General features: G+C 43.3%; 6 protein-coding genes across 8 annotated transcripts; 3 read left to right on the top strand and 3 right to left on the bottom strand.

Moving 5' to 3' along the window:
- Nucleotides 1–26,070: 26,070 nt before the first annotated feature.
- On the bottom strand, nt 26,071–46,453 carry WDR93 (WD repeat domain 93). 2 transcript variants are annotated; one of them, XM_083371342.1, is made up of 18 exons: nt 46,423–46,453; nt 45,160–45,449; nt 44,512–44,707; nt 44,139–44,203; nt 43,420–43,502; nt 41,914–42,070; nt 41,288–41,323; nt 40,200–40,287; nt 37,014–37,197; nt 35,771–35,841; nt 35,401–35,487; nt 34,444–34,575; nt 33,431–33,644; nt 31,747–31,807; nt 30,417–30,573; nt 29,853–30,012; nt 28,296–28,415; nt 26,071–26,573 (listed from the first exon to the last, which is right to left on the bottom strand). In XM_083371342.1, the coding sequence occupies exons 2-18, from the start codon at nt 45,424–45,426 to the stop codon at nt 26,507–26,509; spliced, it is 2,145 nt and encodes a 714-aa protein (XP_083227468.1). In that variant the 5' UTR covers nt 45,427–45,449; nt 46,423–46,453; the 3' UTR covers nt 26,071–26,506. The 2 variants fall into 2 exon arrangements, with proteins under 2 accessions (XP_083227468.1, XP_083227467.1); XM_083371341.1 differs by lacking the exon at nt 46,423–46,453 and having other exon boundaries at nt 45,160–45,562.
- Nucleotides 46,454–46,559: 106 nt separating this feature from the next.
- On the top strand, nt 46,560–55,573 carry PEX11A (peroxisomal biogenesis factor 11 alpha). 2 transcript variants are annotated; one of them, XM_083371398.1, is made up of 3 exons: nt 46,560–46,675; nt 50,710–50,825; nt 53,924–55,573. In XM_083371398.1, exons 1-3 carry the CDS (start codon nt 46,620–46,622, stop codon nt 54,490–54,492), a joined length of 741 nt encoding a protein of 246 aa, XP_083227524.1. In that variant the 5' UTR covers nt 46,560–46,619; the 3' UTR covers nt 54,493–55,573. The 2 variants fall into 2 exon arrangements, with proteins under 2 accessions (XP_083227524.1, XP_083227525.1); XM_083371399.1 differs by lacking the exon at nt 46,560–46,675 and adding an exon at nt 49,783–50,063 and having other exon boundaries at nt 53,924–55,571.
- Nucleotides 49,812–75,443, top strand: PLIN1 (perilipin 1). Its single transcript, XM_083371377.1, is given in 8 exon segments — nt 49,812–49,920; nt 62,301–62,365; nt 63,615–63,677; nt 63,679–63,817; nt 65,415–65,497; nt 66,441–66,669; nt 69,518–69,693; nt 74,584–75,443. Coding segments are annotated over 7 exon segments (1,098 nt in total). The 5' UTR covers nt 49,812–49,920; nt 62,301–62,320; the 3' UTR covers nt 74,947–75,443.
- Nucleotides 75,444–83,733: 8,290 nt separating this feature from the next.
- LOC310645495 (ras-related and estrogen-regulated growth inhibitor-like protein) lies at nt 83,734–89,900 on the bottom strand (the record flags this gene model as incomplete). Its single annotated transcript, XM_083371265.1, has 4 exons — nt 83,734–84,159; nt 85,502–85,578; nt 88,701–88,754; nt 89,762–89,900. 4 exons carry the CDS (start codon nt 89,898–89,900, stop codon nt 83,734–83,736), a joined length of 696 nt encoding a protein of 231 aa, XP_083227391.1.
- A 4,531-nt stretch (nt 89,901–94,431) lies between these two features.
- KIF7 (kinesin family member 7) lies at nt 94,432–118,030 on the top strand (the record flags this gene model as incomplete). Its single annotated transcript, XM_083371313.1, has 18 exons — nt 94,432–94,759; nt 97,178–97,378; nt 98,318–98,735; nt 100,005–100,536; nt 102,692–102,829; nt 103,929–104,120; nt 105,033–105,208; nt 106,201–106,310; nt 107,153–107,302; nt 107,548–107,750; nt 109,064–109,261; nt 110,937–111,062; nt 112,338–112,514; nt 113,017–113,232; nt 113,862–114,068; nt 114,534–114,732; nt 116,199–116,339; nt 117,651–118,030. The coding sequence occupies 18 exons, from the start codon at nt 94,432–94,434 to the stop codon at nt 118,028–118,030; spliced, it is 4,092 nt and encodes a 1,363-aa protein (XP_083227439.1).
- Nucleotides 118,031–119,362: 1,332 nt separating this feature from the next.
- On the bottom strand, nt 119,363–141,551 carry TICRR (TOPBP1 interacting checkpoint and replication regulator; the record flags this gene model as incomplete). Its single annotated transcript, XM_083371407.1, has 22 exons — nt 119,363–119,903; nt 121,332–121,451; nt 122,344–124,516; nt 125,184–125,326; nt 125,704–125,820; nt 126,944–127,005; nt 127,143–127,233; nt 127,953–128,099; nt 128,480–128,543; nt 128,832–128,928; nt 129,642–129,881; nt 130,251–130,330; nt 130,476–130,569; nt 131,210–131,310; nt 132,417–132,550; nt 133,738–133,947; nt 134,540–134,682; nt 135,139–135,268; nt 136,370–136,628; nt 137,481–137,722; nt 138,710–138,995; nt 140,895–141,551. 22 exons carry the CDS (start codon nt 141,549–141,551, stop codon nt 119,737–119,739), a joined length of 5,757 nt encoding a protein of 1,918 aa, XP_083227533.1. The 3' UTR covers nt 119,363–119,736.
- Nucleotides 141,552–142,624: the final 1,073 nt, after the last annotated feature.

The raw sequence follows: 142,624 nt of genomic DNA, 5'->3' as shown, positions 1-142,624 counted from the left end.
AGATCTAATTCCATTGACTCTTATCTACCATCAGTTTGCTTTGATCATTAGTAGTTCAGATTCTTGCAAAGAGTTTTAGCGTACAATAAACCTATATATTCCTTTGCGCTGCCTACATGCCTGGTTTTCCTGCAGTTGACACAATCCCTGGAATGTTTAGAACAGATGGCCTATGAGATTCCTTGCGACCATATCATTCTATGACAAATCAAGTGTCTGATGTGAACACAGCTGCTAAGTCTTCCTCACTGAACTTCTGCCTGGAACAAGGTGTGAATCGAATAACTTTCCATCCTTGTGCCCTCCGCAGTTTTATATCTGCCATCTCTCAAAATCAAGGTTGTTTCAGTTTAGCATTTCAACTGATTGGGCTTTATCTTTTTCAATAGGAATGCAAATTGCAATGGATCTAAAGGTTACCAGGGGACAGCAACATAATTGTAATAGCTGCAGGTCTCGCCCATCTCCAGATGAAGCTGTCAGTTCATCAATTGCCACAAAGCATCACCAGTCCAATTTTTATTCTTTTGCAACGGCTTCCTGGTGCTTGAGATAAATGAAGCCACCCACTCTCCATCTGAAGGGAGCAATGTTTTCCTGTTCTGTCTTTTGGAAATGCTGGACACCAATTTGGGCTGTCACCTAATCCCAGTGCCTCTTTTTAAAATAAATCAATAAATACAAACAAACAAGCTCAATTTACCAAGAGATCTTAACACTTGCTCCTTTTTTTATTATTATTATTTCCATCCATCTTCCAGTTTACTCCTGTCCTTGGCATTAGAATTGGGCAGGAAATTAATATGCCACTTTTAAGGTAATAAATTTTAAGCTACTACTGGTATCTAGCACAGGGGCTCCTCAAACTCTGCAGGACTGAACTGCCTACTGCAAGCTTGGGAAGGCAAAATGAGGAGCTGAACCCAGAATGGGTTTTGACAGCATGCCACTTAGCTGGAGCAAAATCTGAACAGGCTATTTAAAAAAAAAAACACCAAAAAAAACCAACAACAACAGTCATGGGGTTGCTTTTGACCCCCCTGGAGATTTCCTGGGTCACAGTTTGAATACCCCAATTTAAGATATGGGAAATAAGTCATAAGTGAATTAGCTTCCCAGTCTCTCCTTTTTCCAGAGGATATTTCTTCTCCTTCTCCTCCGGTGCATTATTGCCAGCTTATTTAGGGGCGATGGGGTGAGTGGGTGTCAAAATCTGCAGAGTTGCTGTTGCAAATAAAGTCTTGTCCTTTTGCACATATATGGCCTGCACATACAATAGGGGCAGGGCTTCAGTTGCTACACCATGCCAAACTCTTCCGTCTTGAGAATTCAGAATAGAGCTGGAAGGGAACTTGGAGGTCTAATAGTCCAACCCCCTGCTCAGGCAGGAGAACCTACCATTTCAGACAAGTGGCTGTCCAGTCTCTTCTCTCCTCCCCACCCCCCGCCCCATTGATGAAGCACCCACAGCTTCTGGAGGCAAGCCATTCCACTGGCTAATTGTTCTCACTGTTAGGAAGTTTCTGCTTAATCCCAGGTTGCTTTCTTCCTTGATCTTGCTCTCTACCACTGGTTGTCAACTTTTTTTTTCAACATGGACCCCCCTTTAAATGCCTTTTGTGGTCACACATCACGGCTACGGAGCCCCAAGATTTAAATCATAACATTTCTTCAAGCCTTCGCGGAACCCCTGCAATGACATCATGGAAGTGAAAGTAGTTTAAAAAATATTTCAATTTTTGTCATTCACATTTCATTTTGTCCCTCCTTTGGCATCCTTTCTTTAATGATTCTACTCCACTATTTCTTCCATATTAGTGTGACTCATGTCCTGCGTTAAGTTGTCCATGCTGGCTGAGGAATTCTGGGAGTTGAAGTCCACAAGTCATAAAAGGGCCAAGTTTGAAGACCCCTGGTCTAGATCCTGCTGAGAAAACTGCAGGGACTTGTCCATCCAGTCTCCAAGAATCGGTTACAGCTGAAAGGAATAAATAAAACCTGATCACATACAATATCTGATGTGAGAATATCACTCACATCCGTTAAAACATGTATCTTTTCCTAACTGTTAGCCAAACACATTGGTTTGGCCAAGCACAATTGTGGACACCAAGGGCAATAAAGAACAAGTATTAGCAGATAAGGAAAGCAAATAACATTGACTAATGCAATTTTAGGGTCTATTTATTTGTCGACACTCAAGTTTCTGGTCAATATTAAAAGGAGAAAACATCTAAAGCAATTTTGTCACAACAAACCAATTCCTCCAAAGTAATTCATGAACTTTCAGGATTTTGATCTTGAGTCTGTAATTTATTTTGCTTCTTTTCTCTGTAGCCTACGGCTTAAAATTGTCAATACTGACATTTCTTTGGTCTGCTGACGTGTAAAGCAAACTGGTGAGGAAGCAACAAGTTCTATTAATACCTGCTGACATATGCTATTGATTTCAAAATGCAATAAATTACATAACAAATTGGATTAGAGATTCTGAATTAGACTACCAACAAAATAAGAAGAATCCTGGACTTCTGGGGAAGAAATGGTGAACTGAATATGGCCCCACAAAAAACGGAGGGAACAACTTTTCATTTATATATGGCCTATGTAAGTTCCAAGCACTCTTGGAAATACAGATTCTTACCAAAGGCGTTGTTCTGTTATTGAATTTATTTTAAAAGACAAGTTTACATTAGAAAATGAAGCCTCCCAGCTGATTGCAAATAATAATGCAATAATGCAATAATTTTTTAATTGTTTTTAACTTTTGTATTTTTTGTTTTAATCACCCTGTAAACCGCCCTGAATCCTTTGGGAAAGGGCGGTATATAAATACAATAAAATAAATAAATAAATAAATTATGTGCTTTTTTACCAGTGATTTCAATCTGTTTGCATGATGTAAGCAAAAAGCTAAGGAATAATCAAAACAAAGAAACAGGTTATTATTTTAAGCTGAAGGGGGGGGAAAGTTTGGCTGACTACTGTTTATGGATTACTAATTCCACTCAAATAATGTTAAGTTGCAGGATCAATAGCTAATAAAGAGGCACTGTTATGCTTATAGTCTGAAGCACGGATAGTTAATGTAGCATCCATGGAAATTCCATTTAAAATGAACCAGACATCCTGCCCAACCTAAATTTTCTTTTTAGAACCTTTTAATTAAACAAAGAACATCAAGTGGGAAATTGGCTTGCTGCAGAACAAACTCTCCAACTTAATCACCATCTGTATTTCCAAGAATGCTTGGAACTAGAAATATAGCAATAATGACAAAACAAAGGTGAATGGTGGTGAAGCGGAGTTTGTTGGAGGTGGTGGGTGGTGGTGGGGGGTTAGACAATGGGTAACCTACCCAGTCTGCTCTTTTGTGGACAGTATTTTATTTTGCTGCCATGTGGGGCTCACCAAGATGTCTGTTTTGTCAACACACCATCTAGGCAAACCTTGTTGTGAAAGAACCCATGGTTTTGAAGGGTTCAGGTGACCAAAAGTAAAGGTTCGGGCAACAGTTCTTTTCTTGTAGGATAAATCCTCTTACATTCTTGTAAGAGAATTGGAAAATGTAGAAAAACCTGACCCATGGAATCTCCTTGAGCCAGACTCAATGGAATGGCTGAGTCATTCAGTGGGTATCATCAAGGAACTCTCCAGGGTCATGATTATTAGGGCTTTTGGACTTGATAGCCAAAAGGTGCTTTGGACTACAAGGTAGATAAAGGTAAAGGTTCCCCCGCACATGCGTGCTAGTCGTTTCCGACTCTAGGGGCCGGTGCTCATCTCCGTTTCAAAGCTGAAGAGCCAGCACTTGTCTGAGGACCTCTCCGTGGTCATGTAGCCGGCATGACTAGATGCCAAAGGCGCACGGAATGCTGTTACCTTCCCACCGTAGCGGTGCCTATTTTTCTACTTGCATTTTTACGTGCTTTCGAACTGCTAGGTTGGCAGAAGCTGGGACGAGTAACAGGCGCTCACTCTGTTACGCGGCACTCGGGATTCGACCTGCCAAACTGCCGACCTTCTGATCGACAAGCTCAGCGTCCTAACCCACTGAGCCACCGCATCCCTACAAACATAAGCCTTAAAATAGCAATGCATTTTCCTCATGTTCCCTGTGGGATCAATCTGAAGCACCGCACAGCCCTCTGAATTTTGTTTTCTTCTGCAAGAGACCTGGCCTCTTTGTTCTGCTTTCCTCTTCTGCGAGTACCAATCTATAGACTTCTTCCCTTGGGGGGGGGGGTGTTAAGCTACACAAGGTCTGAAAAATTATTAGATGAGTTCAGTTATATTTGGAAATAGAATTTGAAGAGATTTGATTCTTATTCACTGAATCTGTTGCAGGATCTTGGGGCATTTGTGTGTAATCCAAAGAATTCTAACACTTCTGGCCTTTTTGTTTTAAAAGACAAATTGCTAGGATAAGAAGAAGGAAAAAATGTGAGGACTGGGATTCTAATCATCATTTCAAATGTGTTTACTGAAAACTATGTTCATTCGGAAGGCTATAATTTTATCTCAGAGAAAGTATTTACCAGAGGAACTGTTGCAACTGAGATTATCTGGGGATGGTGGGGGGAAAGCTGATTTATGAGTATAAGTGGTTGACATTTCAATGGAAAAAAAACATTCTTGTTACCCTTCAGAATAACCAATTGCAGCTTCTTTATAGATTAAGGATGCTCAAGCAAATTTCCATTTTCTTCCAAGAGCACCAAAATGTGAGGCAAAACCAATATGAATTCTCTGCCTTTAAGCATTGTGAAAATTATTCTACATGTTTCCGATTACCAATACAATTTGTCACAAGGGATAAATTACATGTCGTTTCCACACTACATCCCTATGGGGCTGCAGAAACCTGACTACTGTATATGAAAACTAATAGTATGGTTTTATTTAGTTTTATTTGTTAAATGTGTTTACCACCCATCTCACCAGAAGAATTAAGGGTTTCTCACTAATTTGATGTAGGGCTTATATAAAATAATCTGCAGTGTAAACCATGAAATAGTCACTTTAAACATCAAGGGAAAGAAGCGCAATTTTCCCCTTCAAAATATAAAACCAGGTGAAAAATGAAATCTGGGGATTTCTTCATTATGACATTGCACAATTATCTCTTTGAATCCTCAGCTGCAGATCTCAAAACTTCTCAGAGCAAACATGTAGATTCCTGAAACTTGATCCCTCTTCATTTAACATTATCGGCTTTTGCTGGTGGATTCTGCAGACTTTAATTGACATACCGTAAGTCTGTGGGGCAAAAGGTGTGAGAACTAATTTCTATAGAAATTTGACTTTAATTAAGAATGCGTGTACCCAACTGGAAAATTAAGAGCTGTATTTGCTTTGGATTTATCAAAGCAGAAAGTCTTTGCACAATACCTGCACACAAGCAGGCAAACTCAAAATAAATGATACGCTGGGTGAGGTTCTTCTCTTTTGAAAAGGATAAAGGCCCAACAATAAATACAACATCTTGTCCATGATATAGTAGGAAGTGAGGAACAATTATTTGTCATATCACTCAAGTGGATTTTTAATTAATGTGTGTGAACTGACTGTGACAAATGGTGGTTTTCCTCCATTTATATTTCTCCAACCTCATAATTGATCATGCTGTTTGGTTAAATAGAAGCTCTTGGTTCATACTTGAAGCTATGACACCTTGCTACCATGGAGACGTCATTTAAAATAATAGGAAGATTCTCGTACCTTGGAAGCTTACAGGTCCATGGAACTGAGCTGAACAGAGAAGAAAATTGCCCGTTTAATTATTCTTTTCTTCTATTTTTTAGTGCTATCACCCTATTTCAAATTAAACCACTTTTGCCAGCCTTTATTTTTGTTAACTGCATTTTCCCCCCTCAGAATGAGTTCTTGGAGAGTAGCAATTGATGAATAGGGCTGGAGCAAACAATGGATGAGGCCAGGACTAAAAATAAAAAGGGCAATCATTCTTTCTAATATTGACTTTTTTTTTTGACACCCCTTTCTCAAAATGAGCCTTGGTGGAGCAGTGGGCTAATGCCTCCTTAAGTAACACCAGCTGCCTGCAATTAGTGCAGGTTCGCGTCCCACCAGGCTCAAGGTTGACTCAGCCTTCCATCCTTCCGAGGTAGGTAAAATGAGGACCCAGATTGTTGGGGGCAATTAAGCTGACTTTGTAAAAATGCCGCTTGGGTGTGTGTGTGAAAGCCCTAATAAGCAGGCATATACATAGAATGAAGGCTATTGCTAAGCTTGTAAGCCGCCCTGAGTCTTCGGAGAAGGGCGGGATATAAATGGAATTAAAAAAAAATCTGCGTCTCTCTCCCTCCTTTTCTAAAGGAAAAGATACAGATAGTCCTTGATTTACAACCATTCATTTACGTAGCAACTGATCAAAAATTACAATGGCATTGAAAGAAAAAAAAAAGACTTATAACTGGTCCTCATCCTTTCAAGCATCACAGCATCCGCCCAGCCCCATGAACAAAATTCAGCTTTTTGTCAGCCAGCAGGTGTATATGATGTTTGCACTATTCCAGGTCATGTGATGACTATTTGCAACCTTTCCAGTAGACTTTTGACAAGCAAAGTCAATGGGTTCACTTCATACAGATAAACATTCTCCTCTTATTTGAAACTCCTCCTCTATTTTAAACCTGCCTTGGGTAATCATCTGCCTTATTTTTAACAGAATGTTGCCTTTAAAACATGAAAAAAAATGGTTGCTGGAACTGAGTATGTCTAGTTTACTGAAAAGAAAAACGAGGGGGGGACATGATAGCAGTCTTCCAATATCTGAGGGGCTGCCCCAAAGAAGAGGGAGGCAAGCTATTCTCCAAAGCACCTGAAGGCAGAACAAGAAGCAATCAAAGAAGGAAGCAACCTAGAACTAAGGAGACAGTTACAACAATTAACCAGTGGAACAGCTTGCCTCCAGAAGTTATGGATGCTCCAACACTGCAGGTTTTTAAGAAGAGATTGGACAACCATTTGTCCGAAATAGTATAGGGTTTTCTGCCAGGGCAAGGGATTGGACTAGAAGATCTCCAAGTCTATTATTCTGTTATTCTGTTGGTTTTTTGTTTTGTTTTATTTACCTTGCTATAAAACTGAAGTTCTTGATGTCTTATAACCACTGCTGTACCTAAATCTTCTTGGGATACCCAAGTGTTTGAATTCATTTTTACCTTTTTATGTACCACATGGTACTAAATGAGATCAAACAGGCCTTTTGGCATTAAACTGATTTTAAAACTCAGTTGAGCAGCTCTTTTTAATACAATTGTTCATCTTGAACTAGTATGATAATCACTCGAGGCAGATGCTGATTTGCTTCCCCACAAGAAACCTACCTTAAAAAATCCTCAAAGGGGATTTTCATACATTACTGAATGAAAATAAAATGCTTTTTAACAACAGCTTGTTTTATTATCCAGTTCTACAACCAGATGATGGGAGAAAAATAATTTTAAAAATGGGGTGTTTATTGAAATGTTTAACCTGAGTAACATTTGGAGATTATTCAAAGTGAGAGTTCATCATACAGAAGATAGAACAAGTCTGGTTTTGTCCTTTAAAAGATGGTGTCGCTAGTCCTCAGCAATAAGACACTAGTCTGGTACATACATACATCTATTTTTTTACATGTGGATTTTGCTACCACCTAACAACACTTAGGAGATAGGTCAAGATCTTTTTCTCAGATGGAAATGAAATGGAAATGAAAAACTCCTGGTGTTCAAGGGCAAGAAATTATGCTATGCTAAAAAAAACAATCCTCCATGGTGCAGATGACATGGGGCCAAGTATCCTTTTCATAACTTGAAGGAACATTTGTCTCTGAGTTTATTCAATCAAAACAAATTAAGCAGGTGTCATGAGCCAACAGGTCATTTCATCTTGTGGAATAAACAGATGGATGAGTACACAATGCTTGGCTTCCTGGTTCATTCTGAGAGCTTGCACAAGCTGGCAACAGACTCCAGCAAAGCAATTAGCTGGAATCTGTGCTGGCTGTTAGTCAGATCTCAAGGTCTCCATCCAGAGAAGAAGAGGACTTTCATGGAAGCTTGTGTCCAAATCCAGAAGTTTGTGTCATGGAACTAATCAATGGAATATAAGCACGTCAGTGTTTAGAGCAAGAAACATGATGGATGGGATCCCTAATAACCTTCCCTAAAAGCTTTTAATGTGATCAAGAAAAATAAAAAAAAGATTAAATACACTGAGAATAATCCCATCAACTGAATTTAATTTTACCGAAATTGATATTTAAATAGCATTAAATCAACCTTAGTTTTTGTCCTAGACCCACCTAATTTATTATCCTGTTCTTTTCATATACTGGAGGTCCTTCAACAGGGCTGGAAAAATGTTGCACATCTTGATGAGGTGCTAAATATTCCAAGAGATAGGAACAGATGATTATTATTTTATTTATTTTTTTTTAAAAAAATAGCACCTAGATGTCCCGGAACACCATCAGCCTCTATGCTTTGCCTGCCATATATTAGTGGTTGGCGATGCATGGCATGTATTTTGTGATTCATTGAAATAATGGCCAATAGACATTTACTTTGGAAGAGAATTACACCAAAGAGGGGCCCACGGGAATGAGAGAGCTCTAGGACCATCAACTTCAATCGGTATAAATTACAGACTGCGCTAAGGATAAATTCCAACTACAGGCTGAGCAGTAATATCTTTTATATGACATCCAAAATGATACGTCCATTGTGCAGCCCTGAGAAAATTACAGGTTAAATTATTTACAGTTCCCTCGGGGTGATTTGCAGCTGACACCACGGTACGGTGATAATGGGGAGAAAGAGAAAGAGAGAGGCAGAGAGACAGAAGCCCTAAACGAAAGGGTTATTATCTTACGATGAAAGCTCTGATGGAATTAGTATTCGAATAAAATGCAGTGAAGAAATAAATATCACTGCATCCCAAACTGGCGTTTGCAAACCATAACTGTGCGACGGAGGTGGTGGTACAAGCAGAATGTTGAGAGAACAGCGGGGATTTAAGACGATGGGGTGAGCTTTGTGTCGCCCACTTAATTTGTCTGCAAATATGCTGAACCGTGAACCGTGAACAAACTCAAAGAAAAAATATGCTAACAAACCCAAAGAAGGGAAGCTACGAACATAGAATCCTAGAGTTGGAAGGGACCTTGGAGATCTTCTAGTCCGACCCCCTGCTCGAGCAAGAGAACCTATACTATTTCTGATAACTGGTTGTCCCTCTCCACCAGTGATGGAGTGCTATAACATTTCCCTGTCTTTTCTACCATGCAAAAATAGTCATATGTTTATACCAGCATAAAAATAAGAGCCTTGGTGGAGCAGTGGGCTAATGCCTCCTTAAGTAACACCAGCTGCCTGCAATTAGTGCAGGTTCGAGTCCCACCAGGCTTAAGGTTGACTCAGCCTTCCATCCTTCCGAGGTAGGCAAAATGAGGACCCAGATTGTTGGGGGCAAAAAGCTGACTTTGTAATAATGCCGCTTGGGGGGTGTGTGAAAGCCCTAATAAGCAGGCATATACATAGAATGAAGGCTACTGCTAAGCTTGTAAGCCGCCCTGAGTCTTCGGAGAAGGGCGGGATATAAATGGAATTAAAATAAAAATAAAAATAAAAAATAAAATAAGTCCAGCATTAAAAATAAGTCCAGACTATAAGGAACATGTATGGTTTGATTTTAAAGACTACCCAACTATGGGGAGCCTGCAGGATCCCAGTCCTTAACATGGCCTTATACCTAGCTGATGCCTCAAGTGTAGTTGAAGAATAGTTGTTTTATTTATTTATTTTTTTAATCGGTCAGCCTATCTGAGTTCAAATCACTAATTGCAAGGTGGTCTAGTTGGGTTGTCCAAACTCAACTTGCATAGTTAGTTTCTGCAGTTTGATGGAACTTTTCATAAGAGTGTTTGCTTGAAAAGTTTGTACTTGTCGTTCTAAAGTAACACTGAATTACTTCTAATGCTTTAATTATTAATAGCCTTTCATTTGGTTTTGTTGATCTGTTTTCTATGATAATTTACCCATATTTTGTAATACGGGTAGAATGAATAATTCTGGTTGGTTATTAAGTGCTTTGTTTATATTTACCCTAGACAGTTTAATCACGGATGTTTTTGCTGTGAGTTGGAATTAATTAATAAGTAGAAGAAATGAATAGGTTTCTAGATATTCGAAATAATGTTTTGAATATGTAGAATTAAACTGTTTATCTTAAAGCAGCTTCACATAAAAAGGGCAGAAGAAGACAAGATATTTATGAAAATGTAGGGTGTTTTCCTGTCTAAGCAATGCTATTAGTCATGTGTGGTTGAATTTACCAAGCATGTATTAAACACCAGCATACTGTTTGTTTCATTGCAAAATAACCTGCTAACATGATCCTTGCAGTTTGTTAAAATTTAACAAAAGGATATTTTTTCCCCAGTTCCTGCTTTTATGCTGCAAAGAAGGTGGGAAAATGCCTTATGAAATCTTTCTTTTCACTTCCTCAGATCATCAATTTTATTATTTATAACATGTCATCTGTTCCCCATTGTTCCAGGATGTGTGTAAACTTTAAAGAAATAGATTGCAGAAGCTAAACAAAACAAAACTCTAAGACAGCAAATGCTGTACAAATGGATAAATGGCAGAGAAGGATAATAAACATTAGCCATTTTACAAGTTGTAACCCAAGCTGCTTGCCAAAATATATCTCTAACATGGTTTCTGGAATGAGAAAAAAGAAGGTGTCTTGAATTCATTTCACCTAATTTCATAGCCTAATAAGATGCTGGCCAAAAATGAAGCAGAGCAACTATAAATCAACCCACTTACTCTACTACTGTTCCAACCATAAATTTGTCCATAGTCTTTAGCCAGACAGTTGCAACATCCAAAGTTCCAGCAAACAGTTGACATCCAACATTAAGGTGCACAGGGTGACACTCAACCAACAGTCAAATCCAGTCATCAGTGGTGACACATAAATAGTAAGGAGATCTTCAGTGCTAAGTAAGACTCCCCGTCTAAGTTATTCTAGCAGAACATCAAGCTTCGGATTACCCCAGACATTTATATTTCCCCTACTAGCGCAACTTAAGACTCCGTAGACTTCATTTATTTACTTATACAACTTATATGGCCACCTACAGCACACAATGGTTCTAGACAGCTCACAACAAAGGTGACTCTGGGCAGTGCAAAGCAAATGGGTAAAACCGCATATAAAAATCCCTCAAAATATAGAAATTTATAAATGTCTCATTAAAAAGTAAATATTATAAAAATAAAAAAACCAGAGATACAAACCTTAGGCAAAGAGAGGATAAACAAAGCCAGCTTAGCAATAGAACCTCTGTGCCACATAGAGTTTTAAAGGTAATAACCAGCACCTTCAATGCATCCAGAAAGCAACCAGGAATCCGTGCAGCCTACCCAACGTTGGTGAATTGAGGGCCACTGAGAACTTGCAAGTATGGCTCATTCTGGACCTCAAATATAATCTGGAAAAGTTCAGTTCTTAGCAAAACCTCATAACCTTGAATGGAAGATTGTAGGAGAATCTAGGAGACCAGGAGAATTTAGGAGGAAATGGGTGGAGGACCAGAGACGAAAGACTAACTATGGTAGTTCACCATTTCTTCCTGCATTCTTGAGAGCTGGAGACCTTACCTCAATTTAAGGTCACATTCTCAGTCTCAGAACCAGGATGCTGCTTCTGAGCATTCATTGATAGAACTAGCGCTTGGCTCCATAACCTGATCCTCTTGTGAGGAAGAGACCTCGTTGATTCATCCTGGAATTTAGGTAACCTGTCTTAGAACCCCAAACTTTGGAAGCTGCAAAAAGATTGGATTAAACTCTATTCCTTTTCAAGTCAAGGGTTTCTCCTCAGTTGATGTAAGCTTGGAGGTTATTTGGTAGCCGAATATGTTCTAAAAAAACTCAATTCATTTAATTGGCTCATGATTCACTGTATAATGGGAACTCAGAAAGGAGATGAACAGGCTGAGGTGTTGTTGTTTTTTTAACAGAGCCATAGTCTTAAGACACTGGCAACCCAGAATAATTTAATTATTATTTCTTTTGGCACCAGTATAACTATCAATGCCTTTTGGACTAGCAATACCTGAAATAATTTATCTTGAAGCAGAAGATAAGAGTTTCATTTAAAGGTACAAGAAAAAATCAGAAATAAGAAGAAGACATATAGAAGTCTAGATATTTAGGCGTTGTTGCTGTTGTTTTATAAAGGTTACATGGCATCTAAATGACCAGTTGACTTTCCCTGGGGATAAAGTTGGAAGCGCTACTGTAAAATTCACCTCCTTTGCAAACCTTAAACTAGAAATGATCTCCTAAACCTTTGCAGGATTACGTTAGATTTAAAAGGATAAGATTGTGTTTGTGATATCCTGAGATGCAGTGCGGTTCCAAATTAGGTGGAAATCTCTACAAGGGTATCACCACTAAGTAATTATAGAATAGAAATGTCATTACTGTTGAATGTGATAATTCATCTGATTTATCAGGACACCAGCCGCTTCACTGTCAGGATAGATAAAAATAATGTCGCGGTGGAGAGAATCTGCATACATTAGATTGACAGAATTAGTCACCTTGAATTAAAATATAATTCCCTCAAAGAAGCAGTAAAGAGGAAGAGAAATTAGAGGTGAAGATAATCACCAAACAAAGCTATCTTCAACCATGCAACTAGAAAACATGGGCTGAAAAGGAAAAAAAGCTAGCATTGAATAGGCAGGTCAATGGCCATGGGAATAATTATATAAAAAAGGACTTGGCATTTTAAAGAATGCAGGAGAAAGTGAACTCGACCATAGAGGTAGTCCTTGGCTGATGGCCACAGCTGAGCCCAAAATTTCTCTTGCTAAGTGAGACATTTGTTAAGGGAATTTTGCTCCATTTTCCAAAGGGTGATCACATGACCCTGGGACACGGCAACCATCGTAAATGCTTGCCAAGCATCTGAATTTTAATCATGAGATCATGGGGAAGCTGCAGTGGTCATAAGTGTGAAAAAGGTCGTAAGTCACTTTTTTCAGTCCTGTTGTAACTTTGAATGCTCACTAAATGAACTGTTGAAAATCGAGGAGTATCTGTATTGAATCCCAAGCTGGATAATCAATGAGGATTTTCGCTTTCTTTCTGATCTTTTTTTTTTTTAAAAAAACACCTACCTTTATATTAAGCGTCATGTAGGCAGAGAAAGTAAAGCATCTCTCTCTGAGTGCTGAAAACGCCAGGATCAATTGAATTTGGCTGATGGAACGTGAGAGTGTCACTTTCTTTATTAAAAGAAAAAAGAACTTTCAGAATGGGCAAACTTTTTCAATATTGGGAGAACCTGAAATGGGCATTTTCATTTAGAATTGTACCAGTTCATTGACTTTAGAGACATACGGTAACAAAAAAACACAAGCAGTATTTAGACCAGAAAGACTCATGGGGAGTTAACAGAGGTGGTCCAGCAGCTACAGGCCTAGGAAGCCAGATGTGTACTGCCATGTGAGGCAGTGGTAGGATTCAAATACCTGAACAACCGGTTCTCTTATTGGATGCAAGCCTGGGCCTCCGAGACCTAGAACAGACTTCCAGAAGTGGGCATCCATGCACTTCCAGCAGGCCATTCTAGGCCTGGGAGGCCTCCTCCAGGCCCCCGAGGCCTAGACTGGACTTGCGGAAGCAATGTGGATTCAGCTGGTTCTCCAAACTCAGCAAAATCTAGCTACCGGTTCTGCTGAACCAGTGCGAACTGGCTGAATCCCACCACTGATGTGAGGTCTAATAAGAATGGTTGCATCTCTAAGTAGGATAGGCAGTGATGCCACTAAGAAACCTTTGGCATACTATCTGAGGTGTGAAAGAGTCCTTGTGCCAGTTGATCCATCAGGGAAAGAAGCTGCCAATTGTTATTGAGGCTGAGATTGGCAGGGGAGGTTTTCTGGGAGAGGGTTGCAATAGCAATAACCACAGCACTGAGACTTATATACCGCTTCATAGTGCTTTGCACTACCCTCTCTAAGCAGTTTACAGAATCAGCCTCTTGCCCCCAACCATCTAATCTCGGAAGGATGGAAGGTTGAGTTAACCTTGAGATGGTCAGGATCGAACTCCCACTTGTGGGCAGAGTTAGCCTGCAATACTGCATTCTACACTGCACACCACAAGTAGGAGGACATTCCTGGGCAGAGATTTCATATGGCCTTCAAGTCCAGCTGGCCCCAGCTGGGAATATAGCCACTCATGGAAACATAGTAACGGTCTGTAGAAGGGCTAGAGCACGGGTAGGCAACCTCGGCTCTTTTATGACTCATGGACTTCAACTCCCAGAATTCCTGAGTCTGGGAGTTGAAGTCCATGAGTCATAAAAGAGCCGAGGTTGCCTACCCCTGGACTAGAGGGATTTCTCATAGTTAACCAAATGAAAGTTTAGAGACCTTAGAAACTTAGAAGGGGTCTTGGGGAAGACATTATACTAGCATCCTTAACAAAACAGACAATAAATTGTCTGGTTCAAGAGACGCGTCATACCGCCTGATTGCTTGTTACCAGCCTAAGCCAAACCTACATCAGGATGAAACTGCAACTTGACAAAAACAATTGCAGGCGAAAACTGGAAGTTGATATGATAGTGCATTGCTTCTTTTCTGCCTAGAAAGCCAATTTATATTTTCTCCTCTCCTAAATACTCAGCTTGGCAGCCATTCCATTTTTTTTCCCAGCTGCAGAAACCACTATGAAATTTGCTTTATCAAATTCACCATCTCATCCATCTGCATCACAGTATCCTCTCCCCAGGCTGCTGGCTCTGAAAATGTGACCAGACTCCAAAAATGGCACACTAACTTATAGGCACAGATAATAATTTGTACAGCACCATCAACCCCCATGGAGAGTTACATAAGGGTAAGGCAAGAGATGGAAAGATGGATCTGAAGCTTATGTCTAGAACTGGAACATTGGAAGACTGCAATAGTGAAGCAACAAAAATGACAAGTGATGAATTGGAGCAATGCTTTTCCAGTAGCTGTGGAATAATAGTGATATTTGCAGCTCAGGGGTTCACTGAGGACCACTTTCATGACTAAACTCTGAATCCCAAAGCCACAAGCCACTATGTTGATCTGCTTCAAGAATATGCAACCTTTTTGTAGTCAAACTATTGTTGATTTAACAAACAATATAGATGCATAGTACAAAGGTTCCAGTGCAAACTGTAACTCAGGTAATGGTTAAGATACTCAGTCATCCAGGTCATGGTTGTCCCAAAGGTACTTTTTCAAGAGTCAACTGGACTTTCTTGGTTTTTTCCTTGAAGATGTTTCACTTGGATGAGAAGTGAAATGTCTTCCAGGAAAAACAAAGGAAGTCCAGTTGCCTCTTGAAAAAGCATCTTTGGGTAAACGGTAACTCCCATATATGCTGCTTTTTCTTCTCAGGAAAGAAGACAGGCTACACAATGTTGTTTTATTCAAAAAATGTGTATACTGCCTGACTCCAAATGGATGAATGAATTAAAATTTGAGACTCAACAAATCTATTTTGCATTCTTTATTAAGAGAAAAACCACCAAGACTTATGCTATTAAATCTTCAGAGGAAGAAAGCTTTGAAATGAGCATTTGTCCCATTTCAGGAAGCATAAGCCAATAAGCTAACGTACAAGTAAGACTTTTCCAAAAGTAATCAGTCTAGTCATGTATAAACTCTTATTTTAAATACATTTTATGTAGCCTAACTTTGAAAGGCTATTAGCTGACACTGGGTTTAACTTCTACCTATAAACAGAAAGATCATGGTGGTGATGTTCCCACGTCTGTTGAAGAAAACAGTTGTGTTTCCATGTCATATAAAGTTGTTATTGTCTACTGTAGGTTATTGGCAGAGAATGGGCTTAGAAGGTTAACTGAGTTTCATTTGCTAATGCCAATGTATAGTACAGTTTAGTAACTGAGCTAGTATATTTTTTGAGTTTAGGCAGTTTTGTTAGCAGGCTGTTGCTAGGAAAATATTTATGCCCTATATCTTGAGCCTTACCAGATGAACTTGAGTTAGTTATCTGCCTGGTGCCTTGTCTTTACCGGAGATGCTATTTCTTTTCATTTGCCATTGCTTGTGAGTATTAGTTGATCTCTGTATCACTGCCATTTTGTCTAGAGTTCCTACTTTCCAATATTGTGCTACTTCAGAGACAATAGTGCAATAGCAGAGATGACTGATTGATCTAAGCCATAATAGATGGATTGCATAACATGCTAGATACAACATGTTAGTTTCTGCTGAATGTGTTGTGTGAATCCCATTGGGGGATTAGTTCAATAGGCTATGCAAAACCAGGCAATTGAGTTAATTCAGTAAGCCATGATTTGATAAACTATGTTTCAGTTAAGTAAAGGGAAAAATCTGTGCGGACACAGTAAAAAAAATCATTAAAAGATAGAACAAAATTTGGAAATGACTGATAGGCACTCTACACATGCAAATTAGAAAAACATACACATCCCTTGCTTACAGAATCATATTCTGTATTTCTGTGTAAGTTTCTAGGTAAATTGCCATTTTTAACTTTCAAGCATATACAAACATACACTTAAATGTGGATGATTGGGTGGTTACACATACACACATACAAATGCTCATCCTGATTTCTTTGGCAAACTGTTGCCTTTTCAGGACTGATGATTATTCTTTTTTAAAAAAATCTTTTGGAACTGTGCAGAGGATAGTAATAGATACAGATCTCAAGACAGGGTTGGTGCTATGATTATGTGCTTGTTTAAATCAGTAGATTCTGTGCTTTTCACATCTGCAAATAACAGGCAAATGTTACCTAATTATTCTCTCATCATGCAGATGCGGTGATTGAAATAGCTTCTCCTCTAAATTTCTGCCCAGTATGCAGACGTTAAAAGGCACAGATTCTAACTATGGAAGAGGTGATAGCAACCAGGCAGAAAAGGCGGCCTATTTATTTGGGGCAACAGTGATGAATCAGTCAAAAGTGAGGACTCGGTGAATAAGTTTGAAGTCATTAGAATATCATATTATTTCTATTTTCTATTCTTACTTAAATTGATAAAAAAAAACTAAAGTTGTCCCTTTCGTTTCTCACAAGTAGCTTCCTAAACATAAAGGCTATGTGAATCCATGGATGGATAAGCAATGTCACATGTGCTGTGGCATCATCACACAAATGAAGTGATTGCCACAAAGTGCATAATTCATGTTATCTGGATGATGTCATTATGTCACTGAAACTTCTTTTGGACTTCTGTGCTAAATCATTAGAATGGTTAGAAAGCAGAATTGCAGGCTAATTCTGCTGACTGCCAGCAGTTCGATTCTCACCAGGCTCAAGGTTGACTCAGCCTTCCATCATTCCGAGGTCGGTAAAACGAGGACCCAGATTGTTGGGGGCAACAGGCTGACTCTGTAAACCACTTAAAGAGGGCTGTAAAGCACCGTGAAGCAGAATATGAGTCAAAGTGCTATTGCTATGGAGTGTCAGTAGCAAAGCTTGCTGACTTAGTATACATGCAGAAGTCAACTGCAGATTTGTTCTTGAAGTTTTTCAGAACCAGATTGTTGCATTTAAAGTTGTGTTAGCATTAAACTCTAAAATGGTTAGAAGGATGTGCTGTCATTACTCACCTTTGTAGTTACTTTATGACTCAGGGTCTTTACTCTGGATTCAAAGGCCATTACCTCTGAGTAGAGCAAAATTCTCGTAAGTGCTGTGAAACCAAAAATACAGGAAAAATAAAATCAAACATCTGAACATTTCAGACGAAAAACAAGAACAGAATCTAAGGGTTTCTTGCCCTTGGTGGGCAGAATAGACTCAAAGGTCAAAGTTCCTCTAATCCTACTGAACTTTGATACCTTAATATAGAAATAATTGTTTTTATTTAAAAATGTATTTTAATAATCAACACTGTGAAGCTCTTCTTAATTAACAGAATTGCTAATAGCTGCTTCAGCATATGGAGCAAAATTCCAAAAGAGACATTAGTTTGGTTGAAGTGTAATAATGCAATCGTGCACAAATTACAATGTGGATAGAAATTATAGACTGCAGCTGGTTTCAATTTGTTATTTTGACCTTTAACTGAAAAATGGATTCTAATAGGCGTTTGGCTTCAGCAACGTGTTTAGTTTCCAAAGCCATATCAAGACCTAACTGGTTGAAATAATTGAACTGTAGCCTTTTTCCCCCGTCTTTGAGGTTTTTAGCTTTGATCATGATCATCTTTCCTTAAACTGGAATACCCCAGTTATAGTCAACTAGATCATTTATTTATTTATTTATGGGACTTATATCCCGCCCTATCTCCCGAAGGACTCAGGGCGGCTAACAACAATAACATATAACAGAAATTAAGATAAAATTAAAATTAAAGTCATCTGTGCAATAAATTAAAATTAAAAATTAAAAATAAATTAAAAATTGTAAACATAATTAAAATGCCTGTCAGTCCAGGTCAGCCAGGTGGAAAAGGAGTGTTTTGAGGCCGCGGCGAAAGGACCGGAGATCTTGGGCCATCCTAAGCTCAGGGGGGAGCTTATTCCATAGGACTGGTGCTCCCACAGAGAAGGCCCTCCCCCTGGGGGTCGCCAGCCGACATTGTCTAGCCGATGGTACCCTGAGGAGGGCTTCTCTGTGTGAGCATACTGGGCGATGGGAATTCGTTCCCGGTAGCAGATGGTCCTGCAAGTATCCCGGGCCTAAGCCATGTAGGGCTTTAAAGGTAAGTACCAACACCTTAAATCTCACCCGGAGGGCAACCGGTAACCGATCATCCATAACTCATAGCCAGCATGAACTAAAACTGGTAACAGAGGGATGAAAAAAGATTAAATGGATCAGAAAAGTTGATATGGATGTGGTTTGCTTAATAATTATCACAAAAAAAGATTTTAAAATTGGTCATGGTTACCCACTCAACTACTGTTTTGGAATGAGAAGTCCATTCTCTGCAAAAAAAAAAAAGATTCACAGAGCAACCAACCGGGGTATGAATAAAACTGGTACATTAATGTAAGTGCACACATTTTAGAAGCCACTAATTTTCACTTCTTTCCTCTTCATTATGCCAGCATCTAAGAAGAATTGGAACAGATTCTTCCCCTGGTCGTCCATAACCTTATCACTTCCTTGTATACAGGATGCTCCATTGGAGTCCTATTGCAGGCAAATTTCTTTGAGAAGCTTTACAGAAACGGCTTTTTGTCATAGTGACCAGCAGTCCCTGAAGAGTAGTTCATTCCTTTTTGACATTTTTTTTTTGCCTTACCCTTATATGGATGTAGTTTTTTAGTCCCTGGAGGAAGTAAATCATCAGTTTTAAAGGCATCAGCAAAAGGCTTAGGGGTTTGGGACAGGCGGCTAGTAATTTTGTAGATGGTTGATGATTGAGGGTGGATGACAAAGGCTGGCAGGCTTATCTTGGAATTTCTCGTTTTCAGAAGTGGGGGGGAAGGAAGGAATACAATTCAATGACAAAGCCTTGAGACCTCGCTCACAGTGGGTAGGTGGGAGGACACGAAAGCAGCCACCTCTCCAACAGGGACTTCATGCATAAAATGCTGCCTTTGCGTTTTTCGGTGGCAAACTAGGTCACTAATGATGAAAGCACAGCAACACTTTTGTCTTTCCAGTTTTAATAACAATGGTAGAAGATCAGGCAGCCTCATCATCACAGTTTGCTTGTGATGAAAAGTTGGGGAATGGAGCATGTAGCTTTTATTTTCACGAGTCTCTTTACAGCAGGGATGTCCACCTTGGCAACTTTAAGACTTGTGAACTTCAGCTCCCAGAATTCCCCAGCCAGCATGAAAAGTGCTTATTCAAATGACAGCATTTCCATATAATCTTTTAAAAGTTCAGAATTTCTTTTTGGGCATCTCACTATTGGTTAGAGAACTTCATCCCCTCACAAGCCTATATACTATAGATCAGACATGAAATGCTAATGTGTTTCTGGAAATTTGAATTTTCTAAAATTATGATACTTCAGAGGAAATGGGACACATCCATTTTTTTTAAAAAAATTAAAAGATGGAATAGAGTTATGATCAAAAAAGGTGGAACCGGAAATAGATATACATGTTTCTTGTTGGATTAGGATTTCCTAAGGAAAAAGGATGAGGAGAACTTGCAGCAGTAGCTCCAAAATTTACCTGCCTGTTGAAACTGTTGAAACTTCTTAACTCAACACATGTGCACTGTCCGTGGTACTGATTTCACAAATACTCCTTAATTGTAACTGATTTCACAAATACTCTATTGTACTCCATAGCTGAAATGTTTAAATGGGCTGGTCCATCACATTTCATCAAATATTTGAGCTACTTAATTTGTTTTGCCTTCCTGGTTGAAATTTAATTTTCTTTATTGTTAGTAAGTTTGATAGGTTGTTTTTCTTGCCGTGTCTATTTAAATGTTTTCTTCTTTTTAATTTGTCTAGTCTGGTGAGCTCCTTCGAAAGGGTTAGGGTTAGAGTTAGGGTTAGGGTTAGCCCCTTCGAAAGGGTTGAAGGTAGGAAAGAACCTAGGAATGTTAATGAAGATTAAAAAAAACAAACCATTAACCAATCTGTGCCTGAATGGATAGGTAGGAGTCTTTCAACCATTTCTAAAGTTCAAAGCACTCTGTGAACCTTTATGCACTACATGACAATCTAAATAGTTGAAGGTGGTATTATTTAATGAATATTTATTTTTATTTATTTTTATTCCATTTATATCCCGCCCTTCTCTGAAGACTCAGGGCGGCTTACAAGCTTAGCAGTAGCCTTCATTCTATGTATATGCCTGCTTATTAGGGCTTTCACACACACCCCAAGCGGCATTATTACAAAGTCAGCTTAATTGCCCCCAACAATCTGGGTCCTCATTTTACCTACCTGGGAAGGATGGAAGGCTGAGTCAACCTTGAGCCTGGTGGGACTCGAACCTGCACTAATTGCAGGCAGCTGGTGTTACTTAAGGAGGCATTAGCCCACTGCTCCACCAATTATCCTACTTTATCTATATGCCATTTTCCAATCCAGGAATTTTTCTGAAGCATCACCCAATTGGTGCAGCCTTTGTACAAGGTAGACCAAGTCTTGAATCAGATATGAGAAATACCAGAATTTTATTTCATTGATATAGGCTATGATAACAGAATCTTGAAAGCTTGATAGCATTTCCCCTTCTTCCCCTTGAAGGCAGGGCAATCTTGGCTTCCTGAACTAAGCTTATCCTTTACTTGGGGCTGCTGCACATTTTAGCCAAGGCCGTCTCTATGCTCTTCTACACTACCCAACTCCATCAAAGTTCTCATGACTGTATTCACAGGAGATGTGGAACCACAAACTATCCAGCCCATTTTAGCCTCGTTGGTGTGCAAGTGCCTCCCATATGGTTAGGATACAGTCCAGTGGTTCCATAAACCAAGGATATTGGCTTGGCTATGCCGTGACTACGTTCCTCCTTCTAGTTTCTGCTTGAATCAGACACTCCTACTCCTTCGCCCATTGCCTTTCTCCTACTGTAACCCAGGTGTATTTGAGTGGAAGGGTTAGTTGCACAAAAATATGAACAGAAAGGGAAAGAGGAGGCAGCAGCAAATGTACTATTATGGGCGAGACAAATCATCAACAGCCTTTATTAAATTTGCAGCAGTTCAAAAGGTATGCCATTTCATCCACCTCAGGAGCGCATCGCGAAGCTTTAATCAGGATGTCTCATGACATAGAGGATTCTTTATTTTCTCTGGCATGTGAGGGTTTGGATTTTTTCCCCTCCCTTTTCTCTGACATACTTTCCACAGCTCTTTTCCGTCTGCGGGCTGAGTTTTTTTTTTTTTGTATGATGGTTGTCCAATCTGTAGCTCTTCTTCCTGTTTCTCAAGGTCATTTCCCCATACCTTTACAACATTTCCCCCTTAGAACTGTATCGTAGAGAGCTCTAGGAGAAACTCCTCCGTGTTTCTTTCTTTTCTGACCTGTCTTTGTAGATTCTACGTGGTAGGAAACCTGTTTTTCATAATCTGAAAATCTTTCAGACTGAAAGAACAGGGAATAAATATTTTAATATTTTCAATTAAAAAAAGCCTTAGAAAACCCGGAACTTCAAATAAGCCTAGGAGAACAAAATGATTTTGCTAGCGCAGAAAAGAACAATGTACAATGTTAAGACAATGCTCCTTGGGAAAGAGCGACCTACAAATGACTTGTAATATTGAAATTGCTATTAGAAAATGCTGGGAAGGTGGGAAAAACACAGGACTATTTTTTTTTAACCTCCGACAAATAAACGGATGCTAAAGATGATGGAAATAAACCCAATTGTCTTGGGAATGTGTATGGGGGGATTGGGCTCTTGACAGTGTAGGTCAGGGATCTTCAAACTTGGCCCTTTTGTGACTTGTGGACTTCAACTCCCAGAATTCCTCAGCCAGACACGCTGGCTGAGGAATTCTGGGAGTTGAAGTCCACAAGTCACAAAAGGGCCAAGTTTGAAGACCCCTGCTTTACAGGGATGTTACACAGGACAACGTGTCTGGCTGAGGAATTCTGGGAGTTGAAGTCCACAAGTCACAAAAGGGCCAAGTTTGAAGACCCCTGGTGTAGGTCTTTACCATCTATGTGGCCACTGAGGCAGAGAAGGCAAGCCCGCGATTGGTGAGAATCTTGGGAATTCCAGTCCAAGAACTTTTGGAATGAGCCGGCGTGGAGAAAGGTGTTGAAGTAGAATAGTGCTTAGCAGAACAGCAGGATAAGCCCTTTGTGGCATAACTTGCAAAGACAGAGAACTGCTGTATTGTTAATATTCAAACAATACACCATTTCCAGTGGCCTCGTTTAGATGTCTCCTAAAAGGTGTGGTGTGGAACATGCACAACCCTAATCTATTTAAGGTGGGCTTAAACAGAGAAGATAAAACTGTGGCAATAGCAAGTGAATTAAGTCAATGACATGAATGAGGCAGCACAAGAGGTTAAAAACTAGCCTAATGCCAGACACGAAAGACGAGAACCACACCTTAAGTTCCAATGAAGCTAATGCCTATGTACAGGAATCTAGTCAACTAATGGTTGGCACTATTAGGCTAACATTAGGATATTAGGATAAGGGCTAGCAGAAGTCAGGAGAGGTTGGATTTGTTTATGGGAATGTAGAGATTCTAAGCCAATTCCTCTCTTGACTCTGACCCTGGGCTATGCTGCTTCTTCTCTATACCTATAGAGCTTAAAAAAAAGATTGTGCAAGTTTCAAACAGTACTGTTGACCTGGACAGCTTTCAGAAAGAACTGTCATTTATCAAACACAAATCCACTGTTAATCATGAGCATTTTCAATGACCTATTTATTCTTGATGGTGGAAGTAATTGGAGGGACAAGGGCAGTAAAGTGACAGCCATAATCCCCTCTCTGCTCTTCCTTTGGTATCATTTTCCCTACTTACTCGGGGGGGGGGGTTATTTCAAAACTAGACCTTAACAAAATATAAAAGGCCTGCTTTGTTCCATTTTTTCTTTTGAAACATTTCTACCTTCTTTCGTGGCCAAATTATACGGTTTTTTAAAAGAGGAAAACGCAGCCTTTGTAAACATGCCATTTTCGCCATACAGCAAGGAAGGTATTTTTTGAATCAGCACGAAAATTCCATCCCGCTGATCTTCTCACTGGCAAGTGTGCCGGAATGCCCTTTGTTAATCTCTCATCAATCATTTCTGCTGGTGCTTTGTAACTGCCAGATGACCTTCTTGGGAGGTGGAACATCACTTAGAGTGATTTTTAGCTTGCACTGTCGTCTCCGGTGACAATGAAATAAATAAATAAAGCCCTTTGTTTCCTAATAATATGAAGGGACTGTTTCAGGCCCCAAGTTATCCAAATGGAAAAGGCCCAGCTTTTCAAAAGACGGCACAACTAATTAGATCGTAGTGAGGCAGGGCTTAAATGAAGAAACTCGGGAAGGAATAGAATGGCTGTGAAGATGGCATTTGTATTCTGTCTCAAATAAAAGGGTGGGGCCTGGAACTTTAAAATACAATATTTTTAGCCTCCTCCCCCTCTTTTAAATCAGTTAAACCTCTCCTTTTCTATGTTTTTTTTTTTTTGCAACCAAGGGACAATGAACAATCTTGGTAGAAGAGACGATCCACGGTCTCTGTGGCAGGTAAAATTTAGACAGAAGATGGAGTGGTGTTGTAGGTTCATTGTTCCATCATTAGGCACAGATTTGCTTGTTTTCCAAACATGCAGAAATAACCCTGAAGAAGCAATGTAAGGCCAATTATATAAATAGTGCAATCCTGAAAGAGAGAAAAGGTAAAGGAAATATATAGGCAGAGCAGTAAACTGGAGCTTCCCGTATTTAGGGATATAACGGAATAACAGGGTTGTAAGGGACCTTGGAGGTGTTCTAGTCCAACCCTCTGCTTAAGTAGGGGAGCCTGAACCATTTCAAACAAATGGCTGTCCAATCTCTTCTTAAAACCCTCCAGAGACGGAGTACCCACCATCATAATATTCATTTATTTATTGCAATCCTCAATCGCCCATTTCCCTCAAAGAGGGGACTCTGGGTGGGCGTATGATAAAATGTTAAAATATAAAAACAGTATATAAAAATTAAAGTGTTCAGGGTTTGCTTGTTTTTTTTTAAAAAAGGAGGCAAGAATAATTAAGTGCTGTTAAGAATTAGTTGACAAAGGCAAAGGGAGGACTCTCATAGCACCAACGAACGCCACAACTGCATGGCTGCAAAGCCCTGTTTTAACCCTTTTCTGGAAGACCAGGAGAATGGAAGCCTGCCTCACCTCTGAGGGGATTGGAATATTTCACAGGGTAGGGACAATGGCAGAGGTGGTTATCCTCCTAGTCCCCGCCAGTCAGATTTATTTAACTCAAGGGTCCCCAACCCACAATCCGTGCACCTGTACCGGGCCACGGCATGCCAGCAACCGGTCCGCGCAAACAAGCAAAGCCCCATCCACGAGATGCAGGCAGCACACAAAACCACACCCCCTCCGGTCCACGGAAAAACCTCTCTCCACGGAACCAGTCCCTGGTGCCCAAAAGGTTGGAGACCTCTGCTTTAACTGACAGACTCTGCAATATATCTTCTCTGCCTGACTGGGTGGGAGAGGCTGATGTAATAGGATGAAGCCAGTTCTGTTTTCTCCTAGGCATTCCCATTTAGTTCCCCAAAAAGATGCTGCTGAGGTCCATTTGGCCTGTAATAAAGCTAGGCTCTTGAAGGAACCACAGAATTGGGATGTGTTGCATGAGTGCTCTCTTGTGGACTGCTGGGCAGCTAAAATTCTGTTTATTGAATAGCAGCCTCTAATCATCACCAACCCAATGGATAGCCGTTGCAAATCTACAACCAGATGAAGGCACGTGCACACACAAAAAATGCTTCCTGAAACATTTACACACTCACCCCCCCCCAACAAGTAAGAGTTCATACCGAGGAGTACAAAAAAGCACTGAGAAAGGAAATTACTTATTTCAGGTGTGTATGAATTTAAATTATAATTTGCTGCTTTATTTTGATCAAACTCCGATAGGCGAGAGCAGACCGCTATTTACCAGCCCAGATTATAATTGGTTTTCCATTTGCTGGGTTTGCCAAACTCGCTGAGTTAACCAATGATTCAGAAACAATAATGGCTGGATTCACAAAAACACCCCCCCCCCAAAAAAAAACCACTGAGGCACAAACAAGCAACATTATAACTGAACATGCTCTGCGAATCAGCGATATGATTTTAGAGTTACATTGAACAGAATCCAAGTAGTGGAATTGTGATGTGCAGAAGAAAAAAGGGAAAGGACCCCCATAGGTTACTCTTCATTTGCTCACCGTGATCTGCTGCTGACCCTCCTAATGGATGATGATTCTTAGGGATATTGAAGAAGGCTCTCTATTGTCTCGGGAAAACCTGTCACCATCGATGGGGGAGAAAAAGTGGCACCTTTACCCAGCCAAACTGAAATTAGAATCAGATCACACCAGAGTCTTTCATTTCCAGATAGTTCCAATATTGTCACAGCAACTGCTACGTTTATTTGTAAAAAAAAGAGAGTAGTAATGACATCTATTGTTCAGGTCCATCTTTTTTTTAAAAATAATAATAATAATACCCCAACGAAGGCTTTATCTGCAGGCTTAAGATCTGTCTGAGCAGATGCAAAAGGAGAACCAGGTACACTGGTGTAAATTTCTTGTATGTTTCTTAGCATCATAGACCTCCAAGGCATTTGGTCCCTATCCCCTGCTGTCCTCTCATACTCTGAAGTATATAACAGAGATTACCCTTTGAGCCTCCAAAGGCAACTGGAGACTCTCTTCCCACGTTAATTCTTCCATAATTGGTTTCTGACCTTGTTCCTTCCTTTTACACGAAATAACGGCTTGCAAGAAACCAGATGCTATTCAAAAGTGTCCAAAAATGGAATCAGACAGCAAAGTTGCAGCCTAGGATGATGGTATTTCAGGTTCAGGGTCAACGTGTAATACTTCTTCACTAGTCCCAGGAAAAAAGCTAAAACAGAAAAGATCATTTTTATGATCTTAGGAACAACATAATGGTAGAAAGTATTATAACAAAAGGCAAACGCACAGGATTCTAGATATCAGTAGACATGATTCCTATTGGCTAACAAATCAAGTGTCCCCCTAAGTACATTTTTTTTATTTTACTTTCCCCCTGCTGAGTGATTGTCTGCCCTTCAACAGAAGGTCTATCGAGAGATATGTTACAAAACAGACAGATTATCGCTAGGGTAGATAACCTGCCCCCCCCCAACTCATTTTTGTGGCCCTCAGAATCCTCTCCAGAATTCTGCGGTGCAGCTGACTGAAATTTGGCAGCACAATTTTGCCCTCCTTTTGAGGTGGGAAATAAATTAAAATTGTAGGCTGCCTTCTAAAATGGGCTTCCTGTAGTCTAAAAAGCAAAGGAAAGCCTCATTTTCCACCCCCAACCACCCACCCGTGAAAAAAACCGAGGGATAAAACAAAATCTCAGTCCGCTTAACGGATTCAAAAAGGCAGTCAGTCTGATATGGGGAAGTTGCCTTTGTACGGCTGCACAAAAACTCATCAATTGCTGGACTTATTTAGGGGCGTTTTGTTTTTTATTCCCCATGAATTCAGAAGTAAAATCTGATTTGTTCCAACGGCCTTCGGTTGAAATCTTTGAATGCAGTCTTTGCCCAGCAAGAGTAGTAGGTTTGAGCAAAACGTCTGCTTTTACATTTTGCTTCTCTCTGGACAAGGGAACCACTTTCGAAATGGAATCTTGCCACATCAACGGGGATTCCGTAATGTACAGGATAAACGCTAATAGGACTTTTGCAAATAATCGTAATCTGATTATTTGCAAAAGCTGCCTTGTTTCAAAACCCGTTTTGATTAGGTAGTCCTCGACTTACAACAGTTTGTTTAGTGACCGGCCAAAGTTACAATGGCAGTGAAAAAGAGTGACTTATTTTTCACACTTAGGACCGTTGCAGCGTCCCCAGGGTCACGCGATCAAAATTCAGATGCTTGGCAACTGGCTCATATTTATGACGGCTGCAGTGTCCCAGGGTCACAGGATCACCTTCCGCAACTTCGCGACAAGCGAAGTCAATGAAGGAGCGTAACTGTTAAGTAGTTCTTACTCGCTTAACAACGCCAGTGATTCACTTCAACAACTGTGGCCAAAAGAGTCAGAAAAGGGGGCAAAACTCACTTAGCAATGGTCTCGCTTAGCAACAAAAATTGTTGGTAAGTTGAGGACTATCTGTATATTTTGCTCCCAACCTAACATGCATGGATTTTATCTCCCCAAATTCCCACGTCAGCACTGATGAAAATTCTGGCTGTTAAAATTCACCTAGTGGTTAGGTAATTAATCTTTTTTCCCATTTCATTTCCGAAAAAAAGCTTGGTCACGTAAGTGCCTTTAAACATGGCGTGTAGCCAACAAACATGCCTTTAAACATGGCATGTGGTGGGGCAAAGGAAACATGGTCACTTTTTAACCCAGATAACGAAGGAGATAGGTATAGAAATAGGGAACTCATTCTGCCACCATCCAAATATTTGGGGGTACGATTCTCTGTTGCCTGATATTAGCCCTGTTTCCTGAGCGGATATGCAAAATATCTGCAGAGCATCTTGGCTACAGGGAACACAAAGAGCAACATCTGTCCTGGGTTGGTCAAAGGAATTACGATTCAGCATCTGTCTCTGGGAGTGACAAAGAACAGAAACCAACCTGAGCTCCTGTTGCACGCTCACTTCGCCAAACATCTTCCTTTTCAAGCTGGCTGCATATTCCTGCAGCTGGCTCCAGCATTCGGGCATCTGTTGGCTAATTGTGGACAGCCTCTGCAAACTAGCCAAGAGACACAAATAGTGATTCCAGATGCCTTTGGTTTTGGTTTTTGTCCCCCCCCCCCCCGTTGCCTGGTGAGTAAATTATTTGTAACTGGGTTCTCCGGCTCCTGGATTTGTACGGCACTTTTAAGTTTTCACAGTGCTTCCGGATGTAGGATTTTTAGCAGCCTTTGCAAATGGATCGACAAAGTAACTCTAAAAATAGGACACTGCTCTGAACAGCTGCTCCTGCTAAAAAGAATTAGGGTAGCACGTTGGGAATGCGTTCCCTCCAAACGGTTTGTACTCTTCTGGTTCAATTCCTGGCAAGCTCCCTCTGTCTGGAGTGTGAACAGTTGATAGAAAGGGCTCAGCCCAAAAGGTAACTATAACGGTATGTGGGAATGAACTTCCCAGAAGCCATTACGGTAAAAGAACTAACGCTGAGCAAAGCAGGAAATATCGTGGCACTAGGAGCAGGAACGGCCTTTGAACAAAAACGAGTGCTCTGGTCCTGCAGGTCCCAACTCTTATTCTTTGACAATTCCAATCAAAAGCTGTTTGGTTTGCAGAGCTAAGCCAGGTCCCATGCTCAAAACTAATAGCTGCCACTGTGGATAGCATTGGGCTAGACCAGGGGTGGGCAACCTCGGCTCTTTTACGACTCATGGACTTCAACTCCCAGAGTCATAGTTGACTCAGGAATTCTGGGAGTTGAAGTCCATGAGTCGTAAAAGAGCCGAGGTTGCCTACCCCTGGGCTAGACAAACCAAGAGTCACTCAGTTTGGGCACTGTGGCAAGCCATTATTTGTTGGGCTATGATTGTAGGGTTATAATCCAGATTCACATACGAGCTAAGATGAAACTAAATAAGCCCCACTGGAATTTCCCTTGCCTGCATTACACACAATCATTAAACATCATCCGCATTTGTTCAAAGCAGCACCCATCTCTTACTCATCCTCTAACTTTAATCTAGCTAACCAGTCATAAATTCATTGCACGCATCATATTGCCATCTAGCGATTCTATGGATAAAGTGCACGTTTCAGGAAAGCACTGTGATAATTTTTTCCCCCTTCCCCCGGAATAACTAGGACTGGAAGATCAGTTCAGCCAGAAATGGTAAAGATCTTTTCTAAGATCTAAAGAAGCTTTTGGGAGGTGAGCAATGATCTTGGCCAGGAGCTGCATTCCAGAAAGAGTAAATGGGCCAGACCAAAATGTGGGCAAAACCACAGCCAAAAAATCTCATAGGTAACAAAATTAAAGACATTAGATACAGTTACAGTACCTTCTTTCAATATGTTTAATTCAAATAATTTCAGCATGATAATTTTGCTTTGTTTAAAAAAAAGGGCAGCCCCTCATGGAAAAAAAAAGTCGGTCTCATTTCTAAAGAATTTGCAGTCAGTCTCATTTCTAAAGGATAGGAAATGCAGCTTGTCAACTTACTTGTTATTTAAAAAAAGATCACAACGTTTGTCCCAGAGCAATTCTGGAAAGGCGGCAGGCAGATTCTGAGCTTTGGCAGCGAACGTTTCCATGAAAGAGTATGTGTTGAAGTCATAAATAAAGATGGTTTCCGTTTCTGCTTTGCCAGCCTTAGACTCCCCTGTGGTTGAAAGGGTTAGGGTTAGAGATTATTTAGCCTCCCTATTTTAAAAGTTCCACCTTGGATTGATTAATCAAGCAGCAGAATTAGAGTGAGGAGAGAAATCAAGCAAGGCAAAATGAGCCACCTGTTCTTCTCAGTGCTCCGAGACCAACAAACGTGGAAACAATTGTTAATCGCCTTCAAAATGCTTTATAAAAGTGATGGCACTGTGGAAGTGTTCCAAAGGTGATACGGGTAGGATCTAACAAGCTCTTCTAAAGTAGAAAGAGAAGGAAAAGTTGAAGGTGAGCCAGAACTTGAGAGCTGAGGAAATCATTGAAGAAATTCAAGACGTGCTTAAAAGAGGAAAATGCCCTTCCGGTCGTGCCTCTCCTTACGTGTTTGGGTGTAAAACGCCTTACCTTGGACGGCCAACCACCTGCCATTGGTATCCATGGAAAAAACTGGCTGCCAAGGGGATGCAACTTTGTAGGAAGGGGGCACCATGAATTGGCAAATGATCTCATCGGTCGTGGTATCCATCAGATTAATGACGCCAATCCAGAAGAAAATTAGCACCTGGGACAAAGGAAAATGACACGCACTCATGGCTTCCACACACTCATGGGGTGTTGTTTTTATAGCAGCCTTCCCACGACTCAGTGACTTCTATGCGTTAGGCAAACAGCTACAATTTACAAAGAGCCAGTTTGTCCTAGTGGTCTAGTGGTTAAGGCACCTGGCTCAAAAGGGGAGACTGTGAGTTCTAGTCCTGCCTTAGGTGTTAAAGCCAGCTGGTTGTCTTTGGGCCAATCACCAAGAGTCTGTGAGTTCTAGTCCTGCCTTAGCCCTGAAAGCTGCCTGTTCATTCTGTTCATAATAATAATAATAATCTAGTCCAACCCCCTGCTCAGGCAGGAAACCCTATACCATTTCGGACAAATGGCTGGCCAGTCTCTTCTTAAAAACTTCCATTGTTGGAGCATTCACCACTTCTGGAGGCAGGTTGTTCCACTGGTTAGTTGTTCTAACTGAAGTGAGTTTGGGCCAATCCCCAGGGGATTGCGAGCTCTAGTCCCGCCTCTGGCTTGAAAACTGACCGTGTGACTTTGGGCCAGTCTCTCTTCCTCTCAGCCCACCTCACAGGATTGTTATTGTGGGGACAATAGGACGAAGAAGGGATGTTTGACATGTTCAGCACTTTGAGTTATTTGTAATAACAACAAAGGCAGGATACAATTTTAAAAAAAAATGCCACCACCACCACCACCACCATTAACATGGATCTTGGTCTAGCACAGTATTTATCTTCTATGGCAGGGGTCTTCAAACTTGGCCCTTTTATCATGACTTGTGGACTTCAACTCCCTGATTTCTGCCTGGCTGAGGAATTCTGGGAGTTGATGTCCACAAATCATAAAAGGTCCAAGTTTGAAGACCTCTGTTCTATAGCCATCTGTGCCAAATCAACATACAAGAGGTGCAACATCAAGGGTCTTCAAACATGGCCCTTTTATGACTTGTGGACTTCAAGTCCCAGGGCTGGCTGAGGAATTCTGGGAGTTGAAGTCCATAAGTCATAAAAGGGCCAAGTTTGAAGACCCCTGTGGAACGTCGTAACTGATTATTTTGTATCCAGATATTTCATCTCTAAATTTCATCTCTAAGTACCTCTCCCTTGATCTCCCACCTTCAGGTTTCTTGGATTTGGAGAGCCAAGAAATTTTTAGGAAGTAGCAATATGGCACTCACAGCATCAGGCAATGTTGGAATGGTTGCCACAGCACTGATGGTCTGATCAGGAACCTCAGGCCTATAAAAAAGTGACTTTATGTACTTCTTTTCACTTAGTATCTTCAGGAAAGCCTATTAATGACCAAGAGAGTTGTAAGTCATACAACTGTCTAAGAGTAATGTTTTCAGGCCTTCTTTGATTCTGATCTAAAATTACAATAAAGACTAATGGGATTTATTGTGCATTGCCCACTAACCCTATTTCAGCTTGTTTGACAAAGCAGTCTAATGCACAGAGTTCTTTTTTTTTTACACAGAATATATTATTAGCCCTTATGTTTGCAGGATAACATTCTAGAATGGCACCAGGCATTCCCTTAAAAATTCTAGAAAGATTCAATTTCTGTTCTTGTTTAAAAAAAAGTCATTTTGGCCTTGAAAAAAATCCCATCACAAAACCATTTGGCCTTTTTTTTTAAAGAAAAAATGAAGTATTACAGTACTGTTGAATCTCCAAGAAGCTGTCGTTAGATAGTGGAATTAGGGAAAACAGGCCATGCAAAAGGGTGGAAGAAAGGGGGAAAAAAATCTGAAACCAGTTCTCTGAGTTGTGTTTGTACAGGTCCACCTTCTTTAATGGACAAATTCTTTCCTTAGCATCTGTATGATCAGTGCTTTTTTTGTAAAAGAAAAAGGTGCCGGAACTCACACACGTCATACAACCCTCCTTGCCTACCCTACAAGGTTCCATCCAAAAAAGGTGCCGGAACTCCGTTCTGAGCGTTCTATGACTGTTGTGATTCAGGGTCAGCCTGTGGGTTCGGCAGTTGGGTCGGACGACTCAGAGGAGGAGGGGGGTGTTGAAGAGCTTGCTGATGAGAGCCCTCAGCCAGGCCCCTCCCACCTGGTCACGACGGAGACCCAGCTGTGTGAGCCTGACAGCGTGGATGAAGATGACCCACAGCTGGCCCTGTTCAAGGACGCCCGATGCAGGAGGCAGTCAATCAGGAGTAAACAGAGGAAGGCAATGGGGCACCTCGGAAGGAGGCAGAGAGAAGCCACGCCCTGAACTGTATAAAAGGGGAATGCGTGGGAGGGCTGGTTTGCTGAAGGCAACCGCTTGAATAGTTCCTGTTTCATAGCTCTTGTTTTATGGTTGGTGTCTTGTTTTGCTCTGTTTTATGTTAATAAATTTTGCAGGCTTAATTCCAGCCTCTTGCCGTTTGTAAAGGGGTTGTCCCTGCCTTTTCTGCAGGGCCGGTAGCAGGCTGGTACAGAACAATGACAAAAAAAGCCCTGTCTATGACTCTCGTACATCTGCCCTCTCATAGTTATTCTTTGTTTTCCCAATCCTCTCTTCAGTTCTGATCTGTTTTCTTGAACAAACAGAAATGGATTAAGAATCAACAGCATGCTTAAATGGTTTTAAGAAGCACCCCCACTTTGCAACTACAGTGGATTCCGATTCCCTACACTCTTTTCAAATAAGGACATTTCTAATCTTGGCTCTTCGTGCCAATGGACATCCCTAAAAGCAATAAAACGTAATGCCTTTTTTGTCATCGACACAATTATTACGTTGCGGCAGTTGGCAAGATGGCCTGTATTTCTTCTTCAGGGGGAATCAGGGCCAGAGAATGCCACTTGTGGGACTCATCGCTATTTCCCCAAATGTTCTGGACCTTTATGTGGGCTGACTCACCTGATTCCTAATAACTTGGACTTAAATTCTTTGGTCCCCGATGTGAGCAGGTGAAGCGACCCATCTGTGCACAGCACCAAAAGCTGCACCATGGTATGGGCAGGATCCTTGCTACAGCAAGACGTTTTCTCTCTGGATGGTAGTAAACGTGGCATGAATTGGATGTTTCGTGCAACATACTTTTCTGGAAGCACCATGGCAGAGAACGGAAACCCTAGAGAAGCACAAATGGAGATAGAGGGTCCTCTTCACCAAGGCTCTCTCCTAATAGTTTACTTCACTGTGCCAGAGTCAACTTTCTGCAGAAATTAGTAGAGAGTAGGTACTAGCCTAAGCCACACAAAAATGATATGGCTTCTTAGAAACTAAATTACAAGCCCAGCCCATGTTGCTTACTGTCTGAAGTCTTCTAGAATTGCTGGGTAAGGTAAAGGTAATGGTTCCCCCGCACATGCGTGCTAGTCTTTTCCAACTCTAGGGGCTGGTGCTCATCTCCGTTTCAAAGCCGAAGAGCCAGCGCTTGTCCGAGGACGTCTCCGTGGTCATGACTAGATGCCAAAGGCGCACGGAACGCTGTTACATTCCCACCGTAGTGGTCCCTATTTTTCTACTTGCATTTTTACGTGCTTTCGAACTGCTAGGTTGGCAGAAGCTGGGACGACTAACAGGCGCTCACTCTGTTACGCGACACTCGGGATTCGACCCGCCAAACTGCCGACCATCTGATCGACAAGCTCAGCGTCCTAACCCACTGAGCCACCAATCTCCTAAATAGTTAGGCAATTAAAGTCCAACCAAATGTAATCTGGGGTATGCGTGTGATAAAATAAGATGCTTTGTTACATGGAAGTAGAGGAAGAAAACGGTACTCAGCTTATTTAAGGAGTGAAGTCCTGGCCCATCACTTAGAAAAGTCTTGGTTTAAGAGAAGTGGTTTGCCACTGCAATAAAATTTCAGGGTGCGATTTCCCCTTTTATCGAACTTGCCCGAGCTGATAGGGAAAAACGCTCACCAACTGATGTGTCCCACAAAGTAATGACCCTATCTTCACAGGCAAAAGCGAAGTAAGACGAACAAGGGCTGAGAGTTGAATATACAATCGGAGCAGCACACGGCCAAAGAATATCTGGCTTGGGATCAGAATCTAGAAGGAACAGAGGATCATATGAGAGATGGGCCATATAGTAGGAAAAGAACATTATCTTCTGCTAAGCACCCCTCCAGATTCTCTGTCTCCTTCTTTTCGATTCACAGAGCTACGCATACGAATGAACAGAATCCATCTTCTATCAAATTACTAAAGAAACTGGCAATCATGGGTCTCACGGTGATGCTGGATTACGTGTTTCAGCATTTATGAGCTTTGAGTGAGATGGGCCAGCTGTCTGACCCAGAACCTAAATACACACATTGTGCTAAACCCTCATGAAGTGACTTTAGTTTCCCCTTAATGTGTCATGTGAACCCAGCCACTGCAATTTTATGGCTGTTGCACGAATCTAAGCAACCGTAGCATGTTCAGCGCAACTAGGGTGAAAACAAACTATTTCTTAGCAAAATGTGTAATCTCAACGTATGTTTTGGAAAAAAGAGGAGTTTTTTTTTCAGGTGGCTAATTTTAAAAGCAGCATGCCTTAAAGCTGCTTATTCAAGACCGAAAACTATACACGCGTTTAGACTTTGATTTTTTGTTTTGTTTTGCAAATAAAATGGAGCTAAAATCATGGGGCAACTCCCAGGGCCAAATTCTTATGATTCAGATGTCCTGTACTTTTTTTTTTACACTTTTGTGAAATATGATCTGATACCAGGATTTGGCTGTTGAATTTCACGCTCCCCCCCTCCCCCCGTAAAACAGTCTGTACAGAGGATTATGTCTTGACGAGCCTGAAATATATCGCCAGAAACTCTGAAAATGCAGATGAAAAACTTCAGAAAACTCTTGTAAGGGAGTCCACAGAAGCATTACCGGGTTTTTCCTTGGGTGGACGACTCAGGAAATAGAAGCAAAGATTGTGACTGTTGCTCCAGTGAACGCTGAACGCGACAGGCGTATCTAGAAAATGTAAACAAAGCCAGAGGATCACAAGAGATAAGGCCCTGAGGGAGAAAAAAAAATGGAAAGGCAAAGGATTTTATTTTCCCACCCCGTTTTTTTCCTTTGGAAGGAGCATGGGAAAAGGGAGAATCAGGAAAGAAACGTGCAAGTTAAGCTCCCACCCACAGACTCCAGACTCCTGGGTCTAAACATGTCGATTTGCGTTCGAAATTCATACTATAATTCTGCTGAAGGAGCTTCCTCTAGACTAATCAGGGTCCTGCCCAGGGCGGGAACTTACCTGCCTCAGCTTTTAATTCCGTTCCAGTTTGAAAGGTGCGGCCAGGTAAGTGAAAATGGAATTTTGCACAACTAAAATAGACAGAGAGGACAATTCGTGAAAACACACACATTATCACGAGATTTTTAAGGCAGCCAGTAACAGTTTAAGAAAGCAGGTAACAATGGTTTGGAGGAGTGTTATTTATTAGGGTTACTTTTTTTTAATCCCATTTATATCCCGCCCTTCTCCGAAGACTCAGGGCGGCTTACAAGCTTAGCAGTAGCCTTCATTCTATGTATATGCCTGCTTATTAGGGCTTTCACACACACACACCCAAGCGGCATTATTACAAAGTCAGCTTATTGCCCCCAACAATCTGGGTCCTCATTTTACCTACCTGGGAAGGATGGAAGGCTGAGTCAACCTTGAGCCTGGTGGGACTCGAACCTGCACTAATTGCAGGCAGCTGGTGTTACTTAAGGAGGCATTAGCCCAGTGCTCCACCAGTAGGTCACACACATTATCTTTTTTAAAAAAGTGCTGTTGTTTTTTTAAAAAAAGGAGAAGCCATGCTGTGGTTAGAATGCAGTATTGCAGGCTAATTCACTGCTCGCTGCCAGGAGTTCGATCCTAACCAGCTCAAGGTTGACTCAACCTTCCATTCTTCCGAAGGTGGTCAAATGAGGACCCAGATTGTTGGGGGCAATACGCTGACTCTCTAAACAGCTTAGAGAGGGCTGTGAAGCACTGTGAAGCGGTAAATATGTCTAAGTGCTATTGCTATTGCTATCTTCCAATTAAAACGCACATAGAAGTAGCCTTCTTCTAAGCTGCTTCCCTCCAAATCTATTATGGTTGAAATCCTACTGGCCAAAATGACTGGAAAAACTATGGGGAAGCTATTATAAAAATCAGAAAAAATGTTATCAAATCATCTTAGGAAACCAGGTTTCCTGCACCTCACCAGCTTCATCTCAGCAACAGAATTACATAGTGCGGTTATATACTCTACACCAGGGTTCCCCAACCCCCAGTTTGTGGACCAGTACCAGGCCAAGGCATGCCAGCAACCGGTCGGCACAAAGAAGCAAAGCCCCATCCGTGGAATGCAGGCAGACACAAAACCACGCACTCTCCAGTCCACAGAAAAAACTCTCTCCACGGAAGCAGTGGTCACTGGTGCTGAAACGGGTTGGGCACCTCTGCTCTAAACAACGCGACTGGGAATCAACAGCAGAAGCAGATCTTTTCCTCTGCTTACCTAAGAGTTTCCTCTTTGCTCTCCAGATCATCCTCTATCTCCAGATACTGTTGGAACTTGCTGTTAAAAATCTCTTCCAGCCATTCCATCTGGCACTCTCTGATCAAGGTGTTGTAGCCCAGGCCAACCACATTGCCTTCATCACTCTTCATTATAGCTTCGAATGGGCTCTTGAATGCGCTTACTGGAATTTCAACCACATCCACAACGGTGTTAGAGAGCCCCCCTTTCCATCAATTTCCAATTCCTTTGAAATTTGCTTCTGCTTGTTTTGTTTATTCATCCTTAATTTGAGGGAGCTATAATCCTTGGACTTTTAGAAAAAAAGAAATAGGTGAATTTTTTTTTTTAATCCCATTTATATCCCGCCCTTCTCCGAAGACTCAGGGCGGCTTACAATCTAAGAAGCACAAATCAATGTGCTTAGCAATTAATTAATTAAGTAAGAGGCTCAGGTGGAAAGCCTGGGAGTTAAAATGCCAAGGAATTACAGCGAGGCTTATTTCTAAGCCAGCATTTCTCAACCTTGGCAATTTTACGATGGGTGGACTGCAACTCCCAGAATTCTGGGAGCTGAAATCCATACGTGCTGGCTGAGGAATTCTGGGAGTTGAAGTCCTCCCATCTCAAAATTGCTAAGGCTAAGAAACATAGGCATAGGCATAGTGTAGCACCTTGAGAAATAAGCATGCAGTTCCATATACAGGGGGGATCCATTTGCCGACACCCAAGCCTTCTCTCTCTCTTTCAACTGGCCTCTTGAGAACATTGGAGGTAGTAGTGTCTAAAGACCCATGTTCCTCTTGGTGCAGCTTTAGGAGGTGCAATGAATCAGCTTTGTGAAACAAGGTCTTTCAGAACAACTTAGCTCTGCTTCATTTTTGAAGCCTTTTTTCAGATCTCAGCCCAATTAATATAAATATTTCATTACCCCCTTGTTAAAAAAGTAGTTATCAACAATTATAATAATATAGTAGTAAGAATTAGCATCACTGACCCAGCCTCTTAGACAATGTTAGGAAGGCTTGTGTCAGCAATAGTGTTGGCTAACTGAATGTCAGGTTCTCTCTCAGAGTTCTTGGGCAGTGACTTCTTTGGTTCTTGAATCTCTCCTCTTTCATCGTGTCTTTCTTTCCTTCCTCCCCAGCTCACTCACTCTTCCCTTTCTTTTTATCTTCCTTTCTCACCACTACAAATAGGCTGAAAAATTGTTTTGTTTTTTTTATCCCAGAGCTGTAACCAGTGGTGGGATTCAGCTAGTTCGCACCACTTTGGCAAAACTGGTAGCTAATTTTTTGTTGCCCAGGCCCAGAATGGACTTCCGGAAGCGGCATCCATGCAGAGAACCGGTTGTTCACATATTTGAATCCCACCACTGGCTGTAACCATACTAAATACCACAGTATAGTACAACATTGAAGTGCAATATTAGGGGCAAGCGTGATGGTGAATAGAATGTGAAAGATGCGTGTCTATAATGTATGTTCTTATTTGTGGTTTTTACTTGTGTGCAGTGTGCACCGTGGACAGCACTTAATTGCGTTGTGGGTTACATAATGACAATAAAGATATTCTGTTCTGTACGTTCTGATCATTGCCTTTTTCTTTTTTCAGCGGTTTTTGCCCCTAACTTGTTCTACATTCAGCTCGTAGGGGGAAATTCTTGCTCACCCTCCAGATAATACCACCTCTTACTAACAAGAGTCAGCACAACATTCCACAGGGACCCCCAAACCACTTTTCTATCACTCTGGAGCATCCTGAAATCATGTCATTATAATTCAGTAGCGAGCTATTAGAAATTAATGGTTTTAATTCCCATAGCACTTTCCAGAGTCTTCTGTTAAAATTAGAAACGCAATAATGATTTGCGGCCTTTTGGAAATTGCCTTTTTCATTTCATAAAAGCAACACACAACCTCAAAAAACGGTGGGGGGAGGAAGGAGGGACTTTAAAAACCTAGTTCTGCTGTTGAGCCTGGGGCCTGGGTTGTGTAGTTGAGCCTCTACCTCAGGGGTGTCAAACTCAATTTCATTGAGGGCCGCATCAGCATTGTGGTTGCCCTCAAGGGGCCGGGTGGGTGTGGCCTACTGGGTGGGTGTGGCCTACTGGGTGGGCGTGGCCAGAGTGCGTATGGCCTACTGGGTGGGCATGGCCAGCTCTACATCGTTGGCATCAAGGGTGCCTATGGGGGCCTGGGCAGGAGTGGGACAGATCTGAGGGTCTATGGCAGGAGGAGGGTCTCTGGGCCAGGGCCAAGGCAGCGGGGGCCATTCCCTCACTGTTTCCAGGATGGCTTCACGGGCCGCATGAAACCACTTCGCGGGCCAGATCCGGCCCCCGGGCCTTGTATTTGACATGTCTGCACTAGCTGCTTCCACTGGAGTTTTTCCCCCTCAGCATTATATTTATTTATTTCATGTTATTTATTAAATTCATTGGCCAGCCTCCTTACCACAGGGTAACTCTGGCTAGCTTACAATGTTAAAAGGATAAAACTATACAAAACCTATATGCAGTACAAACAAAGTACTTTAAAAATACAAATATTCGGCCCTAGCTAAAAGATGGGGAAGGAGGGAAAAGGATGAGAGGGGGTGGGTGGGATCTATTAATGATCTATCAACTACTCCCAATGTGGTGTCCCCCCCGCCCCACTGGAGCCCCAAGCCAACTGGAAGACCCAGGTCTTTAAGTGGTTGCAGAAGGTCAGGAGGATTGGAGCTGACCTCGAGATATTCAAGATATTCCTTGGTGGAGCAGTGGGCTAATGCCTCCTTAAGTAACACCAGCTGCCTGCAATTAGTGCAGGTTCGAGTCCCACCAGGCTCAAGGTTGACTCAGCCTTCCATCCTTCCGAGGTAGGTAAAATGAGGACCCAGATTGTTGGGGGGCAATTAAGCTTACTTTGTAAAAAATGCCAATGGGGGGGGGCGAAAGCCCTAATAAGCAGGCATATACATAGAATGAAGGCTATTGCTAAGCACATTGATTTGTGCTTCTTAGATTGTAAGCCACCCTGAGTCTTCGGAGAAGGGTGGGATATCAATGGGATTAAAATAAAAAAAATATTCCAAAGGGCAGGAACCTGTTGCTTTCTGTAGTTTGATTTTTCTTGCTTGTTGCCCCAGCACAGTGAAGTACAAAAGCTGAGAAAACAGAAAAGGAGTTGAGAAGGTTCTAACCTGAAAGAGGTTTGGGTGGTCTGACCTTCAACAGGAGAACAGGGGGAAGCAGCTTAGATTCAATTTTGCTTAGTAGCTGTTGCAAATCCTGCAAAGAATCAAAATGGCAATTCTAAACAATGCGTTGATGCTGCTCCTCGATAAAATCAGGATTTGAGGAGCCAAGCAATTTCTGGTTAGACTGTAAATGGTTTGGCATGGTGTTTGTGGACACTAGTGTCATTTTCTCTGGTAGCCAACAGAGATCCAGGAGGAGGAGGAGGAGGAGGAGGAGGAGGAGGAGGAGGAGGAGGAGGAGGAGGAGGAGGAGGAGGAGGAGGAGGAGGAGGAGGAGGAGGAGGAGGATTCTGGGGTCCTTGGCGCTCTCTAAGCTTGGTTGTTTTCTTGCAGATGTTTCATTACCCAACTAGGTAACTTCATCAGTGCTGGAAGGGAGTGGGGTGTGCAGAGAGGAGGGGGGGGGACATCATAAGTGGTAAATCGGTGCTTTGTGATTGACTACAGCCAGTGCATCTTCCACTTTAATACTGTCCTTTCCCTACTAGCAATCATTTTCTAAGATGCCCAGAAAGTGGCTGAAATTTAACAGCCCAATGTTAAATTTGAAATATTTCAAACATGCCCAACAGTCTAAAGGAGACTGGAGACTTCTGGGTTATCCTATCCTAAATACTGTCCCCTTTAGACATAACTAACCAATCAGGCTAAGACTTGGCAACTTTTCTCAGAGCTGGTAGAGGAGTGTGAAGGGCAGGGGGTGGGCAGTAAAAGGGGTAAATGATGAAACACGTCTCGCAACATCCCAATGAAAATTCCATGACTTATGTTTTTGTGTCAAGAATCAGGGTGCAAGTTTGAAAGGCAGGGGCTAAGTTGTAATGTCGCAATGTTTCATCAATTGGTCAACATCTGGTACCAGATGCTTAGCACAATGCTGTACTGATTCAACTGGTATCCAAATTGATATCCATGGTGCCCCATTTTATAACTTCCTTCTCAAAGCAGACTTCTTGACAATCAAGTTGTTTGACCAGGGCTGTTTTCAGCCATTTAACAACCTCACAGAGTTCAAAGTCAGGATTGCTTACCATCTCTTCAGTTACTTGAATATCGACATTCTTGTGCTACAGAAATACAAAAACACCAATGCTTCAGAAACACATAAGAACAACATTGGAAGAACTTAGGTAGATGTTCTGACTCTACCTAAAACGACACTTCCATGGAATTAGTACAGCTCTTAGCACCCCCAAAACGAACAACAGCAACACCAGAAACCCAAAGAGCAAGCAGGTTACGATTCTTATTTGAAAAGGACTCTTATCATCTTGGCTCATTGTATTAAAAATTATTAAATGTGAATAGACATCCTAGAGGGGAGGATGTATTCTGTCGAAAGAAAATGGCAGGATGCTTCTGTCTGGCATCACCAGATATATATTTTAAGAAGAAAGAAAATCCAGAATTAAAGTTAATTCTCAGGGAGAGCCCCGTTTTAGGCACTTTTAACACAATGAGAGAGATATAAGCTCATTCTTCGGCCATATCTACGTTGTAGTACACAACATAGATTATCATTGGTTTAAATGTAGGGTTAAGAATCAAGATGGTTTAGCAAGAAGGTGCCTTGAGAACATTAGTGATATTTCTTTAGTTAAATGGAAAACGTTTAGAGCTGCTAATCATTTGGACCTCTAAAAAAAGTGATTTTTACCATAGATTTCTCTGGTAACTTCTCTTGCACAGGCAGCTGGTTGAGTCCCATGTCCTTGACGAATGCTGAACCTGGGAGAGCAATTGTGTGGAGATGTTCGGTCTCCTTCTGCCAGGAATCCTTAGGCAATCGGTATATCTCCAGCCAAGACTCAGAGCTGCCTTTATTGAGAAATCAGAAGAAAGCACATTAAGCAATCAAGAAGGAGAAGAAAGGTCTCACAGTCCTTTAAAATACAGAATGATTCTTATTATTCACTGTCTCCCAGAACAACAAAAACAGATTCACAGATGTTTGCCCCTGCTCACTGTTAATTGTTAATTCTAGGACAAGTAAAAGGTGGACAAATTTTACTGGGCAGGAGCTGTAAATGTGGTCCAGTTTAGATGGATGACAGGGCCAATTCAAGAAATGAGACAAAGTGGGAGGTGTACAAGTTGAGCTGAGATTTCCTATTGTTTTTTAAAACTCTTGTTAAGCTTATTTATGTATTTGTTGGTCAAATTCATATAGCGGCCCCTCTCACCAAAACCTGTTCAGTGTATAAAATGTCATATGCTGATACAAAAGTTATTTTATGTTTTCCCCTTTAAAGACTTAATTCCGCAGTTGGAACGGGCTCAGACTGCAAAAAGAAAAAGATTTTAGAGGCTGCAAGTTGTCCACTGCTGTTCAAGCAGCTCACAGGAGTTTTAGAAAATTTCTAATGGGAATTCCTTAAACTTTTGAGTATATATAAAAGGGAAGTCAGTTGCAGAACTGCTTGAGCCTGATTTTCAAAGTGGGAAAAAAATGCCAGACATACATTCAAAAGTATTCACTGTCTCCAAACTTGAAATATTAAATACTGTTCAGAAAGTTTCTGGGTTGTAATAACGCAGCTTGGATTTCAACACAACTATTCTAAGAAGATAATGGCAGGTATGCTGCAAATCAGGTTTTAGAGAAAGAAAAAACGAGCTGGCTTTTTATGATGCAAATTACTGTTGTTTGTGTATATGAATTATAAACATATCCAAATGTATTCTGCATCTCCATATAAAAACAAAATATCAAAATCATGCCAAGATTATGCAGTTGCAGATTATTAGGTAGATTTAAAAAAATGGCGTGCCTCCAGTGATTTGGACTTCAAAGAAATTTAATCCTTAGTCTATGGCGATTCTCAGATATCAAGTTATCTGAGTTATCCCAAAGGTGCTTTTTCACGAGGCAACTGGACTTCCCTGTTTTAGCTTTTTGTTTTCGAAGACGTTTCACTTCTCATCCAAGAAGCTCCTTGAGAACTGAAAAAGCTTCTTGGATGAGAAGTGAAATGTCTTCAAAGAAAAAAAAACGAGGAAGTCCAGTTGCCTCATTGGAAAAACACCTTTGGGATTCATCGTGAGTAGGACAAATTAGGCACTTCAATAGGAAGGGCTACTTTCAAAGACTTACTTTATATCAAAACCACCCAACTCTGGATCTGGACCTCATGCACATCAGAAAGTTAAGAGAGGCTGAGACTTGCCTTGTAGCAGGAATCCTGCATAGTCACTCTCCTGAGAAAGCTCCAGTGCCACGCAGACGTTTCGTTTGCTGATATCTTCCTGACAAACAGGAGAATATGGAATATGAGATCAAGCTAGGCCTGTTCAACCAGGATAGCAAGGAGTCCAATACTACACATTTTTGCTGCAAAGCTGCACAGCTCCCTGAGAGATTTGACAGAAGAGCAAAAGACTTTATTGCAGAAGGTCTGAGGGGAAAAGAAGTCAGCCCAGCACAGATAATCCTCGACTTAAAAGGCCACAATTAAGCACAAAATTTATGTTAAGTGAATCTGGCTTCCTCCATTTGACTTTGCTTGTCAGAAGTTCACAAAAGGGGATCACATGCAACCTGGGACGCTGCCGCCGTCATGAATATGAGTTGGTTGCCAAGCGTCTGAATTCTGATTGTGTGACCATGGGACGCTGCAATGGTCATAAGTGTAAAAAAGGGTCACAAGTTCCCTTCTAAATCTACATCTATAGTCCTGGAGATCTTCCCTTTAAGTACTAACCAGACCCGATTCTGCATAGATTTAAAACTCTGACAATAGTTCAATTATAACATTTTTAAGATTACGGGACTCACACATTGGATTTTGATAACTGGGATGTTCAAAAAGGTAGAATTTAGACAACGGAAAATTGACAGGTAGGTAAATATAAGCACTGGCAGCTAATAGGAGACAAACTCACCACTTCATTTATGGATCTTATATGCAAGAGGTTTTCCCTGACAAAACAAAAAAGACGTGCAAAACCTGGAAAACAAAACAAGAATGATTCTAAGGGAGGGCAAGTTTTCCTTCATGTTCATTAGCACACTCCTCGATCGTGCCTTTTATTTATTCAGTTAACGATACTTTGACTGGCTGAGAATGCCAATTCTCATAAATGAAAATCATGTCTTCCGTTTGAAGAAAAGAAGCTTATTCTCCATGGCTACTAAACAGGAAAAACTTGAAACTCATCTTACAAGACTTCATCGAATAGCACTCACAATCAATTGTGAAACCAATCAGCAAATTAACCATTTGTTCTTAAGGAATATAAATGTATAGCTGCCTACCCATCTCATCCACTGTTCCAAGGAGATGGGAGACACCACCAAGGATTGACAGCTGAATGGAGAAAATTTCAAGTTTGGTTGCCTCCCAAGAAGACAAGTTCTCCCAGGTGGTTGAGCTGAAGACCGAAATCCCAGTGGAATGCCCCATAAAGATGTACCCTTCAGAAGCTGACAGGCAGTTTACTCTTCCTGAGACCTGGGGAGATTTAAAAGAAGAGAACATGTTTACCTCAGGAACGTGAACATACAATATGAATGTCATAATAATTCCAATCCCTCTATATTACCATGTCTTTATATGGAGGATATATTTTTTTTTACTTCATCCGGTCTTTTAATTGGTTCCATGCTTTAACTTCTCTGGCTCATGAAAAATGTTTAATAAACCTTTGCTCATTTTAATGGTTTTGATGGAATTATAAAATAAGGGGTCTCTGGGGCAAAGGGGTGATCTAGAAATATTTAGATTTATGTCCTGGTGGTAACATCCAATTCATGATATCTCACTGAAATTATATCATAGTTAAGCCAAAAGAAAACCAATTTGGTTGTCCAAGAGGATGACACTGCAGAGAAAAAAATAATATGGTGCCAAGGTCACATATCAAGGTTTCCTTGGACTTTTCATCTGAAAGAGCTTTAGATTACCGTGAATTTATTTGTAGGGTGACAGAGTAAGGGCGTGAAACTCTGCTGCTTTGTCTCCTGTAACGGGCGCCTTTCTTCAATTCGTTCCCAGGCTCTTTCAAACAAGTCTTTCAATATTTTATTGATCATGCAAAAAGGCTGAGGCAAGGAGTCCAGGAGTTCGTCAGGGTCATTCTGGAAAAAATTTTCTTCTTCATCTTTTTTAATCCAGTCTTTTTCGGTGGGTGCAGGAATGTCCAAGTGCTGCTTCCGAAGATAAAAAGGCATCTTCTCTTCAGCTCAGCGGAGTTCTGCAATAAATAAAATTCAATCCGATTACTAATCAGCCTTCCTAAAGGGAGGCTGGGATTTGGTTTTGAAAGAGAGAGAGAAGCAAAGATCACTCTCAAGGTTTCTTTTTTTAATCCCCACCTTTATTTTTCATAAATAACTCAAAGCACCAAATATACCTAAAACTCTTTTCTCCTCTTATTCTACCCCCCCCCACACACACACACAACAACAGTCCTGTGAGGTGGGTTGGGCTGAGAGAGAACGACTGGCCCAAAGTCACCCAGCTGGCTTTCATACCTAAGGTGGGACTGGAACTCACAATGTACCTGGTTTCTAGCCAGGTGCCTTAACCGTTGCACCAAACTGGCCCTGTATGCAACCCATGTATTGCTTTGCTGCAATCCTACACACACACACATACACACACACACAAACTCCTTGCCAGCTCTCAATGTAACATAACACTGTTTTGCAATACTTAGAGAAACTTTGTTTTTCTTTTAAAGGACTTTTTTTTTTTTGGTACACTGCCCAAAGTCCCCTAGTTTGAGCTGGGCAGACCCAGAAACAAAACAGAAACAAAAAAAACCCCAAAAACCTAAGCAAAGCAAAGACAAACAAAACACAAACAAAGCAGAAACGGAACAAAAACAAAACCAGATTCCAGGAAATCACAAAAGCTCAAAGCTCTCTCGACATCTTGCGGTTGGCAAAAGGCTCCCCACCTCTAAGTAAACCGGCGGGGGGCTTTTAGAGGCGTTGAACTGCAACTCCACCCCCACCACCCCATTCAGCTGGGGATAATGGGTGCTGCAGTCCCCCGGTTGGGAAAAGCTCCGTTAAACACAAAAGAAAAATGATGCCCGCAGGCAGAGCAGCCCCAAATCGAAGCTCTTGGAGGAAAAACAAAAAAAAAACAAAATCCTCTTCGGGGCTTCCGCCTAACTCTGCACACACCTGTCCCCCCCCCACCCCCAATCAGAGGAACACCTGTCTCCGGAAGTTGACGCGTTGCTGGGGCAACCCCGGGCGGAAGGAAGAAAGGAAGGCCGGGAAATGGAGTCCAGGGCATGGAAGGCCGGGGCGTGGCCAAGGTTAGGCCACGCCCTCTCCCTGCCCTCCCTCCCCGGAGAGACAGCTGATTCCTGCCCGGAGTTCGGAGCGGTCCGGCGGTGGCTGCAGGTGGCATGGAGGCTTTTGTGCACTTCACCAACCAGACGCAGGGTCGGGAGCGCCTCTTTCGGTGAGGGGGGCGGAGAAGAGGGGGTGGCGGGCCCCCCTCCTCCTTTGCAGGGAGCGTGCAGAGACTCCCCTCCCGGGGCAGGGCGATCGCAGCCCGTCGGGTTGGGTTCCCACGACCCTCCCCACTGCAACTCCTGTTTGAGATAGATCGTAGAATCGTTGGGTTGGAAGGGACCTTGGAGGTCTTCTAGTCCAACCCCCTGCTTGAGCAGGAGACCCTATACCAGGGGTCTTCAAACTTAGCCCTGTTATGACTTGTGGACTTCAACTTCCAGAATTCCTCAGCCAGCATCGCTGGCTGAGGAATTCTGGGAGTTGAAGTCCACAAGTCATAACAGGGCCAAGTTTGAAGACCCCTGCCCTATACCCTTCCAGACAGATAGCTGTCCAGTCTTTTTTTTTTTTTTTGAAAGCCTCCAGTGATGGAGCACCCGCAACTTCTTTAATGAAGAGAAGAAGGAGGGGTGACATGAGAGCAGGGTTCCAGCATCTCAGGGGCTGCCCCAAAGAAGAGGGAGTCAAGCTCTTCTCCGAAGCGCCTGAAGGCAGGACAAGAAGCAACGGGTGGAAACTAACCAAGGAGAGAAGCAACCTAGAACTGAGGAGAAATTTTCTGACAGTTAGAACAATTAGTGGAATGACCTGCCTCCAGAACCTGTGAATGCTCCAACACTGGAAGTTGATTGGACAACCATTTGGCTGAAGTGATATAGGATTTCCTACCTGAGCTGGCGGTTGGACTAGATAACCTCCAAGGTCCCTTCCAATTATTCTGTTCGGTTCTGCTCTGTTCTATTCCTGAAGCAAGCCGTTCCACTGATTAATTGTTCTCACTGTTAGGAAATTTCTCCTTAATTGGATCTCTCTTTTAACTGGCTTCCACCCAGTACTTTTTGTCTTGCCCTAAAGTGCTTTGGGCTGGTCAAGCTTATTAGATTCCTCAATGCCTTCACTGGAAGAGGTGCTAAAAGTTCAGAGAGATATTCAGCAACGCCTTGAAAGTAGCCTGGATTGAGCTGTGTAGCACAGTCAGACTTCAGTATATTACGTCACAAGATGCTTTACGATAATTTTTACCATTAAACGTTTTAGAAATTTTGGCAAATTTCAAGTCCACAGAACTCATGGGTTCTGGGTTTTAGTTTCTAAAGCCACAGGGAAACCAACCAATCTGGCGTAAGGCAGGGTATTCCTGCACCCCCTTGGGCTTCATCAGACTTGTGTGAATGTGTGAATATAGGCTAGAGATATCTTTGCACAACGTGGTCATCTGGTTACTGAACAACCTGTTCCCTGGTGTTGCGTAAGACATTGGTTCATACAATGACTGAGTTTGCACAACACGTTAAGGCTCACATTAATCAAGGTTAGCAATTGTGTGAGGGTGATCGCAAATCTGATAACTTGAAGGAGTTGTAGGAATACTTGCATTGAGGCTTGCTTCAAGAGAGGCATCAGTAGATCTGATTCCCTTAATTTATATTTGACATATTTCTTCATAGCTCTTCACTCCTACTTCTCAGTGATTTGCAAACACAGCTCCACTCCCACACGGAAATTACACAAGGTATAAAGAATGCAAAGAATGCAGTGTCAGCAATGAGAGTGGAGAATTGCTGAGATTTAACAGGTGCTAGGTTTTTTTTTTTTAAAGTTTCCTTCTCTTGTGGATTGTAAAGGGAAAGGAAAATGAGTTCCTTTTAACTCCACTAGTCGCTCCCAACTACAGGGGGTGGTGCTCATCTCCATTTCAAGACCATTGAGCCACTGCTGTCCAAAGACATTCCGTGGTCATGTGGCGCTGTTATTTTGTGGATTGTACACAAACAAACTACGGTAGTTCCCCAGAGAGGCAAAAATTCCCAAACCTGGTATATATACCTGCTGTCCTCCGAATGTGTTGGGACTACAGTTCCCTGGATTCCCAGACATGGAAGCTTTTGGACAGGGTGGTGGAAGATTGAAGATGTCCCACAAATATGATGGAAATCAGATTACGAAGTGGAAAGTGATCCTTGCATCACCCCACAAGATATCAATAAGAAAATGTAAAAAAAAAATCTGGTAGGAGAAACAGCCTTGCCCGATAATTCTGCAGGGGAAGGTTTTGGAGCAAAACAAATCATGTGGGAATGGTGATCTTGCTGCTTTACGTAGGTGTGAGAATCACACATGCCACATGTACCTCTACCTAATAATTTTTCCCCATTTCTTTCTTCTAAGCCTGTTAAGAGGTGAATGTCAAAGAGTTGCCAATGCATGCTTTAATCACCACTGATTAACTGCCTTGTGTTAATATTGCTACTGCTAAGCTTGTAAGCCGCCCTGAGTCTTCGGAGAAGGGCGGGATATAAATGGAATTAAAATAAAAATAAAAATAATATTGGCCGGTGTTATGTAAACTTATCTTTCAGCAATGCAGGCTGCTTTTAACACTGAAGTGAGCCGAGCGATTGCCATTGGTTTGGCAGCTTCACAACCCACCTCACCTTCATACCCTCAAGGCAATGTGGGTAGCAATCTTTCCTCCAGTTTTGCCTTTGCAACAGCGCAACCGTCTGTGCAATAAATTGGACTTGAAGTTGGCTCCAGGCTCAGCGTGACCAGTTTTTCCCACAGCTGCAGATGGAGCCGAACCTCAATCTCAAAAGTCCTACTTCAACCGTTTGCCAGTTATACCAAACTCCGGCTTAATGTATAACGCCAGAAAAGCTGGTCTGAAGCCCCCAGGTCCAGTTTCATGGATGTTCAGGTAGGAGCAGAAAAGTAATAAATAAATAAATAAATAAATAAATAGTATTATGACCTGTCATGATGGATTGTGCTGGACCAGTATACGTTCAGCTGCTCTATTTTATATCTAGTTTAGGAATTAAGAACTGTGTTAGTGTATTCAGCATTTACAGGGTTAATACAGCACCCTAGCAGCGTTGTATGTAAGAACATGTAGCATTTACAGGGTTAAATGTTATTTTCTCAAGAGATGCCTTATGGGAATTGTAGTCTAACTTTATAGTGAATACCATGCTTTCTAGTTAGGTGGGTGGAGCTTTCATAGTTTATGGCAGGACTTCCTGCCTTTGTCTTTGTATTATCTCTCTGGATGAACCCTGGCATGTGGCTGGGATATCAAGCTCCATTATCAACATGTAACTTTGCACAGGATGGAAAGTTCATCATTTTTTTCACCTAATGAGATGGGTTCAAATTACAACCTTGCATTCCGGATGGACCTTTGCTATAACCGTGAGTTAATGACATTGGACGCATGTGAAATAAAGTGATTTGTTTATTCCCATTTCATTTGAGTTTATTCTGGCTGTTTCAAGTGGGATTAGCAATCACATCTCTACTTGAGACGGATACTCCGCAGATGCAAGAAATTGGCGGTTTGTTTTAATTCATTCCCTTCAATTCCATTATGATGCCTTTTGTGCAGGATTCAAAGTGTTATCCCATCGTGCGTTAACAGCTGCTTCACAAGAATTGTAAATGGTCTTCCAATAAAACAGCACTGAGAAGAGGTTTGGAAGGAGACAGCCTCTCTCTCTCTCTCTCTCTCTCTCTCTCTCTCTCTCTCTCTCTCTCTCTCTCTCTCTCTCCTCTCTCTCTCTCTCTCTCTCTCTCTCTCTCTCTCTCTCTCTCTCTCTCTCTCTCTCTCTCTCTCTCTCTCTCTCTCTCTCTCTCTCTCTCTCTCTCTCTCTCTCTCTCTCTCTCTCTCTCTCTCCCAGCAAATGCTTTTGGAACTAAACATGTTTTTCCAGGATAATTAAATAGAATAGATTCTTATGCACCGCTTGCCACATCTCCTCTGGCTGAGCAACTTTGCCTCCCGCAAAACTATATATTAGAAAATTTGCATTACAGCTAAGCGGCCCTCTAGCATCCTCGGCGTGGGGAGGGCCCCGTGCGCATGGTATGTCTCTCTATATGCATGTATGTATATACCTCCCTCGGTTTCCTTGTGGGAAGACACAGCCCGCTTTGCTTGTGATGTGTGACCAGCAACGCGCCTCTCTTTCCTTCCCTTTCCAGAGCAACTCAGTATTCATGCATGCTGCTTAGTTATATTCTAGAGCGTAAGACTCACCGAGGGAAAGTGGTTATGAAGCTCAGACTTCTGGAATCAAGCATGAGCTCAGGACGGAAGAGTGAGTATGTTAGTTTTAGATACCGGGTCTATTGACGAAAGAAAAGGGAAAGGAAGGGAATTGCCGACAGTCCCAAAATAAGGGGTAGGTGGATGGGGCAGAAAAAAGAGTCGCATTCTTAAAAAAAAGGTAAAAAAAGAAAAGCAAAACCTCAATACTGTGTACCAGAATTGGGTTACAGACCGGGAATCTTGTAACGCTGCCCTTGAGAGCCAGTTGGGTGTAATGCCTTGGTGGAGCAAGTGGGCTAATGCCTCCTTAAGTAACACTAGCTGCCTGCAATTAGTGCAGGTTCGAGTCCCACCAGGCTCAAGGTTGACTCAGCCTTCCATCCTTCCCAGGTAGGTAAAATGAGGACCCAGATTGTTGGGGGCAATTAAGCTGACTTTGTAATAATGCCGCTTGGTGTGTGTGTGAAAGCCCTAATAAGCAGGCATATACATAGAATGAAGGCTACTGCTAAGCTTGTAAGCCGCCCTGAGTCTTCGGAGAAGGGCGGGATATAAATGGAATTAAAATAAAAATAAATAAAAATAATGGCATCAGGCTAGACCAGGGGTCAGCAACCTGAAACAGTGAAAGAGCCACTCGGAACCGGTTCCCTCACAAAAGGAAAAACTGGGAGCCGCAAAAAATGTGTGCGCATGTGCGTACATGCGCGCATGCGCAGAACAGGGTTTGACTGAAGAGTGGAGCCAAGGCGAGATATGCACCTACCCTGCATATCTGAATTGATTGGTTGAACTTTTTTAGTCCCACTTTTTTTTTTTTTGGACTGCACATGGCAGAGGACTAGGAGCCGCAGGAGACGGCTGAAAGAGCCGCATGCGGCTCCGGAGCCACGGGTTGCAGACCCGTGGGCTAGACACTGGGAGAGCGGGAGTTCTAGTCCTGCTTTAAGCACAAAACCAGCTGAGTCACCTTGGGCCAGTCGCTTTCTCTTAGCCTTTGGAAAGAGGCAATGGCAAAGTGCTTTTCAAAAAAAAAAAAAAACCCTTGCCAAGAAAACTTCAGGGACTTGTCCAGACAGTCTGTGATAATTGAACATGAGTGGACAGGAAAAGTAAACCTGTCCTTAATTTATTGATCAAAATAGTCTCAGGCTTGTTGAGACGGTGGGAAGGTGTAAGCTTTTAAGCATCTCATCTGCTTTCCTCGTGCACTGTTTCATTAATGCTGAGGCACAGTGACTCGGGCTGAAGTTCACAACTCTCCTTACTTACGAGTAAGTCCCAGAAAAGAAAATATTGAATAATGCCTAGGATTATACTCTGATTTTTGTCATTTGTATAGTATTTTGACTTTATGGACAGTTCCTGATGGGAATTTAATGGCGAGGATTCCTTACTGGTTGCAGTAGATGGGTGATTCATTTGTACTTCAGCCTTGCTCGGCTTTGATGCCTTCCAAAGTATTATAGCTCCTATGATTCCTTTGCTTGGAATTACCTAATATATCCAGATTTCTCCACTGCGGGAATATTGCAATCAAAGCTCTTTAAATAACTTTAAGCTCAGAGGCTTAAAATCTATATTTTTCTGCTTTCCTGAGCCGATAGATCTTTGGGCTGTTCTCTTGATGGCCTTGAGACCTTGTTATGACTTTCTGTAACTTGGGATCCTACCTGCTGATTTTCATTCCTACTTGCTGATCTTCATTCCTTGTGCCTGCCTGGGAAAGCCTAGCCTGCTTATTAATCAAAATTTCTCAATTAGTCAATTATTGCATTCACATGACCTGAATTGTTTGTGTCCTAATGTAGGTTTCATCAATTTGCATGTATGAATTAGCATGAGGAATGTGCTATTACTATTCTTTTTTGGTCTGGGGTGAGAATAGCCTGTTTGACTGGCCTGATCCTTTCCCAGTTCCTACCTTTGCTATTGTACAATGGTGTGTTTGCGTTGTTGAGTGCAGCAGCCTTTTCTTTTCCATTTAAAGTCATCCACATTTGTTGACGTTTAATCAGGAGACAGGGAGCTATGTATTTTTTTGGCTTTGACATGACAAATGTCCTCATTTGTGCTTGGGGGAGGGGCTTGATATCTGTCCCCCAGCCTTTCTTGTAATGATGGAACTCGATTGCAGGAATGGTAAAGGGCCCCCATCACTGCAGCTTGGTTCAAAACATTTCAAGAGTTAAAAAGTCTACGGAGATTCACAGTCATCCAAGTCATAGTTGTCCCAAAGATGCTTTTTCATGAGCAAACTGGACTTTCTTGTTTTTCTTTGAAGATGTTTCACTTCTCATCCAAGAAGTTTCTTCAGAGAGAGACAAAGAGAGATGGATAATGATATTGATAAAGATGGATGGATGGATGGATGGATGGATGGATGGATGGATGGATAGATAGATAGATAGATAGATAGATAGATAGATAGATAGATAGATAGATAGATAGATAGATAGATAGATAGATCAGAGAAAGAGAGATGGGTAATGATATTGTTAGATTAGATCATCTTTATTGTCATTTTTTACTGTGGGCACAATGGCACACATTAAAAATGAAATTTAGTTGCTTGCTCTCCAAGTGTACACATACATAACACACATTTAAACATACTATATACAACATATGTATAGACCTACACCCTTACATATAAATAACATATAATCACTGTCCATCTTGAATACGTAATGGAATGAGATAGATAGATAGAGAGAGAGAGAGAGAGAGAGAGAGAGAGAGAGAGAGAGAGAGAGATAGAGAGATAGATAGATAGATAGATAGATAGATAGATAGATAGATAGATAGATAGATAGATAGATAGATAGATAGATACAGAAGCTCACCCTTGATGAAATCTGGGAGTAGCCATCAATGAACTGGAGTGTTTTAGTAGTAGCTTTCCAAAACTGGAACTCAACCCTGTACACTTAAGTTTGTTATCTTCTTGGACAAAGCCATTTTTATTCTCCCCCATTAATCTTCTCCCATTATTGGCTGAGTTGCTGTCATGCCTAGTCGAGGTAGCCCAAAGGAGAGACCTTGAATTGTGTTATTTCCCAAAGCTGAGGCCGTACGTGGCTGCACACGATGCATCAGTGGCGCCGTCAGACTCCAGGCCTGTTTCAGCTCTGGTTTCTCTTGCAGTGTTTAGGCTTGGCAATATCGTGCATGCCATCGTGGCAGCCCACAAAGCTTCTCTGTTGCCCTGCGCCATTCCTCGCTTCTTCCTGACTGCCTCCAACATGAACCGGGTTATGTACTTCGCCTGTGACACCGTCTTGTGGGTGAAGAGCGTTGGGCTCCTCTCGGACATCAATGAGAAGAAGTGGCGCAACTGGGCGACCAAATGCTACTACTATTCCCTGGTGATAAATCTGATCAAGGATTTTTATGAGCTCTGCTGGCGCATGAAGCAGGCCACCTGCAGCCAGAAGCCCAAAAAGACCTCGACAGCTGGCGGGCAGAAATTCCAGAAGATGGCTTTCCTGACCAACGGTGAGCTACAGACTTTTCTCCTGCTTGCATTCCTCACATTGAAGGACTACCCACCCCTCTTGCTGGATACGGTGAAGAACCTTTGTGATATCTTTAGTCCACTGGACCGACTGGGCATCTACAAGACCAACCCTGGAATTATAGGGCTGTGTGGTGTCATCTCCTCCTTGGTGGGAATCCTTACTGTGATGAGGCCACAACTACGGTTGAAAGATTGACTTGGAGCCTTCTCTGAAGGCTTTCCTTTTGCACAATGGTGTTTCACACACCCTGGTGCATATTGGCCTCCACCTCTTTGATGATGGACTTTTGTCCTCCCTACCTACCCCTAGTTGAATTCTTTCTTCTTTTCTTCCTTGGGCTGCCATATTGGGCAGCCCAAATGACCTGGATTAAGTTGGGAGAGGGATAAAGGGCCCCTTGGCTGAAGACCTTTTTCCAGCTATGCAACAAAACAAGCAAGACTGTCACTACTCAAGATGGGTCGGCCTCAAACCTTGGTGAGAAGCCAGGCGCGTCTTTCATTCTGGGAGAGAAAACAGCGGATCTGAAGTTAATTTGAAAGAGAATTGCCTTTTAAATTATGTATTTCTCCTCCACACACCCACACCCCCCCCCACCATCCCAGCATGGCCTTTTAAGGGTTTATTGCTGTTATTAGGGATGAATTCCAGAACTTAATAAACCCTCTTTAACCAGAAAGATTACATGTTTACAGGCCCCCAAGCTGCTGTCTCTAGCTAACATTTAGCTATTCTGGTTTCTGGCAGACTGTGAAGTTTTTTTTACGATTTTTTAAATGTCACACTAATTCTTTTGCCTGTGGAATGAAGATGAGCATTTATTCGTCACAGACACATTTGATCCCCTGAAAGAAAGTTATATTGTAGGGAGCATTGTTTTCAGGGGCTAAATGTGCCGTGGAAATGAGGGAGAAGGTTTGCACTTAAATGTTTGTACTTAATCTGTACATTGCTAGAAATGAGACAGTTCGCTTTTCTTGGGGGTTGGGATTCAGAAACAGTATTGTGCCTTTTTCTTCAGTATTCTAGTTCTCTCTGAAATAAGTGCAATTGTATTTCCATTTTGGCTGAGAAAAAAATGTAAATAAAAGAATATTCAAACCTTTCACTTTGGAAACGAGTCCCCTGCTAGTTTACTGTGCATAGCAAGACATATACAGATAGTCCTCAATTTACGACAGTTCATTTACTGGCCGTTCAAAGCTACAACGGCGCTGAAAAAAGTGACTTACGACCGTTTTTCGCACTTATGACCTTTGCGGAATCCCCACGATCGTGTGTTCAAATTTCAGGCGCTTGGCAACTGGCTCACACGACCACTGCAGTGGCTCAGGGTCACGTGGGTCCCCTTTTGCGACCTTCTGACGAGCAAATGCAACGGGGGAGCCAGATTCACTTAGCAACCGGGTTAGTAACTTAGCAACTGTGGGCGATTAACTTAAAACTGTGGTCGTAAAATGGAGCAAATCTCACTTCACAAATGTCTCACTTAAAACAACAGAAAATTTGGGCTGAATGGTGGCTGTAAGTCGAGGATTACTTGTAGCTGATTAAGGGTCCCATTGGCAAAACAATATGGAGAGTTGCTTAGCCATATTTTATCCACTTTGGCTACTTGGCAGCTCGTTGGGGAAGCTTAATTTAGTCGTCTTCTGTGTGGGCTTTCAGTACTTTTTTAAAAGAGTACAAGGCAAACTGTATACTTTTTTAAAGAATACAAGACCAAAGCAAGATGGGCGGCAAATAAGTTTAACGAATAAGATAATAATAGCATTTAGACTTATATAACGCTTCACAGTGCTTTACAGCCCTCTTTAAGCGGTTTATAGAATCAACATCTTGCCCCCAACAATCTGGGTCCTCATTTTACCGACCTCAGAAGGAGGGAAGGCTGAATCAAACTTGAACCCTGTCAGGTTTGAACTGCCAAACTGCAGGCAGCAGAAGTAGCCTGCAGTACTGTAATCTAACCACTGCGCCACCACGACTCATAAAATAAATGAAAGTCTGAAACACACCCACAAAGAAGAAAATCTGATACAAAATTGATGTGATCTGAAGAGAAGAGAATAGTTTCTTATAGGAAAGTTTGATTTAATTCAACTCCGGCACCTTTTCGATATGGGAATCATTGGTTTTCCCTAACGCTCTTTCTGGAGAAGCCTGGTGTCATTCCACTGGATTTTGTGGGCCCTGAAGTTGCATTATCGAAGTGTGTGAGAAACGAAGAGTACATTAGCAAATGAGAATCACATGAGAGAACGGGAGGTGGAATTTAAATGAAGTTTCTACTTGCTCTACCGACACCTTCACCTGCAGGTCCTAAGATTCCGGTTCAATTTCTCCATATACTTGGTGTCTTCAATGATGAAGTGCAGTTGTCTCCTTTAATGCCCCCAGTGTATAAGCCTAAGATGAATTTGTCTTCTGGATTTATTTATTTTTTTAAAAATGCATTCAGTCCTCTCTCGGCCAACTGTATAGTTGTTGCCAAATATTTCATTTTGGGATGGCTGTTGCCCTTTGTGCTTCAGTGCCTCTTTGCCAGGCTTAAGGGAAGAATTTTCTAGTTTACATAATCTCTTTTGCTTTTTTGCCTACATCACGGAGTAATGAATTAGGGTGAAAAGCATTAAACATGCAAAGGAGGAGGTGGTGGTTTTCATGAGTCAAAAGAAGCAGGTATTCAATGAAATGGTGGGGCGAGGATGAGCTGATCCATCTTTCCCTACCTCTGCACCAAAAAAAAATGTTATTTTAGCATGAAAAACACATTGAAAACTGTGGGATTCATTGAAGGATTTTTTTATAGTTATAAAGGAGTATCTGGCAATGTCTGGTACAGATGTCCCAGACACCCATCTTCCTTGGGGCTTGGCAGGCTCCTTCTTGCAGCTGATTCTCAAAAAATACTTTTCAATTAAAAATAAATAAATAGGAGGTTTCAATGCCACAAAAAAAAACCCACCAAGCTCTGTAATTGTGCTTACGGATCCACAAAGGTCTTCCTTATATGATGTATAACATCCAGAAGGATGATGGATGGATGTTTTTTTTGACAGACTTTGACTTAGGAGCAGTTTTCTGAGTGTGTCCATCACATACTTTCAAAAGATTTGCCACCAGCCCCAGGACTTTGCCAAAAGAAGAAAATATTTGTAGCTCAGGGCTGAATTGGGAAGGGGGAGTGTGTGTTCTGACAACAAATTATAAAAATTTAATAAATATAAATATATAAATATAACAACCTGTGCTTGGTTGTTTTCTTGCAGATATTTCATTATCCGACTAGGTAGGGAGTGGGGTTTGCAGAGAGGAGGAGGAGGAGGAGGAGGAGGAGGAGGAGGAGGAGGAACGACAACAACTTTGGGGTCCTTGGTGCTCTCTGAGGTTGGTTGCTTTCTTGCAAGCATTTCATTACCCAAACTAGGTAACATCATTAATTATAGAAAGGAGTGGGGTTTGCAGAGAGGAGGAGGAGGAGGAGGAGGAGGAAGAGGAAGAGGAAGAGGACAAGGATGACGACTCTGGGGTCCTTGATGCTCTCTGAGGTTGGTTGCTTTCTTGCAAGGATTTCATTACCCAAACTAGGTAATATCATCAATGCTAGAAAGGAGTGGGGTTTGCAGAGAGGAGGAGGAGGAGGAGGAGGAGGAGGAGGAGGAGGAGGAGGAGGAGGAGGAGGAGGAGGAGGAGGAGGAGGAGGAATGACAACAACTTTGGGGTCCTTGGTGCTCTCTGAGGTTGGTTGCTTTCTTCCAAGGATTTCATTACCCAAACTAGGTAACATCATTAATTATAGAAAGGAGTGAGTGGGGTTTGCAGAGAGGAGGAGGAGGAGGAGGACTCTGGGGTACTTGGTGTTCTCTGAGCTTGGTTATTTTCTTGCCGATGTTTCATTCCCCAAACTAGGTAACATCATCAAGGGCCCTGCAGTTGGGTAATGAAACCTCTGCAAGAAAACAGTCAAGCTCAAGGAGCACGAAGGACCCCACTTTGCCAAAAAAAAAAATCCCCACAATTATACTACCCGAGTCCCCCAACGGCAACAACAAGGCTGTTGCTGGTTTTGCACAAATTAACATGAAACGTCACAGTGTCGAGACTGAATAGGGTGAGAAGGAATGGCTGATTTGCACTGGCTGTTTGTGTAGTTTGAAAACAAGGTGGGCATCTTACTCTGGACAGAGTCCACTCTCTCTTTGCCCGCTCCCCTTGACCTATTGCAGAGGATTCCACAGACAGCCATTGCCTAATACATTTGCATTCTTACACTGGAAAGCTGCATGTGTCTTTTAACAAGTGAGAGGTAGTATTGCAGGATCCAACCTGGGTTGGTTGCCGGGACCAGAGCTTTAGTCTTCGAAGCTTTCCTTCTTGTGCTGGAGACCACCCAGGCAACCTCTCTCTCACCACCATATGCCACTCTCTGCTAGAGAGAAATTCCCTGAGGTTGGGCTCCAGCACAAGTCCAGAAAGCTCAGAAGATTAAACCTCTGGTCCCGGCAACCGATCTAGATTGGATCCTGCCACATTATCCTGGGACACGTAATATTTGCCTTCATTCGTGTGAGAGGTGAGGGACTCGGGGTGGCGCAGCATAAAACATTTAAGAGCATAAAAGCGGTATATAAAATTTCAAAGAGGGAAGGAATGTGAAAAATTAATTTAAAAAGTGGGAGGAGGGCTTTTAGGGTGCTAACCGGCCCCAGGGCTGTGTGCTTCTCTGCACGCCCCAAGCAAGACTGCAGAGCCATCTTTTTACACCTTTACGGAAGGCCAGGAGAGTGGGGGGGACCCTCCCTCACCTCCAGGTATATGCCAAGAATTGTAATGTAGAAAATGAAGCCTGTGCATCAAGGTGTCTACTTTGACACCCAGGCATCTTAAACAGGCAAGGTTCCTTTTTAAATAGGACCCCTCTCTCTCTCTCTCTCTCTCTCTCTCTCTCTCTCTCTGTGTGTGTGTGTGTGTGTGTGTGTGTGTGTGTGTGTGTGTGTGTGTGAGCAAGGCATTCCCTAAAAGCACCTAGATTCTCCACCCCATCCCCAAAAACGTTAGGTTACTGTAGTAGGTACTTTCCAAAGATCCTGAGAGATGGCAGTTTTCACATTTTGTTATGTTGCTTGGACAATTCTTTCCATAATTTGGAGTTGCCCTCGGCTGGTATTTCAGACGTCTGTTTGAGTTTCAGGAAGCCCAAGGGAGCCATCTTTCTTAATCCCTGAAGAAGCTTGGCAGAATTATCCCGCTGGAAGGTGGGGCTTCATAGCATTACAGTCTGGGGCACGGGTTTCTTCTTTCACAGTCGAGACGGCCCTGCTGGAACCTTGTTCAAGACGTCTGCAGCCTGTGAGTAGCTTTCCTGTGCAATTGACATCGCGTAACACTTGTCGATGGGCTTTGAAATTGGTTTCTAGAATCACTTTAGGCAAGCTACCACCCAAATGTAAAAGTCAGCCACAATTGGGTTGGTTTAATGTGTTGATCAGTGAACCATGGTTTACAAACTACAGCAGTTGGGTTAGTGCACTGGATCGAGCCAAACCAAACCAACCAGTTTGGGGCTTAGAGTAATGTGAGAACTTGGCCATTGCCTCCAAGAGATTTTTAAAAAAAGGCTTCTCTTGCACATGGAAACAACTTATCTAAAATCCTCAGGATTTGGTCGGCATGCAGAGAACTGGTTTTCTGACGGAGGCTGAGCAATTTTTGTAGTCAGCTTTCTCCAATAAAAAGGTTGTATTCCCAGATTTTGTTTTTTTAAAAAAAATTATCTTGTTGAATCCCGGAGCATCTGAATGAGAAGTAACAGACTTGGACTGGACCCCTCTGAGATAGATTCTCTTTGGGTTGGTGGGCCAGAGGACTCCGTCGAAATGCCATCTCTGACTCTGAATGGCGTTCTCCAGAGGTGGTTCGCAATTGATCAGCAGGTAGCATCTGTAGCCAGGAGGGGTTTTGCATACTGAAGTTACATCTGGTGCGCCAATTATGACCAATGGGGGCCATGCTGCAGTCATTCATGTCTTAGTCACCTCCCGCTTGGATCACCATAATGCGCTGTAAATAAGATTGTCCTTAGAATCTAGAATCCACAAACGGCTTGGACAATAATGGGTCTATCTCAATAAATTCAGGTGATCCTATTGCTTTGGGAGCTTCATTGGTTGCCAGTTGGCTTCTGGGTGGGATTCATGATCTGATTGTCACCTTTCAAGGTCATCTGAGGAATCACCTTCTTCTATATTGATCTGCCTATTGGATCGGCTCAAATGGGGTCAATTCCCTCCACTTCATTTCAGCAGGAGAATGCCATTAAATGGGACCTCAGTCACTGTTCCCCAAGTCTTTATTTCCTCCCCATAGAGGAGTTCTCTTCTGGGTTTCAGAAGTGAAGATAAAGTTGTGGTTATTCCAAATGCAGAAGGAAGGCACAGTAGAAAGCCTTTCATTCAATATTAGTAATTAGAATCATGGCTTAGCGGGACTTGGATTCAGCATTCATCGATCCGAGGGTTCCTTTTGGTTCTGTAAAAGATGAGATTGTTGTTGTTAGTTGTGAAGTCGTGTCCGACCCATCGCGACCCTATGGACAACGTTCCTCCAGGCCTTCCTGTCCTCTACCATCTTCTGGAGTCGGTTTAAGCTCACGCCTACTGCTTCAGTGACTCCATCCAGCCACCTCATTCTCTGTCGTCCCGTTCTTCTCTTGCCCTCAATCTTTCCCAGCATGAGGCTCTTCTCCAGTGAGTCCTTCCTTCTCATTAGGTGGCCAAAGTATTTGAGTTTTAGCTTCAGGATCTGGCCTTCTAAAGAGCAGTCAGAGTTGATCTCCTCTAGGACTGACCAGTTTGATCGCCTTGCAGTCCGAGGGACTCGCAGGAGTCTTCTCCAGCACCATAGTTCAAAGGCCTCAATTCTTTGGCACTCAGCCTTTGTTATGGTCCAACTTTCACTGCCATACATTGCAACTGGGAAGACCATAGCCTTGACTATACGCACTTTTGTTGACAGGGTGATGAGATAGGCAAGGGCAAAAAAGGACTTTTCTAATCATACAGAAGAAAATTCCCCGCAAACTACAGCAATTTCCTCTTTGGAATGGGGAGTAATTGAACGAAAGCCAGAAGCACTGGCTCCTATATTCAGCTGGCCGTTCAGTCACATAGAAAATAGAATTACAGAGTTGGACGGGACCTCGGAAGTCTTCGAGTCCAACCCACTGCTCAAAGCAGGAGACCCTATACCAGGGGTAGGCAACCTCATAGTTGACTCAGGAATTCTGGGAATTGAAGTCCATGAGTCATAAAAGAGCCATGGTTGCCTACCCCTGCCCTATACCATTTCAGATAAGTGGCTGTCCAGTCTCTTGGCAGAATAACAGGCTTGGAAGAGACCTTTGAGGTCTTCTAGTCCAACCTCCCCCTTAGGCAAGAAGCTCCATACCATTTCAGAGAAATGACTGTCCAATCGTTTCTTTAAAAAGTCTCCAATGATGGAGCACCCTCAACGTCTGGAGGAAAAGTGTTCCACTGATCAATTGTTCTAAATCAGGAAGTTTCTCCTTAGTTCCAGGTTGCTTCTCTCCTTGATTAGTTCCATCCGTTGCTTCCCTTCCTGCCTTTGGGTGCTTTGGAATCAAATGGGTTGATTCCCCCCCCTCTTCATTTTGTTCATGGCAAAGTTTTCAAATCCTGAATACAACTCACCTTATGAGCACCCGTATCGTGGGAAAGCTTGAAGGGAAATGTGCTATCATCGTATCATCCCCCTTTATAGTTGTTGAAAGGTGGGACCTTGTTCTGTGTTGGAGCTACAGATTTCATAGCCCACCTACAGTAAGTGCTGTGTGAAGATAGAATTTCTTTGGTTTATTGAAACTCTCCTGCGTGTTTCTCCTTTGTGGGACGACTCTGAGCATTAGCTGAGAATGGGGGTTCTTTCCCCCCCCTACATTCCCCCTAGAGTATGCAACATTTTATACATGTCCCATGATTTAGTTGCAGGCTAATGATCGACAATGGCAGCCAGAAACAAACCAGTAATGCAGAATGGAAGCCCCAAGGTAAGTTGACCCAACATGGGAAGATTCTTTTTATAGTAAAGCTATAATTATCACTCTGAAAATGGCTAACAAAAAATAATCATTAACATCAGCAAATGTCTGGTGAGACACCATTTGTACTATTTGCGTTAGTCAACAGATTCAGGGGACCTGATCTAGTTCTGCAGCCTAAAGCAAATTTTAATCTTGGCTGAATTAGACACTATGTCTGCTATTTTTTATTTATTTATTTAAAAAGCCATCTATGTGTTTTATTTGAAACAGAGCGACCCAAGCCACTGTTACAGAAAAAGAGTTTGGCTTTCAAACAATGTGAAACGGCAAAAGATGATTCCCTAGCCTAAATGTCAAGCCCTAAGACTATTTCTTTTGCCTTTTTCACATTTTTTTTGTAAATAGCAGCTTGTGGGTGGGGGGAAGGGTGAAGATTCAAATGGGTATTAGGTATCTTTCCCTTAGGCTGTTTGGGGATGAAAATTGTCCCACCAGTTGTTCTTCCAAGCCCATTTGCTGTACTGGTTAATTTACTGTACAGGTGGGGAGACTGTGAGTCTAATTCTACCTAAGGGCATGCACTTGTCCATATGGTTGCCACAAGTCAAGATTGTTCAGAAGGCACACACACACACACACGACACACATTCTTCATGTATGACACAGGACATAGCTTATGCAGTAACTTATTTTCAGATCGTAGGTTGACCACCTCAGCCCAGAAAAGCAAATAGATCTTTGGTAATTAGTAGCTCTTTTAATAGAGAATAACAGAGCCAGAAGGGACCTTGGAGGTCTTCTAGTCCTACCCCCTGCTTGGGCAGGAGACCCTATGCCATTCTGTGCAAATGGCTCTTGTTAAAAACTCCAGCGATGAAGCACCTACAACTTCTGGAGGCAAGACATTCCACTGGTTAATTGTTCTCACTGTCAGGAAATTTCTCCTTAGTTCTAGGTTGGTTCTCCATAACAAATAAATAAACTAGCTTGGCTTGACCAATGGCCCTTTGGAATTACTTATGGTTGTTTTTTAACACACATCCCCAGATCTCGCTAGGAAAGAAATCCCACACGTAACTTGTTATTATACGGGTTTGGGATAGCAAAGGTGCTGGATTGCCAGATCAATAATAAGCCAGAGAAAGAATCAATGATAGTTACTATAACATTTCATTCTTCTTTCTAGGGATATTTTCTCTCCTCTGGTTATATCCGCATCCTCTTTTTTTCTTTTCTTTTTTTTCTTTTGAACAGGCAAAGCAGTGTGTTACAGAGAGTTCTGCAGCTACCCGTGGTGAATTCAGCCCTCACCAATCTCCCAGAGCATGTATGCCAGTGCCAAAGAGATTCACCCCTTGATGGCATCAGTGTGTGCCACCTATGAGTGGGCCCTCCAGAATGCCAGTTCCCTGGCTCTATGGAGTGTGAAGCCTGTGGTGCAGAAGCTGCAGCCTCAATGTAAGTGTTGCACAAGCTTCATTTTGGAAAGGACCCAAACACCCCTTTTAATTTCTGATTGTCAGCTGCTTTCATCTCCAGAGTCCACTCTGTAGTGTCCACTCTGGTCAGTTCCTCGCTGACACATATTCTGGATCTTTCGGGGGGGGGGGAGGGAGAGAATCGAATAATTACAGTCCATTGTTCTGTGACTTAATAAGTGCATAAATATTTATCATTGTATTTGACTACAGTTCTTTGGTACCTTAGTGCCTTTGATTTCCCATCATGGCTGAAGTATTGCTATGTAAGGCACATTGTGGAAAATATAATATTCCAAATAATAATAATAATAATAATAATAATAATAATAATAATAATAATAATAATAATAATAATAATAATAATAATAAAGTTGGAGGGACCTTGGAGGTCATCTAGTCCAACCCCCTGCTCAGGCAGGAAACCCTATACCATTTCAGGCAAATGGCTGACCGATCTCTTCTTAAAGACTTCCAGTGTTGGAACATTCACAACTTCTGGAAGCAAGTTGTTCCACTGATTAATTATTCTGTCAGGAAGTTCCTCCTTAGTTCCAGGTTGCTTCTCTCCTTGATTAGTCTCCATCCGTTGCTTCTTGTCCTGCCTTCAGATGCTTTGGAGAACAGCTTGACTCCCTCTTCTTTATGGCAACCCCTGAGATATTGGAACACTGTTATCATGTGTCACCCCTCATCCTTCTCTTCATTAGACTAGACATCCCCAATTCCAGCAACTGTTCTTTTTATGTTTTAGCCTCCAGTCCCCTAATCATCTTTGTTGCTCTTCTCTGTACTCTTTCTAGAGTCTCGACATCTTTTTTACATCGTAGTGACCAAAATTGGATGCAGTATTCCAAGTGTGGCCTTACCAAGGCATTGTAAAGGGGTATTAACACTTCACGTGATCTTGATTCTATTCCTCTGTTAATGCAGCCTAGCACTGTGTTGGCTTTTATGGCAGCTGGTTCCATAAAGTCCTCTTTCCCTGATCCATGCTGTACCTTTACCATACCATTCCAAGGTAGTTCAGAGATTTCCCAGAAGTCCCAGACTGGTAGGATTGAAGTTTCATGGCAGCAGTCCAGCTGTTTCATGCCATGCCATATCCAGAATACCTTCAACGACTTCCAGTTGCAAACTTGACTTCTGGATAACCATCAGACGACCTCTGGAATGATGTAGTCCAGAAGAGGATGGAACGCATTAGAATTCTCCAAACTGCTCTATTCTCCAAACCGAAGGTTGCATATAATTACAATATACGATGAGGAATGCACTTTGTAATATGGTAGCATGTATTGGAACTGTGGTTTAGTGCACCACCCAAACATAGTCTGTGAATCTTGGTGAAATTTGGGTGAAGATACAGGGGGATCAATTAATCCAGTGGCTGACCCTCCCTTCTGTTCCAGCACTGTTTAAACATTCTTCTCTCTGTCTCTCTGTCTCTCTCTGTCTCTCTCTGTCTCTCTCTCTCTCTCCCTCCCTCCCTCCCTCCCTCTCTCTCTCTCTCTCTCTCTCTCTCTCTCTCTCTCTCTCTCTCTCTCTCTCTCTCTCTCTCTCTCTCTCTCGTTCAGTTGCAGCAGCCAATGTTTTGGCTTGTCAAGGTTTGGAACATTTGGAGAAGAAGATACCTATCCTTCAGAAACCGGTGGAGGAAGTAAGTAAAAAACAAAAGAAAAAAACTGTCTTGCTGAATTGAACCAGGATTGTAACCTGGCTGCACTTATTTTATTCTGGGCCTGTGTTCCAAGTATACAGTAGCTCTCATCTCAAAAATGCAGGCTTCCGTGACTTAAATGTTGGTGTCTGTCTAGAACAGGGGTCTTCAAACTTGGCCCTTTTATGACTTGTAGACTTCAAGCCCAGGCTGGCTGAGGAATTCTGGGAGTTGAAGTCCACAAGTCATAAATGGGCCAAGTTTGAAGACCCCTGGTCCAGAAGCTGCTGAGCTCTCTGTTAGGACTATACTAGCCCTAGTGAACTTCTGGACACCTCCTTCTTACTACTTAGGTAAAGGTAAAGGTTCCCTGTGTTATGTATATATGTATATAGGAGATGTTCACAGAGATAGCCACTGACACCACCAGGTGGCAGGGTGCCCTGTCAGGATTGGCAGGGCAGTCTTTGGCGGGAAATCCGGACAATGGGATTGGTTCCAAGTATACCTGGCTAGGTATATAAGAGGGGCAGTTGCCCCTTTGTTTGCCAAGTCTGTGCTTCATCAATAAAGAATGTTATGCTGAACCCTGTTGTCCTGCGTCGTCCATCTTGGCCATGCGGTCCAGAGATCACGATCTAACACCCTGCACATGCATGCTAGTCGTTTCCGACTCTAGGGGCCGGTGCTCATCTCCGTTTCAAAGCCGAAGAGCCAGCGCTTGTCCGAGGACGTCTCCGTGGTCATGTGGCCAGCATGACTAGACGCCAAAGGCGCACGGAACGCTGTTACCTTCCCACCGTAGTGGTCCCTATTTTCCTACTTGCCTTTTTACGTGCTTTCGAACTGTCTGCTAATTCTACCAGACAGATCCACTGTCTCGCTTGAAAACATAAAATGGTCATGACAAAGAACTTTTTCTCCATTATCTCCTCTTCCTCAGGCTACCTCTGATTTGAAGGACACCATTCTAGCTCACCTTCACTACATGGTATGTTCTGTCATGGACATCCTGGACAAAGTCTTAGGACTGTCTGCTGAAAATAATGAGCCATCTAAGAACAGCCTGAGGATCAAGACAGAGAATGCGAAGAGGAGCAAAGAGATGGTTAAAACCTCTGCCGTCGGCAAGCTGGAGAAGGTGGTGGATGGGATAACGGAGCATAATTCAGGTTAATATAGTGCCTGGTTGATCTATTGTAAAAAAAGTAAATAAATCTCATTTTGGAGCTGAAGTTTAAGTTCATATGTTTTCTGATTAGCAAGATGTTTCTTTCTTTTTCCTTTTTCTTTTTTAAAATCCCATTTATATCCCGCCCTTCTCCGAAGAGTCAGGGCGGCTTACAATTTATTACGGGCACTGTTTAATTACTTTTTAATAATTTTTAATTTTTGTATCTTGTTTTTATGTATTGCCCTGTTCACCGCCCTGAGTCCTTTGGGAGAAGGGCGGTATACAAATTAAATTAATAATAATATAATAATAATAATAATAATAATAATAATAATAATAATAATAATAATAATAATAATAATAATAATAATAATAATAATAATAATCTAAGAAGCACAAATCAATGTGCTTAGCAATAGCCTTCATTCTATGTATATGCCTGCTTATTAGGGCTTTCACACACACCCCGCCCCAAAGCAGCATTTTTTACAAAGTCAGCTTATTGCCCCCAACAATCTGTTTCCTCATTTTACCTACCTCAGAAGGATGGAAGGCTGAGTCAACCTTGAGTCTGGTGGGACTCGAACCTGCACTAATTTCAGGCAGCTGGTGTTACTTAAGGAGGCATTAGCCCACTGCTCCACCAAGGCTCTTTCAGGACTGTAGTACTTGCTCTTCAATGGAGATTGACTGGCACTGTTATTTTTACTGATTTCTGAAGAGTCTATTGAGCATAGGTGGGCCTCCATAAATACCTCAAAGTGTTTGGTCTATCTCCTAGTTCTAAGTTGCTTGCCAGCACAGGTTATCTGCCTAATTTGTTCTCCTAATAGACTATTTCAAGATTGTCTTCTCCTACCTTTTTATTCTTCATCTTTAAACTGGCCAGATTCCATTTAATTCCATTTAGATGTTAAACCAATAATGCTTTCAAATAAAGGATTGTCCTAGCTGGGTCCTTAGCTGTTCCTCACACAAGAAGATAACTGTGGTGTTGTCATCGGAGCATGTTTATCTTCCTAGCTTTGAGGGAAGGGAGCATGCTGCTAGCCTTGTCCCTTTGCAGAACTTCACAAGAGCAGTGTTTTTCAACCCTAGCAACTTTAGGATATGTGGACTTCAGCTCCCAGAATTCCTCAGCCAGCAAAACTGCTGAGATAAAGAAACATTCTGCTTTAGACTATAGCTGCAGTGGAATGGAGAGGTTGGTGAAGATGATGGAACTTGCTGAGATGACTAAATTAACTTATTTGATACAAAAAAAGGACAATATGTTAATTACATACTGGAAACTATGAACTTTTTGCATAAAACAGGAAAAAATGAACTTGGCTTATAGTTCTGATGATTAGACAGAACAACTTATAAAAAGAAAAGAATTGTGTTGTTATGTTGTAACCATTGAGTAAGAAGTAAATTTATAATTGTACTTATGACTGCTGTAAGAAAGATCGGAAACTACTGCTTAGTATCTTGTTTCCCTCTATTTTTCTTTTTATTTCTGTTACTTTTTTGCACATAGCTTTCTCGTTGTTTTCTTCCTTTTTTTACTTTATATTAGTTTGTATTAGCATTTATCTTGCTTTTTAAAAAAAATCTTTAATAACATTATATAAAAATAGAATGTAAATTAGGCAGTTTTGCATCTCTGCCACCGTCTGAACTAAAAAGCAACACAAATTAGATTGAGGATAGAATCTGTCATTTATTTGTGCTTCGTTGTTTGGGTTCCACTCCAAATATTGTATCCAAATAAAGAGAGAGAGAGAGAGCATCTTTTATTTTTGCTTTTTTTTTTAAAAAAAGAAACAACTTATGTTGTTTGGCATCCCCAGCTTTCCCTTCTATGAGATGCTCATCTTGTTAGTTTTATAAACCCATTTTCTTTATCAGAAGTTAAAGCTGGGTATTTTCTGGCTTCAGAATTTGAGTGTTGTAGTCCTGATTTTTTTTTTTAAAGACATTTTGGAGTTGGCTAACAAAGTCAGGTTATATGGTGGAACAGCTTCCCTTCAGAAGTTGTGGGTGCTCCATCACTGGAGGCTTTTAAGAAGAGACTGGACAGTCACTTGTCTGAAATGGGTATAGGGTCTCCTGCCTGAGCAGAGGGTTGGACTAGATGACCTCCAAGGTCCCTTCCAGCTCTATTCTGATTGGTTGGTTGCAGTTTCTTAGGCTCCAGTAGCCCTATTTCCACAAGAGGGTGCTACAAACATTCCTACCTCTGTTTCTATGAGGTTGTCAAAGAACTTCCTCGACTTGAGTCATTATTCCTGTTCAACACCAGACACAAACTTGCCCCATTTGCAACAGCAACATTTTCAAAATTATAAGAATTGCTGAGGGAGCTTTCTTTCTCACACAAGCGGAGAAACTGATGTTCCATTGTTGCTAGACTGACACCGACAGTACCCAAAGACCTGAGGGATCAGTGCGGGGTACGCGGCTTGGAAGACTGGCTTGTAAAGAGATGGCATTAAATTACGTTGTGTGAGCCACCAAAATATCTGCTTGTTCCCAATCACCCGTAATCAAGTCTTCTCATAGGCAGAGATGCTCAGGGGACATAGAACAGTGGTTCTCAACCTTTCCTTCCCCACCGACCCTCTTTAAATACCTTTTGTGGCCAGGGACTCCCAAGCCTTAGTGTAAATCAAGATTTAAGTCATAACATTTCTTCGAGTCCTCGTGGGCTTCCTTGATGACCTCACGGGGTTCCCCCCCTGCCCCCCCAAGTTGAAAACCATTGACATAGAATGTATGGAATCATTTAACATCTTTAATCAGTTAAAGAACAACGGTCTGGCTTATTAATTGTGCATTTTCCGCCCATTTCTTGCTTGCAGCCTACAAGTCTCCAGCGGGATGTGTATCAGAAAAGATGGTTGCTCCTCCCAGCATCTTTGGAAGCATTAAATCCTTAGCTGCTGCTGTTTCCCAACTTGCTTTCAGACAGACATCCCAAGCCATCCAGGTTACTAAGGACAAAGGAGTGAAACTGGCTATGTGGATCTCAGATATGGTAAGTGCCATAGCATTGGGTTGATCAGGTAGCACACGTTGCTGAACTAAGAAGTGCCTCAACAGTAAACAACAGTTTTATTGTCTGTCTGTCTGTCCGTATATCTCGGGGGTAGGCAACCTCGGCTCTTTTATGACTCATGGACTTCAGTTCCCAGAATTCCTGAGCCAGCCAAGTTGGCTCAGGAATTCTGGGAGTTGAAGTCCATGAGTCATATAAGAGCCGAGGTTGCCTACCCCTGGTCTATCTCATGAAATTTATATAGCTGCCCATCTCACAAGAAATGACTCTGGGTGGCCTATAAGTTCAAGTTACATTTTTTTTTAAAAGAAAACTCTTTCCAGATCTTTCTCCAATATCTGTAGCTGTTCCATGGGCACAGGATATAGAGACTAGAGCTCGTATGGGTCATTCGGTAGTTTGGACTATGGAATGAGAATTTCTCAGGACTTCGGGTAGATTACTGTGCAGATTGAAGGAACACATAACACCTTGGCTGCAGGAACTCCATGTTGCTTCCAGGTCCAGTTCAAGGTCTTGGTCAAAGCCCTATATGGCAAGGGGCCAAGTTACCTTGGAAACCATCTTATCCTGATTATGTCAGCCCATCTTACCCCATTAGTAGGGAAAATATGCTACGGATCGCATCGGTTAAAGCAGAGGTCTCCAAACTTGACAATTTTAAGGCTTGTGACTTCCCTGGGATAGGCAGCGGAATTGTGAAAGTTGAAGTCTACAAGTCTGAAAGTTGCCAAGTTTGAAAGAATTTCAAACTGGCAGGGTGCAGGAAAGGGACCTTCTCTGCCATGGATCCTGCTTTCTGGAATACTTCCTCCCACCCCATCTCCCCAAGATCTCCTGGTCTTTCATAGGACTTTAAAGACGTGGCTTTGCCAACTTTCATGGACCTCATTGAGCAGGATGCAATCCTGGAGCGAACCGGCACCTTGATCGCCTTCCCCTCACCTTTTAACTTTTAACATATTTTATTCTTGTTCTTATCTAGCTCTTTTTTTTGAGGTATTGCATTTTATATAGGTTTTAGATTTTTTATGTTTTAATTGTATGCATTGCAATTAATGCGAGTCAGATGGGCAGTCTTCAAATTCAACAAATAAAAAAAGTTTGCATTTATCTAAAAAGGCGAAAGCAGGATTTTAGTGAAGTTTGGATCCTTTTGGCTCAGGAGCAACATAATCCTTGCTCAGCTATTTCCTAGATTCTCTGCATTCCATTTCCTGAGCCACTATCCGGATTTTGAGCAGACAAAATAAGTCTGGATTCGTGGTTCAGAAAACAGAACAAATCCCGGCTAAAATGCTATCGCTTAGAAACCAATTGATAGGTCCTGCTTTCAAACTATGTCCCTCTTTCCCCACTATGGGTTTTGTTTTCCCTGCAGAAAGAGTTTTGGCATTTGGCTCCATTCTTTTCTGAAGGAAACTCAGGGTGAAGAAATTCTAACTCAGCTGCCTTCCGTTTTGAGAGCCAAGACTGGAGTCTGATCTCTAGTAAAGATCCTTTTCCATTTCAGGGCGATTAATTTGGAGGTGAAGGTGAAAAGGCTGTTTTATTTTTAACTGCCTCTATAGTAATTCCTGGATTTGATTAACATCTTTCCCAAAATCCATTGGGACTACTGATTTTAAACAGGAAGATAAATGTGTAAACCACACACACACAAACGAGATAGCGAGAGAAAGAGGGAGGGAGGGAGGGAGGGAGGGAAGGAGGGAGGAAGGAAGGAAGGAAGGAAGGAAGGAAGGAAGGAAGGAAGGAAGGAGAAAGGAAAGGAAGGAAGGAAGGAAGGAAGGAAGGAAGGAAGGAGAAAGGAAAGGAAGGAAGGAAGGAAGGAAGGAAGGAAGGAAGGAAGGAAGGAAGGAAGGAGGGAAGGAAGGAAGGAAGGAGAAAGGAAAGGAAGGAAGGAAGGAAGGAAGGAAGGAGGGAAGGAAGGAGAAAGGAAAGGAAAGGAAAGGAAGGAAGGAAGGAAGGAAGGAAGGAAGGAAGGATTGTATTTTGTACGTTTCTTGAATTTGATCCATTGAAGCCAAAACCAGAGAGATTTTTGAGACTGATTTAAAAGGATGTGTTCAACCAATGCATAATTAATTGTAAGATGCGGCCACCGATTGGGCTGACTTTGAAAAAGGGACTCAACAGATGCAAGCAGAACAGCTTGCCTGGCTGAATGCCACCTTCTGAATCCCAGGCGTCGTGTTCTTAGTCTCAGCGACTAAAAAGGAACAGTGGAAGAGACGTGCTTGTCCAGTTCTAGCTTAGGAACTTCCTGGATGCAACTGTTCAGCCATTTCTGGCAAGGAATGCAGAACAAGATGGATTCTTATTCAAATCCAATATGCTGTTGAAGAAGAACTTTCCTATATTCTGACGTGGAAGGGGGCAGTATCTCAACGGGGAAAAGACATGTTTGATTTTGGTCTCTAGCATCCTCTCTATGAAACCTTGGAGGTAAGGAAGAACTTTCTGATTGTAAGAATTGGACAAGAGTAGGACAGGCTACTCATGAAGATGGCAGGTTCTTCGTCTCGGTAGGTTTTTAAGAAAAGGCGAGCTGGTCACCTTTCTGAACTGTGTTAATTGGTTTTCTTGCATTTGGCTGAGAGATCTGTGCGATTCCTTCCAATTCTGTGATTCTGTGGTGGATCATCTCCAGCCGTCAGTGTAGACAGCTGAACCCCAGACCTGAGTTAGCACATGGAGACTCCTGAAGCTCAGTTCTTCAGCTTTCCCACAGTCTGAAAGGCAGTTGAAATTCATGGAGGTTAAGTATAAAAGCCGATATTCACAGGTAGCACATTCTAGAATACCCAGTTGAGGGGCAGTGTGGGCCCCATTTAGCAGCATTTTTACTTTTGGGTGAAATGAGAAAGGATAATAAACAATATGCTACATTCAAAACCTTGTTGGGCAATATTCAAGATGGCCAGACAGATCTTGTTCTGATGTCCTTTTTCCTTTATGTTTTTTCCCCTTTCTCTCGTTCTTGCAACTTTTTTTTCCTCCCTTGTTCTAAGCACTCTTTCAATCCTTCTCATCCCGATATCCTTTCTCTTTGCGTTTGCCTTTCTCTTTTCTTTTTCCCCACCTGGCTGCTAAGAGAGGAATACATTACTCTTGCCTGGAATTTAAGTCACAACTGTCAACGTTTCAGACAGGAGCGCTTCCAGTCCCACCCTGGGTTGCTGAGAATTCAATCTAGCAACATGTGTCAGCTGTGAGCTGTATATGTAAGCCCTAATATTCTAGTCCAAAGTAACTTTCATCCTCCAACTAACCACTAACTAAACTAAATAATCCTTGAGTGTCCCACCCGATGAAAAAGACATGCAGTCAATTGTTACCCTTTGCTCATCAGGATCCTAAAGCAGGGGTCCCCAACCCCTGATCTGTGGACCAGCACCAGTCCGCGGCATGCCAGCAACAGGACCGCGCAAACAAGTGAAGCCCCAACTACGGGATGCAGGCAACACGCAAAACCATGCCACATCCAGTCTGTGGAAAAACCTTTCTCCACAGAAACAGCCCCTGGTGCTCAAAAGGTTGGGGGTTGCTGTCCTAGACCAGGGCTTTTCAACCAGTGGTACGGGTACCACCTGTGGTACATTGGCACCTGGCAGATGGTATGCGACCATCCCAGAAAAGTGGTAGCAGGGGAGGGGAATGAGCTGAACTGTTGGCAGTACTGAACAAGCCTGAGCCAGAGATGGCTGGAGCGGCAGGGCTGTCAGGGTTCAGCGGAAGCGCCAGGATCAGCACCAGGCTCCAGCTGGAGTTTGGCACTGATCCTGGCGCTTTTGAGCCCAGAAGAAGCACCGATCAGCTGGAATGTTGCAGCATCTCCAGGGTCTTGTGATTTACATTCAGATGCTTGGCAACTGATTCATATTTATGACGGTCACAGTGTCCCAGGGTCATGTGAAGTGACCAAAACCTGCTGCAACCACCCAGGAGACGGGGGGGGGATAAAAACCAAACACCTCCCTCCCCCTCCGCTGCCAATCCTCAACAGAAATGCTCCCAACAATGAAAATCTTGGACAGGAGGAAGAGCGCCTCTAGGCGGGCAGGCAGGTTGTCTTGCTCGACTGTGGCTTGGGGGGCACTTTTTCCAATGCCATTGTAACTTTGAACAGTCAGTAAGTGAACTATTGTAACTATTGTACTTCATCACTTTTTTCCTTTTTTTTTTTGGTCATCAAGTTTTTGACACCTTGCTAGGCAACTGGTGGTCCTCGGATGTTGCCATATCCTAGAAGTGGTACAATGGGTCAAAAGGTTGAAAAGCCCTGTCCTAGACTATAGCAGGAAGGCAAGTTAGTTATTAAATAGCTATTAAAAGCAGCCATTTTTTGGACTGAGTTGGCGGTCGGTTGCTGAGTTCACACCGCATGCTAAATCTTTGTTGAGGAGGAACCAAGCGCAATGTCTGCGTTATGCTTGAGAGGTTTAAACAAAGTGATGGCTCAGCGGGATAGTCTGATTCACTGTAATATACCTTGTGAGTTAAGTTCCCGTCCTGTATACAATTTCAGTCCAGCAGACTGAGCAAAATCAAACATTATTCTTCTTTCTTTTCCCAAAGGAAACACACACAGGGGAAGTCCAGACAAGCAAATGTACATAGGCCACTCACTCTTTGAACGCCCTACCAGCCAAGAATAGAAAACAACATTCCCAAAGGACTCTGTCAAAAAAGCAAGGGATCTTGAATGATATCAAAGTCCCGGAAATGCCAATGTTATTGATAGTATGACCTCAAGTCTGATGGAAAACATAGATTTTGGGATGAGAAAATAATTCATTAAATCACCAGGGATCTCTCTGTCTCTCTCTCTCTCTCTCTCTCTTTCTTCCATTTCCCACTCACTAGTTCACCTTCCCGAGGGTTGTGATGAAAGAAGAGGAAACAATGGGGGTGGTTCCTCCAGAGTCTTGCCAAGAACCAGATGGGGTCCAGCTGGTAACTCCTGAGAGCAAGAAGCTGCAAGAAAGACGAGCTAGTCGGGGTCATTATCCTCTTCCATTCCTCAATCTTGATGAGCCCCTCCCCCTTCCTCAGATCCCATCCTTGGAAGCTGAATCTACTACGGCCCGGAAATCTGCTTTCTCCCCTTACAAGGAGGGGTCCAGCATCAGGAGGTGGAGTGAGGGGCTGTTCCGTCCTAGCCTGGAAGCCACCTACATAAGGGCACACTTTGCAGGACTCTATAGCGCTGCCCTCAAGAAAGACTAAGCTAGTGAGCGGGTTTGCTCATTATGCTAAACTCGGATTGGTTAAGTATGAATTGACTGGACTTTCTGGGGTTTTTTTTCCTTTGAAAATGTTTCGCTTCTCATCCATTCTTTGCTTCTTGGATGAGAAACAAAACATTTTCAATGAAAAAAAAGCCAAGAAAGTTATATATCTGTTAGATGACTTCACACAAGCGTCTAAACTACAGTTCGGCAGCTCCAAAGGCTGAGATCTTATACCACACTTAGCTATGGCTTGCAAAATCACAACTGACACACAAAGCCAAGAAACGTGGCTTGACAAATCACCATGGCTGGAGTCACGCAATTCACAAAAACAACATGCTGGTTTGGGCTGTGTTAACGAAGCAATTGACAACCCAAGTCTTCTGCTTAATTTACTGCTTATGTGTAACTTAGTTTAAATCTCCCCCGTGACTTTCATGCGCCATCTGCTCTTTTAATGCCAGCTTTATTAGTACAACATTTAAAAATACTCCAATAAAATAACCAACTTCTACTGGCTTTGTGAGGACAATTCCATGCTTCTTTGACAATCATTCCAAAGTACATTGAAGGTAGCTTGATTTCTTGTTTATTCAAAATTGATGGTTTTGAAGGAGGCGAGAAGTGAGGGTTGCAACTGTGGTATGACTGAGAGGAGTTAAATTCTCTCTCCCTCCCCATGCCATTATTGTGACAAAAGCATCCGTCTTTCTCTGAAAGAGATGGAACAAGCTGTGAGGCAGGTAGGTGGAAATGCTTGCTGAAAGTCACCAGGTGAAGACCATTGTCAGGACCTGAACGTTGGCTTTCTCCAGTCCAAATTTTTAAACCGTTAACTAGTACAACAGCTGCATCCTGCATCCAGTTCTGTATTGTATAGCTTCCCAATTCTTGTTGAGTTTTTCTGCCTTTGGTAACTATAAACAGGGCTGGTTTGTGTGTGGTGTAGCTTTGGCAGAGAAATTAACATCTAAGTCTCTGGAGCCCAGCGTGACATTTAACAGCAGCAGTGAAAAAAGAACATTTTACTTTTTCTTCATGTCTACTGTGATGGCAGATCTCTGCTTAATCTTGTTACTGGTTTCTTCCAAACCTCATCAGATGAAAGAAGTAGCCAATTTGACTTTGATGTGTCTTCTGGTGACCCTCTAGCTGCACGATGAACAGAAATTAGATAAGCTGGGCTCTTGTCCCCTGAGACTCCTGTATTCGTGAGTCGCTTCCAATATTTGGTATTTTAGTACCACTACAGGATTCAGGATCACTCTGTCAACAAAAGTGTGTATAGTCAAGGCTATGGTCTTCCCAGTTGCAATGTATGGCAGTGAAAGTTGGACCATAAAAAAGGCTGAGCGCCAAAGAATTGAGGCCTTTGAACTATGGTGCTGAGGAAGACTCCTGTGAGTCCCTTGGACTGCAAGGCGATCAAATCGGTCAGTCCTAGAGGAGATCAACCCTGACTGCTCTTTAGAAGGCCAGATCCTGAAGTTGAAACTCAAACACTTTGGCCACCTAATGAGAAGGAAGGACTCACTGGAGAAGAGCCTAATGCTGGGAAAGATTGAGGGCAAGAGAAGAAGGGGACGACAGAGAATGAGGTGGCTGGATGGAGTCACTGAAGCAGTAGGCGTGAGCTTAAATGGACTCCAGAAGATGGTAGAGGACAGGAAGGCCTGGAGGAACGTTGTCCATAGGGTCGCGATGGGTCGGACACGACTTCGCAGCTAACAACAATAACAACAACAACACAGGATTCAGACAAACTTGAATAAGCAGAAAGACAATAAAGAGGATCAAAGAGTAAAAAATTCAATGACAGATTGAACAAACTAGTTTAGGCATCAGCTTTAGAGAAGACTTTCCAGGGCGAGACAATTGTAGTTGCATGGAATCCAAGGACAGGAACAGTAGTTGCATAGAAGCTAATGTCCCACCATATAGCAAAGAATAATCAGGTTACAGGAAAGCCATTCCTGATTAAATGTTAGGAAAGACATTTTTAAAAAATGGTAAGAGCAACTGGTCAGTGAAATCAGAAACCAAAAGAAGCTGGATTTCCTTAACTGAACATAGGCTGGAGAAATAGCGTGTTCTTTTTTCCCTATGGTTCTTGACTATAGAAGGGGAGCGGGGAAACCTGGGGAATGTACCTAAAATCTGGAGATCTTGAGCTAAAAAAGGTACCAATGTATCAGTTTGAATTGAACAAAATATGGACTGGAAGTCTTTACATTTGGGCTCCCGGGCTCCATATCTAAGCCATAACCTGTTATCAATCATTCCCGTTTATGCCTTTGTGGGTCTGGTTAGGCGACGGGAGAGGAAGCAGAGCTAAATGAATTTTGCAATCCTTGTCCCCGACTGTCTCAATCTTGGGCATTTCTCAATCAGTACTGTAAATACACAAGCATCCCATAATTCTCAAGGACTGGAAAAAACTGATGGATGTACAATCAGAGTAAATGCTGGAAAACCAGAATAAGAAACAGTGGGAAACTCTTGTTTTTTGGCTATGCAAAGAGGACGGGAGGAGGAAATGAATAAAGCTAGGAAGACAAATAATTTTCCTGCTCAATTCTTCTAGAAACAGTAGCAAAAGGGGAGAGGGCTTGGGCTTAAGTAACGTGGGTGTCGGATTAAACTCTGGGGCTGAAAGGTTAACTGCATGAACTCATCTTTGTCTTTTGGCTGAAAACATAATTTGCCTGCTCCCTTGTGGGGGATCTGAATCACAATCCATCGGCTAAATGTTGCTGTGCTTAAAAGTGATTTAAAATCTCCAGGCAGAGGTCTCTTCAGGCGTGTTTACAATACTGTAATGCAGCAAATCATTTGTTGTATACACCACGCAGCATTTGATTTAAACCAGGACCGTAGAGTCAATAGATGGAAAGAACAGTTTATCCAGCAAGAACAAGAAAGTCAGGAAAAAAGTTAGGGAGCGGCTGCAGACAAAGAGGTGCATGTCAAATAGGGAATGTTCCTACCTTAGAAGGCATACTTGGCTACCTGTCTCCAGGTGTTTTCCCCCCCCAAATAAACCAGTGATGGTTGGACATCCACATAGGAAGGGATGTGCAGCTTTTCCCCATTCTTACTTGTAAATAGCAATAGTACTTAGACTTACATACCGCTTCACAGTGCTCTAAGCGGTTTACAGAGTCAGCTTTATTTGTTCCCAACAATCTGGGTCCTCATTTTACCAACCTCGGAAGGATGGAAGGCTGAGTCAGCCTTCAACCCCATCAGGATCGAACTCCAGACTGTGGGCAGGGTTAACTTGCATTATTGCATTCTAACCACTGCACCACCACGTCTCAAGAAAAGTGCAGAGAAAGACATGAAATGATTAAAACAACTACAGGTCAATATCATTCCATTCATGGTCCCTGTCCTAATTTTTCTTTTCTTGCAAGCTACCTTAGCCTCTGCCACATCCCTATACAGATAGTCCTCGACTTATAACAGTTTATTGACCTTTGAAGTTACGACGGCATTGAAAAAAAGGGACCATTTTTCACACTTAAAATGACCATTGCAGCATCCTCATGATCAAAATCCAGATGTTTGGCAGTTGCAGTGTCCTGAGGTCATGTGATCACCTTTTGCAACCTTCTGAGAAGCAAAGTCAAGGTATATTGACCTTCCCATGTATATATACTTCATATATTCTTTAAGTATTGCTTTTTAAACCCTTTCCTGCTACAATTAAACTACGAAGTTAAAAATGCCAGACTAATAGATGTGTGCAGGTCGTTTTTATTTCCTTTTTAAAAAACCAAAATACATCACATACACATTTATTTACACATTTATTATGCTGTGAAAGCATCAAAAGTATGGAATAAGAATGATTGGATATCAAAGATTCAAGCGGAGTATTCTGTATGCAAAAAAATAATAATCAGAAAGTTGACTTTGCTTTGAGGAGCAGCTGTGCTACAGCTCAATGCTCAGGACTACTTTTTAAAGTTTAGGACTTAACTCTAAAAAGTAAGAAGGGCACCAGAAAATTGTGTTTTGTTAAGTACTGTTAGTAGACCCTTAAATCATGATTGGGTCCATACGGCTTGCCACCACTTGTGGGTTTATGCAACAAACTATGGCTTTATGACAAAAGTAATTAAGATGTTGAAGGACTTGGAAACCAAATCCTCTAAGGCAGCATTTCCCAACCTTAGGAACTTGAAGATGCGTGGACTTCAACTCCCAGAATTCCCCAGCCAGCAATGCTGGCTGGGGAATTCTGGGAGTTGAAGTCCATGCATCTTCAAGTTCCTAAGGTTGGGAAACGCTGCTCTAAGGGATGCTTAACAGATCTCAGTATGGTTAGACTACAGAAGACCTGACTGTAAGGAGAAATAATTGAAGTCTTCAAGGCGTGGACATGTTCTCTATGGCCCCAAAGAGCAGGACCAGAACCTGGGTTAAAATAACAAGAAGGTTCAGGATGAACATTAGAAGAGGCTTCCTGACTGTATGAGCTGTGGGCCAGTGATATAGGCTGCTACATATATTCTCCTTCGCTAGAGGTCTTCAAGTAGAGGCTGGATGGCCACATCTATCATAGACGCTGCACCATGCAGAGGAATGGAGCAGAGAAGCACTAAGGAGCGTCCAATTCTAGGATTCTATAAATTATGAATCCGGCCAGAACATTTATCAAGAGAGTATATCTGATTCTCGTTGGACTGTTTCAAGTTCATTCTCTCCCCCCACAAGCCCAAAGTGTGCATGTGTGTATCCATGTGTTTTTATAAAAATGTTTGGTACTTCTAATTATGTTACGGTAGGCTTACACATTGACTTAATGCAATCCATGCATCTTGTGCCTGGTGTTGATTTAGTTTGGGGTTGATGTTGTTTTTTTTTCCCCTGCAGTGATGCTTGCCTTTGAATATTGGAAATAAATTGGCCTGAATGATCACAGTGGTGGAAATATCTATTGATCCATTTCTCCACCTCATTCTCTGATTATACATGTGTGACACACTGCCCTCTTTGAAATTCAGCACAGCAATCATCAGACTCCACTTTCCATGTGGTACTCATCATAATCCTGCAGGAAAGGATGGGCTGAAACATTGGGCAAAATTCAACGTTTTCGCTTTCAGAATTCCAAGCGGCAACCCCTTTTTTGCTGGGGAAGCTCCAGACCCAGCTGCAGTATTTTCATCTCAAAGCACTGACTGGATTCACACATTGTAGTTTACCAGCAGGGATTGCTGTCGGCTGGCCTAATTGCATCAAAACAGCCGTGATAGAACAAGATTTTCATCGTACACCACAACCTTAGCCAATTGTGGCTGGGGCAATAAGCACTGCTTAATGAAACACAGCATAGGGGGATATAACATATATATCCCTTGTTGATCTGGGCGCCACATTTGTTTTTAATAGTTAACCCTTCATCCTGGTTAGCTGGAAACCTACATTCTTTGCGTTTTCTGATCTACTAAGTTGGAATGCTCCAAGCATATGCCGAATGTCTTTACAGATTGTCCTCTATTTACGACCAACAGCCCATTTCCATTGCTAAGCTTGTTGAGTTTTTGCTTCATTGTATCACCCTTTTGGCCATAGTCGTTAAGCGAACCACTGCAGTGTTTAAAATGCATCACGTAATCATTAAGTGAGTCTGGCTTAGCTTGTCAGAAGCCGGCGGAACAGTACAACTGCCCTATGCCACTTCCCAAGCGTCCATTGTGGAAATGCTGCAACGGTTGTTAAGTGTGAAAACTAGTTGGAAGACCCTGTTTTCAGTGCCGTTGTGACTTCGAACAGCCGCTAAATGAACTGTTGTAAGTCAAGGACTGCCTGTACCGCCCTAGTGCAGGGGTCTGCAACCTCGACAACTTTAAGACTTGTGGACTTAGCATAGCTGGCTGAGTAATCCTGGGAGCTGAAGTCCACAAGTCTTAAAAGTTGTCAAGGTTGCAGACCCCTGCCCTAGTCAATCTGCCAATCCAGAGTAAGGCACTTGGGATCAGCCTTACTTGCCAACGAATTTCCTCTCAGGAAATCCATTCTTCTGATCTATTATTTCCCCCCTCCACTTTGTTCTCCGTTGTGGAGGCCTGAGGGCTGTTTTCGAGCAGGAGATGAAATACTGCAGCTCTTCTCCTCTACTATTCTTCTTTAGGGCCTGACACACCCGCACGAGGGCCTGGAAGGAAGCCACACCTTTAACTGTACGGGCGGGCGCGTGTGCTGCGTCTCACTTAGCAGGAGCCCTTGTGTGCTGTCAGGGAAGAAGGAGGAAAGAGGCAGGAGGACACCCAGTTCTGAGCCTCTGACTTGCCCTGCTGCTGCTGCTGCTGGTTGGCAATAACTTGAGTCAACAAAAAGCCAGCAAGACAGAACTGGAGGTTGAAGGAGAATTTGGCAGCGGTCCTCGTATCTCAGCAGGGAGATGCAACTGATATGGCTCTTCCAAGTTGATGACAGCAGAGAGGGGAGCTGGGGGAGCTGGACAAACTCAACAGTGGATGAGGCCACCCAGTTCTCTGAGCTGACACCTTTCCTTTCCTTTCTTTCTCCTTTCCACTTCCCTTTCCCTTCCTTTCCTTTCCTTTCTTTTCTTTTCCTTTCTCCTTTCCACTTCCTTTTCCTTTCCTTTCCTTTCCTTTCCTTTCCTTTCCTTTCCTTTCTCCTTTCCACTTCCCTTTCCCTTTCCCTTCCTTTCCTTTCCTTTCCTTTCTCCTTTCCACTTCCCTTCCCTTTCCTTTCCTTTCCTTTCTCCTTTCCACTTCCCTTCCCTTTCCTTTCCTTTCCTTTCCTTTCCTTTCTCCTTTCCACTTCCCTTTCCTTTCCTTTCCTTTCTCCTTTCCACTTCCCTTTCCTTTCCTTTCTCCTTTCCACTTCCCTTCCCCTCCCTTTCCTTTCCTTTCCTTTCCTTTCCTTTCCTTTCCTTTCCTTTCCTTTCCTTTCCTTTCTCCTTTCCACTTTCCTTTCCTTTCCTTTCCTTTCCTTTCCTTTCTCCTTTCCACTTCCCTTCTCTTTCCTTTCCTTTCCTTTCCTTTCTCCTTTCCACTCCTTTCCTTTCCTTTCCTTTCCTTTCTCCTTTCCACTTCCTTTTCCTTTCCTTTCCTTTCCTTTCTCCTTTCCACTTCCTTTTCCTTTCCTTTCCTTTCTCCTTTCCACTTCCTTTTCCTTTCCTTTCCTTTCTCCTTTCCACTTCCCTTCCCTTCCCTTCCTTTTCTCCTTTCTACTTCCCTTTCCTTCCCTTTCTCCTTTCCACTTCCCTTTCCTTCCCTCTTTCTCTTCCTCTTTCCTTTCCTCTCCTCCCCTCCCCTCTCCTTTCCTTCCTTTCCATTTTTCCTTTCCCCTTTCCTTCAATGGGCTCTTTTCTCTCCTTTCACACAGCTGCTTACTGGGGATGTACATGGAGAAGCTACTAAGACAGCAAACTATCCACATTCAAATTCCCCTGGATTTAAGAAACGGGAGCAAGGAAGAGCAATTGTTTTCATGCACAAATATTTAGATTAAATCCTTGCAGATGCAATATTAGCTTAAAGCAACCATAGACAGTTCCTATTTCTGGTTACGGTGATATTAAAATGGCAGCTAACCCCTAGTTTCCTAGAGAGTAGAGCAGCACTATTAACTGGATCAGTCAGCCTTCCAGAGCCCACCAGAACCTAGAATGGAGAAGGTTCCCTCTAAAGCCTGATGCTAGATTGCCACCCTTGGCATTTCTAAGTAAGGGCTCTCCATCCAATGGGGCATCCAGAGGTAGGGAGTGGGGCAACATCTGGAGGACTTCCGCCAGTTAAAAATGATCAAACTAAACCAGGGACCTTCTGAATGCAAAGCAGAAGTTCGACTGTTGGACTAGTAGACCTCTTCTCTATTTAGGTCTTGATGTTGGCCATTTTTTTGTTTTGTTTTTTGCAGGAGATTATTATAATTATCCCTCTGAAATCAATGCATTTTAGCTTCTGTGGATTCAGGCTGCATTCTCAACCCAGTAACAAAACTGTTAGGGATAGGGATCATCCAATGCACTGAGCTGCATTTAATTAGTTTTGGCTTACAGTATAGTATGAATCTAGGCATTCTGGTTTGGAAACAAGCTCTTTCAGGGGAAGCAAATCCCCCTCCTCCAGACCTAAGAGGGATGATGTCTCAGAGCCAATCACTGTCTGAATGGACAACCACTTCATCTTGCTAGGGTTGAGTCTCACTTTGTTCCTCCTCATCCACACTGCTAGCTCCCAAGCACCTTGACAGACCTTCTACCACATCTCCTGAACAGCATGGGGTAGAACTTTATAATATGGTGTCATCCTATGATGTCCCCTTATGCTTCAGGTCAATGTTAAAGATTAAGCTGTTGTTGATCTAGTAAACTATGGTTAGATGAACTCTGGTTTAGTTCAGTTTACAGAGGGGACAGAGTGATGATGTTCCATCCCTATAGCTCTCTGTAAATATCAAAGTGAGTACAGTATTGGAGTTTGCACTAGTAACATGGGACTCCCAAATTCCAACTTCCTAGGTGGACTTGGGCAAGGTGTTAATTTTCTCTTGGGCAAATCCTTTTGTTCTGGTGTCTCAGGATGGAGACACAGGCATGACCATTTTCTTCCTTCTTGAGTTTGCACCCAGGACCGCCATATATACAACCTCTTGGATTGATTCTCCTTCGGGATTAGCAGAATGAGGAGGCTGCTGACTCCACATCAGCAAACTCCATGTTCCACTCTGCCCAAATAAGAGGGGGGAAAAAATGGGATGTTCTCCCAGAGTTTTTACAGAACGTTTGCTTTCTTTTTTTTCACATGGAGTCTGTTCTTTTCCGAGCAAAGACAGCAGATACACTCTTGACAATATTGCGGATTGCTGTGCCTTTTTTCAAGGCCAACTTGGCCTCACATATGCGTTCTGCTAAGCCATGGAAGACCATGACTGCTCCATGGTAGGCTTCAGCTGCTGATACCTCATAGAATTCACAATCCATGGAGAGAGCCAGGAGACGTCCTTCTTCGCTGGAAACCTCCCGATGATGGTGCAAATCTCGCTTGTTGCCCACAATAACAATGGGCACTTTCTCCTGGCTTGGACCTTCCTTGGTGGCTTTGATGAACTGGACTTTGGATTGGACACTGTTGAAGCTTGCACGGTCACAGATACTGTAGACCAAGACAAAGCCATCAGCCCATTGGATGTGTTTATCTTTGGACGAGTTCTCTTCCAATTTCTCCTGAATAAGAAAACAGGCACGTTTGCAACATTTGGCTAATAGATTTGTTGTTGGACTGAAAAATCATAATTATTCAAGCAAATGTGGAAAACAAAAGTTAATCGTGCCAATAACGGTTGGTGTGCTTGGCGCCATAGCAAAAGATCTGGAAAAGCACTTGGACAAAGTGGACAGACTCTCAACTCATGAATTGCAAATGTTGTACCATGTGGAAAAGCATAAATATTATGACAATGTCTTTGGCTGTCCTAGCTCCTTGGGAAGGACACGATAGTCAAAACTATCCAATCCAATCAGAACTTTATGGTAGACTGCATGAAAATATTAACAACAGATTAAAAATTGGTACAACATGGTTTATAAATTGGAATGTCCACAATATATGTGAAATTACAAACCAATAAATCATATTATGGCTTGGTGCAATGGGAAATACAACCTTTTTTTTAAAATGAAGTCTGGTTGTGAAGTCTTGTTAGGTCAAGCTTAGAAAACCACATTCAGCCTGTATTCCCAGGTTGAATGTAGTTCTCTAAATCTTTGGATATGGCCCCCAGCAACCTTCCAACAGGATCTGCCAAATTAAGATGAAAATTCTTGATTGCGTCGGAAACATTCACATAATTGTACTTAATGAATGCAATTTAATTTTCATTAAATTTAAATTAAAGTCAACCCCAGTTTTTATTCTCACTTTTTCTTCCCCAAGTCTTTTGGGAGTTAAAACTCAACATACTATGTGATTGCCTGAACTGAAAACTGACTTTGGAATTAAACCAAAGTACAGGTAAGTAGCCAGGAGGCATATAGATAACAAGGAATTCACTCTTCACAGGGTACAAATGGAAGGTTTGGTGTTTTTTTTACAAAAACCAACCAGCATGGACTATTTACCATGTTCTTTGTTCTTCCAAACTTTTATAGAGAAGAACTGGATTTCAAGTTTGTGTCAAGGACCTTAGATGTAAAGACAAGATGCTTTGGAACGTGTGGGAGCACAATCACACTAGTTGTCTGCAACTCATTAAGGAAAGCTATGTCTCTTTCTAGGCTGATGCAGGCATGGGAGCTTTAATGAGTTGCAAAGACGTGTTACATTTGCTCAATCATGTATTCTAAAAATCCTCTTCTAAGATAAATTAATGGGCAATCCTATTGTACGTATATATTTACCTCCTTAGTCTTTGGATGGCCATTAGTTCAAAAACAACAATGCAGGATGAGGGGAAGAATGACGAGGCACGTATTTTGTTATTGGAAGGTAAACCATAGCTATATTGGACTACACATGCACACAAGTACACACACTGATTTGTATTGATAGTTATCCTTGCTTCCTTACCTGCGAGCAAGGAAAGTCCCAGATGTGGAAAAGAATCTCTTTGCCTTCTACTGCCAAACTGTGAGTGTAGATAGACTCTGGGTGGGGAAAAGCAGAAAGTTCAGGTTGCCACAAGCCATTCTCAAGAGCCCCATTCTTTTTCTTCCTTCTATGTATTTTGTCCTCGGCCGCTCCCTTTCAGCAGCTTTGGGTGTAATGAAAGAGCAGCCCCACAGAGCATAGCCGGAGAGTTTTACACACACTCACTGTGCATTTTACTCATTACAGTACCTTTTGGCTTCTCCCAGCAGTGACACACCTGCCTGGCTGGCTGGCTGGCTTCATAGGTTACATTAAGCCATGAGGTAGTTTGTTTGTTCATGGCTTAGCATCCTGTATTGTTATAGTCTTTTGTGGTTTAATTGACAAACCTTTGGTATATGAGCCCCAGCCTATCAACTGGTACAATATGTGAACCAACCTATAGGTGATTTTTCCAGTCGTTAAATAGGGCAAGTAGAACTTGCCAAAGAAAATACTATAAAAAGATAAGGATGCTTCCATCCTGCAAATGAGACAGGTATTCCAGTGTTCTGTTCTCAACCTGACTTTCTATTCTTTCCTATTAAACCCCTGCATGATTTGCCCTAATTGGGTTGTTTGGATGGGAAAAAGATACATTTGTGTATATGAATGCACTGTATATTATTACAGGTAAGTGTATATTATCTCTCTCCCCTCTATCTATCATCAATCTACAATGTCTGTCTGTCTACCTACCTACCTATGGTATCTATCTACAATAGCTGTCTGTCTGTCTATTCATCCATCCATCCATCCATTCATTCATCAGTCCATCCTCCCTGTTATACATGTGTCCAATTGTCTAAATCTCTCTCTCTCTCTCTCTCTCTCTCTCTCTCTCTCTCTCTCTCTTATCTATCTATCATCTCTCTAATTTATCAACTAATTTCTGTCATCTGTCTGTCTGTCTGTCTGTCTGTCTATCCTCTGAATGTGTGTGTCTATCTATCCCGCTGCAGATCTGGAATTTCTACTGCAATTGCAAGGATGTTTTGTTTCATTTTATCCCCAAACAACAACCCTATGAAAGAGATTGAACCAAGGAATAGGCTTTGGCTCAAGAGAAACTAGTTAGCCCCATGGCTGAGAAGAGATTTGAATCTGGGTCTTTTCAGTCCCAGTTCAACACACTACTAACACCTGCATTATACTGGTTTTTCATTGGTCATTGAATCTTTTTCTTCACCATCTAGGTGTGATGTCAGATTGATTAATTTCATGGCAGAAGGAAAGAAAGAACATTTTGTCCTCAAACAAGATGCTGGTCAAGCCAAGGTTTGTTTGATAATGGTTTTTAAATAAACCACAAGTGACTGCATTCACACATTCCACTAAGACAAATGGGAAAAAAAATCACATTTGGCTTAGCATGGTACGTGAGTCCTTCCACTGTAAAATATGAACTACGGCTTATAGTTTACCATAATTATTGTGCATTTATCTGAAAATGTTTTACGTGAATAATTCCCTTTTAAGATTAAAGGATCATCATACATTTATTGAAAATGTCATAAGGTAAGCAGATGTGGCTTTTTCTGTCTAAATTCCTCTTTTGGGGATATTGCTTTAAAATAAGAGTTATCTTCCTTTTGGACAGGATGTGTAAAGCTTGCTGACGGCCAGGCTAAATTAAATGGATTTGTTTAGATTCTACCTCAAGTGTTCTGAAAAATACCCACTGTGATCTTAAAATAACCATTTATCACTTCAGAGTATCGTGTGATTTTGGTCAATTACCGTGCTGCTTAATTTAGTGCTGTTCAACATCCCCTCTCTTAGCCTTTTCAAAAACATCTTTTTTTGCTTGGATTTTATATGCTAAATGATTTTGAAGTCTATGGAAGTGTTGATTTGAAATTGCATTTTAAAATGTTAATCCATTTTTCTTTTTTCAAGTTGTTAGCCATCTTACATATGTGGTCATAGAGCAAACATGATATATGTCATATATGACATGATAATAGTATTCCAGTATTTGAGGGGCTGACACAAAGAAAAGGGAGTCAATTTATTTCCCAAAGTACCAGAAGGCAAGGCAGGAAACAATGGATGGAAACTAATCAAGGAGACAAGCAACCTGGGATTAAGGAGAAACTTCCTAACAGAACAATTAACCAGTGGAACAGCTTGCCACCAGAAGTTGTGGGTGATCCAACACTGGAGATCTTTAAAAAGAGACTGGACAGCCACCTGTTTGAGATGGTATAGGGTCTCTTGCTTGAGGTTTGACTAGAAGATCTTCAAGGTCCCTTCCAGCTCCCATTCCATTCCATTCCATTCCATTCTATTCTATTCTATTCTATTCCCATTCCCATTCCCATATTCTATTCTATTCTATTCTATTCTATTCTATTCCCATTCCCATTCCCATATTCTATTCTATTCTATTCTATTCTATTCTATTCCCATTCCCATTCCCATATTCTATTCTATTCTATTCTATTCTATTCTATTCTATTCTATTCTATTCTATTCTATTCTATTCTATTCTATTCTATTCTATTATTCTATTCTATTCTATTCCTATTCTATTCTATTCTATTCTATTCTATTCCATTCCATTCCATTCCATTCCATTCCATTCCATTCCATTCCATTCCATTCCATTCCATTCCATTCTATTCTATTCTATTCTATTCTATTCTATTCTATTCTATTCTATTCTATTCTATTCTATTCTATTCTGCATTCCACTCCATTCTATTTTTACTCTACTCTATCCTATTCTGTTCTGTTCTGTCCTGTTCTATTCTCCATAGATGCTAATCAAAAATGATTTAATCACGGATAAAACAGAACTTAGTATTTTTACTTTGCTTTTCATGTCCCAATGACTCTCAAACTTCCTCCTTTTCCTATCACCCCCTAGCCCAGGGTTTTTTCAACCTTGGCTATTTTAAGATGTGTGGATTTTAATACCCAGAATTTTCCAGCCAGCAAGGCTGGTTGGGGAAATCTGGGCATTAAAGTCCAGATATGTTAAAGCAGTGAGGATTGAGAAGCACTGTCCTATCCAAAAGATATTCCAGTAGATTTCTTGCGAGTGTTCAGTTAGACGAACCATCCGTCACCACCATTCCCAGGATGAAAGAGGTTAACCAGCACCAAACAGTGTAAAAAAATCCGGAACACTCACCCATGTCTCCATATTCCCCAATAAACCTCTTGGTAAGGAAGCGCACGGTCAGAGCTGTGAAAAAGAGTGGGAGTTGAAACTGTTATATAGAACAGATGGGGCAGGAGGAGGAATGGAAAAGGATGTTATCATTCACCAACAAAAAAAGCAGAAGCCGTTTACCCCGCTCATTAAAAAATAAAACCCAGCTTTCCGAATCAAATTCAAATATTTAAAGACCCATGTCCTCAGAATTTACTTTTGTACCTTTAACACGTTATCTTATTTTTAATGTGTGGGATAGACACTGTAAAATTCAGCAGAAAACAACAACCGACAACTTTTGTAAAAAAAAAAAATAATCAATATTTTCAGCACTCTCTAGGTGATTCCAGTTTTGGAGCGCTGAAAATTAATTCCCCTAAAAACTTATCAGCTTGTTTGCAACCATATCTTTATGCTCAAACGTTGCCCATAACCCTAAACACATTTAGGCACTATTCTAGAGATGGCTTGCTCATTGATAAGCCCACGTATAAATTCCTTTTGGAAAAGAAGCCCCCAAATTTCCTTTCGTCCCAAGCGTCTCTTAAGGTTGGCAACTTATCAAAAGCACATCAGGTACAGATCCAGTCCTAACATGTCAGCTCAAAAGGTTAGAGATTCAGGTCGTGGCTGGGCATCCGATCTCTGAATTCAGTGAGACGTATTCTATGTTAAGCATGCAGATAATTGGATTGGAAGTGCACAGAAGATCAGAATTGTGGCCAATTTAATTTCCTTTGGCTGTTCTGCAGCACTTATAGAATCTGACAAGCCGGTTAGTAATTTGTTTGGTTAATGGAGCAGAGAAGACTGTTTAGCTACAGATAGTATCGCTCATTAAATCTTGCACCATTGCATTGTACCTGTCTACCGTTTCTGGGCATGGCAACTTTCACTTTTTAATGGTATCCTTCAAACTGAAGCTTGCATTGCACGTTTGCAAGTTTCTTTCTGTGGCTTTTTTTTTTCTTAAGAGGAGAGAGCCTTTTGCAGCCTGGAATAGCAGACACCCTGGAGTAGTTTTCTCGCCAACTTACCTGACTTTCCCACACTGTCAGCTCCTAGGACCACCACGTTGGCTTCCATCTTCACAGGGGTAGAAGTGGAGACCTCTGCCCCAGGCTGGTGGTCAGGAGTGAAGCTGGCACTCCTGCGAAGGGGGATTCGGAGAACCATTTATAGATCTCTTTTTCGTCCAGACTATCAGCTAAGGAAACTGTTTCTGCTCTTTCCCCCTGTTCAGTCAAAACAAGAATGAGTCTTTCTCACTTGCCATCATGGGAGTTATTTGCATGGATCATACCAAAGCAGAAGAACTGAAGGGGTTCCCTTCCTGGCAGCTACTAACCAACACATTCTTAAGAGCAGTAATAACCACGGTATCAGGGGTAATAACTCAGTTAACAAATCTAGCAGGCTAATTCTATTCCACCCCAAATCCATGGATAAAATGAAAACTTAACAATGGACAGGGAGCCACCTTGGAGCAACTAAAGGATTCGGGTGGGACTCAGAGTCTTCTGTATCTGTAGGAACTCAAGTCTTTTCGGTGTGTTGCACACGCTTGCCATATAGGGTGGGGCTCTGATGAGCTAGTTACCTGGGTTCAAAGCACATATGCAGGGTAACGTGTCTATGCAGAAAAGCCACGCCATAAGAATCACATAGAACGTATTCATGTAAGGTAAGCTGGTTGGGCTGGCCTTGAGTATTTGCAAGAGGCAATTTCAGGCCAATGTATTATTTTTAATTATTATTTAATTATATTTATCTACCAGGCTTCAAGAGGGGAAGTTCAATGCCTCTGGTTCCAGTTGGTAATGTTTGCACCTTGTAAGGCGAGTCCCATTATTCTGTTCCAGGCAGATCAGATCTTGAATCAAGTCTGCTATATTGTTCCTGAGTTTAGAGATGAGCAACCTTTTTGCTACCTAAATCAGGGGTCCTCAACCCCCGGTCCATGGACCGGTACCGGGCCACGGCATGCCAGCAACCGGTCCGTGTAAACAAGCAAAGCCACAGGATGCAGGCAGCACACAAAACCACACCCCCTCTGGTCCGTGGAAAAACCTCTCTCCACAGAACCGGTCCCTGGTGCCCAAAAGGTTGGGGATCCCTGACCTAAATCATACTTTTTTTTTCTTCACATGCCAAAGGCCAAGTGAATGGTAGCGACAGGAAAATATTGTTTTTCCTCCTCTGATTTTTTATTTTTTTTTTGGTTAAGGAAACAAATTGCCTTAAATGAGATTTAGCACCTTGTGTGGAAAATGGCGAAAGATCCAACCCCTTTTTTTCAATAGTGTAATCTTAGGGTGCTCGTTTTGTGTAGATCAGGGGTCGGCAACCTCGGCTCTTTTATGACTCGTGGACTTCAACTCTGGCTCAGGAATTCTGGGAGTTGAAGTCCACGAGTCATAAAAGAGCCGAGGTTGCCGACCCCTGGTGTAGATGAATGCTACAGGCTTAGAACTCTACAGATCAAGGCTCCCTCTCTTGGTGGATATAAGCACAACCAAATGCACAGCTACTACCACAACAAGGAGTTGAGAGCCAGTTTAGGTAATCCTTGACTTACAACAGTTCGTTTAGCGACCGCTCAAAGTTACAACAGCACTGGAAAAAAATGTGACTTATGACCATTTTTTCACGGCTGCCATCTTGGAGGCATCCCCGTGGTCACGTGATTAAAATCCAGATGCTTGGCAACTGGTTCATATTGATCCCCTCTTGAGAGCTTCTGATGAGCAAAGTCAACGGGGGACGACAGATCCATCTCACAACCAGCTTACCAACTTATCAACCGCAGCGTTTCACTTAGCAACGGTGGCAAAAAAAGGTCGTAAAACGGGGCAAAACTCACTTAAACAATGTCTCACTTAACAACACTTGAGCTGGCACAAAATGACGCCTGTGTCAAATTGACTCCCTTTGTCTGGCTCTGCCAGGGACGGCTGATGCCAACCTCCGACTTCCTTCCAAGATGATTAGTGACAAAGCCTAACAGATTTTGCATACCTTGGAAGATGTGTTTGGATAGTGTCCAAAGACATCTCAGCCACACTTGGATTACTGCATCCAGTTTTGGTCACCACGATGTAAAAAAGATGTTTAGACTCTAGAAAGAGTGCAGAGAAGAGCAACGAAGATGATTGGGGGGCTGGAGGCTAAAACCTACAAGGAACGGTTGCTGGAATTGGGTATGTGCAGTTTAACGAAGAGAAGGACTAGGGGGGACATGATAGCAGTCTTCCAGTATCTCAGGGGCTGCCCCAAAGAAGAGGGAGTCAAGCTATTCTCCAAAGCACCTGAAGGCAGGACAAGAAGCGACGGATGGAAACTTATCAAGGAGAGAAGCAATCTAGAAATAAGGAGGAATTTCCTGACAGTCGGAACAATTAACCAGTGGAACAACCTGCCTCCAGAAGCGGTGAATGCTCCAACACTGGAAGTTTTTACGAAGAGACTGGACAGCCATTTGTCCAAAATAGTATAGGGTTTCCTGCCTGAGCAGGGGGTTGGACTAGATGAACTCCAAGGTCCCTTCCAACTGTATTATTATTATTATTATTATTATTATTATTATTATTATTATTATTATTATTATTATTATTATTATTAGAGATTTCCAGACATATCTGTGCCATGATAGGGGAACAGTGAGTTTTTATTATTTTTTGACGCTTTCGAGTCATTGTTGATTCCTGATTACTGGAATCAAAATATTTATTTTTTTCCTGGAAGAAATAGCCATTTTTTTTTGCAGAGGGAGAAGGGTTGATGGCTCAGTTGGGCAGGTGGTTTTCTGTTTTCCTTTTCTAGACTCTGATGGCTTTGCAATTAACCTAGTTATTGCATCAGCCCATCTCCGCTGTACAATACTGCTTCTATCACAGTTTTAGTTAAGGATAAGAAGGTAACTTCACTGGGCTACACTGCAACTTTCTGGTTTTGAAATTGCTTTATTTCTGAAATAAACTTGTAAAAAGGTTTACTAAGAAAAGCCACAACTCGTTCCATATGTTGTTGGGATGTTTGTTTTCTTCTCTTCCTTTTTTAAGGAGCAAGGGCAGGTTCCCTCACTATCCATGGTTTATTGGCCAAAGCTGGCTGGTCATGGTTTAAGTGAAGGAATCTTGCTAAGCAAAACTGGACAAAAGAAGAAGAAGAAGAAGAAGAAGAAGAAGAAGAAGAAGAAGAAGAAGAAGAAGAAGAAGAAGGAGGAGGAGGAGGAGGAGGAGGAGGAGGAGGAGGAGGAGGAGGAGGAGGAGGAGGAGGAGGAGGAGGAGGAGGCCGGGCGTGTTTTGTCATGTAAAGCTTGTCAAGTTTCCTCCGCTGCCGTTGCTTTTTGAAACCGAAGAACGACAGATCCACCTTCCTTTTTTCTTTGAAAAAAGAAGGGCGCTTCTCCAGCTATTCCAAAAAAACCCCCACAAGAAACCAGAATTTAGAATTTAGCTCCTCAAAAGCGGACGCGCCTCGAGAATCCCCCCCCCCCGTCTTCCTTGGGCACATTTCACAGTTAAATCAAAACTTCGTTTGTTGGTTTTTTTTCTTCCGTTCAGTCCCGTCCGATTCTCGTCCCTGCAGTTTTCTTGGCAAGGTTTTTTTTCCGAAAAAAAGTTTTTTTTTCCCCCCCGAAGCGCTTCTGGGCAGCTCAGGACAAGTTCACGCCGAAGGAAAACCCAGATCGCCGGAGAGACTTTTCTCCCGGAGTTAACATCCAAGGCCCAAACTTCGTCCACCCCACCACCCCCACCACCCCCCACCCCCGTTCGCCCTCAAGGAGGATTGAGTTCCCTTCCAAGATGGAGAAGAAAAGAAAAACGAGAAACTCCAGTTGCCTCGTGAGAAAAGCATCATTGGGATTCCAAGAAGGAGGCGTCCTCCTTCCCTTCCTCCCCCCATTGCCCCCTCCCCCAGATGTTGATGCAGGACAATTCCCGGCATGCTTTTCCACTGGAGCTGGCTGGGAATTGTAGTTCCTCAACATCTGGAAAGGAAAAAAAAACAAACGGTCCCTACAGCGTTCCAGATGCGCCCTACAGTCTGGCTAGGGAGAGACCAGCTCCTTCATCTTCTTCCCAGAAATAGCGGCGCGTTCTGGACCGGCCGGCCGGCCGAGACTCTCCCTCTTCCTCCTCCTTCTTCCCCTCTTCGCCACCTCACACACACACACACACAACACACACCCAGCCCTCCCTCGGACGGAGTGTGGGGGGGAAGGAACCCGCCCCTTGACGCCATCGCTCCGCGCCGGCTATCCCAGGATTTTTTTGGGGTGTGTGTGTGAATGGGGAGGTTGTGATGCGCAAGGGAGGAGGCGGCGTGAGGTGAGTCGGGACAGAGAGAGGCGTCTCCCCTTTTTTGGGTACAGGGTGCCTCTGAGCTTATGGAGAGGACTGGATGATTGTCCCTGGTGAGGGAGCGGAAGGAACACAGAGGTGGGTCCAACAAACCAGCTTCTACCCTGGAAGCAGCCTTGGCTACAGTTCCCATCCTTTGGGGCAGGGGATGCTGTAGGCCCCATCCTCTCTTTTGGGCCCATCTCCCTGCCAGATCTTGGGAATATTATGGGACTAGACAAGAGGAGCCAAGAAGCTGCCTAGACGGCTCCCTCTTCCAGACCTCTCCTTTCTTCTGGTGGCAGAAAGATGGTGCCGCCTTTGGGCTTGTGTCTCTCCTGACTTTCCTGCCCTTGCCAATCATGGGTCTGAAAGCCAAGGTCCAACCATTGATGGAAGAGACCCCGGTCAGGGTAGCCGTGCGCATTCGGCCACTGTTGCGCAAGGAAAAGTTACACGGGCACCAGATCTGTCTCCAGGGAGATCCTGAGAAGAAGGAGGTGACTTTGGGCCACACCCAACGTTTCCAGTTTGAGACAATCTTCACCGAAACATCAGACCAGGTCTCTGTGTATGCCACCTGTGTCCAGCCGCTGGTGGAAGCGTTCCTAGAAGGCTTTAATGTCACCGTCTTTGCTTACGGCCAGACCGGCTCGGGAAAGACCTACACCATTGGAGAAGCACGTGTCTGTAAGTTGCCTGGTTTTCTTGCATGAATTAGGTCCTTTAAAAGCAGAGGTCTCCAACCCCCGGTCCGTGGACCGGTACTGGGCTGCAGCATGCCAGCAACCGATCCGCACAAACAGGCAAAGCCCCATCCGCGGTATGCAGGCAGCACACAAAACTACGCCCCCTCCGGTCCGTGGAAAAACCTCTCTCCACGGAACCGGTCCCTGGTGCCCAAAAGGTTGGGGACCTCTGTTTTAAAGTCTCTCTTATTTTAGAAGGCCTGAATGCAGGTAGACCTGTACTTACGACCCCAACGGGGCCCACTGTTGCTAAGTGAGGCCGTTGTTAAGTTGAACTTGTCCTCATTTTATGACTTTTCTTGGCACGGCGGTTAAGCGCATCACTGCACTTGTGAAGTTAGTGGCACGGTTGTTAATCTGGCTTCCTCCATGGACTTTGCTTGTCAGAAGGTCGAAAAAGGGATCACATGACCCCGCAGCCATCATAAATATGAGTCAGTTGCCAAGCGTCTGAATGTTGAACATGGGGGATGCTGCAATGGTCATCAGCATAGAAAAACAGTCAACAACAACAACTTTATTGATTAGCCCTTGGGCCATATCAAAGTACAAAGTTCCAGCAACAAACCGTCACCAAAACTAGATAAAAACAATCCGAAATGGAATTTGATAAAATACAATTTAAAATGGAATTAAAATACAATTTAAGTTAAAATAGTAATAAAATGCAAATTTAAGATATGGATAAAATATGGAAACATTATATTTCGGAGTCGCCCTTACAATCTACCCCAATCAGTCCCACATATGCAGATCTTAACTGGATCATTTTGTTCAAATACTGTGCTACGTTGGATGTTATTTTCAAGTTCTGCCCGGACATAAGGTAAGTTATTTTGATATGGGGATCCCAATGGGTCATTCGTTTGGTATATAGACCAAAACAGTCAAAAGTCACTTTTCCCAGTGCCATTGTAAGTTTGAATGGTGGTCCCTAAACGAACTGTTGTAAGTCGAGGACTACCTGAACAGTCTTCCCCAACCAGGACCTGTGCAGATGTGCTGAACTGCAACACCCAACCAGAATCATTCTAAAAAATGGTCTATGCTCAGCAAATGGATACATAATCATGATAGAATCCTTCAAGACCTGGCTCTTTGAGCTCTCCGGCCCAGGCTGAGAATTTTTAACTCGGGTTTTTTAATTTTAGGGATAATTTAATCTTTTTTAATTTGTTTTTAACTTTCGTACTGGTTGTTTTAAATACCCTGTAAACCGCCCTGAGTCCTTCGGGAAAGGGCGGTATATAAATCTAATAAAATAAAAATAAATAAATAAAATAAATATTAAGGGGGTTGCCTTTATTCAGTATAAGGATTCAGAGATTGTCTTATTTGCAAATTTCTTTTAGATGGAATTTGAGCATCAAGAGGTGAATTGAAAACTTCTTTCCCTTTTAAAATGTGTTACATTTTGCATAAAATGTGTGGAAGATAGAAATCCCCATATCCCCAAAGGGGTTATCCCAGAATGGAAGATTACTTTGGGGAAAATGGCTCCTTTCCTCTCTTTGTGTCTCTTACCGCACCGTTACCATCCAAGATGAAAGTGGGCAAATAGTGTCATAGTAAAATGGGGAGGGGAGGGTCACTTATAGGGATAGTTTTTTATATCTCTGGTTGCTATATAACCATGGGTGAATAATTGGGTACTGTATCCCCTTTCCTTTCCTTTCCTTTCCTTTCTCCTCCCTTCCCTTTCCTCCTTCCTTCCTTCCTTCCTTCCTTCCTTCCTTCCTTCCTTCCTTCCTTCCTTCCTTCCTTCCCTTCTTCCTTCCCTTTCTCATTCCTTCCTTCCTTCCCTTTCTCCTTCCTTCCTTCCTTCCTTCCTTCCTTCCTTCCTTCCTTCCCTTTCCTTTCCTTTCCTTTCTCCTTCCTTCCTTCCTTCCTTCCTTCCTTCCTTCCTTCCATCCTTCCTTCCTTCCTTCCTTCCCTCCCTTCCCTCCCTCCCTCCCTCCCTTCCTTTCCTTCCTTCTTTCCTTCCTTCCTTCCTTCCTTCCTTCCTTCCTTCCTTCCTTCCTTCCTTCCTTCCTTCCTTCCTTCCCTCCCTCCCTCCCTCCCTCCTTCCTTTTCTTCCATAGTCCTCTAGTTTTTCAAAAAGAACCCTTAAAACACTCTTGCTTTATTATTCATTTATGCAACTGCTTATATAGCCAAGCTGTGCAGTGCCTTTCTTCAAAGCGCTGCCAAGCCTACGTGCCCTTGTTAGGAGGTCTACCTTTAGTGGAGAAGTGAGCCTATGTGATGGCGGTGTCTCCAAGAAGACAACCACTCCGTTGCATCAGAGTAATTCCCTTGGGGAGCGGAGGCATCCTCCCTGCAGTCAGCGCCACTAATAAATTCCATTTCTCCTACCCAGCTTCCATTAGGGAGGATGAGCAGGGCATAATCCCTCGTGCCATGGCTGAGGCCTTCAAGCTGATGGATGAGAACGATCTGCTCAACTACACAGTCCGCGTCTCTTATCTGGAAGTGTACAAGGAGGAGTTCCGAGACTTGTTGCAAGCGGACACGGCCAGCAAGGACATACAGATATGGGAAGATGACCGAGGCAATATAGGTATAGCCAAAGGATTCTTCTCTTCCTCCATAAGGAACCCCTTAGGACATGAGTTTCTCCTCCTTTGTAGAATGGGTTTGATAGCACAGTTTGTTGCTGAAAGCAACATCGATCCTTTCCTAGGCATTCAATTTTCCAGTGAGATTTTTGATTTGGCTAGTTTTTTCCCTAATGACCTGCCCTCTTTTCTTTGTTATTGTTGTTACTATTATTATTATGGTTGGTTGCACAGTCAGCCAGATGTTTAGATGGGATTGGGCACTTTTATCCACCTTTTGAGTCCTTCCCAAGGATCTGGGATAGGCAGATGTTGCTATTTGCTGGTGTTAAAGGTATTCTCACAGGATGTAAGCTGTTCTAAGTAAAGCTGCTGCCTTTTGCAATTGATTGAAGGTGATTCTGTCAATGCCAATGATGTTTTAAGTGGTACTGCAGTTGTTTTGGGATGGCATCTAAGGCACCTGTTACTATTAGCACTATATTATCCATTCCTTTCATTATTGTCCCTCTTTTCAAAAAAATCATATTCTAACTACAAATCTTGTCTTTCTAGTTATGATAATACTAGTTTCCCTAGAGACTAAAATGGACATTCTGAAACTTGAGCTGGCCACAAAGAAGGAGTGTATATTGGAGGTGGTGACCCTTTGCGAGCTTTATGCAATGAAATTTCATTTTGATGCATGCTGATTGTACATTCAAAGTGACAATAAAGTTGGACTAGAAGACCTCCAAGATCCCTTCCAACTTCTTCTTCTTCTTCTTCTTCTTCTTCTTCTTCTTCTTCTTCTTCTTCTTCTTCTTCTTCTTCTTCTTCTTCTTCTTCTTCTTCTCTCCTCCTCCTCCTCCTCCTCCTCCTCCTCCTCCTCCTCCTCCTCTTCCTCCTCCTCTCTTCTTCTCCTTCTCCTTCCTAACAATTCCTTTCTTCTCTTATTGCAGTCCTGCATGGGGTGAAGGAAACTGAAGTGGAAGGTCTGGATGAGGTTCTGAGTCTGCTGGAAATGGGCAATGCAGCCAAGCACACAGGAAGCACCCGCCTCAACAGGAAGTCCAGTCGCTCCCATACCATCTTCACTGTGACCATGGCGCAAAGGCAGAGCAGCAACTGCCTCGCTCGCTTCACCTGCCCGGAGAAGACTTTGGCTCCAACCTCTGGGCAGATCCTCACTTCCAAGTTTCACTTTGTGGATCTGGCTGGTTCTGAACGGGTGATGAAGTTGGGGTGTACCGGGGAGAGGCTGAAGGAGAGTATCCAGATCAATGCCAGCCTCTTGGCCTTGGGAAACGTCATCAGTGCCCTGGGAGACCCACGCCGGAAAGGCAGCCACATCCCGTATCGGGATTCCAAAATCACCAGGTAATCTCTTTTCCGATTCCTTCAGCTGCTCGACTCAAGATATAATCTTATCTGCTTTGCTGAAGCAATGGTTGTGTTCGCATATCGGTAGTCCTCAAAGTACAGCCACAGTTGAGTCCTAAATTTCTATTGCTGAGTGAGACATTTGTTTTGCACCCATTTTATGACCTTTCTGCCACAGTTTAATGAATCACTGCTGTTTTTAAGTGAGTAACACAGTTGTTAAGTGAATCTGGCTTCCCCATTGACTTTGCTTGTCAGAAGGTCACAAAAGAGGATCACATGAGCACGGGACACTGCGACAGTCATAAATATGAGTCAGTTGCCAAGCATCTCACTTTTGATTACGTGACCACGGGGATGCCGCAATGGTTGTAAGTGTGAAAAACGAACGTAAGTTCGAGGAATACTTGTAGTCATTGATCAACTGGCCATTTTGACCCTCTCAATGGATGTTATGGGAAATTTTGCTGATTGAACAAGCCAGTAAAAACACCAACCCATCTGATCTTCTTAATTAACCCTCTTGTATGATCTGTATCCAAATGGCATTCCGAAGATGTAGTAGCAGTTTTCAAGACTCTCTTGAAGGTTAAGAGATTGGGATTGTTTCTGATCTTAAGAGGCAGACATCCCCAAGAGATGTAATACCCTCATTTTAATATCCAATGTTAAGTAAGCTTTTATAAAAAAATTTTTCCACTTTTGGAATTGTCCTTTGTTATCTCCCCTCACTTCTTTTTAAGCTGAAATAGATGATGCATCTCAGTAGTTGGGAAATAGTCTGTCAGGGTTCAGCATGGGCTAAGTCATTGTGGATATGAGAGTGATATTGGATAAATCATAACAGCCTGGGTTCAAGCAAAATCCTGATTTCTGGGCTTTGCTGGCTGGCTTTGCAGAACACATAAGCTGATGTTTGGAAGCTGTGCTTTGTGGCTTAGCACATCATGAGAACCCAGACAATTATGGTGTATTCAGCAAAAGTAATTAAACAAATCATAATTTAAATTCAGGGCAGGATTCTACAATGCTGATGGGTGCTTTTTCCCCCCTTCCTGAAATAAAACTGATTTGAAGCTAAGAACTGCATAAATAATGAACTTCAGTGCCACAGTTATTTTCATTTACAACCCCTGAGATGTTTTTTCCTTCCCAAGAGATATTTATGACCCCAAACAAAAACTGGACCACATTGTTCCTTCTTTATGGGTGATGCCTCCCATCCTACTTCAGTCTTGCTAAGATGAAGTCCTGTTCTGCTTTTAGGATCTTGAAAGGCTCTTTAGGAGGGAACGCCAAAACGGTGATGATTGCCTGCGTCAGCCCTTCCTCCTCCGACTTTGATGAGAGTCTGACCACTCTGAATTATGCCCGGTGGGCTCAGAATATCAAAAATTGGGCTGTGGTGAATTGCAGCAAGGAGGTGGAGCCTGAAGAAGCTCTACAGCTGCGTATCAAGAAACTTCAGAGGGCCTTGGAACAGAGACACCGCTCGGAGACTCGCATCATCCGTCGATCGGAGGTGCCCATCAAGGTTCACGTGGAGGAAAACGTGGCTCGCTTACGAGCTGAATGCAACCACTACCGGACTTGCACAGATGCCGCCTATCAGCTCTTGATGGAGCTGCAAGGTTACTTGACAGAGGAACAGGGGCTCCAAGTGAAGGGCTGGCTGTGCACAGTGGAAAATGGGGCCAGTGAGCTGAGCTTGACCTCTGGTGTGGACAGCGGGATCAGAAGCACTTCGGCTGAGGAGCTGCACGCCAAAACTTCCAGTTCCAAGCTGGTCAAGACTCAGGTACTGTGATGGAACCACCAACTGAAGAGGAGGGTGCCCATTTAGGAAAGAGAGATTCCAACTTGGAGTTGGTTCAGGAGAGGCAACATCTGAGGTCCAAACATTAGGTCTATATCTACTGTCTCCCAGGGGAAGGCAGACTTCCTTGGCAAGATTCTTGTCATATAGGTGATCAACAATAAAGTATTTTTGATGGAAAAATCAGGGTCCAGTCCAATCTGGGGATAAACAACATGGAGAATGCTTTAGAAAGAAGGTTGTAGTTTATTGAAGAGGAGAGCCAGACAGAAAGATGGCTCTGGAAAAAGAGTGACCACATGAAGCAGGGAGTGGATTTTTATACCTTCTGGGGCTCTTGAGGTTGTTCCCTGTTCCTGTTTGAGGCTTTGTATTTCCTGGGTCATGTACTTTGACTTGAGTCTGAGTGTGCCTTTCTGGTATTCTGATGGTGGTGGGTTAATCCTATTATGCTCCCTGTCCTTAGAATTTGGGCGGGGTATGTAGATTTTAAGGGTCCTTGTCTTCCTAATTTCTTCAGTTTCTAGCTGGAAGGCTCCAACCTTCCTGAATGGATTATCACATCTGCATTTCTAAAATCTGGTTTCTGCTGAGTTGTCTGCCTGGAGTTGTGTGTGAGGAGAAGTTTCTGCCTTTTTAAAGATCTTCTCCATTATTCCTTTTGGGGAAATATATTCTGCCTTTTTAATATTCCCCAAAATATTTCTTTTTCTGGATTCTTCCCACAGTATCTCCTTGGGCCTCTCCACGTGTGGTTCTGCACCTGACAGATACAGGGATAGGAAAAGAGCACCTGGATGCTCTGTGTTTGGGTCGATGATGCACAAAAGGAAGGGAGAAGATTTTATTCACAGTTAACTTTCATTCATTGCCAGTTAGGGGGGGAAAAAACTCTCCAGGAAACCTGAAGCAACTTTATTGTTGTTGTAAACCACCCAGATTCACTTAGATGAGATGGGCGGTATAGAAATTTTAATAGCTAAATAAATGAAACATGAAACGGGTTAAAACAAGTGAACTGTGAAATAAGTAAAAAAAAAACAAGACAAACCCCCCCCATCCCTCAAAATTGTGCAAAAGTTAAATATGTGCCCAAAGAACCCGCAACAGATTTGTTGATAACTGGAGATAATTATAGACTATGTAAAAGGAAATGGCATGCTTTGAAAATTGTTTTTGTTCTTTTACTAAATGTTAGTCAAATAAATGCAATGGCTGCTTTTTTTTTAAATAAACCAGAGTGTTTTAAGGTTAAACAGCCATCAACCAACCAATTGTGGTTGGTTTTTAAAGAGCTGCCAGAGACTATTATGCGGTGAAGTGTTTGGAAGGGACATGATAGATTATTTTGGATTTTATTTTTTTCGCTCTTGGGGACCATGAAAGGTGAGCATGCAACTAAATACCCTCCCTTCTCCTTCTCCATTGTTAAATGACTTGGAAAGCTGCCTAAAGTAAGGTAAAGGTAAAGGTTCCCCCGCACATACGTGCTAGTCGTTTCCAACTCTAGGGTCCAGTGCTCATCTCCGTTTCAAAGCCGAAGAGCCAGCACTTGTCCAAGGATGTCTCTGTGGTCATGTGGCTGGCATGACTAGACGCCAGAGGCGCATGGAACGCTGTTACCTTCCCACCGTAGTGGTCCCTATTTTTCTACTTGCATTTTTTACGTGCTTTTGAACTGCTAGGTTGGCAGAAGCTGGGATGAGTAACAGGCACTCACTCTGTTACGCGACACTTGGGATTCAACCCGCCAAACTGCTGACCATTTGATCGACAAGCTCAGCGTGCTAACCCACTGAGCCACCACGTCACAGTGTCCTAACCCACTGAGCCACCACCTAAAGTAGCCGCTGCTAAATTTTGTGAGCAATCTTGATGTGATAACAAAGGGAACTGACACATGGCCTGCAGTTCCTCAGAGCAGCCAGCTGTTTCTAATCCAGGGGAATCCAAATTATTTTGGGGGTGCAAGACATGGAGCTGTTTTTGCCAACAGCATCTCGTGGGAAGATACTGAAAGTGGTTTTGAGAGTGCTCTGCTCTTTCTCTGGTCTGGATGGGGAGATGATCCAAGAACGTTCTGAAGAGCCCATACGCAGAAGATCTCACTTTTCTCCTGCTTCTCTTCTTTTGCCAGGAGGAGCGTCAACGAGGACCTGAGATGGTGAGAAGGGAGGAGGTGGTGAGGCTGGAGCAGCAAGTAGAGCGCTTAGAGAAAGAGAACCAGGATTTCTTGGCAGCCCTTGAGGATGCGATGGAGCAGTACAAAGCCCAGGTATCTCCTTGGCAGGATGGCAAGCTTCTCCTCCTTTGGCCTGCCATCTGCTGATCAAGGAGTCATTCATCTTTGCAGCTGTATTCTTTTTTTCTCCACTTGCGGGGTCCTTGAGACCTTATCTTCTTTCAGCTGCATTAGAGGGGAGGAGATCATCCATCTCTGGAATTTGGGTCAATCGCTCCATTCTCTTACAGGCTGGCCTTTGAGGTACTTGCCTTGCTACCTTCTAATCCCAAGGCTTCTCTGAATGTTCACTCAAAAGGTCAGTGGGAACAGGTAGAAGATCTGCAACCAGGCATTTGGTGCAAGCCTATATCTCTCATGTAGTTCTTCTAAAGCCGTTTCCTTCCTTAAAGTGCCGGGACTGCAAATCTGGGAAGTCCTTCTTTAGAAACGTGGGGGAAATTTGAAGAGTTCTTATCCCAGCACATTGGGAAGCTGCTAGATGAATATATCTGCTATAAATTGGGGCGGGGGGGGGGTCATAGAAAAATAAAGCATTTCTATAGCCTTGGAAGCTAGCTGAAGATGATACTGTGATGTCACCAAAGAAGGTGAAGTCAATTGGGATTTGATCAATTTTCCCCCTTCGTACAGTTTTTGATAGATGCATGGAGTATACACAAAGTTATGTTAGTGCTTTAATAGAATAAAAAGTAAATCAGAGTTGGAAGGGACTTCTAGTCCAGCCCTCTGCTCAAGCAGAAGACCCCATACCATTCCAGACAAGGGGCTGTCCAGTCCTTCTTAAAAGCCTCCAATGTTGGAGCACCCACAACTTTTGAAGGCAAGCCATTCCACTGGTTGATTGTTCTAACTGTCAGGAAGTTTCTCCTTAGTTCTAGGTTGCTTCTCTCCTTGATTAGTTTCCATCCGTTGCTTCTTCTCCTGCCTTCAGGTGCTTTGGAGAATAGGTTGACCTCCCTTTAAAAACAAGACAATAAGTCATGTTGTTGAAAATGGGTAGTTTATTCATTTTGCTGAAGGAGAGGAACACCAGAATAGGAACAATAAAGAAGTGGGGCACCCGTGGCCCTGAAGTTACCAACTACGCTTTCAAGCAATCACATTTGGTCGTAATGTTATTTTTTTTCAGGGCGCCAAATTGCGAGAACAGGAAGATACCATCTCTGAACTTCAGAAGTACCTAAAGATGCCCCATTTGGGCATGCCTGAACTACTAGGGAATGTCCCCCTGGTGAAGCTTGACCAAAGGCCACACACAGCTCCTGTGGATGCACACCAGTCCCACCACTGGCTCAAGCTTGCCTGTAATAATCCCAGTAAGGTTTGTGAGTTGTTTTGATCACCTTATACTCGGGAGTTACTTTTTTCTTAAGTCTGGATTGGAGTCACCCTTCCTACCCTCAGCCCTCATCCAGTTAAACAAACTCGCATGTAGAAGCGATTGTGATAGGCATCTGAATTAACATTTTTGCATACGCTTGTGAAACCTCTCGTAAGGACACCAAAATCTTGGGTTATTTCGGGAATTTAGAAGCTACTGTGCAAGATCACATAATAATCTTGGGAGAAAGGAAAGGATGATAGCTCCTTCTTGAAAGTCTTTATTTATTCATTCGATTTCTGCAGCCATCCAACTCAACCGGCAGCTTACAATTCTAAAATCATAAAACCAAGTAATTGTAAAAAACATGAAGACAATAAAAACATCCACAAAACAAATAAATATAAACAGCAGCCATGATGATGAATCAACTAATAGTATAGCCAAGCCACAGGGTCCTTAACACATTCTCAGCCCCAAGCCTGGGTACCTATCCTTCTCCACTGGAAAATATGCCTAATACATTTTTCCTAACAACATGGCAAACAATTTGAGCATCAGCTTATTGGGCATTGCCTGAATTAATGAAAAATAAAAGCAAGAACATAATGAGGTGTCTGGGAGGCATGTTAACCGTATTCCCATTATATACTTAATTTAGCATGGCTTTCTCAATTCACCCAATTGTCTTGTATAACTTGCTGGTCAAAAATGTGATTGGCTAGCAAGTGGCTCATGCTTGCATTGCAATAAGTTACTTCTTTATTTCCCTGGAAGAAGATAAATCATTAAAATTCAATCTAAGTAGCTCTAAGTCACCTCAAACCTTCTTGGGGCAAATAGTTTAGAGCTGTAAGCAAATTCTTAGTCATCCTGCAGCCTTTTCTTCATTGCACATATTCCTTTAAACAGCTCCATAGTGTCACAGCTCACAATGGAGAAGGCTCATTGGGACAAAGTCACAGTCACGCTGGAGATGGTATGTACAGCTTCGGGACAAAGGATATGTTACAAATGAAAATGCTGGGCAAAGTTTTTGATTCATCTTTGGAGGATGAGAATAGATGTTGGCCCCTTCAGCAATACAGGTGAGTCATTGAGTGACATGTTGCATTGAATTCAAAAGGGTTGCTGCAAGTTCGAAACGTTGATTCCATTGAAATCCTCTATTTGATTCTAGATACTGACTTGATTTTTCTGAATTGGTTTTCTAAAAAAAGAAGGAAACCTACTGCGAGCATCTTTTTCAGCCCCCTCATCAGCCTGATCAGCCAATCTGATCTGATTGGACTTTCAATCAAATTTGCCTTCTTATTGACAGTCCAGATCAAAGCCATAAATTGCAGCTACAAAGGATGATGCTTGAGTTTCTTGGATTAAGAGACTTGAATTTTTTGCCTGTTCACGATTATCTTAACGGTGAAGTCTGCAAGACAGCGATTGCTTTGAAGCTGAAATGTTTGCTTCTATAGTTCATAGCTTCCAGCTAAAAAAGTGAGATAATATTTTGAGCCAACGGCACTAGGGCTGAAAGAAGAACCTTAGCTGACAGAACAGGCGGTTCTATTCTGCACAGAACAGTACAGATAAGAAACTCAACATCTGGCCTTGATTCAAAAGGACATTGCTGCTTGAAGAAAGTATGAGTAGTTACTTATGGTAGGCTAACTCAACTTTAATTTAAGAGTTAGAAGGTTAACATGAATGGACAGAGATCCAATGAATCTTATCTTTCTGGCTCAGTTCACATATCTCACTAAGCCATAATCTGGTTTGTTTTAGGTTTACTTTTGTGTGAACTGAGTATTTTGGCTTGCATAGTATATAACCCTAGTCAGTAATGGGTTATGTAGTAAACTATGATTAAGTATGACATGGCTTAGCACCACATATAACCCTGTCACAGAGACTTGCTACTTGCTATATCTCTCATTTGTTGTACAATACCTCTAGTTATCTCAGGGAAGTATCCAAGTGTAAGATGACCGTTCTCAAATGCTTTTCAATTTTGTTCTTTCTTTCGTCTGCTTTATTGGTATCCTGTGTTTTTATTAAACCCAACAACTTGGTCTTCTTATAGGAACAGAACCCACAGCTGGAGCAAAGAGGAGCTTTCAACCAAAAAGAATCAAAAATACAACTCAAAATCCCCAGAGGCAGCTCAGGATAAATCTTTGGAACTGTCTAAAGGTACCACATACTTTCCATGCTTTTGATCAGAAAAGCAAGTTTCAGCCAAGCAAAGAACACCCAGAAATGCGTATTCTGCTTTCCCAATACTGAGAACAAAAATGTTACTTCAGACTCTCCTCCAACTCTAGAAAGAGTACAGAGAAGAGCAACAAAGATGATTAGGGGACCGGAGGCTAAAACATATAAGGAACGGTTGCTGGAATTGGGAACGTCTCTTCTAATGAAGAAAAGGATGAGGGGTGACATGATAGCAGTGTTCCAATAGCTCAGGAGCTGCCACAAAGAAGAGGGAGTCAAGCTATTATTATTATTATTATTATTATTATTATTATTATTATTATTATTATTATTATTATTATTATTATTATTATTATTATTATTATTATTAACTCCTGAATACTTCCGCCAAAGAGAAATGTGGAGAACGTTGTAGAGTTGGAAAGAGCCATTTGGTTGGCCTAGCCTGCCTCCTGTAGGAATCCAAGTTCCAGCAGCTTTGCAAGATAGCTGCCCCATTCGCATCAGAGAGAGCCCACCGCCTCCCTCTGACATTGGTTCCCTTGCTGAACAGCTGTTTTTGTCCAGAGTCTTATCTTAACACTCTATTCTGGTGTTTCCCAACCGTGGCAGCTTTAAAATGAATGGGCCTCAACTCCCAGAATTCTGGGAGTTGAAGTCCGCTCACCTTAAAGTTGTCAAGGTTGAGAAACACTGCAGGATCAGAATCGGCGGTCCTGAGTTGAAATGAAGGCTCGATTTTTCTTTGTGCCGTTGCTTCCATCCCTTATTGTGAGAAAAAAATTGTCCCAAACACTTCTCACTCATATTTTCTGTTCCAGATGGTAGGCAGCTGGAGTTGGGCAGTCCAGCAGGGAGCTTTCCAGGCAAGGATTCAGAATGGCAGCTGCTTCAGGCCCACCAGAAGATCCGTGAATTGGCCATCAACATCCGTATGAAAGAGGACCTGATAGTAGAACTCATTAAGACAGGTACAGAGCTGTGTGTTGTGTGTCTTCAAACATGGCCCTTTTATGACTTGTGGACTTCAACTCCCAGAATTCCTCAGCCAACTCCCAGAATTCCTCAGACTTTCCTATTGTTCCTCTTTGACTGCTGTATCCTTCTGCTCAATTCTTCCTCTTCTTTCTAGTTCATCTGATGTCTCATTTTTCTGTTCAAAAGGCTATTTCCTGGGCTGACTTTCTTCCATGTCACAGAAGTCCGTCTCTTTCAGGCAAGCATGCTCAGGCCATGAACAAGCAGTACCAGCAGAAGATCCAACATCTGGAGGAGGAAGCCGAGGAGGTGCGGGTGGAACTGAACGACGGCCAGAGGCAGTTGCAAGAGCTGCAAGGCAAAGAACCTCGTGATCCCGCCGAAAAGTGGAAACTCCAGGAATATCGCAGCAAAGTGGAAGCTGCTCAGAGCAAGGCGAAGGTAGCCTAGAAAAGAAGAGGGTTCAAATGAAGCCTGGAGCCGAAATGGTTCAGATCAGGGTTTTGCAACCTTTGACAACTTTAAGACTTGTGGACTTCAGCTGGCTGAGGAATCCTGGGAGCGGAAGTCCACAAGTCTTAAAGTTGTCAAGGTTGCAGACCCTTGGTTTAGATCAGGGGTAGGCAACCTTGGCTCTTTTATGACTCGTGGACTTCAACTCCCAGAATTCTTGAGCCAGCCACGCTGAGGGGAAAGGGAGAGGTTTCTATGCTGAGCCATGCTGGCTGAGGAATTCTGGGAGTTGAAGTCCATGAGTCATAAAAGAGCCAAGGTTGCCTACCCCTGGCCTAGGCCTAGGCCGCTTTATGACTCCTGGACTTCAACTCCCAGAATTCTTGAGCCAGCCACACTGAGGGGAAATGGAGAGGTTTCCAAGCTGAGCCATGGCTGGCTCAGGAATTCTGGGAGTTGAAGTCCACGAGTCCTAAAAGAGCCAAGGTTGCCTACCCCTGGCTTAGATAGTTTAGCAAATCCCTATTGCCACTGTAAACTGGTTTCATGGTGTAGCATAATGTGTGTTGAAGCCAACTGTTTATAAATGCCAAAAAAAAAGTTTAAATAACTCTAGTTTAGCATGTTGCTGATACCCAGCCATTGTGACTTGTAAAGAGTTTTAACATGAGCCAGAGTGAAACGGGCTTGTCTTTTGGCCCAGATTGAGTCGTTTGAATTTTTAAATTTAAGCGTCACAGGTAAATCCGTAGATTTTGCGCCGTAGATTTTGCTCGATGCTGGGGATGTCTGGAGAAGCAGCTCAGACTTTAGAAGGAAGAGCTGCCAAGCACAGCTAGTCCTTGACTTAACAACAGCTCATTTAGGCACCATTCAAAGTTACATCGGCACTGAAAGAAGTGGCTTACGACCGTTTTTCACAAGACCGTTGCAGCATCCCCACGGTCAGGTGAACAAAATTCAGACGCTTGGCAATCGACTCATATTTATGACGGTCGTATTGATCCCCTTTGGCGACCTTCTGACAGGCGAAGTCAACGGGAGAAGCCAGGCTGTGTTATTAACTTAACAACTGCAAGCATTCGCGTAACAACTGTGGCGAGGGAGATCGTAAAACGGGGCAAAACTCACTTGACAAATGTCTCACTTAGCAACTTAAAAGTCGGGGGTCAGTTGTGGTTGTTTCAATTGAGGACTACCCTTATCAGGACATAGTTCCATCGTCCCGACCATTTTTAGGAACTGAATGTCCGGTCCCGGCACCTGCTACCCGGGTCTCTGTCTCGTTTCTCTTGGCACAGATCCTGCAGGAGAAGAAGCGGGTGACGGAGAGACTGGCCTCCTTCTCCGCTCAAAACGAGAAGCGCCTACTGGAGCTAGAGAGGAACGTGCAGCTGATGCGGCAGCAGCAAGGGCAGCTTCAGAAGCGCTTGCGGCAAGAAGTGGAGCAGAAGCGACGCTTGGAAACGGAGATGCAGAAGAGGCAACATCGGGTCAAGGTAGAGATAGCTGGGTGTCAAGCTCAGAGCTGGCGTCTGATGTTGCCACCATTATTGCTTCTCAGCTTGCCAACACAGTAGGGGGGGAGGATAGGGAGAAATGGAATGCAGACTCCAGACCACAAGAAGTCAGCCCCTGTGAACCTAGGACGTTTCAGCAGGTGTTTGCAACCCACAGAGACACTTTCTCCTAACAATATTTTGACACTCGATTGGACCATGCAACCTGCACTAATAGGGGGAGGGAGAATTCTAGACTTTAATTATAGTGGTTTGCACGGGAAAGAACCAGAGCTGGTTTTGCTTTCATCTCTGCCGAAATGGTGCACTCAATAAAGTTTTGCATTAAGAGATTGGATCGTCTTGACGATGCTTGCTTAGTTGGGTTCATCAGTCGGAACCTTGAGACTGGGTTCCAGCATCCGTGAGAAAAACTGGTGATAGGCAGAGCTTATCTATCATGTTTGAATCAAATTAATTTTATTGGAGTCCAAGGCAGGGAGAGATATTATTATGTTATAGACAATGGTGTTAAGTCACAGCTGCCAATTCTTTAGCTGGTGTTGGCCCTCATATGCATCATCCTCTTCCCAGGAATCTAGGATGTCATAATGTATTGGTATAGCATACAGTATAGCAATAGCATTTAGGCTTATACACCACCCTATAGCAGTTTACAGCACTCTCTTGATGGTTTACAATGTGGAAGCATTATTTGCATATTGCCCTCTACAACCTGGGTCCTCATTTTACCAACCTCGGTAGAGTGGAAGGCTGAGTCAACCTTGAACCAGTGAGAATCGAACTCCCGACAGTGGGCAGAGTTCACCTGTAATACCGCATTCTAACCACCGCGCTACCAGGGATCTTCTGTTGGCAGATACAAGCAATGTGGTCTTTTGCAATTGTAGTTGAGTAAACTACCTGGTGAATTCTGAGAGCCAAACATTTCAGGGCATCCAGGTTGGCAAGGGATGAAGAGCCTTGGTGGAGCAGTGGGCTAATGCCTCCTTAAGTAACACCAGCTGCCTGCAATTAGTGCAGGTTCACATCCCACCAGGCTCAAGGTTGACTCAGCCTTCCATCCTTCCGAGGTAGGTAAAATGAGGACCCAGATTGTTGGGGGCAATAAGCTGACTTTGTAATAATGCCGCTTGGGGCCCCCCCGAAAGCCCTAATAAGCAGGCATATACATAGAATGAAGGCTATTGCTAAGCACGTTGATTTGTGCTTAGATTGTAAGCCGCCCTGAGTCTTCGGAGAAGGGCGGGATATAAATGGGATTAGAAAAAAAAATAGAGATAGTGGAAATGCATTTCAGCATAAAATATTTTAAACTGGGAACCAATAACTTTTTGGGCCTTCAGGAACCACGATTAACATTCAGACATGGCCGGTTTCTATCTCAGAGCAAGACCAGAATAGTAACGTTCTCCCCAGATTTCATGTGCCTCGAGGGCAATGTTGGGTGGCTACATGGAGGCTCCACATGTAGGATTCTCACTTTCAAATGCTGATCAGTTTTCAGCAATTACGGCTGGAGTTTGTCTCAGGGAATTATTAAACGTGGGTTCAGAAGCCATATGCTGTCCAGAAGATCCGGCTGTTCTTTGTTTTAAATAACTACACAAACAGTAGCTAAACTGAATACATATTTTTTTCCTTCCATCTTTAGGAGTTGGAACTGAAGCACGAGCAGCATCAGAAGATTCTGAGGATCAAAACTGAGGAAGTAGCTGCCTACCAGCGGAAGCACAGGAGCGGCAGCAATGACTCAATGATCAGTCTAGAACAGCAGCAGGTAAAGTCAGCTGCCTATGGGCTTCTTGGCAGGAAACTGCAGGATGGTTCTCCACACGTGGGGCAAAAGACAACGTGGACATCATGACTCAAGTGTCATTTGCACAGTGACATTGGGATGCTATGAAAGCCAGCTGGGTGACTTTGGAGAGTGTGAGTTCTAGTCCTGTCTTAAGCATGAAAGTTGGCTGGGTGACTTTGGGTCAATCACCAGGAGAGTGTGAGTTCTAGTCCTGCCTTAGGCATGAAAGTGGGCCGGGTGACTTTGGGTCAATCACCAGGAGAGTGTGAGTTCTAGTCCTGTCTTAAGCATGAAAGCTGGCTGGGTGACTTTGGGTCAATCACCAGGAGAGTGTGAGTTCTAGTCCTGTCTTAAGCATGAAAGCTGGCTGGGTGACTTTCAGCCAATCACTAGGAGACTGTGAGTTCTAGTCCTGCCTTAGGCATGAAAGCAGGCTGGGTGACTTTCGGTCAATCACCAGGAGAGTGTGAGTTCTAGTCCTGTCTTAAGCATGAAAGCTGGCTGGGTGACTTTCAGCCAATCCCTAGGAGACTGTGAGTTCTAGTCCTGCCTTAGGCATGAAAGCGGGCTGGGTGACTTTGGGTCAATCACCAGGAGAGTGTGAGTTCTAGTCCTGCCTTAAGCATGAAAGCTGGCTGGGTGACTTTCAGCCAATCCCTAGGAGACTGTGAGTTCTAGTCCTGCCTTAGGCATGAAAGCGGGCTGGGTGACTTTGGATCAATCACCAGGAGAGTGTGAGTTCTAGTCCAGTGTTAAGGATGAAAGCTGGCTGGGTGACTTTGGGCCAGTCTATCTTTCAATTCAAGCCAGCTGACAGGGTGCTTGTTTTGGGGAAAAATAGGAGAAAGGTGTTTTGGATGTGTTCACTACCTTGATTTATGTGTAAAAATAATAAAGGTGGGATACAGGTGAAATAAATAAAAAACTAAATAAAAATAGCATCGCAAACATATTCTGCTCTCTGAAGTAATTAAAAGAGGTGATCCATGAACCCCAAGGGCAGAAGAGAATACACATGGGGAATTGGGTCTGGGCCAAAGAAGGATTTTTAAGAGTAGGAATTCTTTTGGGGAATTGACAATAAAAACTTGCACCTTGTCTAGCACAGAGGTCTTCAAACTTGGCCCTTTTATGACTTGTGGACTTCAACTCCCAGAATTCCTCAGCCAGGCACGCTGAGAAAGGGCCAAGTTTGAAGACCCCTGATCTAGCATATCTGATCCCAGTGGACAACCTGCTCTCTTTGTCTACCAGAAAATTGAAGAACAGAAGAAGTGGTTGGATGTAGAGATGGAAAAAATCCTCAAGCAGCGGCGTGCCCTGGGTGAGCTGGAAGATGAGTTGACCAAGAGAGAAGCCATTGTTGCCAAGAAAGAAGTTCTCCTTCAGGAGAAGAATGACCTGGAAAACAAGAGACTTCGGTCTAGCCAGGTGGGCAAAATGTCCCTTCGCTTCTTGAGTATACTATAGTAGTCAACATTGGTCAAGAAAATAGATTCAACGAAAGATGGATAACTTGTGTAAGAGATGCTTAGCGAATGAAGAATGATTTATACAAAATGTATAGATTCTCACTCCTCTGCTACAGTGACTTCGCTTTAAGCTCTGTTAAGTGGTGGAGTAACTACTGTAGCTCTGAAAGAGTATGAATGAATTTAGGCAATTCTACTGGTCCTACTGTGCAATGCTTTGGACTTGACTTCAGACAGATGCTTCAGAATCTCGAGGGGTGCAAGTCCTACATCTCTGCTACTTTTTAAAGCAGCTGTGTCTTTTCCCGGGATCGGTGGACATTCTCTAATTTTGCCTTCCTAACTTTTCTTCAGTAAATATTTGCTTACCAGGAGTTATTGGAGTCTGGCAAACTTGCAGAGTGAAATCTGACTGTTGGACGCTGAATGATCTTTAAGATCTCCTTTTCCCTCTGCTTCAGGCCCTGAATGATGACATTCTTCGTGTCTCCAGCCGTCTTGAGTACCTGGAGAAAGAGATAACCCAGAGGAATGGGCAACTTTGCCACAGCAGTGCACAGGACCAGCAGCACATCCGGCAAGAAATTAATAACTTGCGGCAAGAGAAGGACCAGTTGCTCAAGCAGAGATTGGAGATTGATGGGAAATTACATCAGGGCACCTTGCTGTCAGCCGAGGTAAGCAGGTCTGCTCATTCTATTTCGAAAATAGATAACCATCCTATTACAGAAAAAAAAGCAGATGTAAAATCAATGTTTGGTTGAATCATCATGGAAGTTAGTAAATGCTTCACTACTGAATTCTGTATGGAGGTTGCCCTTTGTTTTATCCCCCGAACAGCAATTCCATGAAAAAGGTTGGGTTGAGGTAACAAGTACCCTTAAATTGTAGTTGTTAGGATAATGAGGTATCTTGGAGCTTGCACTGGACCATGAATATCATTCTGCTCAATTGGGGACTTGGTAACTGTAAGTCTGGTGGACTTCCCAGAATTCCTCAGCCAGCATACTGGCTAGGGAATTCTGGGAGTTGAAGTCTGCAAGTTGCCAAGTTTGGAGATCTCTACTTTAGAATATGATCTCCCTTTATTCTACCAATGGCCATAACGGTAACTATATTATAGGAAGGAAGGAAGGAAGGAAGGAAGGAAGGAAGGAAGGAAGGAAGGAAGGAAGGAAGGAAGGAAGGAAGGAAGGAAGGAAGGGTGGGTCGGTGGATAAAGTGAGGACTGGAATTCTAGCCGACTGTTACCGCTCATGAGGATCAAATAATTTCTCAGCATGGAGGGATGTCGGTCTGTTTTTAGGAGGAGCGGATACTTTTCCAGCTGGATGAAGCCATCGAAGCCCTGGATGCTGCCATAGAATATAAGAATGAGTCCATTACTTGCAGGCAGCGAGTTGTGAGGTCCTCCGCCAGCCTTCTGTCCCAATGTGAGATGAACCTTATGGCAAAACTCAGTTACCTCTCTTCCTCTGAGACCCGGGCACTCCTTTGCAAATACTTTGATAAGGTAGGCCTCCAATAATGCATGGCTCAGAAATGTGTGTGAACCCCCCCCCCCAACCATAGAAAGCCAGCATGTCAGAAGAGATACTGTAGACCAGGGGTCCCCAACCTTTTGGACACCAGGGACCGGTTCCGTGAAGAGAGATTTTTCCGGAAGGTGTGTAGTTTTGTGTGCTGCCTGCATCCCACGGATGGGGCTTTGCTTGTTTGTGTGGCCCGGTTGTTGGCATACCGAGACCTGGTGCCAGTCCATAGTCGGGGACTCCTGCTGTAGACTTCTCCCTTGCACGTCACTTCGTTGAGGAATTGATCTGCTTTGTTTTGAAGAACATTTAGCTAATTAAACTGCTATGCACCTGTTCACTTCCGGGATAACTATTGCAGGGTTTGGCTTCGTGGAACTGCCTGTTACCTTTTTTTAAATAACCACAGCCAGTTGAAATATCCCAAACATTCCTGTCATGATCAGGTGGTGACCTTGCGAGAGGACCAGCACAAGCAGAATGTGGCATTTTCTGAACTGGAAATGCAGCTGGAAGAGCAGTTACAGCTGGTGTTTTGGTTGGAGGTGGCCCTGGAGCGTCAACGCTTGGAGATGGACCGCCAGCTGACCTTGCAACAGAAGGAACATGAGCAGGACATTCAGCTTCTGCTCCAGCAGAGTCGGGGTAATAAATAGGACTGAGGAACAATCATGGTCTCTGTTAAATTCTCATCTGATCGCTGATGGCACTGCCGTTCCTAAAAAGACACACTGTGTAAATTGGTAACTGTTCTAGTTGTTCAGGTGGGATTGCAAGAAAGATGGAGACATCTGTGGTGGCCATGGCCAAATTAACATTCCGTCTTGTTTGAGAGTTCTTGAAGAAATTGGGAAAATCGCCTCACGCTCCTCTGTAATGAGCCCAGTTATTGGTTCATCGTCAATATTTCCCAAGGAATATAAACTGAGGGCCACATAAACAATGGATTCCATTCTTCTCTCCTGCCAGATTTGGAAAACTGAAATTGCCTGTTCCATTGAATCTGTAAAAAAATGTGTTTGGCTGGAAAAAAAGCAGAGATCTTTGAAGACCCTTACAATGAAGAGTAAAGTCCAGCTTCTACTGAAACTGGACTTCAGGGGACCGTATGGACCCGATCAGATAGACCTCTCAGCAACACTAAAGGAGGGGCTGACATTGCTGTTTTCTGGAGTGCTTTTTCCCACTTCTTAATCAGATCAGTAGCTCTAGATTTCCTTGTGCTCCCCCATCTTATTGTTCTGTCCCAGCCTACGTGAGTCCTTGTTATGCTCACAAGGAGAAACCCCTCTTCCAACAAGCAGGCAGGAAACCGCAAGAACAATCGACCCTTTTTATTATTCACAGACCTGAGTCGGTGTCCAAGGCAAACAAAAACAGTTCACAGAAACTCGATCCTCAACACAAATGGTTGCCTTTGGCAACCGGCACCTCCCACACCTTCCCTTTTATAATTCAGCCAAGGCGTGGCTTCCTAATGCCTTCTCCTTTGCCTTTGGAGCCGCCCCATTGCATTCCTCTGTCCTGCTCTCTTTTCTTGCCGGCGCTGTTGTGCATCCTGGATATCTCCCAGCTGTGCTTCATCACTGTCCAACTCAGACTCCCAGCACAGCTGTGTCTCAGCCTGAGTGTGAGTAGAGGGGCCAGGCTCCTCATCAGACTGTAAGTCTTGGAGCTCCTCAGAGCCTTCCTCTGACTCTCATGTCACTCCAGGCCCCTCTTCCTCCTCCTCCGATTCCAGGCTCAGCTGCCGGATCCACTGGCTGGCGAGGAATCACAACACATGTACCAGCTCCAATCCTGCTGAGCTTTTTAAAGATCAGTCAGATCAGCTAAGGGGCTACCCTCTGCTGTGACACAAGAATAAGCTGATTGTTTGTTAGCTGTTCTTACATTATATTGTGCATAGAAGTGTAAGTTTATCCTTAAGATAGTATGTATTCAGATGCACATAGTTTGAAAGTTTCCTTGTGTTCTCCATTAGCTTCTGATCTTTTTAATTCTGTGATTTTTTAAAAAAATAAAGGATTTTCTCTGTTGTTCAAGTAATCATCGTTTGTCCAAATCTCTGCGTTTTTTTAACAGACTTTATTTACTTCCTTCTTTTGCAGAGCATATAGAAGAAGGACAGGCAAACAGCAGGGTTCAGTATGAGCAAAAGATCCAGACGCTGGAAAAGGAATTGGCTCATTACAAATGGCGAAACGAGGAATTAACCCAAAAATTAAAGCAGTCAGAGGGACACAGCGGAGGTGAGATTAGGCTTCTGGTGGGGTGAATCCGTCTTTGCTTATCCGCCGGTTGTAGAGGACTGAGGAGATGGTCTTGAGGAAAGGAGGAAAGGTTCAGATAAGAGAGGACAGGAAGTGGGGCCGGAAGATAAAACTGATGAAATGGAAGGAAGGAATGACCCAGGGGAAAGAGAGGAGGAGATACTGCATAGTAAACCATCAGACAAGATACAGGAGTCTGCAGTGGTTTTAACGGTCAGAGAAAGAAAGGAAAAAAATCAAGTAGTTAAAAGCGGAGATGGGAGGTTTTGTGCTTTTGGACTTGCAAGGTTCGGTTAATGCAGACTTACAATAAAGTAGAATTAGTTCATCTAGTCCTGTTCCCAAATGGGAACTGGATGCATCTGGACTCAGGATCTCTACAAACAGATGTCTTGGCAAAGGAGCCAAGGCACTGTGTTTGGCCATACTGTCCCAGAAGCACCAGGAGCTAAAAAATGCAAGTTGCACTGTGTAGAGCAGGGGTCTCCAACCCCCAGTCCGTGGACCAGTACTGGTCCGCGCGAACAAGCAAAGCCCCATCCGCAGGATGCAGGCGGCACACAAAACCACGCACTTTCCGGTCCGTGGAAAAAACTCCATGGAACCAGTCCCTGATGCCCCAAAGGTTAGGGATCTCTGGCATAGAGAGCTCCAGGCACTGTGGGTTATCACATCTGAGTACTATGAAGATTCTCAGTCATCCAGGTCATAGTTGTCCCCAAGGTGCTTTTTCAGGAGGCAACTGGACTTTCTTTTCTTTGAAGATGCTTCGCTTCTCATCCAAGCAGCTTCTTCAGCTCTGACTAGATGGTGGGGAACATCCTGCAGCCAAGAAGGCTCCACACCCATCGGCACTACTCAAGTGACCCTGAGGACACAGGCAAACCTCCAAATGGCTTCAACGACTCTCAGAAAGAATGCAAATGACCAGCTGTCTGCAAGGAATATAAATCCTTCCATTCCCCACCACCCCGTCAGAGCTGAAGAAGCTTCTTCAAAACGTCTTCAAAGAAAAACAAGAAAGTCCAGTTGCCTCCTGTAGAAGCACTTTTGGGACACGTCTTTGAGTTCGTGGATCCTGTTGCCCCTTGCTACCGTTGCCTGGCTTATTTGAGCATTATCTGCTGGCTGCATAATTTATATTAGGTACCTGCTAGGGACATCATTCAAGTATGTTAAAAATGGCTTTGCTCTATGCAAAGCAGTTGGCTTTGTGAACCCAAACCCACAGCTAGTAGACTTAACCATGTTGTTCCATCACTTTCACTGAAAGATTCTTGTCTCCTACAGGTACGGAAAGAAGCATCCTTGCGGTTGGGGATAGACCCCATTCACTCGGCACATATGAAGATTTTACCAAAAATAGCCAGCTGGAACCATCCTTGCAGGTGGAGCCCTCAGAAAGCAGTCAAAGAAAGAGAGAGGAACCCCGGGACCTGGTGCATGCGCCGTTACCCTCCACGTGGAGGCGCTGCTCACTTTCTAGTGCCAATAACTTGATGGTGGAAGAATTTCGTCAAATGGAGACAGATTATCTCATAAGGTCTAACCAAGCCAATGAGATTTCTTTGCCAGCCAGATCCCGGAAGGAATTGCACCGGGCCAGCCAGAATGCCATTCCTGGGTTGTGTTATCCAGAAATCATTGATGTCAGAAAAAATCCACTCTAGTTGTGAGATGTTGATTGTTCCATCTAAAATAAGCTAGTTAAGAGCCTTCTGAACATAACTGCTCATAAATCACCAAAGAGACACTAGGTGGGTCTGTCCATTATGCAAAATCAGCGTCTTCTGAAGAAATAATAGCTTGAATTGACAAAAGGATGCATAATGGCTGCGTGGAGAAGAGTTGCTCCAGAAGACAGGACATAGATCAACCTTGCGGCTTTAAGACTTGTGGACTTCAACTCCCAGAATTCCCCAGCCAGCCATAGGAGTTGAAGTCCACAAATCTTAAAAGTTGCCAAGATTGGACATGTCTGCCATAGAGATTTTACACTTTCCTAATGATAGACGCGGTGGCTCAGTGGGTTAGGACGCTGAGCCTGTCGATCAGATGGTCAGCAGTTTGGCGGGTCGAATCCCGAGTGCCGCGTAGCAGAGTGAGCGCCTGTTACTCGTCCCAGCTTCTGCCAACCTAGATGTTCGAAAGCACGTAAAAATGCAAGTAGAAAAATAGGAACCACTACAGTGGGAAGGTAACAGCGTTCCGTGCACCTTTGGCGTCTAGTCATGCCGGCCACATGACCACGGAGACGTCCTCGGACAAGCGCTGGCTCTTCGCCTTTGAAACGGAGATGAGCACCGGCCCCTCGAGTCGGAAACGACTAGCACGCATGTGCAGGGGAACCTTTACCTTTTTTATGATAGAAAATGTCCAAATAATGGAAAAGGCTGCCTCAAAGGTTGGTGGATTCTTTTGCTGGAGATCTCTAAACAGAGACTAGATCAGAAGTACTGTACTGGCGGATTTGGGCCTTGGGAAGATCTCTTCCAGCATTTACAATCTCCAGGTTGTACAAATCACATGCTGCTTTAGTGTAATGAATGAACCCAGTCAAATGTTGACATTTTCAGAGATCTTTTACCTGGGCTTCCCTGCCTTTGTTACTTTTGTACAGTTGCCTTTTAGAGTGAAAATGGTTGTTTTCATTCTTTACAGAAACTTTTCTTTGCAAACCTGGATTTCCCGTAATGAATACCATCCAAACAAAGGGACAGTAAATTTGACCTGTTTGCAAATATGTATGCATACTTTAAGTAGCTTCTTGGACTGTACTTTCAATAAACTAGAGCAGCTATTTGTAAATTTGTCTACCGTTTGGTCTTGAGAACGTTTGATCGTAAAAAGCGGTATTTGATTTTTCTTTCCCTCCAGGTAGAGTTAACGGGTTCAGGGTTAGGACTTCAAAAGTGCAGTGGAGACACATTTAGAGCCTTGGAATACTTTAGATGAATCTAAGATATGCTAAACATTTAACGGCCATTTGAAAAAAATCAGTCTGTCAAGAAAATAATAATTTATTTTACAAAAGAACAATTTAAAAGTGGTTGCTTTCACTATTCTGGACATTGCTCTTAAAACCTTGCAAAGGCCAATACGGTGGCCCAGCCCTTACTTTAAAAACCTTTATACAACACCAGCAGGGGTCTCCAACCTTGGCCATTTTAAAACGTGTGGACTTCCAACTCCCAGAATTCCCCAGCCAGTCATGCTGGCTGGGGAATTATGGGAGTTAAAAAGTCCAACGCAGTTTTTGAAATTCAGCAGAAGAACCAAGAAATACGGAGTCCCTTTCTGCTGTTCTTGGAACTGTCGGCCACACCCAGCAATGCCTTTTTGGTGACTGAATCCTGGTTTGGATTGCAAAGTTGTCTCAAAGAGGTTGAATGTCTGGCTCCAACATATTCCCACTGGCCATCCCGACCCAGCAGAGTGAACTTTTCCGTGAGTAGGTCCTGGTAATGGATCTCTTCCTGGCTGGCGCGCTGCGGAAAAGAGAGACATCCTCGTACGCCGCTCCAAATGTCTCCGAGTCTTCCCCTGTAGGAGGAAACACGTGTTAGAAATCCCAACAGAGCGGTGTGAAGAACAGAAATGGGGAAACTTACTCCTTGCTTGAAGGGCGAGTAGGCTTTGTAGCTTCCTTAAGGGAAGGTCTTGCTCAAAGGAAAGATGAAACTAGCTTGCTGTCATCTAGCAGTGTGTGAAGCTGTAGCAGAAGAGGATAAGGATTCAAGGCCCTATCCCCCTCTGCCTATTCTAGTTTGGCAATACAGGGAGTCAACTTTAGCATCTTTCTGAAGTCACGATGGACCCCCTCAAAATGAACCTACAATCTTGTTCTGAAGTTCTGACAATATTTCCCCCCCCCCCCGGCAAGGTCAGGTAACCCGCATGTTGGACGCTCGGCAACCGGCCTGCATTTATGGCTGTTGGAAGGGTTCCCTGGTCACGTGACCATGGTTTGCAAAGCTTTCGCTTCAAACTGGTTACCCTTCCAAAGCAGGATGGAGGAAAGTTAACCTCGGAGAGGCCATAGTTTAAAACTACAATCGCCGCTCGGGAAATCAAGCCTAGCTACAACTTGGCTTCGTCCACTATAGATACGTTCTCCAAGGCTACTGGTAACCAACAGCCAGGTCTTGAATTTGCTTCTTCTTTTTTTTTTTTTTTGCTTTCTCACTTCCCCTCATTTTCTTTTCTCACAGTTTTGAAAGCACACTCAATAAGAGCAGGCGCTTTTACTGGCCTTGAAAAACTCTTTCTTGGCTCAAAAGGAAACTCGAAATGTTTCCAATAAACAAACCACAAGTTTATCCCAAAGGTGCTTTTTTAAGAGGAAGGTCTCCGGAGATTCTCAGTCATCCAAGTCATAATTGCCCCAAAGATGCTTTTTCAGGAGGCGGCTGGACTTTCTTGCTTCTCTTGGAAGACGTTTCGCTTCTCATCCAAGAAGCTTCTTCAGCTCTGACTGGATGGTGGGGAATGGAAGGGTTTATACTCCTTGCAGTCTGGAGATACAGTAGATCTGTCTCCAGCCTACAGCACAGTCCTTTCAGCGGTTCCAAGGAGGCTCCACACCCATTTGCATCACTCAGGTGACCTTGAGGACACAGACAAAACCTCCAAGTGGCCTCAACGACTCTCTAAAAGAAGGCAAATGACCAGATGACCGCAAGGAGTATAAACCCTTCTTCCATTCCCCACCATCCAGTCAGAGCTGAAGAAGCTTCTTGGATGAGAAGCGAAACGTCTTCAAAGAAAAACAAGGAAGTCCAGTTGCCTCCTGGAAAAAAAAGCACCTTTGGGACAACCATGAGCTGGTTGGCTGAGAATCTCCACAGACATCAGGTTAATTTTGGAGGACACCGGGAATTTGTACCATCACGATAATATACGCAAGAAATCCAGCTCCGTTGAAATGTTGTCACTCATTACACCAATGGCTTGAAAGGCGAATCTGCATACCGTTTGGGCACTTCCTCTGAGATGAAGGAGGGCCTTTATAGAGGAGTGGGGACTGTTCCAGTGCCCAAAGGCCACTTGCAGAGATGACACCTTTTCCTGAAGATTTGGGTGCAGTCGTATCTGGAGTTGGGAAAACAGGAGGTTTAAGCATACGGGGGGGGGAAAAATTGCATCTAGCACTGGAGGAAAATCTTAAGGAGCTCTTTACAAGAGATAAAATGGCTTTCATGGAGTTCACTTGCCGCTAAGTAGAAAATAAAGCAAGATCTCAGTGGCTCTGCCTAGGTCAGAGGTAGACAATCTTGGCTCTTTTATGACTCGTGGACTTCAACTCCCAGAATTCCTCACTGGCCGCTAAGTAGAAAATAAAGCAAGATCTCAGTGGCTCTGCCTAGGTCAGAGGTAGACAACCTTGGCTCTTTTATGACTCGTGGACTTCAACTCCCAGAATTCCTCACTGGCCGCTAAGTAGAAAATAAAGCAAGATCTCAGTAGCTTTGCCTAGGTCAGAGGTAGACAACCTTGGCTCTTTTATGACTCGTGGACTTCAACTCCCAGAATTCCTCACTGGCCGCTAAGTAGAAAATAAAGCAAGATCTCAGTAGCTCTGCCTAGGTCAGAGGTAGACAACCTTGGCTCTTTTATGACTCGTGGACTTCAACTCCCAGAATTCCTGAGCCAGCCATGCTGGCTCAGGAATTCTGGGAGTTGAAGTCCACGAGTCATAAAAGAGCCAAGGTTGCCTACGCCTGGCCTAGGTTTATCCTGGTAGGCTCATTATAATCAAAGATCAGGATCCAGCCTCAGTGCCCTTCTCGTGACCTCAAGAAACCACAGAAGAAACGAACCAACGAGTGAGAGAGCCACCTGCTCGGAATGCTTTAAATTTGGATTCCTGCAACTAAGGTTTTGTATCAAGGATACTAGAACTGCATGAAAAGGTCTGGCAGATGGGACTTAATTAACAGCTGCCTTGACAGGACAATGGTAGGAACCGTCAGTCCAAAAGTACCTGAGAAGCTGAAGATGTCCTCCAGGATGGTTGACTTTGAGGACGCTGTCTGTTCTCCCGCGCTCAGCAGTTCAGTTGGGTAGACAGCTACTCTGGGGGTCCCTTTTATAAGGCACGGCCTTTTCATTTCCTGGCTAGCCTTCCCAGCCGGTGACCTTGTCTCCAGAGGCCTTTTTCTTGACTCCAGCCCCAGAGGGTTTCTGAAGAGGTTCTCCTCCTTATTGCCTTCTGCATCGCTGCCAAGGGACTGATCTTGAAGCTTATCGATTCCTTCAAGTTCCGGGTCTCCGAAGGGCTGAGTCTTTCTGCTGCTGAAGAGTCCTAATGCTGCCTTGCCCCCAGGATGTGGGGCTGGCTCTTCTCCAACTGCTTCTGCTGGCCTTTCGCTTCGGTTGCAGCCAACCGCAGCCCTTTTCCTTCGTGGCCAATCTTTGATGGCCTCGGGGGTAACCTTCCCGCTACGCTTTGGAGACGGGCTCCGAGCGACACCAGTGCTGCCCTGGGACGGGGAAGCTGTAGACGAGGTGCAGAGAGTGGGTGAATAGGAGTGGCATATGTAAGTCTGCCCAGCAATTCCGAACTTCCCAGGGGTATTATGGGCAGAGCGGACGCAGGATGGCGAGATGGACACCGCTTCCAATTTCTCTGGGTGCCTACTACACCAGGCCACTGACGCATCCCCCGCCGTGCGATCATTTTCCTCCCCCTTGAGCGTGTCACATGAAGCAAGAGGCGGCTGCTGTACGGCCTCAGATGGCACCTTTCTGATGCGGAGCTTAGGCAGACCGGAAGCTTGCATTTCAAGTTCCACCTCGTAGGTCAACGGAGGAGCTGTTGCCCCGAGAGTTTGAGACGTAGCCATTTTTTCCTCCTTCTCAAGCCGGGCTGCCGCTTCCCGTTGCCGCCTGTCAGCGGTGCAACGCAACGCATAGGCGCAAGAACCTGACTTTGAGATTGCAAGCAGGGTGGAGGCCGGATCGGGCCTGGGAGGACTTGAGCAGGGCACAGGCTGTGCATCTGCGGCTTCCTCTGCTGAAGAAATGCTACTTTGAGGCCTCTTGGGGTCTCGATCCAGGTGAGAGCTGTCCGAAAGAGACTTGTTGAGAAGAGGGGAGACATCCAGTTTTTGGCACAGAACTATGGCATGGGAAAAGCAGATGGGATTATTGGCAGAGAAGGCAGGCGACGGGCATCTCTCTGGGCCCTTCCTCTTACTTGGGCTTATCATTTTAGTTATTTGTTCCGGTCTCTGATCCAATGAAGCGTCCTCTGTGTTGCCAGGTTTAATAAATAGGCTGGTTTCAGCAACCGGACTTTTGCTGTCCATAGAGGGCTGTTCCTCTCTGGGCAAGGAAGGAGGGGAAGGGAGGGCTTTCATTGGGGAGGTCTCTCTGACGCTCCGAGTTTCTTGGGGACTGCAAGATTTTCTCCCCTGCTCTTCCCTAGTTGGAGCGTGCGTGTAAGGGCTCACCGCTGTTGCAGACCCATTACGGGATGGAGGCAGAGCATCAGATTGGAAAGCAGAACAGACCTCTGGAGAGGCCTCAGAAGGAATCCTAATATTTGATGACAAGCCCAGTTCCGGATGCGCGTCCTTGAAGGCTGCAGATGACGCTTCTGGCCACAGAGAGGGAAAGTCCACAGATGAGATTGGCTCAGGACACGTATTTCTTCTCATCTCAAAAACCCGGTTCTCGGCCAAAGCCGTAGGGGTTATTTGGGGGCCAATTCTCAAGGGAGGCCTTGGGGACTGCAGCCCTGAGCACGACTTTTCCTGAAGAGTAAACGGGGATGAAGGGGACGACAGAACGACGGGTGAATCGGGACCATCTGCAGGCAAAGCGAACACATCATCCAGCAGCAGGTCGGAGAGTGGTGGCTTCTCTGGAGTTTGGGGTTCGGCCGCTCCGGGTGAGGAAGGATCCCCGTCTTTCTTCTCTGCAATCCAGGCCGGGCAGGATTCCCGATTTTCGGCGGATGCAGGCAAGGACTTGCTCTTCTGTCTCGGAGGGGAGAAAAGTTTTCCCAAACATTTGGCCACAGAGTTTTTAAGGGCTGGAGTTTTCTGGGGAGTCTGTCGCTCCTTTTCTTGAATCCGAGGAGATCTTCTCAGCGGGCAGCCCTTGGGATTTAGGAGCTCCTGGGAAGATTGAAAATAACTCTTCCCTGGTGCCTGCGAAAGAAGGGTGGACAAAGATCACTGCTTTTTTTGGAATACAGAGAAAAGAACAGAATAAGCAGGGGCGCTTTTTAAGCACGGAGATTAGCGTGTTCAAAAAAATTGTGAAAACGAAGGGCTTAGCAGAATTGCGGTATGTAATGATTGCTTTGTAAAATAGCTGGAGCTCCTGTGACCACCTTCTTTAAAAACTGCATGCATCTTCTTCTATGGATAGCAAAGGAATGTCAGTTTTTTTTATCATTGAATTCTAATACATTTTGAATAAACACCTGTTGAAGAATATATTACCTATCAGTAGGCTGAGGTCATTTTTAAGCGTGCAATTGCCAAGCCAGATGCCTTGTACATTGTTAAACTACAGTCTAGATCAGGGGTAGGCAACCTCGGCTCTTTTATGACTCGTGGACTTCAACTCCCAGAATTCCTGAGCCAGCAGGAATTCTGGGAGCTGAAGTCCACGAGTCATAAAAGAGCCGAGGTTGCCTACCCCTGGTCTAGATCCACAAGATTTTAAAAACAGCAAAGAAACTGGGAATAAACAGCGTTGGCCACTACCCAGAATTGCTTTAGGTGAGATGGGCAGCTATATACATTTGATTAATAAAAAAAAAACAACAACAGACAAGTATTGAGAAAAACAGAAGCACGGCAATTCTACCTGAGGGACGAGCTCATCAAAGGTCAGTTGTTTTCTTCTCATTTGAGGAGAAACTGTTCTCCCCAAACTAAATCCATCCAAAACTTCTCCAAAGAGAATATTCTTAGGAGATTGGGTTTTTTTTACCGGAGGTGAAGCCAGACCTGTGAATAAAAATGCAACAGTTCAGACAGGTTTAAGCAACTGCGTCTATAAGTTTGCAGGACAAGCTCTGTTTACCTAAGATTACCATTTATCGTGATAAATCAAAGCGAAAAACCCATGTCCTTCTAAATACTACAGACCTACGCCTCCTAGCATCATTCAGCCAGCCTAGTCGATGGTGAGGGATGCTGAGAAATTCAAGTGAAATAACATCTGGAAGGTTGGGGTTTTGTCTACTCTGCATTAGAAAATAGGAAAGGCTTTAATTTAAATTAGTGGTCGAAAACAAACCAGTTCTAAATAGTACAAACATAAATATACTGATACAAATCAGGAAACTCAATCTCTGATACTCCTATTAGATCTCCTTCCTCACCTGTTTCTTCCAGATGTCCAGGTGTGTTCCTCTTGTTTGGCCCTAGGCAGTGGATGGAGCTGGAGAGAAATTTATCCTGCATCAATTGCTTGATCCGCGGACTTCTTCTTAAACCACCTTTTAGGAAGACAGAAGAAAAGGGGAGAGAATCAAGGAGCGTTAATGCTTGAGACTGACTATGTCACCCTTAGAAGGAAATACTGAGGACTGGAAGCCCCCCCTCACCAAAAGAACAACACCTCAAAGCACAAGAAGAATTCTTTGGATACTCTCATGTTTCAGAAGCATAAATTGGCGAGATGGAAAACTGCTGATCTCTGCCTCTAGCAAATAGGTTTTCTAGACACCAACACTAAGAGACAGAAGTAATACTAAACTTGGGATACTCAACTATAAAGGGCTGCGGTACAGCGTCGCTCAGTGTCCTTTAAACAAACACTCTCTCATTCTCTCTCTTTCTCTCACACACGCACATTGATCTAGATGAAATTGGAGCAATTTTGTACCAGTGTAGGAAGGCTGAGTCTCTGTTTCATCTTGCGGCTTGGCTGCTTTCAAAAAATGAAAGCAGCTAAGATAACAATGCTATACTTGATGAATAGCTCTTGACCGAAGCCAGAATTTAGTCCTAAGAGCTGTGGGGGTACAGTGGTTAGAATGCAGTATTGCAGGCTACTGTTGCTGACTGCCAGCTGCCTCCAGTTCGATTCTCACTGGCTCAAAGTTGACTCAATCTTCCATCTTTCTGAGATCAGTAAAATGAGGACCCAGATTGTTGGGGGCAACAGGCTGACTCTGTAAACCGCTTAAGAGAGGGTTGTAAAGCACTGTGAAGCAGAAGTCAAAGTGCTATTGCAGGCTAATTCTGCTCACAGCCTGGAGTTTGATCCTGACTAGTTCACGGTTGACTCAGCCTTCCATCCTTCCGAGGTCGTAAAATGAGCACCCAGACTGTTGGGGGCAAGATGCAGACTCTGTAAATGGCTTGGAGAGGGCTGTGAAGCAGTATATAAAGCTAAGTACTATTGCTATTTCTCAAATTCCTGTTGCAGTTCAGACCATATCCTGTGGTACAAGCTAAAGTAATCTTATAACAGGCCAAAGTTAGAAATTCATAAGGAACATTTGCCCCTTCTTGCTCTGCTATGAAGATAATTTTAGTTGCATTCATGTAACCAACCTCTCTCAATTCTCAAGTCACTTTGATTCGCAAAGAAATAGCCTGTCAATCAGTACTTACAGGTCATGGTCTTTTCAGGAGATTCTTCCACAATGCCAACATCAGACCCAGGATCCAAACACCTTTGAAGAAAGGAATGTTTGAGACTTAATGGAGCAGCAAGTGGTGCAGAAGTAAAGAAAGGAAAAAAGGAATTCCGACTTTATAGCAAAGTAAGATTGGTAAATTGCTATTAAATGAATCTGAAGCTTTCACTCACCGGCCTGTAATCTGCCTCTGCAGAAGGCGCCTGGACATCTGCTTGTGCAAGGGGGTTTCTGCCACACTTTTGGTCAATAGCTTGTGATGAGCTAAAACAGAGAAAGTTGTGTAGAGAAATAAGATTACACTAAGCAACTAATCTGTTTGCTTCCTGTTGGAAAGCAAGGACAGGAATTCTTTTTCAGGATTGAATTTGTACTGAAAGCAGACTACTCCCCCATGTTATCATGACAAATACTGTAGTATCTTGAACACAATCACATTTTTCCCATATAAGCCATAGTGTATGAACTCCACTTTATCAGATGTAGGGAATATAGTGCTGTGAAAAGAAATTCCATATGCATAATTAGAACAGAGTAGAGAGTAAAGAATAGAATAGAATAGAATAGAATAGAATAGAATATAAATAATAGAATAGAATAGAATAGAATAGAATGGAATGGAATGGAGTGGAATAGGAATTGCTGGTAATTGGACACAATTGAGTGGAAAGGAAAAAAAAATCCAGTTTGAGGCCTTTAATGATAATTCTTGCATGTCAGATTAAAAACAAGTTAGCTGGCAATTTTTGGAATGGTTCTTGGGAATGTTTTTGAATCTTAAGAGCCTTGTGTTACATATATTGTATTTAGTTAAAGTGCTTTGTCAAAGACAGCAGAGACGCTGAGCTCTTGAATGGAAGCTCAGAAAGCAGCAAATACCGCCCTTGTAAATAAAAAGTCATTCATGAAATAGGATCTGACAGAGATTTATGCCAACAGACATTTATTCAAGCCTCTTAATATTCTATCCATTATTCTCTTACCTTTAATATCTTCCTTAGATCTGTGGCGTTTATGTTTTAGATCTTCTAAAATGGAAACTGACCGGCTCCGAGGCATCTTTGGGAAGAAACCTTTGCCCAAAGGTAGAGCTTCTTTACTGAAAAGATTTCTCCTCACCTTTATCACTTCTGAAAGCAACAACAACAACAACAAAAGAAAAGAGGTTTTCTGGTGTTCAAACATGTCATGGACAAAACCAATCATTAGTAAGATATTTAAGAAAAACATCAATAAAAGATCTTTAAGACAGACATCTCATTGCTCCGGTTTCTCAAGCCAGTTTTGATGTAACTGATACAATTTGTGGCTGTATTACACAGAAGCAGACTTATGGGTGCTCAAGATAAAAGAGATTAAAGAAGGTTTGTAAAAATAATAAGGCACATGCTAGATTTTTTTAAAAAATGAATATCTTTAACAATATGAAGTTGCAATCTAATACCCTGGTTGCCTTTAACATGAGCAAAATACCAGCTCACTTCCTACTTGGGAAAGAAGACGTACGTACCTTGTACTCCCATCTTCTTGGAAATTGGTGCCAGTTTGACATCAAGGGGCACATGGGAGCTGTCCTGAAAATTTAGAATAAGGCGTTAGAAAGGCTGCAAAAGTTTACATCATTTTATAGGCTTCGGTGGAAAACGTAACACTGCGAATAACCAGTGAATAAAAACTACCTTCATCCCAAGCTCTACAGAAGGTTAAAAATGGCTCCCTTCCATGCACAAAAGCTCTCGCGCTTTTCCAAAAGATTGTTCTTTATGCAACATGGTTGCCTTTTCTAACGGTTGTATGCGGGTTTTCCCCCCACCCCACCCCTTTCATTTCGCATGCCATTTGTTCCCAAGCGGAAGTTTCACCTTTCTCTTGTGGTTCCAGGATGCTTGAGGAATTTCTATTTGGCGTAAATTCTGTGACATTTCTGTGATACTCCTATGTCTGGCTAGCGGATGTTTTCTGAAAGCGGAAGACAAAAGTTTTTAGCAAGTGAAACAGAAACCTTTAGATTCTGGTTTGGAAGACGTAGGACTTTCGCTTCCCTTCCCGCACAAGCTTGACTGTTTGTAATGTGGACGAGACTTGAGTTTCTCGCACACAAAGGACTTCAGAATATTCCCAGACAATAAACCCAACAGATAAGGGTGACATCAAGTCTTGTCTTTCACCCAATAATCCAACTGGCGCTGTGGCTATAAGAGGAATTGATTACGGAAGCGGAAGAAACACTGAAGAAGAAAAAAAAAGAAGTAAACAGAGCGAACATTTTTTTTAAAATCCCATTTATATCCCGCCCTTCTCCGAAGACTCAGGGTGGCTTACAATCTAAGAAGCACAAATCAATGTGCTTAGCAATAGCCTTCATTCTATGTATATGCCTGCTTATTAGGGCTTTCGCGCCCCCCCCCCAAGCGGCATTATTACAAAGTCAGCTTATTGCCCCCAACAATCTGGGTCCTCATTTTACCTACCTCGGAAGGATGGAAGGCTGTCAACCTTGAGCCTGGTGGGACTCGAACCTGCACTAATTGCAGGCAGTTGGTGTTACTTAAGGAGGCATTAGCCCACTGCTCCACCAAGGTTCTTTTGCAGGGATTGTGCGAAGATGCTCCTACGTTTTAAGCCTAAATTAAACTCAGTACAATTTATTCCGTTTTCTGACGTACACCTACCGTTTCTTAGCAGATCGGGTGCGAAGTTCTTCCAGCTCATCTGCTTCAGTGCTTAAAGAACCTGCTTTGGAAAGTGGAAGGGAGGCGGCCGACGCGGGAAGGGATGAACTCTCTCTCTCCTCGGGAACGGAATCATCGCTAAAGAAATCCGCTGGAAGGACGGAAGCTAACTTAGGGGGAATCTCCCTTCCCAGACTGTAGTACAAATCACCCAGCGTCTTTGGCAGAGATTCCACATATCTGCAGGGAGAGCAAAACCACAGGATTTCAATTTAGATACCAAGCCGTGTGTATTTTGCTTTTTGTCATTAAAGTGCAAAGGCGGAAAGCCAGCAGCCCAGGTTTGAGACCTCGAGCACCACGCGACAGGGTGAGCTCCTGCCCTCACCCCAGCTACTGCCAACTCAGCAGTCTGAAAGCATTCAAGTGTGAGCAGATAAAGAGGTACCACTTTGTCGGGAAGGTAACAGCTCTCCGTGATGTCATGCTGGCCACACGAGCACGGAAATGTCTTTGGACAGCGCTGCCTTGGTGGCCTTAAAATGGAGATGAGCACCGCCCTCTATAGTCAGCAAAGATTAGTGGAGTAAAATGCTTTACTTTACTTACAGATCTAAAACTTCTTCCAAAAAACTGCTGAGGTATCGTGGATCTTTAGTCAAGCACAGCATCCTAAGTAACTCTGTCATCTGCAAGAGAGTAAAAGTCACAAAATCCATGATGCTCAGGCCATAAATTGCAACTCGGGGCAAATAAGAGAATGAAGTCTTACTTTCCAGTATGCAAGAGAAGTAAAACGTACACACACATTCACACACACCCTTCTTTATCTACCTCTTGCACAAGCTGCTCCATTCTGTCTGTATTGTTTTGCAGAGAAGGACATTGCAGGCACATCTCCAGGCGCAAATACACTTGAAGTTGGCACCTTTAAAAGAAAAAGACAAATTGAGAAGAAATTCCTTCTTTCTTTCTCCTTCATCTGTTCGATATAGCAATAAAAATGGACTGGGTGGGTGGGTGCAGGGGAAATTACTCTGGCAAGCTTTTTCCACACAGTGCCCAAAGCTGTGAATGTTCTCAATTAATACCAATTACAGTAGCAGTTTGGATGAAGGGTATTTTGTTTACTAATCAATTACTATCAAGTATTCTGGTGGAAAACCAGTCTATAACCATAAGATATGGTCAGCATCTTGCCCCCAACAATCTGGGTCCTCACTTTACCGATCTTGGAAAGATGGAAGGCTGAGTCAACCGTGAACTAGTCAGGATCGAACTGCTGGCAGTCGGCAGCTAGCCTGCAATACTGCATTCTAACCACTGTACCACCACAGCTCTATACTTCTATCCATACACCATACAAAAATAACCCATTTTGCCAAGGCTAATTATATACCGGATATGTAAATATTTTCAAAACAACATAAAGGGAGTGAATTTAAATCAAGAACAACAAACATCACATCAAGTATTCGACTAAATCCCTCCACTTATGTACTGAGGAATCCTGTCCTCTAAAAATTAACCAAGTCAATTATTTCAGAAGCGAAGATCAGTCTTCGTACTCTTTGATTTTGGTTTCTTTATCAGGATCAGAAGCAAGTTGTTGACGAAGAGCGTTGGTGGTCTTTAGCAGCCTTGTTTGGATCGTGTCGAGACAAGCTGCCTACAAACACAACATTAGAGAGAAAGATGTTACCGCAGATATGCACTGAAAACAGGTGGCAACTACAAAAATAGCCCAAAACTGCACAAAAACAGAGAGGCTACCTAACTAAATGAGAACAAAAAGCAGAGGGGGAGTATCAAAGAGATACTTATTTAATAGATTTATATGCCACTGCTAGATCTTAAGAGTCTTCTATTAAGGAGCAAATTAGTTAAGACTGAATGAAATCCTTTTTTTCTTCCTTTATATGGAGGCAGATGACATTTGGATAGAAAAAGGAAACACGCACACACGTGCACACACACACACACACACACACACACACACACACACACACACACACACGAGGATGTTCCCGGCAAGACGTCCTTCTCAAGCAAGAACAAAATTGCATTGCTCTGTTTCCAATATCTTTTAATGTCATTTGTACTGTGCTGAAAAAAAGACGATACGAGTGTTTCAAAGTCAAGTCTTGCTGAGGGTGGCTTGTTCTAATCCAATCGAGTTTATCGTTTCTGCAGCAAAAAGTTTTCGTTCTTTTTTTGGGGGGGGGGGCATTCTGTTTTGGAAGTGGAGAATTTCATCTTTTATCTTTGCGTCTACACTCTACAGCTTTCTTGCGTATCATGTGCAAAAGGTATGGGGGAGAGAGGGGAGAGAGGGGGAGAGAGGGGGAGAGAGAGGGGAGAGAGAGGAGAGAGAGGAGAGAGAGGAGAGAGAGAGAGAGAGAGAGAGAGAGAGAGAGAGAGAGAGAGAGAGAGAGAGAGAGAGAGAGAGAGAGAGAGAGAGAGAGAGAGAGAGAGAGAGACTTTTCCACCTTACACAGGGCCATGACTTTGCAGGATATTCCTTAATGCCTGGGTGTAGACAGAGAGGTGAAAATAATTCACGAAACCCAATTAACTGGACACAAAAAAACCCCGTAAAATATGGCGCAAACTTTTTCTTGATTGCTAATGTCATTTCATCACACAGACGGGGGGGTGGGGGAAGATTTACGCTTCCGTAATACAGAAATATAAGCTCATTCTCTTTAGCTTCCCTTTCTAGTGCCTTTAAAACCTTTAAAGACCTTTGAAAAACACTCCGGGTGGCAACTTTACCTCACTGGATTTCTGAAACGCGTTAACCGCCGTCACCATATCCTGAGAACGTGCAAACAAATTTTCTCCATCCTTCATAGCGTTCTGGTAGTTTGCACTGAGGTAAGAAAGCACTTCGCCTTCGGTAGTGAAGTCTGTAAAAACCACACAGAAACACGAAATGTCTTGCTATCCTTCTGCTGGAATATAATAACGTGGCAATTGCTTATGCCCTAAGAGTGAATTTACAGCAAGGGAATCAGGAAAACCTTTGGGTGTGAAGACCAGGAAGAAAGGAGGCAAACGATGAGGCAAATAATCTTCTCTCGTTCGTTAAATTTTTCTTCCCTAACGTTAATACACCTCTTTTCACTATTAACAAGCCCGGCCTCTCCACGTGGACTGAATTAGTGTACACTTATTAAGAAATCTCTTATAATTCAAGCATTCATATTCAGCTATCTCATTGAGAGCAGGACTTTGAGTCTTCTAGAACAGCGCCCCCCCCAACCCTTTGGGCACCAGGGACCAGTTCCATGGAGGAAGGTTTTTCTGCAGACCCAAGAGGGTATGGTTTCAGATGTTGCCTATATCCCACAGATGGGGCTTTGCTTGTTTGCGCAGACATGCTGCGGACCACTGCCGATCCATTGGACCAGGGGTTAATCATATAAGGAACGGTTGCTGGAATTGGGCATGTCTAGTCTAATGAAGAGAAGGACGAGGGGGGACATGATAGCAGTGTTCCAGTATCTCAGGGGCTGCCCCAAAGAAGAGGGAGTCAAGCTGTTCTCCAAAGCACCTGAAGGCAGGAGAAGAAGCAACGGATGGAAACTAATCAAGGAGAGAAGCAACCTAGAACTAAGGAGAAACTTCCTGACAGTGAGAACAATTAATCGGTGGAATGACCTGCCTCCAGAAGCGGCGAATGCTCCAACGCTGGAGGTGTTTTTAAAAAGAGACTGGACAGCCATTTGTCTGAAATGGTATAGAGCAGGCCTCCAAGGTCCCTTCCAACATCATCATCATCATCATCATCATTACTACTACTACCTTTCTGGCTCTGTGGACCAGTGATGGGGGGTGGGGTAGGGAAGAGGGGGTAGTTTCACATGCGTGCCTACCGCTTGCACAAATAGAGCTTTGCATGCTCACCTGCGGCCTGGTTCCCAGTGGGCCACAGACCAGGGATTGGGGAACTCTGTTCTAGAATGTTTGCAATTCTCCCTTAAACCTGCACTGGGACACCCAGCTTTGACTCCTATCCTTTGTTCCGAAAAGGCTGGAATTTTGCTTTGCCCTCCACTCGGTATACACGACAAGAGCGCTGATCTGCACGCACCCATCTTGCTTTTCCGTTTTCTTCCGTTCTCTTCCCCTTTCCCATCCAATCTTCTGGACGGCGGCCTCTGGTGTGGCTTTTGATTCGCTGGCCGGCCTCCCTCCGGCTGTTGTTTTTGAGCTTTCGCGTTGAGCATGGCAACATTCAGCATCTGAAGAGAACGGGGCATGGTTTTCATCTTCTGCCTGATGGGTGTCCGGGGAAGCCCACCTGCTCGAGTGGAAAACAAAAACGGGGTGTGAATTTGGTTCACTGGAGCCCCAACAGGTCGGTAGCATCACCGACCACACGACGCGCAACGTGATGCGATCTTTACAGGTAATCCTCGTCTTACAACTATTTTTTTAGTGGCTGTTCTAGGTTACAGCAGCATTGGGGGAAAAAATGACATGCTACTGTTCCTCACTTATGGTTGTTGCAACCTCCCCTGTGGCTGGTGCTTGGCGACTGGGATGTATTTACAACGGTTGCAACATCCCACCGTCACGAGATCGCCATTTGTCACCTTTCCAGCTGGCCTCAGACAAGCAAAGTCAATGAGGGAAGCCATGTTCGCTTAACGACCGCGTGATTCACTTAACAACTGCAGTGATTTACTTAACAACCATGGCAAAAAAAAGTCGTAAAATTGGGGGTAAAATTCATTTAACAACCGTTTTGCCTAGCAATGGAAATTCTGTTCTTAATGGTGCTCATCAATCAAGGACTACCCATATTTAAGTAAGGGCGGTGTGTTCTCTTGCGCTTTCCTCTGCATGATTATAAATACATATAGACACACACACACACACAAATTACATACATCTCTTTTTCTGATCTCGGGGGTAAGATGAAGCTGTACGATCAGAATTTTTTCTCTGGTAAAATTCTGCGAGGGACCGTCTCAGCTCCACTTCTGATTTTGGGGTGTCCTCTTCATTTTTAGGACAACTTGCTTGCAGCATCCTGTACAGAGGGAAAAAAAACCCAAAAAAACCCAAGGAAATGGATAAAAGCCAAAAAGTAATGGCCCTTTCCCACTTGCGTTTAACAATTAGCAAAATTTTGCACGTCCAACTAATAGTTAGGATTCCTTTTTCCCCCCCTGAATTATTGCGCTCAGAAATGAATCTGAAAAAACTCAAGGCTATTTCTGATGAGCATCTGTAAAAGCTGCACATTCAAGACGAGTCCAGATGTGGGTTTTGTCCAGGTGCATTTTTTTTTAATAGAGACATACGGCACGCCTTTACTGAGCACAAACGCTTACCCTTTGGAAGAATCTGTGGAGGCAAATTTATTCTAATTTAATGGCATCATAACAGCACTAGCAACCGTGGAGTACTTTTGGTACCCAGCTTTGCTCTTCTCTAAACTAAGACACTTAAAATTAAGCCAAAAAAAAAAAGGAGGAATTATTACCTGAATGGTTCCATCAAGTATGAGTTTGCACCACAAAGGTTTGACACGCTGTACCAATCTTCAAGCACTTCAGGATTCCAGCTTTGGGCACCTGATAACTCTTGCTGGGCCCATTCTGGACATAAGCTCTCTGTTTAACGTGTATAGATGAAACATTTAAAAAAAAGAGAGAGAGAGAGAGAAATGCTACATTATTAGAGGGCTTGGAGCTTCCCTAGTTGTGAAAGACGTTGCGTTAACCCTTCCACATGTCTTGACAGGACCTATTTCAGGCAACCGTGAGCAAGAAACACATTTAGATATTATAAGGCAAAGGTAAAGGTTCCCCCGCACATGCATGCTAGTCGTTTCCGACTCGAGGGACCGGTGCTCATCTCCGTTACAAAGCCGAAGAGCCAGCGTTTGTCCGAGGACGTCTCCGTGGTCACGTGGTCAGCATGACTAGATGCCAAAGGCGCACGGAACGCTGTTACCCTCCCACCGTAGTGGTCCCTATTTTTCTACTTGCATTCTTACGTGCTTTCGAACTGCTAGGTTGGCAGAAGCTGGGACGAGTAACAGGCGCTCACTCTGCTACACGGCACTCGGGATTCGAGCTGCCAAACTGCCAACCTTCTGATCGACAAGCTCAGCGTCCTAAACCACTGAGCCACTGCGTCCCTATTTAGATATTATAGGTGAGGTTATAATGAAATTGACAATCTCTTTCTCCAACCTGGCTCTATCCGGATCTCTTGAATGGGTTAGGAAATCAGGGTGTCTGGGGGGAAAAACAGGCCCCAGCAAAATCCTAGCCACATGGAGTTCCTGTGGATTTGGGGATCTGTCACAATGTCCAGGCTTTTTATGCCTTGCTCTGTGTATCGTGATGTTTACAACCATCATTTACAACAAAGTCCTGGTTGTTCACCCAGTGTCAGATTTCCTCCTAAGTCTCCCTCGCAGAGACTATGAATTTAAACCCTCCAAAGGACCCAATGGGTTTAAATTCATAGTCTCTGCGAGGGAGACTTAGAGAGGAAATTGAGGGCTAGTTCACCTTCTACTAAATAGGTATTTTGCCACTGGCCACCCACCACAGGGGCTCAAAATTCCCAACAGATCGTCGGCTAAGAAAATCTGCCAGTTTTGGAACACCGCAAAAAAGGGTCCTTTCCAGACCAAATACCGGAGGGCTTCTTGGAACATCTGAAAACCAAAGTGGCTAAAAAAAAAAAAGAATGAAGCTTACGGGGACCTGCTTGGTGGTGGTGGTGGTCTTCATCGGAGTCCTCCATGACCTGACTGAGCACGCTGCTCACAACCTCTGGCAGACAGAAGTCCTGCCCCTTGGAACAGTTCTCTGCCGCAGGGGCTTGAAGGAGGCACCTCTCCGCTTCTGCAACTTGCTCAGCAGAGAGGAGAGAAAAGAGGGCAGCGGTGCCAGAGACGGGGGAGAGAACCCCGGTGCAAGGGGAATCAGCTCCAGATGAATGGGTCACTTCAGCCACCTGCCCAACGGAAGAGAAACACGCAGACAGTGAGGGGATAAACGAACCCTTCCTGAGAAACGAAAAGTGGCTTTGCGGGGTGAGTGACGACTTTGTTTTGACTATCCTTTCAGCAAAGCATCCTTTGAAACTCTTGCTCCACGTCTGGTGTCCCATAAAGATATTGAGCTGTTGGACAAGGCCCCGGAAGGCACGCAAGGCACTTCAGAGAGGTCAACTAGGCTACTGACTCAGCAAATATTTCATTTCTGCGGAGCAGGTGTTGTTTTCTACAGGCTTGAAGGCTGACACATTTTTCCCCAGTGTATGTCACAATGGTTTCCTTCTCCCTTAAAAAAAGTCTTTGGAGATCTTGGAGCCGCCTCTAAATATTTCGGCAGCTTGCACAACCCTGGGTGTCGAGACCGGTGAAACGTCCATTTCCCCCAACACACACACACACACACACACCATCCTATCAGAACGTATCATTCGCCCCTCCCCCACCCAAGACTAATCTCAACTGTCCCTAACTGTCCTTCCATGACTCACACCATCCCACACAACTGATGAACGCTTCCAGGATAGGAAGCCAAGCGTCGTCTTCTTCTTCTCCTCCCTCAAAAGAATCGGCCCAGTTGCCTTTTTCAAAAACAAGGACCGCTTTCGAGACGTCTGAGGTTGCAACGTGTTAAAACAAAAGCCCAGTGGCAAGTTTACTCAGAGCAAACAAACTCTTGGAAAACCTATCTACTGGACCTTCCTCCAAGCTCCTGGAGGAATTTTGGTTATCAACGAAACGTAATCAACGCCACCGTGCTGATCAATTACTTATCGTGAGACTTGCTTTGCAGAACAGAAAGAGAGACTTACCATATGAAGTCCTTGAGACAGGAGATATTTTACAAACTGCTGGAACGAAGAAATCTCTTGAGCCGAAGGTCCCAACGGCTTGCTCTGGACGGTCCAGCTCTCTGTGTGAAGATTTCTCGTGTACGCTGACTTCCAGTCCGACACGGTGCATGTAAGTCGTATGATGACTGTTCCTTCAAAGTGCCTCTGGTTCAACGTTAGGGGCTCCAGCACCACAGGGCAACTCCAGGTTTCTTCTTTTCCTGTCCATTTTTAAGATCAGAAAAGGTTGTACTTTATCAAGCAACCAAACTCTCTTTCCTTAATTTCTATATGCGGCAGTGAATAAAAGAAGAAAGAATAAAAGCTGAGAAAAACCCTAGCATGGTATGAATGCAAAGGGCCTCGTAACAAGGGTTTGGTTTGATCTGCTTAAAAAAAAAACACCACTGTGTGATAAAATGCAGGTGGTCCTCGAGTTACGATCGCAACTGGGCCCCAAATTTCTGTCGTTAAGTGAGACATCTGTCGGGTTTTGCCCCGTTTTGTGACCTTGCTTGCCTCAGTTAAACGAATCATGGCAGTTTATAAATTAGTAGCCTGGTAGTTAAGTGGACCCAGCTTTCCCACTGACTTTCTTGGTGAGGTCACAAAAGGGGACGCAACAACGGTCACAAATAGGAACCAGTTGCCAAGTATCTGAATTTGGGTGGCGTGAGCATGGGGATGCTGCGAAGGCTATAGCTGTGAAAAAACGGTCATCAGAAGTCGCTTTTTTCAGTGCCGTTGCAACTTTGAACTCAACGGGCCGTTTTAAGTCGAGGTAAAGGTTCCCCCGCACATGCGTGCTAGTCGTTTCCGACTCTAGGGGCCGGTGCTCATCTCCGTTTCAAAGCCGAAGAGCCAGCGCTTGTGCGAGGACGTCTCCGTGGTCACGTGGCCGGCATGACTAGACGCCAAAGGCGCACGGAACGCTGTTACCTTCCCACCGGAGCGGTCCCTATTTTTCTACTTGCATTTTTTACGTGCTTTCGAACTGCTAGGTTGGCAGAAGCTGGGACGAGTAACAGGCGCTCACTCTGTTACGCGGCACTCGGGATTCGACCCGCCAAACTGCCGACCTTCTGATCGACAAGCTCAGCGTCCTAATCCACTGAGCCACCGCGTCCCTTTAAGTCGAGGACTACCCGCCAACCCTCTTTTCCACAGTAGTTTCATGGCTCACAAACCCTAAGTACTATTTTCACTACCATCAGCCTTGAGGAGCAGGACTCCGTCCAGAGTTGGGAAGGATGTTTGCGAAGAAGCACGCGAGGAAAATAAGCAGCTCAAAGAGGAATCCAAAGGCAGCATTTGAGTCCATGGTGTGAACGACGGCTGGGAAGATGGAGGCTCCACGGGAGACGCTGGGAGGGTCCTTTTCTTCTGATGACCTAAATGCCGGGTTAGGACCTCAGATGGCAAAACGGTGCCTCCCAGGACGCCCATCACTTCAAGAAACGTAAGGTAGCCAAGGTGATCAAGGGGTTCAAGGAGCTGAAAGGAGACAAATCAGAGAGGACCGGAATAAGGCTAATCGTAATGGACAGAACAGCCACAACACACAAGACTAGGTTAAAATGGGCTTGTACAATTGATGGTTCAGCAGGTCATGGGAACTTATCCACCTGCTTACTGTGACATTGGAACCAGACTGTTATATTAAGCTGCAATGTGGTTTATTAACTTGAGCACTGCACGTTGCATGAACCCAGCCCAGCCATTTCAATATGAGAAGGGCAGCAAATAAATGTAATACATAAATAAAATGAATTCAGCATCCCGACAGCTATCACCTCCCACATAAGCCTGCTGGAAACTTCTTTTCAATAACAGAGGGTCTTCTCCATGTTCCCCAGGAGGACTGCAGCTCTGCAAAAGAGACAGCTCTGTTTCTACAATAAGCGTCTAAGCCAGGGGTCTTCAAACGTGGCAGCTTTAAGACTTGTGGACTTCAACTCCCAGAATTCCTCAGCCAGCCAGTCTTAAAGTTGGCAAGCTTGAAGACCCCTGCTCTAAGCAATGGTACAAACTCCCGAAAACATGAATCTAGTTCAGTGGCTTTTACTTAAAACTGTTACATCACCAACATAATCTTAGGAAGTTATCTAATATAAATCACCAGTTGGAAACTCGGAAGCTGTGGTCTATATAAACGTACCAGACCATTTTCACAAGCGCAAACAATCTTTCCCGACTGGAGTTTCGCGGAATACTAAGGTTCTGCAAGAGGTTGCTATAGATTTGTGGGAAACTGAGTGAGTGCTCGCAGTGGTGGGAATTTTTATGCACTGCAACTCAGCAGCCAGCTTACCACTTTGCTGTTATCGTAAAGGTGGATTGTCAAGGTTAGAAGTGAACCGCAGTGAAATGTTTATACATTTGCCATTTTTATGTGTGGGTTTCCCAAGACTAAAACATTATTTCAAGGGTTCCTCCAAAGTAACAAGGCTGGGCACAGGTTTTTATACATGATTAGGCAGTTAGTCTGTTCTGTTCCATTTTGGTAGAAAGAAGAGTTGTTAGGCATACATCATTCTGCATAATTTGTGAAGAGGTATCAGCCTGTATGAAAACCTCAGGATCAAAAAACCCTGTACAGGTAATCCTCGACTTCCAAGTTTATTTAGTGATCACTCAAGTTACTGAAAAAAGTAACTTATGACAGTTTTTTACGCTTATGATCGTTGCAGCATCCTCATGGTCAAAATGATCAAAATTCAGACGTTTGGCAACTGACTTGTACATATGACGGTTGCAGTGCCCTGGGGTCATGGGATCCCCTTTGGTAACCTTCTCACAAGCCAAGTCAATGGGGAAGCCAGATTCACTTAACAACCGAGTTATTAACTTAACAGCCACAGTGATTCACTTAACAACTGTTGCAAGAAAAGTCGTAAAGTGGGGCAAACCCCACTTAACAAATGTCTCACTTAGCAACATAAATTTGGGGCTCAGTTCAGCGCTGGGATTCAAATAGGTGAACAACTGGTTCTCTGCATGGATGCCGCTTCCGGAAGTCTGTTCTGGGCCTGGGCAACAAAAAAATTAGCTATCGGTTCTGCCGAACTGGCGCAAACCGGCTGAATCCCACCACTGGCTCAGGTTGTGGTCATAATTTGAGGACTTCCTATAGTCACTTTCCATGTAGGGTGATTGAGAAAACATGATAACAGCAAGATGAAGTTGAAATGTCAAAATCAAAACATGCTGAATTTGATCAATCAGTCATAAGATCCAGTAGGTGAGCATCGAACCATTTGTTCTGTTACAGTTTTGTATCTCAAGTAGTACAAATAAAACAGTAACCAAAGCACGTACGATTTTTGAAGGAAGGAAAACTAATGCAGCCACGTAACAAACAGAACAATAATCTGAGCTTTTTTTTTTTTTTACCTTGGACCATTCAGCGGTGTCCATCCAATATAGAGTGACTTTATGATTGGCTATCATGTCCTGGATCCCCTTAGGGAGGAATTTTTCTGCCAGGTCATTCAAAGGAGGCAGTTCTTCTGGCAAAGGAGCATGGTTTCCAGAAATAAACTGCCAGAGTTCCCTCCGGGAATGAGGGCAGGGAGATAAGATGAAAATGGCATTAGCAAAGCCTGCGTGAGCGGATTGCACTGGAGGGTTATCCACGACCACAGTTAATTTGTTTTTCTGACTTCTCAGCACCGGTTTGGTAGGAGACACTATTTCAGGCCGATCCCACTGATAGTCAAGCAGCGTTTCTTTCAGAATGTTCCGGGTGACAGTGGATCGTGGTGTTGGGCCCGGTGAGCAGGGAGCGCAGAGCTGTTTTCCAAGCCTGGCCTCCAGCTCCTCCTCAAAGTCTTCCCAGCTGCGGGACCCAAGCTCCCGGAAGCTGCCTACTCGCGAAGCCCGGCCACTGATTCCCACGGAGTCAAAGAATTTGAAATCCCACCGGACCTTAGCAAGACCAAACTTGCAAGCCAAGAAGTTCAAGATCCTCAAGGTGCCCAAGTGAAGGTGAGCCTTCTCCGTGGAATCCGCAGTATCCAAGAGGAAGACCACGTTGTGGGAGCAGGTCATGATGCTGCTTCAGCCGCGGGCGGGATCCTGGAGACTCACAAGCGCGAGGCGAGGGCACCCACACCAACCGAGGTCCGAAGGAGGAGCCCCCGCTTATGTTAGCATCCTGATCCAATCGAAACCTGCTAAAGAGGAGAACTAGATCTCCAGGATCTACAGTCACTGGGTCTGGCCTTCCAAACAAGCATGCTCAGAGGCAGGGCTCGCAAACCGAAGAACTTAGGTCTCTGCTGGCATTCACGAGCACGTGGCAGTGCCGTCCACCTCCAAAGAGTACCCTTTCTCAAAGAAGTGATGCCCTCTTTCCATTTGCAGAAAGGCAAGCCCCTGTACTCGTCACTGGACCCCTGTGCAAATGAGGGTGCAACCTGGAAGGTCTACCACTGGGGCTACCCCCTGCTCTGCTCCCAACTGCCCTTCTGGCCCCTCCCAGTAGCCCTGGAAATTACCCCTCCCCTGTTACCTTGATAGTCCTCCCGCCCCCACTGCCCTGGTAACACTACTCTCCTCCCTTGATGACTGTTCTGCCCCCTTGTTGCCTTGTTAACTACCCCACCTTGACCACTACTTTCCTGCCCCCTCCCCCCCACTGCCTTGGTAACTATCCTCCTGTTCCCCGCTTGCCTTGCTAACTACTCCCCCAGCCTTCTTATCTTGATGCCTTCCTTCCTCCCTCCTTTCCCAATTCTTTCTCCCTCCCTTCTCTCCTTTTCCTTCTTTCTCCCTCCCTTCTTTTCCAATTCTTCCCTCCTTCCTTTTCCAATTCTTTCTCCCTTCCTCCTTTCCCCCTCCTTCCTTCCTCCCTCACTCCTTTTCCAATTCCTTCTTCCTTCCTCCAATTCTTCCTTCCCTCTCTCCTTTTCCCTTCCTTCCTTTTTCCCTCCTTTTCCAATTCCTTCTTCCTTCCTTCCTTTTCCAATTCTCTTTCTTCCCCTCCCTCCTTTCCCCTTCCTTCCTTTTTCCCTCCCTCCTTTTCCAATTCCTTCTTCTTTCCTTCTCCAATTCTTCCTTCCCTCTCTCCTTTTCCCTTCCTTCCTTTTTCCCTCCTTTTCCAATTCCTTCTTCCTTCCTTT

This window comes from Vipera ursinii, assembly GCF_947247035.1.
Source record: "Vipera ursinii genome assembly, chromosome: 11".
NCBI lineage: Eukaryota > Metazoa > Chordata > Lepidosauria > Squamata > Viperidae > Vipera > Vipera ursinii.
Note: the sequence above shows the minus strand (reverse complement) of the source record. Positions and strands in the feature narration are given on the sequence as shown.

What these genes read in the sequence shown, in the direction of transcription:
- WDR93 (XM_083371342.1), bottom strand. Translation starts at nt 45,426, where the DNA reads ATGCCTTTTTATCTTCGGAAGCAGCACTTGGACATTCCTGCACCCACC. An exon ending in GGAATTAAAAGCTGAGGCAG is followed by an intron (nt 35,488 to 35,770) that starts GTAAGTTCCCGC and finishes TACATTTTCTAG; the next exon opens with ATACGCCTGTCGCGTTCAGC. An exon ending in TTTGTGGGACACATCAGTTG is followed by an intron (nt 33,645 to 34,443) that starts GTGAGCGTTTTT and finishes GTGCTTCTCTAG; the next exon opens with GGTTTCCGTTCTCTGCCATG.
- PEX11A (XM_083371398.1), top strand. Translation starts at nt 46,620, where the DNA reads ATGGAGGCTTTTGTGCACTTCACCAACCAGACGCAGGGTCGGGAGCGC. An exon ending in GGTCGGGAGCGCCTCTTTCG is followed by an intron (nt 46,676 to 50,709) that starts GTGAGGGGGGCG and finishes TTCCCTTTCCAG; the next exon opens with AGCAACTCAGTATTCATGCA. An exon ending in CATGAGCTCAGGACGGAAGA is followed by an intron (nt 50,826 to 53,923) that starts GTGAGTATGTTA and finishes TTTCTCTTGCAG; the next exon opens with TGTTTAGGCTTGGCAATATC.